We start from the raw sequence: 143,622 nt of genomic DNA on the forward strand, positions 1-143,622 counted from the left end.
GCTGGGCAACCTATCATCAGCCTATCGTAGGTCAACTTCCATCTTTTGTTTCAAAGTTATTGTCTTCCATTTAAGGACAGAGGTTCACGCTCTGTACAGCTACACAGAGTGCTATTTGGGGGGCATGAGATGAACTGCTGTGGCTGGTTCCAGTTGCTAGACCATGAGCTATCCACACCAAGGTGCAAGCTCTTATGCCCCATTTGAAGTTCTTAAAGGACAGGATTGAGGAAAATCAGGTCTAGTGGAGCTCTTCTCCATTCCATTTCTCATCCCTCCCCAGTGCTCTCTCTCCTACTCTGGGAGAAGATTGGGCATCTGGCACAGCTGCACATTGGTGGAGAATGCTCCTCCTCAGGGTAAATCCCCCACAGATTTTTTACTTCTGCCTTATCATTTGTGTACGCAGCACAAAATGACCTAGGAGCCCATAGCATCCGACCCAGCGGTGTTTCTAAATGCGATAGTAAGAAGGCAGATAACAGTCAATTGTCTGTCTTCCTTTTCTTCTGGTCCTTCTTTTCAGCACTCAAGTGCATTCCTTTTGTGGGAATGACACTGTACGGCATGAGCTCCATGCGGATGTTAGACGACGAGAGCAGGCTGAGGCAACAATTTTGTGGTGGTAAGTGCCAGCACTTATTGTAGATGTCCAAAATGGATATTTAGGGGCCTTGGTACAGAGTTAAGTGACTGATCGTTTACAAACAGGCTCTGAACTGGATTGTACCAGGGGCTGAGTCCTCATGCTCCTGTGGCACTCAGTGGAGTTGAGAGTACTCCTTACTTTGCTGGAGGTGCTGAGCATTTGTAAGTTCAGGCCCTTTATGACTTGTGGCTATTTTAAAAATAAACAAAAGCTGATGCTGCCCATGTGCCAGGAAACTCCTGGGGGAGAATGTGCCGGCAACAGACTGAATTACATTTAAAAATTTCCCGTTTTCCACCCCTCCACCCATTCCTCCTCTTTAGTTGCTTAATTATCATCTCCTTTCACCCTCTTTCTCTGTCCTCTGGTCTTCTCCACTTCTCTCTTCCTTTGCTTTTTAGTTGATGCTCAAGTAAGGCCACGTCTACACTATGCAGAAGATCAATGCTGCTGCAGTTGATCACCAGGGTCCAAATTAGCACGTCTAGTGAAGACCCACTAATTCGAACTGAGTGGGTGCTCCCGTTGGCACCGGTAGTCCTGCTTCTCATGAGGAATAACACTCCTGTCAACCTTCCACTGTGTGGACAGTCTGAAAACACGATTTAAGATACGTCAACTCCAGCTACATAATTAACATAGCTGGAGTTGCGTACCTTAAGTCAACTTTCCCCTTTAGTGTAGATCAGGCCTAAGGGATTAATCCTGCACCTTTGAAATCAATGGGAATTTTGCCATCAGCTTCATAGAACATAGGATTGAGCCTTAATTTTCCTTTCAAGGGCAGCGGGTGCATCTAATTTTAGGGCAAAATGCTGTCAAATCTCAGTATAGCTAATAGGAGTTAGGGGCACTGAACATCTTTCAGACAAACTGTAACCCAACAGGAAATCATACAGTTTTAGGGCTAAATAAGCAATAACTGCAGAGGACATGAATCATTCAGAAAACAGCTGGTCAAAATATTTTGTTTTTGTATTACATTTTTCATATTTTTTTCCAAGTTGATGGAATATTAAACTGAAAAAATGTCAATGACAGTTTTAATCAGGATGTGTTCAGTGTTTTTGTGCAGCTAAAAAGGTGGCTGAAATTTGTTGATTTTTGAAACATGTGAATGATCTTTGTAATTTGAAATTTTGAAAAAAACAAGAGTAAACACTTTTAATTTAATTTCAACTACCTTTACAATCAGCTCTAATTAAGAGGTAACAAGGGAGAAAAAAATATGTTTTCAAATGATGGGAATTAAAAAGAGATGGAGAGAGACAAAAGAGAAGAAAGCCTTTTGAGAAACAAGAAACGGAAAGGAGGGAAGAGAAATCATTCAAAACTGTTATTGGATTTCATCAGCTGTTCCTGAATTGGGCATGGAAGTGTAATAAACTACAAGCCTGGGTGTGTCCACTGATAAAACAACGTATCCTTATTACTAGTGCATCCTTTTCATATTGCCTGTCTTTTTTCCTTCCATGCAGTTCTGGAAAAATGGTCAAGGGCAGTAAATGTATATTTTAGTAACTGGGAAAAGTGGCCATTTCCCAAAATGGGTAAATCTCAGTTCTGTGATGAAATTCTTCCTCTCTATCATCATGTGACAAGCAAATGGACCACATGTGAAGATTTGGAGGTGAGAATTGTAGGCTTTCTAAACCTTTATGTGAAATTGTATTGTTAAATTCTCTGTGTATGGCACTCTTTGTGATGATGGAGTTCAATGGCAGGTTCTTTGGGATAGAACGGAGTATGATGTAAAACATTTAAAAAAGATTATAATGTCACAATCTCATGGAAATTCTGTCTGTACATAGTGTACATAGATTCCAGTTTTGTCACCTGACATGCAGATGAATATAGGAGAATGGGCTAAATTCATTCCTGGCAGATGTCTATTCAGTTCCAGTAGAGTTACAGCAGGAATGAGTTGGTTTAGTGTGCATACTAATCTGGGGAAATATCCCACTTGGGAAAGTTGTGAGGTGCAGTAGAATATAATTCTGAAACCAACACCATAGCTGTGTCTAGACTGGAAAAACTTGCCAGCTGTCTACACTGGCTGCTTGAATTTCCGGAAAAGCACTGATGATCTCATGTAAGATCGTCAATGCTTTTCCGGAAATACTATGCTGCTCCCGTTCAGGCAAAAGTCCTTTTCCGAAAGACTTTTGCGCAAAAGGGCCAGTGTAGACAGCACAGTAGTGTTTTCTGCAAAAAAGCCCCGATCGCGAAAATGGCAATTGGGGCTTTTTTGCGGAAAAGCGTGTCTAGATTGGCCACGGACGCTTTTCCGCAAAAAGTGCTTTTGCGGAAAAGCATCCTGCCAATCTAGACGTGCTTTTCCGAAAATGCTTTTAACGGAAAACTTTTCCGTTAAAAGCATTTTCGGAAAATCATGCCAGTGTAGACGAAGCCATGCATGAGTCTTAACTCTTTACCAGGAAATATTGAGATAGGGCTGTTTCAACAGCGGAAAAGGGAAATTGCACTCGTCAGCAGTAGAAAAGATGGGCCCATTGCATGATATTGAATGAATTTGTAGGAACATAAATTCTGTGTCTCTATGTAGCTCAAGCAGGCCATTATCAAAGCCCTTGGTACTATGATGAGCCTCCTCCTGCATAAAGAAGAGCATCAAGATAAGGTGTTTGAACAGATCCCATGGCTTCTTGAGCAATATAAAGAGGATGTTAATGTTTTTCATGTCACCAAGGTGAGATACTTATTAAAATAACTATCAATGTGTGCGCATAGGTGAACTGCACTAGCTGCTACCAGTGGCGTTTCCTGGTCTACATAGTGACTTGTTAGATAATAGATAAACACACAAGTCTTGATTTTATAGACATGGTGACCCAGGTGACAAGTTTTGTAGGTAAAAGCCTCTCATGAAAAGTATCTTCTGTTTCTGGAGATGATAAGGAGGTAAGAAACAAAACACCTGTTCCCTCCCCCCCCGCCCCCCGCCCCATAAGATACTCCCTCCTTGTGATTTACTGGTACATCCTATCAACTCTGTGTCTCTCTTTTAGATTATAAATAAACTCCTCAGAGCAGGGGCTGCTGTGTGTTGTCTCTGGGCAGTATTAAGTAAACTGCCAGTAGCTGAAAATTAATACTAAGAAGGCCTGAATTGCATTGCTTTAGATTCTATAACTAGATAGATATAAAATCACTGTCTATTTCATCTACCGTTGTGTACAGGGCTGTTGTAGCTGTGTTGGTTCAAGGACATTAGAGAGACAAGGTGGGTGAGATAATATAATTAAAGATATTATTTCACCCACCTTGTCTCTCTTATTTCATCTACCCTCAGTATCACATGACCAAGGTAACTCTTGTCTGCTGATAGTGAGAGGATGGAGTGAGGGCAGTTGGCTTCAGTAGTATGATTGAGCATGCTCAGTCTATGTGAGCTGGCTCAGTACAAGCCAAGCAGCAAATCCAGGGCCACAACCCTGCTGCCCTTCCCCCCTCCCCACTTCCTCCATGGTTTACTCCCAATCTATGTTGGCTTTCTGGTCCAGAATATGTGGTTGCTTTGGGGATTGGAATGCCCGTGACTTTGAGGGAATCAATGTCTCATGGACTTGACTAAAAGTATCAAAGGACTATACAAGAGCCTAAATGTAGTAAAATATGTAGATTTCATCAGAGCTATCCTGGAAGCTTCAAGCAGCAAAGAAGAAAAGTGTGTAGGTACAGGAAGGAGTTAGACTGTCATCTCATTATCAATAGCCTGGAAGAGAACATAAAATCATCATTGATAAAATTGGCAGATGAAATAAACATTGGGGAGTGGTAAATAATGGAAAGGACAACTCACTGATTCAGAGTGATATAGATCATTTGGTAAACTGGGTGCTAACAATAAATGTGCATTTAAATATGGCTGAATGTAAATAGATGCATCTAGGAACAAAACAATGTAGGTGATACATACATGTTGAGGGATGCTTCCTGAGAAACAGTAACTCTGAAAAATATTTTGGGAAACTTGGTGAATACTCAGCTGAACATGACCTACAAATGCGATGCTGTGGCCAAAAAAGCTGAAGTGATACTGGGATGCATACATGGGGAAATCTCAAGGAGGAATACAGTGGGAAATGCAAAGTTCATTTCCACACTAGAACTGACCAACAGATATTGGTAGATACCCCTGATACCGGCTTCCTGTGAGAAGAGTGCCTTTCACACCCTGCTTGGCTTATAGCAATTCAGCAGGATGCCATTTGGGCTGCACAGAGCCTCAGCCACTTTTCAGCAGCTCATGAACCAAATATTGCAAACATATATGCAATATACAGCCGTGTGCATTAAGAATATTGTCATCCACAGCACCAGCTGGGGGAAACACCTCTGACATCTTAGCAAGGTATTGTAAGCCCCAATAGATGCAGGACTCACTGTGAATCCAGCCAAGTGCCATCTTAGTGAACACAGTAGGAAGGGGAAAACTATAGCTCCTTGATAAATAAGGTCTAAGGCTTGTGTGACTGCCCCACCTCCCTGACAAAGAAACAGGTGCCACAATACTTCAGACACAGTGGCTGCTTAGTACTCAACTTCATCACACTGGGCACCCTATTATTGGACCTGATGAAGAACACCCAATCACAGAAAGTCCAGTAATCAGAAGACTGTGAGGAAGCCTTCCAGGCCCTGTGAAAACAGCTGAACCAAGAGCTGGTCCTATCCCATCCAACTTCACAAAGCCTTCTATCCTTCAAATGGAGGTCTCGGAGGTAGGACCAGGAGTGGTACTATCTCAAGAAATAGGTGGGAAGGAGCACCAGATCCTTTATCTCAGCTGCAAGCTGTTCTCCTGAGAGACCTGCCGCCCTACTATAGCAAGGGAGGCCCTGGCCATCAAGTGGGTGATCTACACCCTGGGGGTATGTCTACACTACAAAGTTAATTCGAACTAACGGATGTTAGTTCGAATTAACTTTGATAGGTGCTACACTAGCGCTCCGCTAGTTCGAACTTAATTCGAACTAGCGGTGTGCTTAGTTCGAACTAGGTAAACCTCATTGAACGAGGACTAAGCCTAGTTCGAACTTACTAGTTCGAATTAAGGGGTGTGTAGCCCCTTAATTCAAACTAGTGGGAGGCTAGCCCTCCCCAGCTTTCCCTGGTGGCCACTCTGGCCAACACCAGGGAAACTCGTCTGCCCCCCTTCCGGCCCCGGACCTCTTAAAGGGGCACAGGCTGGCCAGCACCCAGCTAACAGACCCTGCACCTGGCACGGCTCGAGCCAGCCACCCGCTGCCACCCAGCCATCCCCCTCTTCCCGGGACCAGGCTGGCGGCTCTCGGGAGCCTGCCCAGGACCGCACCCGCCTGGTTTAGTGCGGACATCATGGACCTCGTCCACGACCTCCGCACTAGGCACAGGAAAGTGGCCGTCTAGGGCAGGAGAGCTGCCAGCCTGGCCACCTAGGAGCAGGTGTGCATGAAAATGAAGGTGGTCCACTGAGACCCCCAACCCTGAGCCCTGAGCTTACAATGGGCGTATTGGGTCATACCAAAGGTCCATCTAGCCCAGTAGCCTGTCTGCCGACAGTGGCCAACCCTAGAGACCCTGGAGGGGATGGACCGAAGACAGTGATCAAGCCATTTGTCTCGTGCCATCCCTCTCCAGCCTTCCACAAACTTTGGGCAGGGACACCACTCCTACCCCCTGGCTAATAGCACTCCATGGACCCAACCTCCATCACTTCATCTCACTTCTCTTTAAACTCTGTTCTAGTTCTAGCCGTCACAACCTCCTGCAGCAAGGAGTTCCACAGGTTGAATCTTTGCTTTGTGAAGAGCAACTTTCTGTTAGTAGTTTGAAGCCTGCTACCCATTCTTTTCCTTTGGTGTCCTCTAGTCCTTCTATTATGGGGACTAATGGAGAACTTTTCTTAATGCATCCTCTCCACCCCACTCATGCTTTTATGGACTTCTATCCTATCCCCCCTTAGTGTCCTCTTTTCTAAGCTGAGAAGTCCCAGTCTCTTTAGCCTCTCTTTATATGGGACCTGTTCCAAACCTCTGATCATTGTAGTTGCCCTCCCCTCTCCCACCCTCTCTCTTCCCCTCTCCCACCTCCTTTTCCCAGTCTCCCCGAGTTTTGTTCAATAAAGAGAGATTCTATTTTTGACCACACGTTTTCTTTATTTTGTACATCAGGAAGGGGGGCTAGGGAAGGGTAAGTGGAAGGAGGTGACGGAGGAATGGGGTACGAGCCCCGGATGGGGAGGACTGGGCTGGCTCTGCGTGCTTCTGGGGGTGGAAGCTCTCCTGCAGCCCCCCAATTGCTCCTTCTCCCCAGATGGCAGCCTGTGGCAAGTACAGCCAGGCTGATGGCCGAGTGCTGTGATGTGCCCAGTGTGGGCACTCAGAGCACTCCAAGCCAGGACTGCTTTGCAAGCGGGGCACCCCTGAGAACTGTCTGTCCGGGGTGGGGGTCGGGTCCCTTTAAGCACAGCCCTCGGCTAGCCTGAGGCAGCAGCTCCATGCTCTAAGTCCTCATGTGATGCCCTGCCGGCACTTCTTCCGGCTATCCTTAAGCCCGGTTCAGGGTCCACTTAATGTGTACATGCTAGTTCGAATTAGCAAAACGCTAATTCGAACTAGTTTTTTTAGTCTGGATGCATTAGTTCGAATTAGCTTAGTTCGAATTAACTAATTCGAACTAAGTTAGTTCGAATTAGCGCTGTAGTGTAGACATACCCTGGGATATTCTGTACTGGGGAAGCCCTTTCAACTGGTCACCAACCATGCACCCCTCAGATGGATTAATAACATGAAGGACACCAGTGCCTGAATCATGAGGTAGTACTTCCCGCTCCAACCCTATGACTTCTGTATGTTACGCTGGGCCAGGGAAGGCTCATGCAAACACAGACTTCTCCCAAGTGGAAGGAGACGATGAAGAGGAAGGTCCACCAATGGACACCCTCTTAAGGGGGAGTGTTTGTGACAGAGGATACCCCCCATGCATGGTTCAGCGGGGGCTAATCATGATCTGTGGGCTATGCCCCTTCATACTTGCTGGGAATGCTCCAACTGGAACCTGGATATAAAAGGGAGCAGCTCAGTTCTGTCTAGGCTGACAGCTGAAGGGAGCAGAGGTGCTTTGCAGGCTTTTGTGGAGGGACTGCCAGTGCCCTAGGATGCAGAAACCAGCCAGCCTGTGGTTCCAGTTGACCCCCCCCCCCCCACAACCATCCAATGCCACAGATGGAGGAGAGACCACGGAGTTACTGAGATGACCTGCTGCAGAAGAATGGTGGGAAGTAATCTATGTGAACTAAGCATTATTGAGTTGAGGTATTAGTCTTTGACTCTGCATGTTTTGGAAGAAACCCCATTGAGCTGCAAGACAAGGCCCTGGGCTGGGACCCTGTGGAGTAGGTAGAGCCTGGTGGAGAAGGGCTGGCCACTAGGCAACACTGGTTTGCCCCAAAGGGTGGTTGAGCACTAGGTTGCACGGTCGTACCTAGAAGGGCTTGGGTCATTGAGCTGAAGAGCCTCATTAAAGGGCTGCTGCACTGACCCTGACTATTAGGCAATGCTGCTCTAAGAACCAGGCCTGCTATGGTGGTTGGGGAGACTAGGTCACTTGGGCTGCCTTAGTTCTTTAACTCCTCCACAACCTGATACCATCCAAACAGGGTGGACCTACCCTGTGACAGGTGACTTACTTACAGTCTATAATATCTGCATGGGGAAATATAGGTAATGACCTAGCAGAGAAAGGCATGACATGATCCAGTGGCTCCAAACTGAAACAGGAGACATTCAGATGGGAAATAAGGTCTACCTTTTCAGTGGTGGGATATTAGCCATTCAAACCATTTACCAAGAGTCAAGGTGATCATTTTAAAATCAAGATTGGATTTTTTTCTGAAAGTTCTGCTTTAGGAATTATTTTGGCAATTTCTAAGGCCTGTGTCATACAGAAGGCCTGACTAGTTGATGACAATCATCCCTTTTGGCCTTGGAATCTATGAATTCCATGAACCTGCTTCAGTCATTGCATATTGCTCCTTTGTATGCCCACCTTCTAACTTTCACCCTCTCTTGTAGAGTCTGAGGCAGCTCTTGGAAGTCTCTGGTGAATATAAGATCCTTCTACCTGAAGGGAAATTTCAAGCCATCTGCAGTGCTCTGCACGACCGGGTGAGGGGAACTTGTTCTTGTATCACTTGAGCTTAAGCACAGCAGATCTGAAGCATATTAAGAATAAACATCTTTTGAATGCTAGTGAAGAGCCCGGAGACCTTCTCATGCCTTATTGGTTTCTGCTGGCTTAAGAATAAGCAGATAGTGGTCTCATTTTATTAGCTAAAATCCAGCTCAGTTTGTAAAGCAATTTTAGCATAAGCCAGTTATTAGAGGGAGTTAGAGTTAGATAGTAAAAACTGATCCCATCCAAATGGGGAGGACCTATCCTGTGACAGGGTGACTTAATTGCAGTCTATAATATCTATGTGGGGAAACATATGTAATAATCTAGCAGAGAAAGGCATAACGTGAGCCAATAACTAGAAAATGAAGCTGGACAAATTCAGACTGCAAATAAGGCCGACATTTTTATGGTGGAATAATTAACCATTTGAACCAGTTACCAAGGGTCAAGTCTTGATTCAATTAGCTCTGCTGCTAAAAACACTTTGAAAGCAGGAACTTCTGTTATCCAGTGTCTCGGTCATTGTTTCTGATTCTTGTTGTGCAGTCAGTACCATTTCTTTTGGCTTCAGAGCTCTATTTGGAAAGGTAGGAAGTGAGTGCTTAGAAATTAATTGAGCCTCTTCTTTTCAGTTGCTTGTTCTGATTAGTTTTCCTTTGATCACTTCTCTTCTTCCCACAGATCTGTTCTCCAACTCAGCAGCTCATCATGGAAAATCAAATGGAGCTGTGCTATTGTATCCTACTGCTAGGTAGGGGAAGAGACTCCAAATTACACAGTAGTTTCCTTGTAACTTCCTTCTTTTGTAGGTGTGGTAAGAATGAGCTTTCAGTTGTTAGTGAGGATGTGATTTCTTCCTTTGCAGCCCGTTCTTCTCCTGATGACCTCATAGCATTTCTGCACTCGCAGCTGAAGACTGAGAATGAGACTGTTCGTGTGGCAACCCTGAATCTGCTCACAGCTATTATTGGTGCTGACTGTAAGTAACACAGGAGTAACTGTGACTGCTGCGATCATCGCCATCGTGCTGGGGGTTGAGTTGGGGACATCCAGAGCTAAAAGCATGAGCTGCTATAGGTTGATCTAAAGAACCAAGGCTTTGCAGGCATGGTAGGGCTATAACATACTCATCATCTCTGCAAATGGGGCACAGAGGATCTGTAATACAGGGGCGGATATAGGGCAGGGCGAGCGGGGTGGCCGCCCCGGGTCCCGCGCTTCAAAAAGCCCCGCGCACGCGCCGTGGTGCCACCGCGCATGAGCATGGCGTCACTGTGCATGCGCCGTGGCAAAGGGGGGCCCCGCGGAATTATGCTGCCCGGGGCCCCGCAAAACGGTCATCTGCCCCTGCTGCAACACATAGAGTCATATAGTCATAGATTATTAGAACTGGAAGGGACCTTGAGAGGTCATCAAGTCCAGTCCCCTGCCCTCATGGCAGGACCAAGCACTGTCTAGATCACCCCTGATAGGTGTCTATCCAATCTGCTCTTAAATATCTCCAGTGGTGGAGATTCCACAACTTCCCTGGGCAATTTTTCACAGTGTTTAACCAACCTAACAGTTGGGACGTTTTTCCTAATGTCCAACCTAAACCTCCCTTGCTGCAATTTAAGCCCATTGTTTCTTGTCCTATCATCAGAGGCCAAAGAGAACAATTTTTCTCCCTTCTCCTTGCGACACCCTTTTAGATGCATGCTCACCAGAGGGTTGGAAATTCACTAAAGGGACCCAGTGCTGCTCTAAGTTACTCCCATGTGGTCACACAGAAATCAACAGGGTTAATTAAGTGCTGAATGTAGCCTAAAATATTTTCAAGGTACAAATACAAATGTAATCTTGTGGCGGATGCATGTTAATAATAATGAGATAAAAACAAAATAGTACTCCTGACTGAATAAGTATTAGACACTCTAGAATAGATTCCGAATTCTGCTATACTGGTGGTAAACACAGACTAACTTCACTGACCTCCATTTGTCTAACTCTCTCACAATATTTCCATCAGGATAGTATGATGGTGCTATTTACAGAAGTGGAAATACTTCAGACTTAGACTGGTGTAACTGAGATCAGAGTCTGGTCCTATATTTTCCCCGCTGATTCTGTATATGAGTGAAGCTTGGTAGTACTCTTAAATAGGGCACAGGACACATTCTAATGTGGAGCATGAGTGTTTGGAACAAAGATATACTATATTGCACACTTCTCCTTATCTTTCAGTGCCTGAGACAAGAGTTAGAAAGTTTCTGATTGTGAAGGCAGTGAAATCTGCTCTCAGTGATCAGAGTGCTAAGGTAAGATTGTGTGTGGAATAGTGGTATTGCTGTTAATATCTGGGAAGTATTTCACTCAGTGGAGAGTCTGGCAACGAGACACATTTTTAGGCTGAGATTATTAATAGGGTTTCAATTAATCACAGTTAACTAAAAATTAATGCGATTAAAAATTGAAATTTATTAAATATTTTTGTGGTTTTTTACATTTTCAAATATATTGATTTCAATTACAACACAATGACAAGTGTGTACTATGCACTTTATATTATTTTTATAACAAACATTTGCATTGTAAAAATGACAAAAGAAATAATATTTTTCAATTCATCTCATAGAAGTGATGTAGAGCAATCTCTTTAGCGTGAAAATGCAACTTACAAACGTAGATATTTTTTGTTAACTGTAATGAAAGAATGTAAAACTTTAGAGTCTACAAGTCCATTCAGACCTACTTCTTGTTCAGCCAGACACTAAGACAAACAAGTTTGTTTCCATTTATAGGAGAAAATGCTGCCTTTTTCCTAATTACAGTGTCACCTGAAAGTGAAAACTGGCATTTGCATGGTACTTCTGTAGCCAGTGTTGCAAGGAATTTACATAACAGATGTGTTAATCATTTGTACTTCAGCCACTATTCCAAAGAGATAAAAGAAAAAGCAAAAGGACTCTCATATCCTGTCTCATATTGCATGCAGAAGAGATAATAATAACTCGTGCATAATCTCTACCCTTGCAGGTGAGGATGGCAGCTCTCCATTTTGTCCTGAAGCTGCTCAGTTCAGGAAGTGTGGAGAATTGTGCAGCAGGGGATATGGTCGCCTATGTATTCGGAGAGTTCGATGTGTCCACCAGAAATCTGGTAAGGAGAGTTCTTAACACTTAGGACTCAGTTCTGCCATTCTGGCATGCTGATTGTTCCCCTTGACTTCAGTGGGAGCTTTGGATGCTCAAGGATGCAGCTGGACTGAAGGATTAGAGCTAGAATCTGATCAGTGATATTCGTGTAAAACCAGGGTAATGCCCCTGACTTCAGTGGCATTATTTTGGATTTACACAAGTGTAACAGAGACCAGAATCTGATTCTGGATATTTATATCTGACAGTGCGACCTACATTACTTAGACCTCGGGCAAGTCAGTGAAAATTCTGACAACACAATCTTTCAGTAAAATGCTCTTGTATAAGGAAGCACATCTTTTTTATAAATAGACTCTCCAAAGAACACAATGGTGCCCAATCCTGTGGCTGCTGAAGCATACATAAACTATTAGCAAAACACTGAAGTTATGCAGCCTACATCAAGATGTCTAGAACCTGGAAAAGTTTGCTGCACACGTCATTCTCTGTTCTATGTGTACTAGTTCAAAATCTTTTCAATGGGTATTTCCAGCTATGGGCAGAGTCATGGACTCCAGACACAGAGTTCCATGATGGGATCCATGATATACATTAACTTTACAGTAAGTTGTTGAGGATCTTAGCTCTGCCTGGCCCTTTAGCTACCAAGTGGGAGCTTATGGCAGTACTCACCAACTGCCTCTTTTTCATCCTACCCATCTCAAAGAAAGTAGGAGGCAACTCTTTCTCATCAGGCCACATTTGCTCTTATTTAAACTGAAATCAGTAGAGCTGATCAATATTTAGTTTGGTGTAAGGAAGAACAGAATTTAGCCTATAGATAGACTCACATTCACTATGCACAGAATGATCAAGCTGCTTGGGGCATCAGAACAAACAGAATGGCTCCCTCTAGGTTCTGCATATTTATTTCCACTGGGGAGAGTCTGAGTGGCTCTCCTCAGAGATAAAAAGAAGAAATGTTCTTTTTTGAAAAATTTTTTGAAAAGAGTTCAGGGAACTCTTTTATAGAATCATAGAACGATAGGGCTTGAAGAGAATTCAGGAAGTCATCGAGTCCAACCCCCTGCTAAAAGCAGAACCAATTCCAACTAAATCATCTCAGCCAGGGCTTTGTCAAGCTGGGACTGAAAAACCTCTAGGGATGGAGATCTCACCACCTCCCTCAGTAACCCATTCCAGTGCTTCACCACCCTCCTCGTGAAATCGTTTTTCCTAAGATCCACCCCCCCACACACAACTTGAGACCACTGCTTCTTGTTCTGTCATCTGTCACTACTGAGAACAGCCTCTCTCCATCTTCTTTGTGTCCCCTTGTGCTGGGGTTTTCCTAAGCCTGGGTTCTGACCCACCAGTTAGGTGTTTCTGTTATTCTCTTCCCTTAAGAATCTCCATCATTCGAGGTTTTTAATGCCAGGCTTGGCAAAGCCATGGCTGGAATAATTTAGTTGGGGCTGGCCCTGCTTTGAGCAGGGGGTTGGACTATATGACCTCCTGAGCTCCCTTCCATCCTTAATCCATGATTTTATGATTTGTGCACTCCTAATGCAATGGAAAAGCTCTCCTAGGTCAATATTCAGAAAGGCTTTGTAAGAAATAGACACCGATTCTACAGCCAGTGTTTTCCCACTAGCTAGTAAATTCTATGTATCTATCTCATAGCAGGGGACATTTTATGCCAGTGGTGGACTGAGATCTAGTTTTTCCAGTATAGTTAACACTACATGGACAGGAAAGAAAATCATCAGCGCAGTAACCAAATTCAAGAGGACCAGTGAGAACTGATCACCTCTCGTAAAAGGAATGAATTAGTATTGAGTTAAGCTCTGTGTATGGAAACTCATTCACCAAAGACTTCCTGCTCTTCAGACATAAACAGAATAGTTTGAAGAGCTGAGGGGAGGGGAGTTAGGTGCAACGTTGGTATGAAAATAAAGTTATAAAAGGAGCTGGGCTGGGGAGACTTCTCTGCTCTAAATAAAAAGAAATGCTCCTCTCTGTCATTTGCCACTCAGCATGGGAGAAGCTGTCCAGGAAAGAGAACACAGCACCGGACCCCAAACTGCATGCAATGTGCTAGACAGCTGCCATCAGACAGTCTACAGAAGCCCTCACATACACAGAGCCAGACTCATCTCTCATGTAACTCCTTTGGCTTTGATGGAGTTACGTACACCAGAGGTGAATCTGGTCCCTGGGACTTGTATATAGAAGGGTCTCTTTTTGGAGACATATAAATCTTTTGCTATATGGAAGTTAAATGCTTTGGAGAGGGATTTTAGTGACAATCAAACCTATTTAAAAGAAACGTTTGGGAGGGATTTTCTGGTACTAACTTTGTCCATTCTCCTGCTTTGCCAACAGCTACTAGAGACCTGGCTCAGTTCAGGGCAGGAGTGGGAGAGAGAAAGGGCCTTGCAGGCCAGTGTCTGGCTGCTAACTGCCTATCAGGAGATAGTTAATAGCACAGTGAGTATAGTTCTACTCTTCCTTGAGCTGACTTCCCAACTTCTATCAAATCTGACATTCAACGTGAATGCATGAGAAATTCTACTAGGCCTGCAGCTGGGGCCTCAAAGTGAGTAAGATCCCTCTGCTTCCATAAGAGAAAGGTTTCCATAATAGTGCTGTGACAGCACTCAGGCCAGACTGTAAGAAACAGGGCAGGCAGTTCCCCAGACTAGTGATTTTATAATTAGATTCACCAAACCAGTAAGAAAAGAGCTTCTACTCTGGTTAACAAAATACCAAACAATAGTACCCTTTAGGCATTCCAGACCTTGGTTCCCATCTAGACAACTAAGTCTAATATAATCACCAATCACAAAGGACTAGACACTTATCCTTAGGTTAATATGAATCACAGGTCTTCCCTAAATATCAGCCAATCCTTAATAACGGAATATCAGATTTGTTGTTAAAAGGAAAAAGAAGAGAGTTACAAATGGTTAAGTGATAGATAGTTGTTCAAATGACTTTCACTTTTCATAGTTCAGGATCACAACCATGGTGGAATAAACGGCTGGCTTGTAAAAGTCTCTCTGGAATCATGCTAACCGGTCAACATCCAAAGCCAGTTTAGATGCAAAGGCTGTTAGTTTTTCCATGCATTTCCCAGACTATTCCAAATAATTATTTGGAAGATCTATGTCCTATGGCTTACACGTCCCCTGTTCAAAGTTTAAGCAGACTGGAGAGAGAAGATCAGTCCCATAACTTGTCTTTTATAGCTATTCTAGCCGGTTGGCAAGCCTCCTCACAGAAATTGTCAAAGCAGGATCTCTCCCTGAGAAAGAATAGGTCATGCAGATCTCCTGTCGTACTTTGTTTTGAAGTTAATTTTCTATTTCCTACGCATACACTGGTAAATGGGTGATAGTCATTCACATAAAGTAATTAGCCGATCGTAGTCTTCCATTACAACACAGATAGTTAAGCTGAAGGCAATGTACAAACTATTTTCTTGTACTATCTTCTATCTTTGATCTTAAGGTTAACTGAAGACAGTTGCATATAATTAAGGCAATTAAGACATGAAAAGGAATTGGAATCTACAAGCTAATTTGGTTATGTTAAACTTCTAGCAAGATATAAATACAGACAATAATACATAACATCTACCTTTCATATCTATTACCAAAATGCATAATGTTGGTGATCGCTAGTCTAGGACTTTTCTTTGGGTACGTCTAGACTACAGGGTTTTGTCGACAGAAGTTTTGTCGACAGTATCTGTCGACAAAACTTCTGTCGACAAAGAGCGTCTAGACACATTCAGTTCTGTCGACTAAACAAGCTGCTTTGTCGACAAAACCCTGTAGTCTAGACACAACCCTACATGCAATAACACCTTCTGTCGACAGAACTCTGTCGACAGAAGGTGTTATGCCTCGTAAAATGAGGTTTACCAGCATCGACAAAACTGCTGAGTTCTGTCGACGTTATGTTGACAGAACTCAGCGGTAGTGTAGACGCAGGTATAGTTTTGTCGACAAAAGTCCACTTTTGTCGACAAAACTCAGTAGTCTAGACACACCCTTTGAAATAACATAGAAGTGACTTGTCTTGATACAATTGCAGTGCCGCTTGTTAAGTTATTGTGGTCACACATAGGTTGGCTGTGTCAGTGTCATAGATGCATTCCTATACTCTCAGGCTGTTAAAGTTGAAGCAAAATGCAGGACAATGTAGCACTTTAAAGACTAACAAGATGGTTTATTAGATGATGAGCTTTCGTGGGCCAGACCCACTTCCTGATCTGAGGACGTGGGTCTGGCCCACGAAAGCTCATCATCTACTAAACCATCTTAAAAAATGAATAAATAAATAAATAAATCTTGTTAGTCTTTAAAGTGCTACATTGTCCTGCATTTGCTTCAGCTACTCCAGACTAACACAGCTACATTTCTATCGCTGTTAAAGTTGAATTTCTATTTCTATTTAATCGGATAAGAACATAAAACATGAATGGCCATTCTGGATCCCCCAGACAAATGGTTCATGTAGCCTGTCTTCTGACAGTGGTGGGTGTTATATGCATCAGAGGGAACAAACAGAACAAGGCAATTGTTGAGTGATCTCTCCCCTGTTGTCCAGTCCCAGCCCCAGGCAGTCAGAGATATAGGGACACCCATATCATGCATCTCTGATCATCTTATATGGCTCTATCAAACCCCCCTGTAAGCATCTCTTTTCTAAGATGAATGGTCCCAGTCCTTTTAACTTCTCCTTGTATGACTTGTCCCATATCCCATATCATTTTTGTTGCTTTTCTCTGAACTTTTTCCAATTATAACCTAACTTTATTTAAGTTGGAGGACTACAATTGCTTGCAATATTCAAGGTGTGGGTGTACCATGGATTTGAAACAGTGGCATGATGATATTTATCATATTATTATTCATCCCTTTTCCTAGTGGTTCCTAACATACCATTAGCATTTTTAACTGCAGCTGCATGTTGAACAGATGTTTTTAGAGGACTATCCACAATGACTCTGAGATTTTTCTTGAGTGCTACAGCTAATTTAGACCCCATCAATTTGCATGTACAACAAGGATTATGTTTTCCAATGTGCCGTACCCAGGTACAGTAATGGAGTTCACAATAAGGAAGGCAAATAATGTCCAGTTTAGCCGGAGAACTTTCATTCTTCATTCTTTTAAAATTAGCCTCAGGAAACTTTTGATCAGTTTGGATCGCTGATTGGGCTGTTAGCACCATATACCTGTGCTTCACTTACGACATCGCGTCAGTGGGTGGTTGACTGTATCAACTGTCTTCTCAATATACAAGGTGAGGAGACCATGAGCAGGTGTAAGTAACTCTTCACTTTCTTTCATTGTTGTAATGACCATTTTTTCCATCTGTAATTCTTTCTGTCTTGTTAGCGACACTTATATAACAGAACGATTGGGGCCTTGTAAGTACATTGCTGGAAGAGAACTGCACAAATAATAAATAATCTGCAAATATTAGAGGGTGGACAAAATATAGCACACAGGCCAGATCTGCCCTTCTCCCCAGAATTTCTGTCTGGAGCGCTCAGCTGATTAGCAAGCATGCCAGCAGCATGTGTTCAGCTGCCCCTCTCCGACCTTGCTCCATCCTATCTGCTGCTAGTGGTGTGTGGAGGGGAGGTGAGCAGGGAGACATGCAGAAATCAGGGTGACCCTTTTGCCCCTGTCATCATCTCTGCAGAGCAGAGTTTGGGGAGAGGGACACATACAATAGTGCTGCTCCAGTCTGAAGTATGGTGAGTAACGGAGTGCCTATCTAAAGAGGCACTGTTTCTAAGATTTCTCTGGCAGCCAGCATGTCCCTCTCTCTCTCTCTCTCTCTCTCTCTCTCTCTCTCACACACACACACACACACACATTGTCTCACACACACTCTCTCCCCCGCCATATGCCCATATGCCCCCGCTCTGCAGAGTGGGGTGGGGAGAGGGAGATGACAGAGCAGGACAGCTTTCCCTTAAAGAGACAGTTCATGATTTAGAAGTGAGCGAAGAGCCTGGGTTTCCTACCTAAGCTTTTGGTCAGCCCCATCTCTTTTACAATGAGAGTTCAGCGGAGGGATTCTCCTCCAAATCAGAACCTCAGATCAATCTACATGAGTTGTGCTTGACTATGAGATTAGATTTAAATACTGAGAGCAGAGTGGCTACTGAAACCAGATATACAGAGAAAGATGCTCCACACAGAATACAGTGCCTGTTTAATCCTGTATGAATCACAATGAATCACATGCCATTACCGTTAACTTTCAGACATAGGGGCTACGTCTAGACTACATCCCTTTTTCGGAGGGATAAGGGATCTTTCGGAAAAGGCTTAATTTTCCGCAAGATCAGCATCTAGACTGGCGCTTTTCTCCGGCAAAGCTCCGTGCCGAAAAAAGCTGCAGCCATTTTTATGCTAATGAAGCAGGGGAGATTTAAATCCCCGCTTCATTAGCAATTGCGATACGTCTAATTTACATCCCTTTTCCGAAAAAGGGATGTAGTCTAGACATAGCCTGACGGTAAAATTCTGACTCCGTTAAAGTCAACAAGAATTTCGTCATTGGCTTTAGTGGGGCCAAAATTTCACACACAGCTGGTAATAACATACCCCATAGATCCTCCTGTATGATTATCTATGGATCAGAGGTTCAGTTTTATTAAATGTTGCCATACTTTTTCTCCTTTTCTCTATCCTAGGTCAGTGCACTAACCTGGGGTCAGCAGAGGAGGAGCTGAGTTGTCTCCGTGAGGCACTAACAACTCCAGACCCTGAGGCTCTGTTTCAAGCATCTTCCAAAATGGCTAAGGTAACAAACACTAGGTGACTGTCCTAGTGGCTGTGCACCATTCATTTTCCCTTGTCCAGAGGACTGGAAAAGGGCAAATCTAGTGCCCATCTATAAAAAGGGAAATAAGAACAACCCAGGAAACTACAGACCAGTTAGTTTAACTTCTGTGCCTGGGAAGATAATGGAGCAAGTAATTAAGGAAATCGTCTGTAAACACTTGAAAAGTGGCAAGGTGATAGGGAACAGCCAGCCTGGATTTGTAAAGAACAAATCATGTCAAACCAATCTGATAGTTTTCTTTGATAGGCTAACGAGTCTTGTGGATAAGGGAGAAGGGGTGGATGTGGTATACCTAGACTTTAGCAAGGCATTTGATACAGTCTCGCATGATATTCTTATCAATAAACCAGGTAAATACAACTTAGATGGGGCTACTATAAGGTGGGTGCATAACTGGCTGGATAACCATACTCAGAGAGTAGTTATTAATGGTTCACAATCCTGCTGGAAAGGCATAACAAGTGGGGTTCCACAGGGGTCTGTTTTGGAACCGGCTTTGTTCAATATCTTCATCAACGATTTAGATATTGATATAGAAAGTACGCTTATTAAGTTTGCAGATGATACCAAGCTGGGAGGGGTTGCGACTAATCTGCAGGATAGGGTCACTAATTCAAAATGACTTGGACAAATTGGAGAAATGGTCTGAGGTAAATAGGATGAAGTTTAAGACAAATGCCAAGTTCTCCACTTAGGAAGGAACAATCAGTTTCATACATACAGAATGGGAAGCGACTGTCTGGGAAGGAGTACGGCAGAAAGGGATTTAGGGGTTATAGTGGACCACAAGTTGAATATGAGTCAGCAGTGTGATGCCGTTGCAAAGAAAGCAAACATAATTCTGAGATGCATTAACGGGTGTTGTGAGCAAGACACGAGAAGTCATTCTTCCGCTCTACTCTGCGCTGGTTAGGCCTCAATTGGAGTATTGTGTTCAGTTCTGAGCACCGCATTTCAAGAAAGATGTGGAGAAATTGGAGAGGGTCCAGAGAAGAGCAACGAGAATGATGAAAGGTCTAGAGAACATGACCTATGAGGGAAGGCTGAAGGAATTAGGTTTGTTTAGTTTAGAAAAAAGAAGATCGAGGGGGAACATGATAGCAGTTTTCAGATATCTAAAAGGGTGCCATAAGGAGGAGGGAGAAAACTTGTTCATCTTGGCCTATGGGGATAGAACAAGAAGCAATGGGCTTAAACTGCAGCAAGGGAGATTTAGGTTGGACATTAGGAAAAAGTTCCTAATTGTCAGGGTAGTCAAACACTGGAATAAATTGCCCAGGGAGGTTGTGGAATCTCCATTTCTGGAGATATTTAAGAGTAGGTTAGATAAATGTCTATCAGGGATGGTCTAGACAGTATTTGATCCTGCCATGAGGGCAGGGGATTGGACTCGATGAACTCTCAAGGTCCCTTCCAGTCCTAGTATTCTATGATTCTATGATTGTTTTATGCTTTTGTGATGTCTTTCCACACTTGGAGCGAGCTATGGGAGTGAGGCATTCATGGGTAATCAGTAACATGCTTTTCATAGGTATATGCTATGAATGCCATGTAAAAAACAAACAGATTCCAGACAGTTGCATGAACATGCCCATGCATGTGCGCGCGCACATCCATCCATCCATCCATCCATCCAGGGGGAAAATATGTGAGCGGGACATCAAGCTGAGAAACCAGTCTTGGCACCTTGTGTGTTTACCTGAACCTATATTTGTGTGCATGCATCTCTTTGCATATTTTTATATTTTGTGAAAAGATGTCATGTACATAATAGAATATAAACTGGAAATTTACATCCTGTTTGTCCCATACAATGTTGTGCTAACTGTACAACCTAAGATCTAACCTGATATTATTAGTGTAGAATAGAGATGTGGTAGCTAGAAAGATTACAGAGAAAATTTTAATTGCAACTGCCTTGCCAGATAGGAGCCCAATTAGCAATTTGCTGATGAATACATTATTTTCCAATACAGCTCTTAGGCCTCCTTTCTTAAAAGTACTGGAGCCGACTATCATTGCAATCTTTCCTGTTTTTGATCTGTCCACAGGTGGTTAGTAAGTACTTTCCCTCTGAACAAGCCACAGATTTTATTGAGGCCATACTGGATGGTATGCGGTCTGCTAGCCCCTCCTGTGCCACAGCAGCCGGTCTGTGGATGAAGATCATCCTGAAGGAGTGTGGAGGTGCCATGCTGGATGAGGTAAAATAGAAGCTGGAGAGGTTTTTCTGGCTAACCTGCAGGCTTTCAGGTCTTTGCCATCATTTGCAGTGAACACAAGTCTTGCTGTTTCTCCCCCTGGGATTGGAAGTTAATTCCATCTGTGTTCCTATCCTGAGTCAGGCAATGGGGGAATCAACAGCAGAAGACAGAGATAATCTAACGGTACATCTGCACTAGCTCGTTAGTTCGAGCTCGGTAGGGTAATGAGGGCAAGCGGAGTTGCAAATGAAGCCCGAGATTTAAATATCCCGGGCTTCATTTGCATGTTCCCTGGCGCCACCATTTTTAAATCCCCCTTACTCCAAACCCCGTGCCCGCGGCTACATGCGGCATGGACTAGGTAGTTCAAATTAAAGATCCTAATTCGAACTACCGTTACTCCTCATGGAATTAGGATCTTTAATTAGAACTACCTACTCGGTGCCGCGTGTAGCCGCGGGCACGGAGTTCAGATTAAGGAGGATTTTAAAATGGCAGCACCCGGGAACATGCAAATGAAGCCTGGGATATTTAAATCCTGGGCTTCATTTGCAACTCTGCTTGCCCTCATTACCCTACCTAGCTCGAACTAACGAGCTAGTGTAGCCGTACCCCAAGGGAAAAGGAAGATGCTTGATTAGTTGTCTATCTTGTTGTCACAGTTTCCAGCCATGAAAGGCTTGGAAAAATTAGACTCCGAGTAAAATGCAAAAAGAGAATATCCGGCCCCAAGAGACAAGCTAAGTGAACTACATCTTCGGGCCTCAGATAATGAGGGGTCTCTAAAAATACCCCCAAATTACTAGTTTTTACTTGCCTCTTTGCCTATGTATAGATAGATAGATAGATAGATAGATAGATAGATAGATAGATAGATAGATAGATAGATAGATAGATAGATAACTTTATTATTTCTCTTTTCATTGTCCTTTCTGTTAGAATAATACATGTTTTTTTGGAAATGCAATGAGGCCTCTTTAACTTGACATAGCTTAGGGCCTCAGCATGTCTTAACCCGGTGTTGCAGCCAGGTATGGGCAGAGATATGCATAATTTTTGTGGATTAAATCTATGCAGCCATGTCTAAATACTTGTTTTTTGAAGGGAGGAATTTCTACAAGAACAGCAAATTGCTAAACGACTAAATAAAGGTTTTGGCTCTGCAGAATGAATGCAGAGAATGGAAAAGGGACATTTTTTCTGGTTTTATTCTGTCCAGGTGCCAGCTATCCTGAGGAGAATATACATTCATATGCCTACCATCAAGCAGGGTAGCTTGAGGCAGTTCCTGGTGGAGGCAGTGTCCATTCTAGCCCACCATCACCTAGAGGCAGTGATCTTCAGCCTCCTCACCAAACGTCTGCCGATGGACAGGTATATACTGCTCCTTACAGTGTTCATTTTGGTAACCATGGATCCCACAGCTTCACTGGAAGATGTAAGGCTTCATTTAAGCCACAGACAGGTTGAGATAATTCCTAAAGGTTAATAGCTTGGGTCTTTCTGCAGAAAGGTCCAAGACCATGTCAAGGTGGGTGCAGGGAGAAATTAAGTTTCATTCTGTTTCCATTAATTAATAGTTGCTTTGGCATCCTAAAGACTTCCCTTTACTGGCATCACTGGAGTGGACTTTTGCCTCTCCAGACCCCTGAACTAACATCACCCTGGAAATTGCCAGTGACTGTTCGTTTTCTGGTAGCATGAAAGCTTCAAATCCAAATTCCTGGCTGATTAGCAAGGATAGGGCACCAGGCTTTTGGTATCAGGAAGGGTATGGCTGCTGGAATGGAGTTGTCATTCTTGGTACTTAAAGACAGGGCGGTAAGCATATCTATCATTTCATTCAAACATCCCTAGCTGAATTATCAGTCATCTGTGCTGGAATCTAAGAACATAAGAACGGCTGTAGTGGGTCAGACCAAATGTCCATCTAGCCCAGGATCCTGTCTTCAGACAGTGGCCAATGCCAGGTGCCCCATAGGGAGTGAACAGAACATGCCCATTCTGGCAAATAGAGGCCAGGGAATGCCATTTGTGAAGAGGTCATGGGCTAGCCACAAATATTTGTTCTCATAGTTGTACATCCAGTTAGTAGGAAGATCATTTTTCTTTCTTCAACTTGTCTCCCAGGCCCTAGATCTTTGGGCATCATATGCTCATGATTCCATATCTACTGAGAAGTAGGAAAACAGGAACTGTGATTAGAGCTCTGTGTCCTTTCCTTCTGAAGTCTAGCATTAATGGTTATGGTGCAGTAAGGCTAGGGTTGTGTCTATACAGCACCCTAAACTTGAAATAAGATGCACAATTTGCACTCCGCAAATTGCGTATCATATTTTGCATAGCCTATTTTGAAATGTGGCGCTTCTACACAGCACCAAATGTCGAAATAATGTGCTATTTCAAGCCATCCCTTATCCCTCATGCAACAAAGTTTATTGGGATGGCAAAATAGTGTGCCCATTATTTTGAAAAATATTTCAAAATAACGGGCTGCTTCTGTAAATGTGGGGTAGGTATTTCGGGATACCTCCAGGATCCCAAAATAGTCATGCACTGTAGAAATGTAACCTGAAATGTAACTTAACTTAGTTCTGTAACTAGAAACTCAATATGTAAAACATGAGGACCATATAAGGAGGACAGCACTCTGAACTTGCTCATCATAGGCAGGGCTTGACAAATAATACAATCTACTCATCCATGGCGTGTAGATTGTAACCTGGAAGAGCCGGGTTCGGGCGATCTGTGCATGCGCAGATCGCCGGACAGCGCGGCTGGTGAGCCCTGATCATAGTCAAGGAGAAAATGTGTTCTTTACTTGAATATGATGCATATAGTCAGAGCCACAAAAGTCTCCAGGGGTCACATATAACCTATGTTAAATTGCAGTAACACCACTGAGCTGTGGAGATCTCTGGGGACAGATCCCTTGCTCGCCCCTCAAGTCCTGAAGGTCCTAATAGAAAGAATAAAGACTCCAACAAGCCAAGAAGGAAGCATGACCTCAGAGACAGAAACTGACCTGCATTTAGCAGCTGCTGCACCTCTCACAGTAAGTTAGACGACAGACATGTATTTCTCTGCTTTGTGACAAACATGCTGATGGAAAGCTAGATGAGTGGTATAATATTGTCATCTGGGCACTTCTTTTCTGAAGTACTGTTTCCTGGATTCCAGCTGTGCTTTCTGTGGCAGATTTAGAGTATGTGGCTGATTCACTTAATAATATCTGGCAATTAGAAAGTCTTTGAATCAGATTTCTTACAGTGCTTTGCAAATGTTTTGTGCAACTCATAACATGCCTTGATAGGTCCTACACATTTTTACAGCTATGGGACGCTAAGGCACACATGGAGTGAATTGCTCTCGGTCATTCATCAAGTTAGTGACAGGAGTGAGAATTTAGTCCAGCAGGTATCAGAAGGGGAGAGCGTGTGATAGTGTTAGGAAGAGACCTCTTCTTTTACCATGCTCTCCTTTCAGGCAACATGTGCCATCTTTGAAGTGGTGTCAGCATTGCAGTTGAGCAAAACTGTGCAGGAGCTGTTCCCGGAGTTGTTCACTGTTCTTCTGCAGCAGATCAGCCAAACCCTAGGACAAAAGATGCCTTTGCCCAGGATGAGACGCCGAAGGAGGTTATTTGGAAAAAGACAACAACTATGTGAGGGCAACCCTTGCAGGTAATTAGAAGAAAGGGAGCAAAACAAAGAGAATCCCAGTACATTTGTGTGACACTCCCCAGGAGTTCTCAGGGTTATGAGGCACCTTACCATCACCTGCTTTTAATATGAGAAAGTCTTGTTTGTGCTTGCTATAGGTCAGTTCCCTGAAACCACCAAGCTCTGGCAACACAAACACTACTATCTAGGCCTCCTCAGGCCTCAGTCTCTTTGTCCTCTCTTTCTGACTACAGCTTAGAGAATCTCTATCAACAGATTCTCCTCTAAGAGAAGTCTCCCTGCGATTTACGTGCATCTCCCCACCAATCGGCTTTCCCCCATCTCTTAGTTTAAAAACTGCTCTACAGCCTTTTAAATGTTTAGTGCCAGTAGTCTGGTTCCACCCTGGTTTAGGTGGAGCCCATCCTTCCTGTATAGGCTCCCCCTCTCCCAAAAGTGTCCCCAGTTCTTGATAAATCCAAACCCCTCTTCCCTACACCATCGTCTCATCCACGCATTGAGACTCTGAAGCTTTGCCTGCCTACCTGGTCCTGCGCATGGAACTGGAAGCATTTCCAAGAATGCCACCATAGAGGTCCTGGATTTCAGTCTCTTTCCTAGCAACCTAAATTTGGCCTCCAGGACATCTCTCCTACCCTTCCCTATGTCATTGAGACCTACATGTACCACGACCACCGGCTCCTCCCCAGCACTACACATAAGTCTGTCTAGATGCCTCTAGCATTTTGTCTCTTTTGCTCTCTGTTTCCCTCAAACACTCCTGTGGATGTCCCTTTAGGCAGATTCCTTATTCATGGGAGAATAGGTTTGTTGATTCTATAGCCCCACTCTAGCCAGGCAATCAGGTACATTTCTATCCAATTAGGCTTTCTCTGGGGAAGCTAATTAGTACTAGTAGTTACCAGAGTGCTGACCCCAAGTACAAGCTCTCAGCACCCTGTCACATCTCGCTGGACATAGGGCCCCAAAATATCCATTAGTGATCACTAATCTCTCTGTGTCCCAGCTTTTGGGGTCTGATTGTGAATTTTTTCCATATTACTGTACTGTGCTAGTGCCCATACACCTTGCAGATAGGAGAAAGTGACTGCAAAATGTTGTCCATAGCAACACTAGTAATATGAGATGTATGAGACTGAAATACCTCCTGGGAATTAAGTCCTTCCAAAAACAGTGGTCCCCAGGATACTGTCAATGGATGAACTGTCAATGAACAACAGACCTGACAAGTAACTGGGGTTTCCTGACTGCTTAGGCTGTGCCTTTCTATTGGTTACTACAGTTCTGTGCCTCTTTTCCCCCAGGCTTTCTATTGAAGCATTAGAGGCTGTGCTTCTCAAGGCTATGAATGAGAAGCTGATACGAACTCTCTGGAAGCAGAAAACTTGGATGCTTCTTGAAAATCCGCAGACTCACCACGAGGGGGTGTGTTTGCTGGTGAGGTAAGAGATCTAGGAGACAGCACTTCATCCTCAGGGATCGGCAACAAATAGAGTGACTGACAGGGAACTTTCAGGTATAGCTTTGTGCGGGGTGCCCTGGGTGAGAAACACAGAGCTTCCATGCGTAGGTTTTAGAGTTGTATGGTCATAGCAGCTAAGCTTTTGAAGTGCACAGTCTGCCCCATAAGTGGTTCCTTTTGTCTTCCAGGGTTCTGCAAAGATCTGGACTAATAACAGTGGAGATCATACAGAGCCTCCTTCCCTGGGTAAATTCCCCATCAGAAAAGCAGCGAGTCACCAGCACAGCTTTCTTTGCTCAGGTATGAGCAGTTCCACCATTAGGCTGTTATCTGTTGTTTACCTTTCTCTGAGGAATTGTACAGTTCAGTTCATAGGAATTCATTTTAGATAGTAGAATGTGTCCTTTATAAGGAAATCTCATAAGGAACTTCATGACACCTTTCTTAATCATTTTCTCTTTGTTATTTTTGGGGCCTATACTAGCCTAGCCTAGCTGCCTATTCTAGTTGCTGGTTAAGAGAGAGTGAGCAAGATATAGATAGGCTACGTCTACATTGGCAAGATTTTGCGCAAATAGGGTATGTCTACACTACAGCACTAATTCGAATTAACTTAATTCAAATTAGTTAATTTGAAATAAGCTAATTCGAATGAGTGCATTTAGACCTAAAAACTAATTCGAATGAGCATTTTGCTAATTCGAAATAGCATGTCCACATTGAGTGGACCCTGAACCGAAGTTAAGGCTGGCCAGAACCAGTGCCGTCAGGGCATCAGGTTAGGACTTAAGGTGTGGAGCTGCTTCCTCAGGCTAGCCGAGGGCTGTGCTTAAAAAGACCTGACCCCCACCCCGGACAGACAGTTCTCAGGATTCCCCGCTTGCATGTCTAACTCGATGGGGACATCAAAGCAGTCCTGTCTTGGAGTGCCCTGAATGCCCACACTCGGCACATTTCAGCACTCGACCATCAGCCCGGCTGCACTTGCCGCAGGCTGCCATCTGGGGGAGGTCAATCAGGGGGCTATCAGGATCCAGGAGGCCCTACAGGAAAGCTTCCACCCCGAGGAGCCCGCAGAGCCACCCCAGTCCTCCCCATCGGGGGCTCGTGCCCCATTCCTCCCTCACCTCCTTCCACTTACCCTTCCCGAGCCCCCTCTTCCTGATGTAAAAAATAAAGGACATGTGTTCAAAAATAGAAACTCTCTTTATTTAACAAAACTGGGGGCGGAGGGGATTAACCTCTGGGGGACTGGGAAAAGGAGGTGGGAGAGGGGAAGAAAGAGGGTGGGAGAGGGGAGGTGGAAACCTGGGAGGAGGGAGCTGGAAGGGGGAAGCCAGGGGAAGAAGGAGGAGGGGAAGTATAAAACTATGGTACGCCATATCTTCAGAACTGTGTACAGATGTGGTCTTCTCACCTCAAAAACGATATGGCCTTGGAAAGGGTTCAGAAAAGGGCAAGTACAATGATTAGGGGTTTGGAACAGGTCCCATATGAAGAGAGGCTACAGAGATTGCGACTTTTCAGCTTAGAAAAGAGGAGACTGAGGGGGGATATGATAGAGGTCTATAAAATCATGAGTGGTGTGGAGAGGGTGCATAAAGAAAAGTTCTTCATTAGTTCCCATAATATAAGGACTAGAGGACACCAAATGAAATGAATGGACATCAGGTTTAAAACTAATAAAAGAAAGTTCTTCTTCACACAAAGTTCTTCTTATAGTCAACCTGTGGAACTCCTTGCCACAGGAGGCTTTGAAGCCTAGAACTATAACAGAGTTTAAAGAGAAGTTAGATAAATTCATGGAGGTTGGGTCCGTGGAGTGCTATTAGCCAGGGGGTAGGAATGGTGTCCCTGGCCTCTGTTTGTGGAAGGCTGAAGATGGATGGCACGAGACAAATGGCTTGGTCATTGTCTTCGGTCCATCCCCTCTGGGGTACCTGGTGTTGGCCGCTGTCGGCAGACAGGCTACTGGACTAGATGGACCTTTGGTCTGACCCAGTACGGCCATTCTTATGTTCTTATGTACTAAGCGAAGGGCTCAGGGTCGGGGGTCTCACTGGAACAACTTGATTTTCATGCAAACCTGCTCCTGGGTTTGGATGTGGCCTTTGGTGGCCAGGCTGGCAGCTATCCTGCCCTAGACGGCTGCATTCCTGTGCCTAGTGTGGAGGTCGTGGACGCTGGAGGCCTCCCCCCAAACCTCGATAATGTCCACGATCTCTGCACTAGACCAGGCAGGCGCCTGCCTCTTGTGGCCCTGGGCAGGCTCCTAGGAGCCGCCAGCCTGGTCCTGGGAAGAGGCGGAGGGCTGGGTGGCAGCGGGTGGCTGGCTCATGCCATGCCAGGTGCAGGGTCTGCTGGCTGGGTGCTGGCAGGCTTGCCACTGGCACAGGCACTGTAGCCAGACCATGCCCCTTTAAGGGCTCTGGGGCTGGGAGAGGGGCAGAAAAGTTTCCCTGGTTTGGCCCAGAGTGGCCATCAGGGCAACCTGATTAGGGTTAGCCTCCAACTAGTTCGAATTAAGTGGCTACACAGCCCTTAATTTGAACTACACAATTCGAACGAGGCGTTACTCCTCGTAGAATGAGGTTTACCTAGTTCGAATTAAGCGCTCCGCTAGTTCGATTTAAATTCGAACTAGCAGTTTGTATGTATAGCCGCTATTAAAGTTCATTCGAACTAACGGCTGTTAGTTTGAATTAACTTTGTACTGTAGACATACCCATACTTTTAACGCAAGAGTTTTTGCGTTAGAATATTTGCGCAAGAGAGCGTCTACACTGGCATGTGCTGTTGCGCTAAGAGGCGCTTTTCTGCAAAATCATCCGTGCCAGAATAGACGCTCTCTTGCGAAAGAAAGCTCCGATGGCCATTTTAGCCATTGGGCTTTCTTGCACAAGAAATTAATGTGGCCTGTCTACACTGGCCTCTTGCGCAAGAACAGTTGCACAGGAGGGCTTTTTCCTGAGCGGGAGCATCATAGGTTTTGCGCAAGAAGCACTGATTTTAGACATTAGAATGTCAGTGTTCTTGTGCAAGAACTCCCCACCAGTGTAGACAGGCAGCTGCTTTTGCGCAAAATCATGCCAATGTAGATGTAGCCATAGAATTTGAATTACTAGACCTTTTCTGACAATTCCTAGGGCTAATACTGACCAACAGCTCCTGATTTTGGTCTAGCTCAGCAAATCTTCTAAATGAATCTAGTGTCCTAATACTATAAAATAAGCAACATACAAATACATTAACATCTATCTTAGATTCTCATGAATGTAGAATAATAGATTCATAGAACATTAGAACAGGAAGGGATCTTGAGAGGTCTTCGAGTCCAATCCCCAGCCATCACGGCAGGACCAAGCACAGTCTAGATCATCCCTGACAGGTGTTTGTCTAACCTGCTCTTAAATATTTCTAGTGATGCAAATTCCACAACCTCCTGAGGCAATTTATTGCAGGGTTTAACCACCCTGACAGGCAGGACGTTTTTCCTGCTGTCCAACCTAAACTTCCCCTGATGTAATTTAAGCTCATGGCTTCTTATCCTATCCTTAGAGGCCAAGGAGAACAATTTTTCTCCATCTTCCTTAAAACATCCTTTTAGAAACTTGTATTATCTGAGTACTTCAAAATGAGAATGTAGTATCTGAGTGCCTCAAAACTCTTTAAAAGTATGTATCCCTACAACACCCCTGTGAGGCAGGGAAACACTATTAGTCCCATTTTGCAAACAGGAAACTGATGCACAGAAGGCCTAAGTGACTTGCCCAACATCATCTAGGAAGTCTTTGACGGTGCAGGAAATTGAACTGGAACCTCCTAAGTCCTAGGCTGCTGACCACTGGAGCATCCTCCCTCTCCACAGCCTTGCTATAACGTCTGTGTCATATTTCACATTTACGCTAAGTCGCTATTTTAGAGGCTCATCTGGTGGTTCTAGGAATCTGTTTGTGCCCCCAAATCTTTCTACACCCCACCTAGGAAAGGAGTCACAAACGTGGGTTTTCAAGGTCTGCCTAGAGAGGCCTCATGAAAGCTGCCAATCAGAGCCCAGCTGGCTCAGATATATGGAGCTACAGGGCTTGATTAGGTCAGTTCCTTTCAGGAAGTGGAGGGCCAAGAAAGGATGCTATTCTCTGGCCAAACCAATTCACAGGGGTTTATTTCAGGCAGCATTTTCTGAAGCTGAATTTGCAGAGAGAGAGTCCTTACGAGCCTTCAACATATAATTAGAGGGAGAAACTGAAAGTGGCCCCATAGGAAGAACCCAAGGAAAAAGTAGCAATAAACTGAAATGAAGCAATGACTCGCTGCTATTTCTAGGTTGGAACCAAGAGTAGTGGGCAGGCCCAGGTTCCCCAGTGGCATAAACCCGATGAAGGGGACAAGGCTTATGGAGAGGTTGAACAAAGAACAGAATATAAAGGGTCCAGAGTTGGGGCTGAAGACCCTAGTGAGGGCAACAGGACCTAAAAGGCATTTGTTTGGACTTTGGGACTTGGCCAGAGGGCTGAGCCATGGAAGACTCACTAAGATCGACTGGCAGGATGCACCTGGGCGAGAAAAGGACTGTGGTATCAAATGCAGTCACTGAGAGGCTTTCAAGGGATGAGCAATCCCCCATTATAGTGCCTAAAAGGAAAAAATCCATGTTTTTAACACAGTACTCATTCATATAGAATAATAAATTACAGTGTATTACGTGTCTCCTCAAATTATATTCGCTATCTTAATGAACAGATTAGAGCTAATGGACATGTTGATTTTATTTCAGCTAATGACTGATCCCATACTCAGGGAGAAGAAGATCCTTAAGTCTGTGTTACATATATTAGAAGAAAGGTCACGGGACAATAACAGCATTGTCCGTCAAATGGCTGTAAGAGGCCTAGGCAATTTAGTCTATGGGGCACCTGAGAAGGTAAGATAGAATACTGAATACAATGCAGCATAACTAGAGAAACTAAAGGAAACAATTGCTCAGGATTTACAGAGGCCATGCACAATGCACTAGGCCAACTTCTGCTCTCTCATACCCCTGTAACCTCTTTGCAGTCAATACACAGCAGGTTTGTTCCCTTGGTAAGCTGGGCATAAGGAAACAATATGGACTTAATATGATCATATGTAAATGTATACTCCCAGGAATGAAGAGTGTAGGCTTTATTTCCAAGATGAGAGATTCTATTCCAGGAAACAGAGACACTAAAAAACTCAAATCATGATAGATAATCAGCTGAACGTAAGCGCCCAGTACAAAGCTGTGACCAAAAGAGCTGAGGTGATCCTCGGAGGCATAGACAGAGGGATTCTGAATAAGAATAAAGAAGTTATTTTACCTCTGCTTATGGCACTGGTGTGAGAACTGCTAGAATACTATGTCAGGATCATGCCTGCAATTCAAGAAGGATGCTGATAAATTGGAGAAGAGTCACAAGAATTTTCAAAGGGCTAGAAAATGTGCCTTTAGATTCAATGGGGGGGGGGGGGGGAATGAAGCTAAACTAATTCAGACTGCTAGTAAGGCATACATTTTAATGGTAATTTTAATCATTGGAACCATTTACCAAGGGTTGTGGTGGGGTCTCTATCAGTAGCAACTTTAAAAACAAGATGGGCTGTTTTTCTAAAAGAGGTGCTCTAGTCAAACAGACATTATTTTGGGGAGGTTCTGTGTTGTGAAGGAGGTCAGACTGAATGATCACAATGGTCCCTTTTGGCCTTCAAATCTAAGTAATTAGAAATCTAATAGGATTACATAGGCGTAATATGGCACAGAGTTTGGCTTATTGTAGCTAGTACCTGATGTAAAATATAGCTATAGGTCACTAGGGGGGCAGATGAAATTCCCACTGCTTCATAATTGCTAAAAAAACATATTAGAAATGTGGTTAGTGGAAAGTGTTTTTTAATGTCATACGTCTGAACAGGTGAAAAAGTACAAGAAGTTTCTTCTGGAGGCACTGATCAGGACTTTAGAAGACACTTTCAGTTCTGAAGTCGTCGAAAGCATGAAGGCACTGGCCAAAGTCCTAAAGGAGCTGAAAGGGAAGGACATAGGTTCTTCCTTCAGAGACCTCACCACACAGATCCGGAAGTACTTCGATAATGTACGTGAACAGAAGCCTTCAACCCCAGTTCAGCTGACATTGATGAGGCTCCATTTACAATGCATGATGTGTCCTCACTGGGCATTGTTCATGTCAGAATGAAGTGATTTTAGGCCTTAGGGAAGAGATGTGTTTTATGGAGGAGCAGAGAATTAAGAAAATGAGGATGCCATCCCTGCTCCTTCAGTCTCACCCTTCTGTTCATCTTTATTTCCAATGAGAATGGCAAAGGAAGTATGAATACTAGATTAGGTAGCTGCATAACAAGGAAAATGGGCATACAGGGTGTAATAGACTGTTTTGGGCCTGCTCCATACGATTTTTATGTCAGATGGTTGAAATTATTCCATTTTGCAGAGAAGTTTGAGATTTCAAATTTTGGTTTTGTTCCTATTTGGGGGACACACCTCCCAGCCCAAATTTCAAAACTCTTTGTGAAACAGTAATACTATTCTCAACCCAGCTCTACTGGGAGCCTTGCCTGAGGGCAGTCTACTGGCAGACTATGCTGGAGACAGGGAACCTGGAAACACTGGGAATTAGAGGTGCCAGGGTGCACATTTCCTGGCTCCTTGTCAGCCTGTCAGACAGGCTGTTCTGAAGGTGAGGGCCAGGAAGCCCAAGATCCCAGTCAGCCTGCCAGATGGGTCACCAAGAAGCTGACAAAGTACCCCTACTTGGCTTCTGGAAGAATTTTGTCAAAATTGAACTGTCTTCAAAGTATTTTGATGAATCAACACATTTGGCCCAAACTTGATTAATTCCAGTTCTTTTAAACTTCTGTCGTTGGAATCACTCTACCCTAATGTAGAAGAGACAGCTGTGCTAGATACATGATGTGGTTATTTCTTCGTTACCAACCTGTGTGGCTTTCTTGGCTATAGGAGGACAACACTCTTCGTGCATTGGCCTTTGTCCTGTTTGGTATCCTGGCCGGCTCTGCAAAGAGAAAATGGAAGGACTATTTTGCCAAGCAGGTTAGACAGAGCTGGGTCACGCTTCTGCTGCACCTGCAAGATCCAAGCCCTGAGGTTTCAATGGTAAGAATGACAGTGACTTAATTACTAAGCAAAAAGAATCTTCCTCCTGATGCCAGGGGAGCTCTGCTATTCCTTCCCGCAGTGGAGACCTAAATTCTTCCCTCAGTTCATTGCCCTCCTTTTGAGTTAATCCCAGACAGGCTGGTCCTTAGCAGCCAGGGTTGTCTCACTGGAGTTCAGGATAGGTCATGGGTCTGATCCCAAGAGTTCATTCCTGCCTATCTCTGCACCCCACGTTCCTGCCTCCCCACAACAGAGGAAAGACCACAGCTATGCCTAGTGAAGCAGCTTTCATAGCTACATCTGTTCTGAAAAAACATTGCTGCTATCTCCAGTTTTCAGTATTATAAAATCATAGAACCATAGGTTTGGAGGAGACCTCAGGAGGTCACTGAGTCCAACCTCCTGCCCAAAACAGGACCAGCCTCAACTAAACAATCCCAGCCAGGGCTTTGTCAAGCTAGGACTTGAAAACTCTAGATTTAGAGGTTCCGTTGCCTCCCTAGGTAACCCATTCCAGTGCTTCACCACCTTCCTAGTAAAATAGTTTTTCCGACTATCCAACCTAGACCTCCCCCACTGTAACTTGAGACCATTGCTCCTCATTCAGTCATCTAGTACCACTGAGAACAGCCTCTCTCCATCCTCTTTGAAATCCCCCTTCAGGTAGTTAAAGCCTTCTATCAAAGCTCCCCTCACTCTTCTCTTCTGAAGACTAAATAATCCCAAATCCCTCAGCCTCTCCTTGTAAATCATGTGTTCCAGCCTCCTAATCATTTTTGTTGCCCTCCGTTGGACTTTCTCCAATGTATCAACATTTTTTAAGTAATGGGGTGCCCAGAATTGGATGCAATACTCCAGAAGTAGAATCCCTTTCCCCCTATTAAAGTCATGCTGGCATATTTTCTGTCTATTACTTCAGGGGAATCCCTTTTATTCTTCGGGTAGATGAGCAGTCAAGGACATGAGTTCCATTTGAATGAGCACAATACGTGTTATGGAACAATTCAATGGTGCAACCCTCTTTTTCAGGAGTGCAGAGCTACATTTCATCTCTGTGCCCCATTTTTGGGACTGAAGAGGCTCCAAACTATACTTAATGAGCATCTTAGTTGGAGAACCGAGCTGAACCCTGAGGAGCTCCAGATGGATATCTGCAGACACCTTGTGAGTGACCTATAGAATTATATGAGATTATTGACAGCATAGGCTTGTGGTGTAGAAGCAGGGGGAATGTGTGATGGGCAATGGAAGTATCTATGGGTATGTCTACGCTACAAAGTTAGTTTGAACTAACGGACGTTAGTTCGAACTAACTTTCATAGGCGCTACACTAGCGCTCCGTTAGTTTGAATTTAATTCGAACTAACGGACCGCTTAGTTCGAACTAGGTAATCCTCATTCCACGAGGATTAAGCCTAGTTCAAACTTACTAGTTCGAATTAAGGGCTGTGTAGCCCCTTAATGCGAACTAGTGGGAGGCTAGCCCCCCCCAGGTTTCCCTGGTGGCCACTCCGGCCAACACCAGGGAAACTCGTATGCCCCCCTCCCGGCCCCGGACTCCTTAAAGGGGCACGGGATGGCTACGGTGCCCATGCCAGGTGCAAGCCTGCCAGCACCCAGCAGGCATACCCTGCACCTGGTGCGGATCGAGCCACCCACCCGATGCCCCCCAGTCCTCCCCCTCTTCCCGGGACCAGGCTGGCGGGTCCTGGGAGCTTGCCCGGGACCGCAAAAGGCGGGCTCCCTCCTGGGCTAGTGCGGACATCGTGGACCTCGTCCACGATCTCCGCACTAGGCACAGGAAGGTCGCCGGCTAGGGCAGGAGAGCTGCCAGCCTGGCCACCCAGGAGCAGGAGTGCATGAAAATCAAGGTGGTCCACTGAGACCCCCGACCCTGAGCCCTGAGCTTACAATGGCCATCCTGGGTCAGAACAAAGGTTCATCTATCCCAGTAGCCTGTCTGCCGACAGCGGCCAACCCTAGGGACCCTGGAGGGGATGGACCGAAGACAGTGACCAAGCCATTTGTCTCGTGCCATCCCTCTCCAGCCTTCCACAAACTTTGGGCAGGGACACCACTCCTACCCCCTGGCTAATACCACTCCATGGACCCAACCTCCATGGCTTGATCTCACTTCCCTTTAAACTCTGTTCTAGTTGTAGCCTTCACAGCCTCCTGCAGCAAGGAGTTCCACAGGTTGACTCTGTGCTTTGTGAAGAACAACTTTCTGTTACTAGTTTGAAGCCTGTTACCCATTCCTTTCCTTTGGTGTCCTCTAGTCCTTCTTTATGGGAACTAATGAAGAACTTTTCTGTATGCACCCTCTCCACCCAACTCCTGGTTTTAGAGACCTCTATCCTGTCCCCCCTCCGTCTCCTCTTTTCTAAGCTGAAAAGTCCCAGTCTCTTTAGCCTCTCTTCATATGAGACCTGTTCCCAACCCCTGATCATTTTAGTTGCCCTCCCCTCTGCCACCCTCTCTCTTCCCCTCTCCCACCCCCTTTTCCCAGTCTCCCCCAGTTTTGTTCAATAAAGACAGATTCCATTTTTGAACACAATTGTCCTTTATTTTGTACATCAAGAAGAGGGGCTAGGGAAGGGTAAGTGGAAGGAGTTGAGGGCGGAATGGGGTACGCGCCCCCGATGGGGAGGACTGGGCTGGCTCTGCGGGCTTTTGTGGTGGAAGCTCTCCTGCAGCCCCCCAATTGCCCCATCTCCCCAGATGGCAGGCTGCGGCAAGTGCAGCCGGTCTGATGGCCAAGTGCTGTGATGTGCCCAGTGTGGGCACTCCGGGCACTCCAAGCCAAGACTGCTTTGCAAGCGGGGCACCCCTGAGAACTGTCTGTCCGGCGTGGGGGTTGGGACCCTTTAAGCACAGCCCTCGGCTAGCCTGAGACAGCACCTCCACGCTCTTAGTCCTCCTCTGATGTCCTGCCGGCACTGCTTCCGGCCATCCTTAAGCCCGGTTCAGGGTCCACTTAATGTGGACATGCTAGTTCGAATTAGTAAAACGCTAATTCGAACTAGTTTTTTAGTCTAGATCCGTTAGTTTTAATTAGCTTAGTTCGAATTAAGTAATTCGAACTAAGTTAGTTCGAATTAACGTTGTAGTGTAGACGTACCCTATTAGAGTGGGATACAGGACTGAGGGTGAGAGGAATGTAAATCTGCCATAGATTCCCACTTTCCCCACTTCTACACAGCCTCCTGTCCTTTCTTTTATTTACTTGTTTAAATTAAAAAAAAAGTCTGAGTGAGTCCAATAACTGACAGCAGTGGCAAGAGGAACACAGACTTTTTACTTGTGGTTTGTAAAGGCATGTGTTGGCAGTCAAAGGGCATTTCTAGGCAGAGAGAGCTCATGTGTCCCTGATTTTCTCTAGGCCAAAGAGAAGGCTGAGCTACTGGAGAACTTTTACAAAAGCACCATCACATACTTCTGCAGCAGCTGGGAAGAGATCCGGGCAGTTGCAGCCAAGTTAGCTGGTGAGAGAAAGTGTGCCGTGTCCCTTTTGGTATTCCCTTTGAGGTAGACAGAAAAAGTCCCTGTGTGCAGCACTGAGCTACTATTAATCTCTCCGTGCTGTGACTTCTCATGCATAAATGGAGATGTTAATGTTCTCCTACTTCTCCAGTGTGGTGTTAGGAGGAATTTGTAATTTGCAATAGAATGCTTTGAGATGGCGCAGTCATTTAGTAGCAGAGGCTGGCACACTGTCACGTAGGGTATGTTTATTCTCCGATCAAACTAGTGTGCTAAAAATAGAGTAGCTGTGGCAGGAGTAGCAGGAGGGGTTAACTATTCCAAGGATGATCCCATCCAAACCCAAAAGTCTGTTCTCAAGGTGGCTAGCTCCTCCGACTGCTTCTGTCATCTGACCTGCACTCTATTTTTAGTAGTCCGAGTTAGTGTGGACTCAAACTATAGACCTAAGCTCAGTGTTGTTGACTGTTCCTTACTGGTGCTTCATCACTGGGAGGTAGGCAGGCCACCGCCACACAGTGCCTGCTGTTGCAGGTTCCTGATTGCCTTGCCCAGGAAGCACTAGATTCCTCCCCTTTGGCCCTGTGCCATCCTTTCCTTAGCACACCCATGCAAGCCAGGCAAGCATTGTGGCCTAATTAATTTATCCATGTGAGATCCTTGCTTAGTACGCACTTATTCCTGGCCCCAGCCCTTTGTTCACACCACTAGATTAATACACTATCCTAGTATATCTCCACTAACTGACAGCAGTGGCAAGAGGAACATAGATTGTTTAAAGCAAATGAGGTTTTATGTAAACATTCTTAATTTTTTTCTCTTCTTCTCTTCAGTGTGGACGCTAAACTTTTCTAGTATTTTCTTGCCTACAGCTCACCTTAGACCCACAATAGAAGCCAAAGGGCCAATGTTATCACCTTGCACTTAACAAGAGAAGGTTTTTTATTGATGTTTATTTTACACTGCTTATTTAGGCATCATCCTGGAACATACGGACACCAAGAATATGAAATGGCTGGACATGGAACATCTGTTGACCTGTAAGTAACAAATACAGGTGAAATCCTATTCATTAGTGAGTTATAAAATAAAGAAATTTAGCTGACAAGCAAGCAGTAACTGATACCACAGGTGTGAAGTGCATCAGCCACACATCAAAGGACAGATTCAGCTTTAGTCTGCTCTGAAAGAGGTACGTCTACACTACAGCGTTAATTCAAGTTAACTTAATTCGAAATAGTTAATTTGAATTAAGCTAATTCGAATTATGCATCTATACACAAAACCTATTTCAAAATAGCATTTTGTTATTTTGAAATAGCGCGTCCACACTGAGTGGACCCTGAACCGAAGTTCAGGCTGGCCGGAACCAGTGCTGGCAGGGCATCAGGTTAGGACATAGTGTGTGGGGCTGCTGCCTCAGGCTAACTGAGCTCCGTGCTTCACGGGACCCTACCCCCACCCCGAACAGACAGTTCTCAGGGTTCCCCGCTCGCTTGTCTACCCCGATGAGGGAGAGCAAAGCAGTCCTGTCTTGGAGTGCCCTGAGTGCCTGCACTCGGGACACCACAGCACTCGGCCACATGGAGCCAGAGCTGCCCCTGGGCACACCGGTGCGTCTCGTAGGGTTGTTGCCATCAGCCCAGCTGCACTTGCTGCAGGCTACCGTCCGGGGAGTCCATCGGGGGGCTGTCAGGATCCAGGAGGCCCTGCAGGAGAGTGTCCACCCCGAGGAGCCCTCAGAGCCACCCCGGTCCTCCCCACCGGGGGCTCGTGCCCCATTCCTCCCTCACGTCCATCTACTTACTCCTCCCTAGCCTCCCTTCCTGATGTCAAATAAAAGACATGTATGTTCAAAAATAGAAACTGGGTTTATTGAACAACAGGGTGAACCTCTGGGGAGACTGGGGAAAGGAGGTGGGAGAGAGGAATAGAGTGGGTGGGAGAGGGGAGGGTGAAACCTGGGAGGAGGAAGTTGGAAGGGAGAAGCAAAGGGAAGAAGGGGGAAGGGAAGATCAGGGCCCACGGTTGGGGGTCTCACCGCACCAACTTGATTGTCATGCAAACCTGCTCCTGGGTTCGCATGTGGCCTTTGGTGGCCAGGCTGGCAGCTATCCTGCCATTGACGGCCGTGTTCCTCTGTCTAGTGCGGAGATCATGGATGCTGGGGCATCCCTCCCAAACCTGAATAAGGTCCATGATCTCCACCCTGGACCAGGAAGGCACCCGCCTTCTCCAGCCCCTGTCAGGCTCCTGGGTGCTGGCAGACTGCTCCTGAGGAGCAGTGGAGGGTTGGCTGCCAGTGCCTTGCTGGCTCACGTTTTGTGGCTACTGGCTCAGGGGCCCCGGTGGCCACTGCTGGCTCTTGGCTGGTAGGCTTGGATCTGGCACGGGCCAGGGTCTATCCCTTTAATGGCTCTGGGGCCAGGGGGAGAGGAGAGGAAGTTTTCCTGGTTGTGCCCAGAGTGGCCACCAGGGCTCCCTGGGAAGGGCTGGAGGCCCCCTATTTTGAATTAATTGTCTACACAGCACTTAATTTGAAATAGCTATTTCAAATTTGGTGTTACTCCTCGTAGAATGAGGTTTACCAAATTTGAATTAAGCGCTCTGCTATTTCGAATTAATTTCGAAATAGCGGTTTGCATGTATAGATGCTATTAAAGTGAATTCAAAAGAACAGCTGTTATTTTGAATTAACTTTGCGGTGTAGACGTACCTGGAGGAAACTGCAGCCAGTGTGATATAAGTCAGTGCATCTCCTGGCTACCCTGGCAATGCCTCTTCCCAACCTGTGTGATCCACTCTTTGGGCTCCATCGGCTCCCTGGGAGCCACTTTTTGCTACCCCAAACTCCACACCATCAGATTTATTTCTGTCAGGAGATGTAAAATAACTTAAAAGCAGAAGCTATTGAGTCAATGGAGCACCTTCCAATTGGATGAGTTTCTGGTAGGGTCAGGGTCTCCCCTCTCCCCCCTCCTCCATCTCAGTTTGGAGCTTGGAAGGATCCCAATGGAGGAACCTAAAGCTTTGTTTGTACAGAGAGCTTCTGTAGCTTGGTACTCACTGGTACTAAATCTCCAGCTACTGCAGGCATAGGTGACTATATGAAAAGTGAGTCATATTCTCTGTAATTCCAGCTCTCCAGGTCCTACAGAATGACCCAAGTCCCATTGTCCAGCTGGTGGCAACTCAGGTCCTAAGAGACATCTGACCTGGATGAGTGCTCGGGGAATGAAGCACAGACAAATAGAAGAAAGAGCTCCTGCTTCTGTTTCCAGCTTGCACATCATATACTTGGGTGGGAAGCTAGACTGAACGCTATATCTGCTAGCTGTCTATGGGGTAGGGGAGTAGTATAAGGGCCCTACCATCAATCAAACATTAGCCCCGCCCCCTGACCCTGGAAGTCCCCCCCCGACTCCCCGGAAGTCCCTTCTCCCTTGTCACTGGCAGTCCTGCCCCTGGAGGGTAGTACATCCGGGTCGAGAGGGACAGGTGACCGGAAGTAAAAAAGGATGTCATGTGACCCCGGTTAGGCCCGTCCCCTGTCACCGGAAGTCCCGCCCTTGGGGGTAATACATCCGGGGTCAAGAGGGGCAGGTGACCGGAAGTAAGGGGTGTCATGTGACCCCTCTAAGGACTTGCCCCTCCTCCCTCTACCAATCAGGAAGGGCTTTCCCCGTAGGAACGCCCCGCGAACCGCTTTGACCAATCGGGGGGCAGTTCCGGGAACGGATGACCCACCCAGAAGTGGGTCGTGTGACCCCTCTAAGAACTCAACCCGCCTCCTTCCACCAATCAGGAGGAGTTTTTTCCCTGTAGGACCGCCTCGTGAACTGCTTTGACCAATCGGGGGGCAGTTCCGGGAACGGATGACCCGCCCAGAAGTGGGTCGTGTGACCCCTCTAAGAACTCACCCTGCCTCCCTCTACCAATCAGGAGGGTTTTTTTCCCTGTAGGACCGCCCCACAAATAGCTTTGACCATTCGGGGGGTGCAGTTCTGGGACCCGTTGACCAGACCGGAAGCTGGTCGTGTGACCCCTCTAAGAGCTTCCCGTGACACCCTCTGTCAATCAGAGCATAGCACTTCCCCATAAGTTCTAGCGCCACACAAAAGAGGCCATCTTGTTCCAAGATACAGCTAGGACACCGCAGCGGCACGCCCACGCTGTCTGAGCACGTTCCGCTCAAGCAGAGGCGGCAACAATACCTGCAAGAGTGGTCATGACTGTATACTGTGTGGCAAAACTCACAATAATTTTTCGCTCCGAACAACTTTTTCACATCCAGAACCCCATAGTAATGCTCATCTCCGCCAAGCGCTGCGCGCCCGGGGCCGGCGCTCCCCCCGCAAGCGCCACGCGCCCGGGGCCGGGGCCGGCGCTCCCCCCGCCAAGCGCCGCGCGCCCGAGGCCGGCACTCCCCCTGCCAAGCGCCGCGCGCCCGGGGCCGGCGCGCCCCCCCGTGCAAGCGCCACGCGATATGTGCCCAGGGCCAGGTCAGCCCCGAGCACCTGGCGGGTGCATGCAAATGCCCCTGCGGGCGCCATAGCGCCCGTGGGCACCGTGTTGGGGACCACGGACCTACGGCAATAACAGTATTTAATAAGATTTCCAAACACAGTTCAGCACATAGGCCCTGGAGCTTGCAGTTTATACCCTCTGGAGTCCAAGTCAAACAGTCATGGTACCGCTGGGCTGGCGCATTTATGACACAACCCTCACAGTCCTCAAAAAGCTTTTCCCTAAGACAGTGACTAAGGACGGTATAAACACCAACGCGTACAATAGAGCGCATAACTTTTTTATGCTTATGATGTGGCACTGGCTCAACTAGGTCAATGCACAGCCACCTCCTGAATTCTTCATGGCCGTCATCCTAGGCGTTCTCTTCAATGCTTTGTATCGGTGTTGAGCAAAAACAAGGTGGGCCCGGTTCGTCTTCCTCGTCCGATGCAATGCTGTCCTGGGTCTGACGGTCAGCTAGAAAGGCATCGTCAAGCTGTCAAAAGATTGCCAGAAAGAAATAATGTAAGACGCTCTGGTCATTTTTTTTTTAAAGTTTACAAAATCCCGGATTCCTAACCCCATGATGCCCCAACTTCGATCTTTCATTTACCTATTTGGCTTCTTTTCCATGCGTCTTGTCCGACTCCTGGGAGCCATGGGCACCTTCTTCCTCCAGGCTATCTAGCTTGTCTGGCTGCATCGTGAGCGGTTGGGTTTCGGTGTCAGATATTGGTGTATCCATCAGCGGGTGGGTCAAAGGGCTCCCTTCAACTTCTCCTTCCTCCTCGGAACTGTCGCAGATGTAGCGCTTTCTTCTCGGCACCAAAACAAAGTTGGTGAAAGAAGCCATGTTTCCGCGCAGCGTTTGCACGCTCTCTGAAACACGCGCTCTTGGAACAAGATGGCCTCTTTTGTGTGGCGCTAGAACTTACGGGGAAGTGCTATGCTCTGATTGGCAAAGGGTGTCACGGGAAGCTCTTAGAGGGGTCACACGACCCGTCTCCGGTCTGGTCAACGGGTCCCGGAACTGCACTCCCCGGATTGGTCAAAGCGATTTGTGGGGCGGTCCTACAGGGAAAAAACCCCTCCTGATTGGTAGAGGGAGGCAGGGCGAGTTCTTAGAGGGGTCACACAACCCACTGCTGGGTGGGTCATCCGGTCCCAAAACTGCCCCCCGATTGGTCAAAGGGGTTCGCGGGGCGGTCCTACAGGGAAAAACCCCCTCCTGATTGGTGGAGGGAGGTGGGGCAAGTTCTTAGAGGGGTCACACAACCCACTGCGGGGCGGGTCATCCGGTCCCAGAACTGCCCACCCGCTTGGTTAAAGCGGTTCGCGGGGCGGTCCTACAGGGGAAAAACCCTTCCTGATTGGTTGAGGGAGGCGGGGCGAGTCCTTAGAGGGGTCACATGACACTCCTTACTTCCGGTCACCTGCCCCTCTTGACCCCGGATGTATTACCCCCAAAGGCAGGACTTCCGGTGACAGGGGACGGGCCTAACGGGGGTCACATGACACCCGGTCAGCTGTCCCTCTTGACCCGGATGTACTACCATCCAGTGGCCGGACTTCTGGTGACAGGGGAGAAGGGAATTCTGGCGGTCAGGGGGCGGGACTTCCGGGATCAGGGGGCAGGGCTAACGTTTGATTGATGGTAGGGCCCTTATACTACTTAGGGGATTCCACATGCCGGGGGAATTCACTAAGGGTGGCTTTAATTGGCATTTAAGCATCTAACTGTGGATTTTGGTGATTTCCTTTAGATATCCAGGGCCTTTAACTGTGCTTGTATTGTCCAGTCTCATAAGTTGCTGAGTGTCCTCAAACTCCCTCTGATGATATTGGGAGTTCAGAACACTCTGCCCTTCAAAGAAGGTACTCAGCAGATATCATTCGTCCTCCAAATTTAGAGGCTATGATCCTCCACCTCATAGAAAAAGTTTCCTGAATAGTTAGGTTTCTAGTCTCTCTCAGCACTTTACTCTTGCCCTCCTGGGTTCTGGGCCTATGAGGAGTCACCAGACAACAGTTAGCAAAGGAGGGTAAAAGGCTGAGGGGGTCTGGGATATCATTGTCTGTGGTTCTCAATGGGGAGAGAATCTTCCTGTGATGGCTGAATATGGGAAGGGGATCAGTGTTTTCCCCTGTTGAATTGACACTTTCTGATAATTCACTATATTAGGTAATAGGAGTTCCCCTAATCTTGTGGTGTTTCCTGTTTTGGAGATTGTTTTCCATTCCATATCCAGCAGCTTAATCCCAACTCATATTATTATATTTATTAAGGGGCATTGTACAAATGCTGATGACTCTTTAAGTTTATTTCTCAGGTGCTGGCCATGCTGTGTCTCACAAACAGTCACCTGTAAATAATCCTCCCCTGTAAATAATATAGTGTTTGTATTTACTGTGCACATGTTTCCAATTAAACTCTTTGAAGTATCTGTTTCAATTACTCAGGGGCCTGATTTCTTCTTTCAGAGTATGTCTACACTACAGCATTATTTCAAAATATCTTATTTCGAAATAGCGCGTCTACACACAAAATGCATTTTGAAATAGCGTTTTGCTATTTCGAAATAGCGCGTCCACACTGAGTGGACGGTGAATCGCATTTAAGGCCGGACAGAATCAGGTCCGGCAGGGCATCAGGTCAGGAGTTACTTTGTGTGGCTGCTGCCTGAGGCTGTCTGAGGCCTGTGCTTAAAGGCACCCCCTGGACAGCCAGTTCTCAGGTTTCCCTGCTTGCTTGCCTACCTCCATGAGGGACAGGAAACCATTTTGTCTCTGTGTGCTCTGGTTGCCTTCACTCGGGACATCACAGCACTCTGCAACGTGAAGCCAGAGCTGCCCCTGGGCACTCTGGTGCTTTTCGTGGACGCGTTGCTGCGGACCTGTCTGAACTTTCTGCAGGCTGCCATCTGAGAGGTCCATCAGGGGGCTGTCAGTATCCAGGAGGCCCTGCGGGAGAGCTTCCATCCTGAGGAGCCCTCAGAGCCTCTCTGGTCTGCCCCACTGGGGGCTTGTGCCTCATTCCTCCCTCACGTCCTTCCACTTACCTCTCCCTAAGCCCCCTTCCTGATGTCAAATAAAATACACGTATTTTCATGAACACAAACTATCTTTATTTAACAAAACCCCGGGGGAGAGGGGGGAGAATGAAACTCTGGTGAGACTGGGGAAAGGAGGCGGGAGAGAGGAGAAGAGAGGGGGGGGAGAGGGAAGGGGGAAAACTTGGGGGGAGGAAGCAAGGGGAAGAAAGGGGAAGGGAAGGTCAAGGCTCAGGGTTGGGGGGCTCTCCAGACCAACTTGATTTTCATGCAAACTTGCTTCTGGGTTCACATGTGGCCTTTAGTGCCACGCTGGCAGCTATCCTGCCATTGACGGCCGCATTCCTCTCTCTAGTGCAGAGATCATGGACATTGGGGGCAATCCCCCCAAACCTGAATAAGGTCCATGATCTCCACCCTGGACCAGGAAGGTGCCCGCCTTCTCCAGCCCCTGTCAGGCTCCTGGGAGCTGGCAGACTGCTCCTGGCGAGTGGTGGAGGGCCGGCTGCCAGTCTTTGCTGGCTCATGTTTGGGGGCCACTGGATCAGGGGTAGTGACTGCTGGCTCTGGCCTGGCAGGCTTGGAACTGGCACAGACACTGTGGCCAGAGTCAACCCCTAAAGGCTCCGGGGAGGGAGGAAGGAGAGGAGTGATCTTGGTTGAGGCTGGAGTGGCCACCAGGGCACCCTGGGAAGTGTCAAAGTCAGACAGGACTCACAGATTTGGCAGACTGCTCTGTTTATTTCAGCAAAGCTTTGCTAAAATGCATTCAGAAAATGTGAGTACCATACAAGGTTCAAACCCCTTGATTTTATACAGTCAAAAGGCCAAGTTAACAAGATCAAAGGGTGTGGCAAAACTTCACATTATTAGTGTGGTTAAGTATCTTCATTTCAATATCAAGCACACAGCAATCTCCTGGCTATATCTCCCTGATTATCTAGAATTGCTTTCTGTCTAACACCTAATGTTTCTCTTCCTGTTAAACTCAGGCCCAAATTGGCTAGCACCTTGATCTGCATACCTACAATCAACATTAACATACTTTTCTTCTTCCTCTTAAAAGACAAACAGAATTCCTTCAACTTATTCAATTATTACAGTACAATTCATCTTTCTCCTACAGTATAATTCTTTCTACTTTCACAATCCCTCCTTTTGGTCAAGCCTCGCCTATGACCAACAATTACTGGGTTCCTTGCATTAACCGTTCTTTGTCTTTTTGTTCATTAGTGATATTTAAAAGCATCAGATTAGCACTCTGGTGAGGGGACATGTCTGTGACATGTCTTGCACAGTTTTGGATACAACAGGAGATTAACTGAAAACATACAAAAATTATTAAGATTCCAAATAGGATAGTCAGGGCTTCCTGAAACAACCAGTTTCCTATGCCAGAGAAATTGGACAAGTTACTTAGCCATTTTCACAGGGAACTTGGCTCTTCGTTGGAAAGGTATGCAATCTTTTTTAAGTAGCTAGCGCGATCTATTCTATCATTGGTGTTGTCTGGTATATATACACAACATTCTTTGCCAATGAGAGCACAGGTCCCTCCTTTTGCTGCCAGCACTATATCCAATGCCTGACGGTTTTGGAGGACCACTTGTCTGATCGCTCCTGTTTCTTTGGCCAGGGCCCTTAAACTTTTTCCAGTTTCATTTTCCATGATTTTAACTACTGTTTGTAACCTCAGAAGCCTTTTTGCATGATGTATTACTCCCCCAAGTGGGTCAAAGGAACCACCAATAGCCTCTTCCCAAGTTAAAGGGCTTATGTGATTCACATACCATTGGGCATCCGACAAGTCCCTTCTTTTTCGCCTAAAATTACGGAGGCGTTCTCATGGGAAGGACTCTAACACTCGGAATGGTGGGAAGAGTTGGGCGGGATAACAGATACCTGACCAGTTAACTGGTAATGTGGTATAGGCCTTTGTTCCACAGACCCAATGATGCCCTATCAAAGCCGGGAAGGGTCGGTTGCACCCCTTTGCCATATAGGTGTCTACAAAGGAGGAGTAATATCCCCCGAAGGGCACACGGTGATTCTCCTTACGGGGAGTGGTGTTATTTGCATGGCATTAAAGATTGTACTGATGTTACAATATGCTGGAGACAACTGCTCCTCCCCAGATTCAGCCCCGTCCCATTACACACCAAACACCAGTGACCTTTTTTCTCCTCCACACTTATCCGTTTAGATACATTTATTCCCACAATTATTCCCACTGCTTCCCAAGTGTCATTACTGTTCCATGTCTTGTTAAACGGGTGAGGCCTGGGGAATTAAGTGGGATTGCCAAGACAGGAACCAGCTTGTGAGTGGGATGGAATGTGGCTGCAGACCCAGCAATTAGAGATATTAAGGGTCTGAGCGATCCATACTTGCTGGTGGATAAAAGAATTGTCATTGTCATTGTGGATTCCCCAGATCTTAAGACACCAGTGGCCGAGGAACAGGCCCCACCAGAGGCACATGTTGGAGGCAAGACCCTTTTGGTTCTGACAACCTCCACTGAGGGACCCGCAGTTACGGTTTTATGTCCACCAGGCAGCAGGCGCTAGGCTCACTACTGCTTCTTCTTGGGCCTTGCTTTTGGTCCTCATCTGCTTCAGGCAATCCTTACGCGAACGTAGGTTGTAAGGTATTGCAGGCTGTTCCTCTACGTCTTCTTCTGGAGTCAAAATTGACTCTGCATGGTCCTGAGGTGATGATTGGTCCGCTGGGGATGGTGCCTTCTTACACTGCGAAGCCTGTATCCATGCTGCGATGCCGGATAACTTAACAGCCGTCTGGGCAGTGAGCAGCACCTGATGCAGGCCCTTCCACCGGGGTTCCATGGCGTGTTTTCGTTGGTGGTGTCGTACGTAGACCCAATCACCTGTCTCGAGAGTGTGGCAGGCATCCGAGGTGGGTTCCGTCGGCCAGGCGGCTCGAACCTGTGAATGGAAGTGACTTACAGCTTGCATTAGTCCCTTGCAGTACTGAAGGAGTGTACTGTGAGTCAAGTTCAAGTCTGAGACTGGAGTAATGGTAGCCATTGTTCACATAAACAATTTCAAAAGGACTTAGTTTATGTCTTTGGGATGGTAGGGACAGTGCAGCAGGTGTGTGACATGTAACACACGATCCAGGTGCTGAACAAGTTGTTCAGTAAAACGTGTACCCCGGTCACTGGACAGAGTGGCAGGAGTTTCTTTGGCAGGCATAATATGATTTAACAAACATTTGGCAACAGACAGCGAATCAGCTTTGCAACAAGGAAAGACTTCAATCCAACCCGAAAATAAGCATACCATAACCCAAATAAATTCATATAGTTGACACACAGGCATTTGTACAAAATCAAGCTGCCAATGCAAGAACAGTGCTTGGGGCAGGCCCCAGAACCCTTGAGCTACCTTTACAGGTTTGCCAACATTGTAGCTTTGGCAAGTGGTACAGGCGGCACAGTGGTGAGCTGCAAAAGAGCTGAAATGGGGGGCCCACCATTCTGCCTTAGTTACAGCAGAGATCATACCCTCCTTTCCGACATGCGAAACGCCGTGTAGCAGGGCGGCCAGAGCTGGGTAGAGCGAAAAGGGGGCCACAAAGGCACCAATAAGGGGGCGCCAAAGGGAATCAGGGTGTAGAGAGCAACCCTGGGCGACCCAGGAGTCTTTTTCTGTTTCTGAGGCAGAGTCTTGGAGCAGGGTGACTTTAGAAAGGGACTGCGGTGGTACAGAAACAGAAAGGGAACCGAGAAACGCACCTGGGGAAGGTTCTATGGCAGCATTACCCTTAGCAACATCAGTATCTGCTGTGGAGTGACCAGGGCACTTAACAATAGCTAATGCAGATGGGAGTGCATACAGGAGAGCAGCAATGTAGGGGCCATTCTTGATAGGGGTACCAGCAGAGGTAAGGAAACCCCGAGCTTGCCAGAGGGTGCCAAAGTCATGTACAACCCCAAAAGCATATCGAGAATCAGTATAAATGCTGGCGGAGCGTCCCTCAGCCAGAAAGCAAGTGCGGGTTAGGGCAACTAGTTCAGCGACTTGTGCTGAGGTCACAGAAGGGAAAGGCGCAGCTTCTAGGGTTTCAGAGAGTGATACCACAGCGTATCCTGCGAGGAGACGACCTTGGCTATCTCTAAAGCAGGAACCGTCAGTGAATAACACAAGGTCGGAGTTAGAGAGAGGGACATCAGAAAGGTCGGGGCATGAGACGGTGACAGCAGAGACACTTGCAAGGCAGTCGTGGGGTTCACCGTCATTAGCCAGAGGAAGGAGAGTGGCAGGGTTCAACTGAGAACAGCACTTTATGGTGATATGCGAAGCCGAAAGCAGTAAAAGTGAGGCGGGCGGAGGAAAGGTGAGCTGTATTACATTGTAGCAGGAGAGTATCTATAGAGTGAGGGACCATGAGAGAAACAGGAGAGCGGAGGACAAGGGACTCAGACATTTCAATTAGGCGTGCCGCGGCAGCCACAGCACGCAGACAGGGGGGTAGACCTTGGGCAACAGGATCCAAGGTGGCAGAGAAATAAGCTACTGGACGATTTTTGCCACCATGCTCCTGAGTAAGAACCCCAAGTGCACAACCAGATTGCTCGTGGCAGAAAAGGGTAAAGGCTTACAGTAGTCAGGTAACCCTAAGGTGGGGGGGCAGTGAGAAGCACTAAAGAGTCAGTTTCTGAGGCAGATAATGAAGGGGAACAGAGGAGTAGATCATTTACACATTGGACCAATGTGGACCCAGAGGGGAAGACCAGGTTAACAAGGTCTTTGGCTAATGCTTGGGAAAAGTAAGACGGGCTTTCTGTGTACCCCTTGGGAAGCATACTGCTGCTCCTTGTAAGAAAAGGCAAAAAGATACTGGAACTTAGGGTGAACCGGGACAGAAAAGAAAGCAGAACACAAATCAACAACAGTAAAATGAGTTGCATCTGGCAGGATAGAAGCCAGATTGGTTGCTGGGTTAGGGATTACAGGAAAGGTGGGTACAACAATGCAGTTAATAGCTTGAAGATCCTGAACAAACCGCCATGATTTACCATCAGCTTTTCGAACTGGGAGGATAGGAGTGTTACAGGGGCTGGAATAGGGGACAATAATGCCTTGTTCCCACAGGGTGGATATGACCGGAGCTGAAACCTCTAAATCCCAAAAACCCGGTGCCACAACCCCTTCTCCGACCTTATCCCCATTCTTGGTACCCTCCCCGTTCCCAGTACTGTCTGCCCTGCCCTGAATAATGCTGTATTTGCAGAGCTATCAACTTTTGTGAGGACTGCTTCTCTTTCCTTTTAGAGTGCAGTGGCAATGCTCTGCCACTGCTTGCAATTTGTCCATGGTCTTGGCCTCCCATCCAACACTTATTTGCTTTAACATACTGCTAATAGCAGATAAGAGGCTATTAACAAACGCATGCGCCAGGGCGCCCTGTCCATTTTTACCTGGTTGCTGTACCCCAAAAACCCCCCCAAAAAAACCAAACAAACAAAAAAAACCATCAGTCAGTCTGTGTGATAGTTGCCCGGGTTTTTTTTTTTTTTCTTTGTTGCTGTTTACGGGGTTATAAGTAGCTTACACAGTTGCAGGAGGTCTGCTTCAGAGGGTTCATAGGCATTGCACACTAGCAAAATTTCTCTGCAAATTTGGTAGGGTTTTCCTGGGGCTTTGGAAAACCTTTTAAAATCGAGTGGAGCTCCGTGTGGGCCAAGGGTTTATAGCTTCAAGTAGGACCGGTCTGAGTCTTCTTGGAGGACGGGGTAAAGGGAAGCGCTCGATCTGGTGGTGGGAGAGGAGGTTTCTAATAAAGCTTTTTCTTATAATTAGAATTTTTAAGGGAGGCGAGCTTCGATTCAGTTCATTTAAGATTTGCCTCGTCCCACCACTGCATGAAGCAATCTACCTCTCCTCTAGCCAATTTAGTTTTTGGGAAGGCCAAGTTTGTCTTTTAAGACGTCCACTTGGTCTTTGTTCCAAGATCCTAACAGTGGCCACTGAGTTTTGGGATCCGCCCAGAGTCAATCTAGATCATTTTTCCAGAAATTTACAGGAGTCCGGACCCTTTCTAAAATATATAAACTGAGCCAGGGTCCCTTTAGGGAACTATCCCTGCTTAGATGTCTAGTTACCCATACAGGAGGACTTCATACACCAATCACACAAGGAGGAAATTCGGGTTCGTCAGAGCGGTGCCCAGTGCAACACACAAAAGAAGCCCACAGGCTACTGCCTCAATCGCCCTTGCGTTCACTCCAAGGATTTTATCCAAGGTGCGGTGCGGCTGCGATTGTGCAGATTCCAGTCACACAGACCGTGGGGACAGGAGCCCCTTGGTCGGCCAGTCCCTGGACAGGGATGGCTCCCAGACTCACTCACACCACAGGGAAGATGGATAGACACAGAGACAAGACAGTCCTCAGTCCGGACAAAATAATTACCTGACCAGAGTCCTGATGTTAGATCCCGGGATCCCTACCAGAACAGAGCAGGAACCAACAGGTTCGATGGCGTAGACTTCGCTGTGGTTGTGCACCTTTCCGTTCTGGTGGAGGACAGCTCGGGCCAAATGCCCAGGTGCCGGCTACCACGGTCATCCTGCAAAACAGTCAGGGATCACACAGCCTCAGCGAAGACGGTTGCCATCTCGGTGGAACCTCCAAATTGTCAAAGTCAGACAGGACTCACAGATTTGGCAGACTGCTCTGTTTATTTCAGCAAAGCTTTGCTAAAATGCATTCAGAAAATGTGAGTGCCATACAAGGTTCAAACCCCTTGATTTTATACAGTCAAAAGGCCAAGTTAACAAGATCAAAGGATGTGGCAAAACTTCACATTATTAGTGTGGTTAAGTATCTTCATTTCAATATTAAGCACACAGCAATCTCCTGGCTATATCTCCCTGATTATCTGGAATTGTTTCCTGTCTAACACTTAATGTTCCTTTTCCTGTTAAACTCAGGCCCAAATTGGCTAGCACCTTGATCTGCATACCTACAATCAACATTAACATACTTTTCTTCTTTCTCTTAAAAAGACAAACAGAATTCCTTCAACTTATTCAGTTATTACAGCACAATTCATCTTTTTCTTACAGTATAATTCTTTCTACTTTCACAACTTTGACCACCAGGGTCTGAAGCCCCACAGACAGGGGCCACGGATGGGGAGGGGGAGAGGCAAAGGGGGCAGTTGTCTCGGGAGCTGATGATTTAAAAGGGTCCAGGCCTCTGGGTCACTGTATCGACTATTATGGCAGCCGCCACTGCCAGAGACCCGGGCAAATGAAATCAGTCCTAGAGCTCTGTCTGGTGCAAGGTGGGTGGCGCTAAGGCCTGATTGGCCCTCGCCTTGCCCCTCCTACCTTTAGCTTTGCCCCTTTGAGGGGGTCTAGAGCCTTGCCCCTTTGAGGGGGTCTTGAGCCGACCCCCTCCCATACATTACCCAGGGCCCGACAACGTCTGTCACCAGCCCCGTTGACATGAATGTGCCCCAAATCCCTCAGACCCAGTACAGTCCCCCCTCCTTCCCCCCCCGGATCCTTAATTCTTCTCTTGTCATCTGATTGCTTCAAGCATTGTTACAGGCTGGGGACCGACTGGCTAAGCAGCAGTTCAGCAGAAAAGGACCTGGGTATTCCAGTGGATGAGAAGCCGGAGATGAGTCAACAGGGTGGCCTTGTAGCCAAGAAGGCTAATGGCATAGTAGGGGGCATTAGGAGGAGCATTGCCTGCAGATCCAAAGAAGTGATTATTCCCCTTTATTCGGCTCTGGTGAGGCCACATCTGGAGTATTGTGTCCAGTTCTGGGCCCCCAACTACAGGAAGGATGGGGACGCATTGGAGGGGGTCCAGGGGAGCTTGACCAAAATGATTCGGGGTATGGAGCACATGACCTATGAGGAGAAACTGGGGGATTTGGGTTTGTTTAGCCTGCAGAAGCAAAGAGTGACGGGGGATTTGATAGCAGCCTTCAACTTCCTGAAGGGAGGTTCCAAAGAGGATGGAGAGAGGCTGTTCACAGTAGTGAGGGATGGCAGAACACGGAACAGTGGTCTCAGGTTACAGCGGGGGAGGTCTAGGTTGGATATTAGGAAAAACTATTTCCCTAGGAGGGTGGGGAAGCGCTGGGCTGGGTTCCCTAGGGAGGTGGTGGAATCTCCATCCCTAGAGGTTTTTAAGTCTCCGTTTGACAAAGCCCTGGCTGGGATGATTGAGTTGGGATTGGTCCTGCCTTGGGCAGGGGGCTGGACTTGATGACTCCTGAGGTCTTTTCCAACTCTAGGATTCTATGATTCATCCGTGCGATGTCACTGGAGACGCAGGGAGGTACACTGTGGGCGAAAGCCCCGATCTTGCTTCTGGTTTTGTACAGGCGGCCGTGAAAGTAACTTTACAGTTTCTCACAGGTACTGTCCTATTGCAGCCCAGGTCTTTGCAGTTCTTGCTGGAGCTGCGCACCAGGGCACTTTCACCTCTGTGTTCAGGATTCAGAGTTATCTCTTTTCCCAAAGATCTTCCCTGGAGCTGTTCAGAGAGAGCTTGCTCCCTCTCGCCACAGTCTCTCTTAAGGCAACCATGTTCTTCAGAGCCTCTGGCCTGACGTGGAACGGGACGGGGGACACCACAGAAGAGGCCAAATTCGCCGGGGGAAACACTCCAAGGAAATGGATGCTAAAGAGGGTCCATTCGCCAAGACTCATGTGCAGGGCCTCTTTGATTTCAGTGTTGTCACTGTAGACCAGCGCGCGCCCGTTGAGATTATGGTCCCTGAGCCTCTGTTTGTACAGCGGGACGTTTTCCTCCTTCAAGCCGATTGTGTCCGTCTGGAAGAGAAGTGGGAGCACCCGTTAGTGCCGTGCATCTACTGAACATGTCGCCAAACACGTTTTTAGGAAGGGTCCGCTATAGCTCCCGAGAGGAACCTGTCTGGGCTTGCTCAGATTCTAGCAAACAAGGTGGGCCGGCCGGCTATGGGGCCAGGTATGGTACCCTGCACACCCCACTGCCGTGTGCTTGGATTCTGCTAAGGGCACCGCTGAGCAAGTTGGCACGGCAGGGGAAATAGCATGCTCTCTGCAGGCAAAAGCTAGCAATGCAGGGACCACTGGAGGGGTGTGTTGAAATGAAGAGGGAAGGTTTCCTGACCCTGCTTGTAGGCTGGAGGGAAGCATGCAGTCAGCCTGACGGGGGTGGAGTTGGGCCTCTCGACCTAAGGCTATATCTACACTGCGGGCCTTTGCAGGCAGAGAGTATGCTAATGAAGCACTCCTTAGCAACTTCTTGTGCTTCATTAGGGGTGTGTCTAGACTACATGCCTCCGTCGACGGAGGCATGTAGATTAGACAGATCGGCAGAGGGAAATGAAGCCGCGATTAAAATAATCGCGGCTTCATTTAAATTTAAATGGCTGCCCTGCTCTGCCGATCAGCTGTTTGTCGGCAGATCGGGGCAGTCTGGACGTTCCCCTGTCGACAGAAAACCCTTTTGTCGACCGCCCCGGTAAACCTCATCCCACGATGCATAACTGGGCGGTCGACAAAAGGGTTTTCTGTCGACAGGGGAACGTCCAGACTGCCCCGATCTGCCGACAAACAGCTGATCGGCAGAGCGGGGCAGCCATTCAAATTTAAATGAAGCCGCGATTATTTTAATCGCGGCTTCATTTCCCTCTGCCGATCTGTCTAATCTACATGCCTCCGTCGACGGAGGCATGTAGTCTAGACACACCCTAGCATGCTCTCTGCAGGCAAAAGCTAGCAGTGTAGACATAGCCTCAGGGTTCTTGTGTGTTATTCTGGATAAGGGGTATTACGCTGCAGGCCTCCAGCAAGAGTATTTATGTTTTTGCCTCTCTTCTCTCTGGAGTGCATAACAGACAGCTACGGGTCTCCCAGTCTTAAAACCGATCCAAGTCACTTCAGAGCGTAAAGGATGAACCCGGGGAGAGCCAGCCAATGGCTTCGGGGTTGGAGGAAAGAGCTCCAAGGAACCGAGTTGTTCCAAGAAGAAATGTTTTGTGCAAACCAAGAGTCAGGAGCAGCAGAAAGTGGGGGAACTAGCAGAGCCCGGACTGTGGCCTTGCCCCCTACATCACCCTTTCCCCCTCATCCTCACTCTGCCCATTCCCCCTCATGTGCCCCCCTACTCCTGAGGCCTCAAACCCACACTGTGCCTTCCCCGAAAGCCCCCATCCCACACCGCCTGTTCCCCTCAACATCCTACCCCCACTAGTTCTCGCTCCTCTCCCTCCAGTTATGCACCAGTTATGTGGGACAGTTTTCTCCCAGTTCTGGGGCCCGTAGTCAGGGCTGTCCCTAGGCCCATGGGAAATATGTAGCTGCATAGGGCACCGGAAAATTTGGGCACCAAATTTTTGAGTTCCCCAATGCAGCAGCCATGTGTTCTTGTATGTCTGAGGATATGCCTCTGCCGGTTCGTCTCTGGGGACGCTGTGTCCTGTCTGCTGCAGGGCTTTTCCCTTCGCCCTCCCCCACGTGCTCCTCTCAGCTGGCAGTGTAATCCACACGCCTAGTGTGTGTGGTTCACTGTCCCTTCGTGTGGCAATTGGACCTCTTACAGCCAGAGATAAGAACAAGGGAGCTCTACATCCTAAGCTGGGAGCCAGCTGCCTTCATGGCTCCAGCTGTCGAGGCCTCTAGGGGTGTGTCTAAACTACATGGCTCCATCGATGGAGCCATGTAGATGAGGCTGATCGGCAGAGGGAAATGAAGCCGCGATTTAAATAATCGCGGCTTCATTTAAATTTAAATGGCTGCCGCGCTCTGCCGACCAGCTGATGATCAGCTGTTTGTCGGCAGATCGGGCAGTGTGGACGCTCCCGTCGACATGAAAGCCCTTTGTCGACCTCCCCCTGATGCCTCGTGGGATGAGGTTTACCGGGGAGGTCGACAAAGGGCTTTCACGTCGACGGGGAAGCGTCCAGACTGCCCCGATCTGCCGACAAACAGCTGATCATCAGCTGGTCGGCAGAGCGCGGCAGCCATTTAAATTTAAATGAAGCCACGATTATTTAAATCGCGGCTTCATTTCCCTCTGCCTATCAGCCTCATCTACATGGCTCCGTCGACAGAGCCATGTAGTTTAGACACACTCCTAGAGGGCCTAGGTTCAAATCTGCTACGGGGTTCAAATCAGCAGCAGCAGCAAGCTAGCAAGCAGAGAGGATCTGCAACTCTGCTCTAGTTCCTGAGCCCTGCTTGGGGTAGGGAGGTAGTAGGAACGACCAGACCTCCAGCAGAAGCTGCATGAGGGGAAAAGGCCCAGGCAATCCTGCAGAAGGGCCCTCAATTATTCAGGGCCCCACGATTTGCAAAGATGGCTCTGCCTGTAGCCATCATCTGTGGGCAGCTGCTGTCACATGAATGACATGCTTCTTGCGATGAAGAGGCATGGACATTCTATCGACAGCTGGCCCTGCTCGAAGGAAGGAAACCCAAGGGTGACCCACCTCTCGGCAGACATCCTCCACCGTCATACCCAGCAGAGTGCAGGTGCTGAGCTTGTCGAATTTCTTTGTCCGTTTCAGTCTGTGGCTGCCACGTTGCAGCTCCATCTGTCTTTTCAGGGATGGGTCCAAATTGACCGTGAAGGGGAGGTAGAAGAGGACGTCCTCCACCCGAAACCTGCCGCACAGGAAAGTGTGGAACAGCTCGGGATCCTGGTCCAGTTCCAGCAGCTTTTCCATCTGGCCTTTCAGCATGTCCAGCTCTTCCATGTACTTCTCGTAGACCTCCCACAGAGACATGTCGGGGCGGAGCGGGCTTCCATGGCAGCTGCCCATTCGGCTCCTCTGCTCCTCATCCTCGATGCACTGCAAGAGCCAGCTCAGACGGCACGGCCACTGGTTGGCAAGGAGCACCCATTCCACCACCTTCTTCGGACACACTTCATCCTTGGGGATGTTACTCGCCAGCAGCCTGATGGTGATGGTGACGGTGTTCACGATGCGCCGCATCTGCACCACGTTGTCTGTCATGAATTCCTTCAAGGCGTCATCCAGGAGGTAGTCGAAAGCATCTTGAATGAGGTCTTTGGCTCGGATACCTTTCCCGCAGCTGCCGGTTCCCAGCGCTGGGGTTCCAACCATGAGAGGTATCTGGCTGTCCTCTGCAACTGGATTCTGGGCATCGTGGTTGGCCGAATGGTAGCGAGAGATGTTGAGGAAGTCAGAGCTGGCTTCCATCTTGCCATCCTGCCGGAAGCCGACCTCTGCCTCTAGCTGCTCCTTGCGCGCGATGATACTCCTGATCAGCCTCCGCTTGGTGTCGCAGTCCATCCGAGGGACAGAGAAGGGCAGGGTGACGATGCGGTTTAAGAACTCGTAGCCGTTGTTGGCCATACCTCTCATATATTTGGAGCTTTCCACGCAGTCGACAATGATGCTGGAGTCAACAGCCAGGATGGAGATGAAAGGGGCGTCATCGTCTGAGAGGAGGATGTTCATGGCATCAAGGACGCCCACCACCTTGTCAGGGCTGCATGTATCCAAGTGGGTGATCTCCAGCACCACCCGCAGCTTCCGCCGCTGGAAGATCTCCATGTACTGTAGGAACCCAGTGATTGTCCTGACTTCGCTTTTCACGCAGCTCATGAAGCCCAGCTGTACGCTGAGAGCCGTCTGGTTCATCTGTCTCTCCAGCTGGCTCTTCTGGGTGACGATAATGTTTCGTACCACTGTGATAGTGAGCCGTATGGCAGCTGCTGCAGAGACGCTGACAGCCGTCACCCCAATGCCTTCCACGACAGCTATGGCGTCTCCCGAGGCATCCCCGATGGGGATCCCAAACACTAGGAGGAGACCACCCACCCCAATAGCTACCATGATCAAAAGGATCACAGCCACCCACAGCGGGAGGAAGAGGAACTTCTTGCTAACCCATTCCTGATCCCCTGGTCTTCCGATGATGCTACATTTCCTGTCTATGGTCCTGTAAATGCTCATGGGTAGGAGACCAAAGTGGCTTTCGATGCCGTCGCACAGTGTGGTAATGAGGCCTGCCCAGAGCTGGTCGCAGCCCGCGTACTCCCAGGCGCTGAAATGGATGAAGACGTGTTTCACGTTCCTTCTCCACTTCTGCTGCTCCGTCAGGACCGGCCGGTAGAAGATCATGAGTAACAGGAGCTTGAGTAGATCCCGGCCAGTGTTGTCACGCTGCATCTTCTGCGTCCGCTGAAATTCCTCCTGGTCTTTCTTCTTCGATTCGTTTTCCATGTTCTCTGAGATAAAAGAGGAAGATATGTTAGGTATCTGGCAGTGCCTTAAATCTCTCCTCCTGAAGGGTCTTCCAGCTTCACAATCCCTCCCTTCTGGGAAGCAATCAAGAATGGGTAGCTCTTGGCAAAGCCATCCTTAGGATTGATGGGATCCTACGCCGTACTATTAAACTGGTGCCCATCTGCCCAACAGCAGCCCAGATGGATGTTGAATTTTTAGCGATGTGATTTCATAATCCTCATCCACACACTAATAAACAAACACATTTTAAACTAAGGTCCTGTCGACTCTCACAGTAAATTCAGCAAACATTTAGCAGAGGTTGGCAAATGCCTGTTAAATGGCTTCATTACCATGTCGTTGATGTTCTGCCAGTAGCTCGAGCAGACTTTGTCACTTGTAAATTAACTAGATCTTCTAGAACTTCTGCTGCTGGAGGAAGCAGAGCCACAGACCATGGATAGGAAGAGGCAGGTGGGTGGAGTGGACATGAAAACCCAGTGCTGCTCCAAATTTTCAGGTCCCCTATGCGATTGCATAATCGGCAAATGAGTACGGGTGGCTCTGGCTCTTTGGAGATAGTTGTCATCCACTAATCCCCATCCCCACAAGGTTCCTTCCCCGTCTTACGTTCCCCGGGGCAGTACTCACCCTTGATTTTGTGTAAGAGCAGGTTTTTGCAATGTCCCCATGGTGCATAAAACCCAGCAGTCACTGGCGTGGGCACAGTGTACAGGGCCTTCGCTAAAGCGAGGCAGTAGATACCCTCCTTGGTCTGGAACCCTGCAACGGGGATGAGGTAAAACACGAAGATTAGCCTCACCGAGCGCATCCGCAGTGGATGCTCAACAGTGTCTCCTCTAATATTTTTCGGTTCAAGGTACTAGGTACAAGGGGAGGGAGCAAACAAATGTCCGAAACCAGACAAGTTTATTTTAGGCTATAAATATTGGGGTGCCTGGCCTTACCCCCTTTGCATGGCCGAAGGGACAACAGAGACTTACTGACTGAATTGCTCCTCGTCCTGGGGCACTCATGAGTTGGTGCACGCGTAACCGCAAATCCAGGGCACTAGATCTGTGACTACACGGCTATAAACCTGGCCAAGTGCCTCTGTCACCAGACGGTGCCTGTGGTCGGTATTTGTGCATAACAGCGAGATCTGCAGCAGGAGCAGGCTGCGTTACCTGCACTGATCACTGATCACACCGGAGCTCCAAGAACAGAAGCACTGAGCCACGCTGCTGAGGCAACCACATCACAGCTCTAAACACTAGGAGCCCGTAAGTACTCCTGTAGACCCTGCTTTCGCTGGCATTAAGCCAAACAGCGTCCACAGAGCCCCCTGGCACTCCTGCGCCCTGCTGTGCAATGCAGAGGGAGAGATGGAGAAGAGAAAGGCCCACGTGTTCCTTTGCCCTGGCCCAGGCTAGCCTATGCCACTTCCCATGGTTCTGTGGGCCAGACTTGCAGGGCGGGGAAAAGAGATGTAGAGGTCATGGTGGGTAATCAGCAGAATATGAGCTCCCATTGTGGCGTTGGGGCTTAAAAAGCTATTGTAATTCTGGGATGTATAAACAGGAAACGCTTGAGCAGGAGTAAAGAGGCTGTCTCGCTTCTGTGATGGATGGGAGGCCCACTGTTCTTTTCTGAACATCCCAGTATTCAGTGACTAAAGGGTTAAACCTAGCTAGCTAGAAAGTGTTGGCAGGGAGCCAGGAGCACCAGTGAGAAGAAAGAGTTCAGATCTGCATTAAAAGGGAATCTGTCTGCTGTTTTTCTTTGTGAGTTTAATCCTGGAGCTGTGGAAGGGGATGGGGGGGGGATGAATTGAACTGGGCAGGGACATCATGCCTAAAAAAAAGAATACCTGGGCCTAGAATTGGACTGGACCTTGGAAGTGTGGATACTTGAGTAGATAGAGAATGTTTATTTAGATGCGATCAGGTTATTTTTTTGTTTTGTTGTTTGGTTAAACTCCTCTGTGCTAAATCCATATCCCCTCCTCTCCCCACTATAACTTTAAACTGAATCCCAGGGATGCAATTGTCTGTGTTTTAATCTGTTCTTTTCTCAGTTGCGCTATAACTCCTAGCAGCCAAGTCAGCTTTACAAATGAATACCTTTTTGTTTTCTTAATATAATCACCTATTTTAAGGCTATGATCTGATTTTGTATCCTGGAAAGTAATAGGAGGTCTGTGTATACCTGCCTAAGACTAAGAGGACAGCTATCAGAAATTACAGTTTGTTTTCATTTTTCTTTTTTTCTTTCCAAGTGCTAAATAAAAGAGAATAATGACATCTCTGGATCTGCTGGCAATGCTCCTCCTAATGCAACCTAATATGCCATTAGCCTTCTTGGCTACAAGGGCACACTGTTGACTCATATCCAGCTTCTCATCCACTGTAACCCCCAGGTCCTTTTCTGCAGAACTACTACTTAGCTGGTTGGTCCCAGGCCCGTAACAATGCTTGGGATTCTTCTGTCCCAAGTGCAGGACTCCGCACTTGTCCTTGTTGAACCTCATCAGATTTCTTTTGGCTCTTGTGTAAAAGAGTTTGGGGTACCCTTCTGGAATACGTTCCCAAGTGACTTCTTCCTGCGTTCAAGAAGAAAAAGTTTTTTTCCACTTGGGTAGAGGCAGCAACCCTCCTAAGCTCAGGGAATCTGTGACCTTGGGGAGTTTTGAAGCAGAAGCCCATAGAGACACGGTATTTTAAGGTCTCTTTTGGGCCCACACCTTCTGCACTCCAAGTGCCAGAGTGGGGAACCGACTTAGCCTCTTTATTCGGCACTTGAACTTCTGCTGCTGGAGTTCTGTGCCCAGCTCTGGTGACCAGAATTCCAGATGGATGTTGATAAATTGGAGAGGGGTCATGTCAAGGCTGTTTCCCACTCTGGCACTCCAAGTGCAGAAGGTGGGGGCCCACAAGAGACTTTAAAATACCCTACCACTGGAGGCTTGTGTTGGTGTTGCTGCCATCATCCAAATGCACAAACCCCTTTGAGAACCAGACAGGCGCATTTCAGAATTCCCTCCTGTGGGGTACCTTCCTTGTCCTTGACACTCCCTCCAGAGAGAGCTTGAAAACCTGTAATTTCTCCTAGAAGTATGGCTTGCTGTCTTAGGCACGTGCATACAGAACCTTCCGCCCTCTAGGATGCAGGAATCAGATCATGGTTTTAAAAATGTGACGTCTATTAACAAAACAAATACACTTGGTGAAACATTACTTAGAATCATAGAACCATAGAGCTGGAAGAGACCTCAGGAGTCATCAAGTCCAGCCCCTGCCCAAGGCAGGACCTATCCCAACTAAATCAACCCATCCAGGGCTTTGTCAAGCCAAGACTTAAAAACCTCTAGGGATGCAGATTCCACCACCTCCCTAGGGAACCCATCTCAGTGTTTCCCTACCCTCCTAGTGAAATAGTTTTTCCTAATATCCAACCTAGACCTTCCCCATTGTAACTTGAGACCATTTCTCCTTGTTCTGCCATCCGTCACTACTGTGAACAGCCTTTCTCCATCCTCTTTGGAACCTCCCTTCAGGAAGTTGAAGGCTGCTATCAAATCCCCCCTCGCTCTTCTCTTCTGCAGACTAAACAAACCCAAATCCCTCAGTCTCTCCTCATAGGTCATGCGCTCCAGCCCCCTAATCATTTTGGTCGCCCTCCGCTGGACCCTCTCCAATGCGTCCACATCCTTTCTATAGTGGGGGCCCCAGAACTGGACACAATACGCCAGATGTGGCCTCACCAGAGCCGAATAAAGGGGAATAATCACTTCTCTGGATCTGCTGGCAATGCTCCTCCTAATGCACCCTAATATGCCATTAGGTTTCTTGGCTACAAGGCCACACTGTTGACTCATATCCAGCTTCTCATCCACTGTAACCCCCAGATCCTTTTCTGCTGAACTGCTGCTTAGCCAGTCGGTCCCCAGCCTGTAACAATGCTCGGGATTCTTCCATCCCAAGTGCAGGACTCTGCACTTGTCCTTGTTGAACCTCATCAGATTTCTTTTGGCCCAATCCTCTAATCTGTCTAGGTCACTCTGGACCCTATCCCTGCCCTCCAGCATATCTACTGCCCTCCAGCGTATCTACTTGGTTGCTAGGTGTTACAAAGAAACTGAAAAAAGAAAGATTAAAACACAGAAAATCGCTTCCCTGGGATTCAGTTTGAAGAGTTCTAGGGTAAAGGGGGATAGTTACATGTGCTTAGCAAAAAGAAGACCAACAAACTAAAAAAATAAAGAAAATAACCTAGTAGCATCTGACTAAAAATTCCCTGTTCTACTCACATCTCTCTTGTTCCAAGATTTAGTCTTTCCCTAGCCAAGAAAGTCGCTGGATTCTGCTTGCCCAGGTTCCTGGCTTAATTCACATCTTCCAGGCATGATCACACAACAGGCACATCACTGCTTCCAATTCAAAACCCCAAATTCTGTTTCCATTTTCTTTCCTGGCCTCCTGTCAACTCGCTTCCTGCTTCTCTAGCATTCCTGGAGACTTTCTAGGACCTTTTGTCTATGGTTTCAACCTTTCCAGGCAAGACAGTTAGGGTTAAGTCCCAAGACTTTCAGGCAACCGTCTGCTTTTGACACGACCTGCCTGTTTCTCTTCAGCTAACTCTTGCTTACTTTGGTTCAGGCCTCAGGCCTTACACCAGGCCCATGCTTCAGGCCCATCCATTCTAGTACAGGATGTAGCCTGGTAACAAAGCCCTGACTGTGGTATCAGGAAACCTGGGTTCTATTCCTGCCTCTCCCACAGGTTGGAGAGGTTATTCCCTGTCTGTAAAATAAGACTAATGATACTAAGCTTCCCTTTTTAGACCTACACACAGCAACTAGGGATTTTTATTAACTACTCAAATATCGGTGAGCCTGGCTCGCTAGATGAACCATCCGGTTCCTCTTGGAATCATGTTAAATGCTTGATCCCCATGACCAAAGTCTCAGATACTGGGAGAAGTGACACGGGGGAATAAAAGCTGCTGTCTGAGGTAAACTACCTGGCAGGAATCCCCTGGAATGGGAGCCATCGCTACCAGGAGCCCAGGAATAACAAGACTCCAAAAGTCCAGCTGCCAGGCAGTTTGACCATCTCCTTCAGGCCAGTGGCCCAGAATTCCAGGACATCTTTGGGCCTGGGTTTAAAAAGAGGCAGTACCGTGTGCTCAGCCCCTTTTTATCCATCCCCTTTCCCTCCATTGGCACGCAACCCTCAAATGGCCAAAGGTTTCCCTTTCCCTCCCTCCTTGGTTAAACAAGCTGGTTAAACAGCTCGAGGTGATGGAGTGATAAGCACCCACTGACAGAGTCGCTCGGGTTGCAGGGCCAGCGTAAGTCCGCTTTTAAAACTGCCGGCCATAGCTGCAGCTACGGGAGGGGACTCTAGCAAGGGCCTGGAACAAGGAACAGGGCTCCACTCCTGCATGGGATTCGGGCTTCCCCCAGGCAGATGCTCTGTTGCTGCTTTCCTGTCTCTCCCTTCTCCAGGTGGAAGGGGACGGTTAGCCAGTGTTCCCTGCAAGCTGAGCTCTTGGGCGGCCAGCCAGGAGACATTCAAATGCTGCCCAGTTTGCTAGCCGGTAGCATGTGTTTCTAGTGGTGGTGCATGTGGTGTACTGGGTGTAGACATAGATCTTGTTGTTATAGTAACTGCGTTAGGTCACTGGGGGTCAGCCCAGCTGGTTTGGGTTTTTTCTAGCTAGCTCCGTGCTATGCAATAAAATGGACACTTGCAACTACTCAAGCTCTCTGTATTTCCACTGATTTCTTCCCATGCTGTGAAACTCCACGTGACGTAACAGTGCACATCCGTGCATGCCTTGGTGCACATAACAAAATGTATTCCGCACAGGAGTGGGGGGAAAAGTAGAGGCATTATTGCTGCTAGCTCCTTACTGAAACTCAGTGAAAGGCAGGGGAAATGAGAGATCAAGATCTTGAGACTGACAGTCCCCAGGAACAACGGGGAGAGGCTAAAGTCCCAGTTCAGCCTGACTGGCAGAGCAGGGAGCCAGGAGGGAGCCAGGGTCGGCAGAGTGGGACTGAGCTAAGGAGAGAGCAGGGGCCCGCACTGAGCTGGGGAGCAGGGCTGGCCTCGGGGAGGGAGAAGGGGAGGCCGGGGTCAGGATCGGGGGCAGTGCGACTGGCCTCAGGGAGGAAGGGGGTCAGAGGCAGCATGACTGGCCTCGGGGAGGGAGAAGGGGGGGCCAGGGTCAGGATCTGGCCCCTCCCCCCCAGAGCTGCTTCCCATCCCCTCTTCCTTCCAGCCAGTTCCTGCCCCCCCCCCCCCAGCCAGTCCCTCTTCCTCTCTCCCCCCTGCCCAGGATCAAGTGTGTCCGTTTTTTTGGGGGAGGGTCTACCTGGCAACCCTACGAGTCAGACCCAGCGCAGGCACCAAGTGATGGGGACTGCCGGAACTTTGGGAACCTGAGTCTGCGGGGTGGGGGTTTGTGGCAGGTCAGGAGATGAAAGGGGAAGGCACTAAGGGACAGGGTGTAGGAGAGAGACAAATGCCCAGGGGCCAAGTGGAGACAATGAGGAAAAGGGCAGGAGGGGAGGTGTCAGTGAGGGGGGGGGACAGGATGATGCTAGGAGAGGAGAGGGGAAGGGCTTTGGGGGCTAGAGGGGAGAAGGGGAGGTGCTGGGAAAAGGCTTGAAAGAAGGGGTGGGCATGAGGAAGGCGGAGATGGAGCAAGGCACGTGTAAAGGCACAGGGGCATGAGGGGAACGGGGGCAGAGGGTGGTGAGGGAGTGGGCAAAGTGGGTAGGGGCAGTGAGGGAAGGGGGAGGCACCAAGAGGGTGCAAGGGTAAGGGAAGGTGCAGGTGCCAGGGGAGTCCGGGGGTGAAGCAGAAGGGCAGACACCTGCAGGGGAGGGACCAGCACCAGAGGAGAGAGGCAGGACAGGTGTGTAGAGGGAGGTGTTAGAAGAGGGGATGAGGAGTGGTAGCTCACATGGTCAGAGTGGGGCTACTGGAGGAGTGGGCACAGGGGGGGAGAGAAAGGCTGCTGGAGGGGGCAGGTCTCGGGAAGGCCGAGGGCAGTGAGAAGGGCAGGAGTCAGGGCAGCAGAGGTGGGTGAGGGATTGGGGGGCAGCAGGCACCAGGGGAGCTGATGGAGGAAGGGAAGGAGACAGGGCAGCAGAGGGGACAGGTAAGTGGTTCATAAGATATTTATGAATAACTTGGGTGCCACACTGACACATCCAAACAAGCCACAAACTCAGTACTGGTGCACAACACAAAATGTATTGTGCTCATGGGAGGAAACTCTTAGAGGGAACACTTCCCCCAGCCTCCCCACCCCCCGAGTTAATGTCTCACACGTTGGGTTAATGCAATTGCAGGATCGTTGCACGGGGGGGTTGGTGAGGGCCAAACTAATCCCTATTGGTAAGAGGATGGTGGGAAAAGTCCTTGGGGGGGGGGGAAGGTCACATGACACCTTTTATTTCTGGTCATGTGTCCATATTGCCCTGAAAGTGTTACCTCCAGAGGCGTGGCTAATGGGGGTCAAAGAGTACATTTAAAAACATTCTTTGGGTGCACACCCTAATGAAATGTGCTGCGCACGCCAATGGGCAGAGAGCAGATCCAGTCCTGGGAGCAGGGCTGCAGCCACAGAGTTATAGACGCCGCCCAGAGAGCAGATCCGCATGCTGGGAGCAGGCCTGCAGCTGTAACCCACCCACCTGATGTGGGTCACTATCCTATGGAGTGGCACTGAGACCACTTCCAGCAAGCAATTATTACAAGGGAGCTCTTCAGCCTATGCTGAGAGGCAACTGACTTATAACTCAAGCTGTAGCAGCTCCTGCCCTAAGCTCCAAAAGTCCCAGGTTCTAATCCACCTGGTGGCAATTGCACAGCCATGGAAGCAGAGGGGCCAGGGAACCCTCTGTACAGGACTTCCCCCCCCCCCCCCCCATACACACACACACACCCTTGCTTCCTGGAATCAGCCACCTAGGTGAATAAAGCTGGAAACCCCCATGCCTATAGCTGTGCACCTTTGCTAAATAGCTACAGCCATTCTAAAGTGCCCAGATCTCACAACTAAAAAGGAGACATCCCAATGAGCTGCTAAGCTGTGCTGCCTGCCTTGGACGAGGAGCGAGTGCTGTAACTCTGGAGCCTAATGATGGTGGTGTCCTCCAGCCATTTTCAGATTAGTACAGCTGCCTCCCTGTGAACCAGGTGCCAGCTGGCCATGGGGTCCCATAGACCTGGCTTGTGCAGCCTAACCTGATAACCAAGCAGCCCATCCATTACTAGCCAGCCGATTACCTTGGGCATGGGAGACCGTCGCACTCGTAATTCCTGGGGCCTTCACGCACTGACAGGGTTTGACTCGATCGGCCAGCTAGGGAGAAAGAAATAAACAGAACGCAGAGGAGTCACCAAGAGATCAGAAAACCAGCACGATGCCTTATAGGCCGTTCAGCTGTGAAGAGTCACCAAGACAGGGCAGGTGATGCTAACCTGAGTTAGTCCATTAGCTGCGGCTAGGCTGGGCCACGAGAGGAGAGACAGGCAGTAAATCTGCAGCTGTCAGACCATAAGGAGGACACGGAGGTTTCAAAACCAGCTCAGAGAACAGGGCTGGGTAAGATGCAACCCACCTAACACTGTGATCTGGCCGTTTTCTGTTTAGATCCTGCTGCCCATGCCGCCGAATTCTAAGTGGGGACTCAGGCAGCAGGATCCGATTTTAAATGATTCACGGCTCATGGTTACGGCAGGGGCGGGAGCCACGAGCCCTTTAAAAAGCTGTAACAATGCCGGACAGCTGCCAGTAGTGGCAAATCTGTGAGCTCTTTTCTGTGCTTTTAATTGAAAGCCTCAGCCACGGAGAACTCTGAGGGTGGGCTAGTCCACAACACCGCCCCTTCTGCCTCAGGCTCCGCCCCTTCTGTGGGTGGAGCCGGCCTATGACCCCATACCAAAATCCATTAAGTGGCCCCCTTCTGAAAATTATCACCCACCCCTGTCACAGAATCATAGAAAAGTCCGAGTGGAAGGGACCATGATAGGTCCAGTGTTTCGCAAACTTTTTTTATAATGTACCCCCTTTAAGAAAAATTTGTAAGTACCCCCCAGTACCTACAGTTTTCAGACACACACAATTTTTTTGAACCGTTGCAACACATTTGTTTAAACAACTGAATCGTAGCCGGGCGGGCGATGGCATTTTTGGGTGTAAAAGGTACAAAAAGAATAAAGCGCTGTCAAACTGAAAACAAAAATTCAGTTTTCGCCAAATTTCAGTTGTGTTGACGTGTCCCCCAGACATCTCTTGAGTACCTTTAAGGGGACTCGTACCACTGGTCGAGAAGCACTGATCTAGTCCACCCCTGCACCGAGACAGGACCAAGCATGTTTGTCTCACCTCTTGGCTCCTAGGACACGGCTTGAACTAACGCACTTGGAAAGACATTATCGTATATACGCCCAAAGTGCTTCGTCTCAGTGTATTGCCATAAAATCTAACTGACCAAACTCTGACCTTTCATTTCCCTGTCACTTGGCCAGCCACAGCCTCACACGCCTTCGGCATCGATCTCAAAGCCCTCGTCACACTTTTACACAGCTGTGCTGACACGCTTGTGAGCCAGGCACACTTGTGCGACACGTCCCAAAGCACTTGCTCCAGGGCATTACATTGCACTTGCCTGCCTTTGATGGACAGGGAAAGGGAGACCTGAAAGGCCTCTCCAAGGTCACCAGCGTGAGAGTGAGCGCAGAATTGAGGAGCAAGGGTCTAACACACAACTCTGCGCCTTAGTCACTAGGTGGCATTAGATTAGAACCCGGGAGTTCTTACACCCAAACCTGTGCCCCCTCCACTAGGCCATGCTGCTGGCCTCCTGCCTCTCCCCCAGGGCTTGGAGACAGACGGGAGGCTGGAGCCAGCCTGCGCAGAAGGGGCTATAACGCTTACAGCACGTTCATGACACTGCCCCTGCGCAGCCCCTCTCAGATCCACACTCGGAACCCACGAGAAACACCCCAAGAGCGGAGATGAAACCGCCACTCACCTGCAGCCCAGCTTCCAGGAAGGGCAAAGCAAAAGCGGAGCTAGCGGATTCCAGCCTGGCACCTGCTTCCTGAACTTTGGCCCCTTTCCTCCAAGATAGCAGGAGGCTGCTCTGGGCCTTTTGTGCCCACGACGGGGCAGAAAAGCAAACTCAGCTGTTGGTTCCATCTTGCGGGCAGAGCCCCGGCAGACAGTGGCAGGCGGGGGTATCGACTGACCCTCCAACCCAGGATATTCCCCCCACACCTGGATTCGCTTCCTAGTCATCCCCATCTCCCTGCACGATCCTTGTTTCTCATCCCGCCGGTCCGAGAAATTGTCAGAGCAGGTTGATCCCGACCTTGCCAAGGGCTTAGGTTACATCACAAGGCTTTGCCGCCACAGCTGGCTTGGCTTGGGTGTGTGGCAAAAGCCCCCCCCCCCCCGGCACAGCTATTCTGGCAAAGCCGCCAGCCATCACCACCACTGCCCTGCCTCTGTCCTGCTCCTCATCCCCGCCCCCACTCCTATCCCCTGCTCTCCTCCATCTCCTCCCCCTTCCCTTCTCCTGCCCCTCCCCATTTCCACCTGCCCTGCCCATCCCCGTCCTCTCCCTCCCCCCGTCTGTCCCCCTCTTATGTGAGGGCTTTGCTGGAAACGCCCCCCCCCCCGCCCAAGCCAGGGAGATCTCCCCTCCGGGAACAATTCAGCCCCCCCCATCTCGCTCCCTCCACTCCACAGTATTTCCTCCATTCCCCACAGTTGAAAATTGAGCTCCCCCATCCCCTCAGGTGACAGTCGGGCTCCCCCATACGCAGCTGCCTAGGTAGGCACCTCCGCAGCCAGAGCCTGCCCCTGGCGCCCACGTCCCCTCCCCGACTGCCTGTCCCAGGCGACCACCTGAACCTGCGTCCCCCTTTCCCTCAGATCACAGCTCCCTCCCTGACCCTGCACCCCCCGACACCCCTCCCACAGGCCAGACTCCTCTCTGGCACCCGCACCCCCTCCCCCAAACCCTCTGCTCCCCCTTCACCCAGGTCACAGCTCCCTCCCTGACTCTGCACCCCTCTAGAGCCCCTCCCCCAGGCCAGACTCCTCTCTGGCACCCACACCCCCTCCCCCAAACCTTCTGCTCCCCCTTCACCCAGGTCACAGCTCCCTCCCTGACCCTGCACCCCCCCGACACCCCTCCCCCAGGCCAGACTCCTCTCTGGCACCCGCACCCCCTCCCCCAAACCTTCTGCTCCCCCTTCACCCAGGTCACAGCTCCCTCCCTGACCCTGCACCCCTCTAGAGCCCCTCCCCCAGGCCAGAGTCCTCTCCTGCGCCCATACCCCCTCCTGGACCCTGCACCCCTATCCACTGCCCCAGATCATACCCCCCCTCCCTGCACGCAGGCTCCTCCCCTAAGCTCCCTTCTGCACCCAACCACCCCGTCCCAGACCCCAAAGCCCTCGGTAGAAATGTGGCCCTTGATCAGTTGCCAAAATGGCCCCCCCATTACAAATTATTGACCAAGCCTGATCCAAATGTTTTTTGAAACATTGTTTAATGAGAATGTAAATACAATTCAATACAAGTGGGAGGGTTGGGGGGAGGGGGACGCAGCTGCTGGCTCCTCAGCTCTTGCTGCTCTCACTGGGTGTCTTCCTGCTGCAAGGGAAGCAGAATCCGTCACATTCATCCCTGGGGACTCAGGGGAACTGGCCCCCCAGCATTTCCACCCTCCTCCCCCTGCTCTCTGGTCACCCCCCGTCAGGCCCGCAGGGTGAGCTCCTGACCCCCCCCCCCCAGAGCTCCTGACACCTCGGCCCCCTCCCGCCTCCTAGGACAGTTTCTGTGTTCAGAGCCTCCCCCACCCCCAGGGACGCTCGCAGGGGCAGGAGGGATTCTGCCAGCAGGGACGTGGGGTGGGGGCAGCCTGAGGAAAGGGGCGGGGGACTCCCTGAGGGGATGGGAAGGAGACCCTGGCCCTGCCCCACTCTCCTGATCTGCTCCGGCTGCTCACCATGTATTCCAGGAGCTGATGGGCCTGCCCATGCAGGGCGTGGGCCAGGCCCAGCCCGGCCTGGCTGGGGCGCCGCAGGGGGGAGCGGGCAGCGAGCAGAGCCTTGTCCAAAAAGCAATTCTCCTGCTCTGCTGTGAAGAGCTGCCCAAAGACCTGGAATCAAGAGCACAGGAGGTTTCAGCTGACGGCCCAGAGCCCGGCCCCAACTCCTGGGGCTAAAACAGCTTCCTCCTCCCCCAAACTCCCTTCCAGACCCTGCACCCAGACGCTCTCCTCACCCGGCACCCCAACCCCTGCCCCAGGTCACAGCTTCCTCCTGCCCCCAAGACCCTCCTACCCCCACGAGGGCCCCAGCCAGCCCCACCCCCGAGCCCTGCCCTGCCCTGGCAGCGCGTCCTTACCTCTCCCACCCTCACGCTGTTGCTGTGAGCCAGGACCCATCTTTCTTTGTAGTAGTGCCTGCACCACAGGTCCTCTGCCTGGTGGATGTTGAGGCCTGCAAGAGACACAACAGGCTCATTCTGCTGGCAGGTCTGAGCCCTTCCCCTCCCACGGGTCCCTGCAGGCATCCCTGGGCAAATGGAGGGGCACAGGGGGCAGAAGGGGAACACAGAGGGACGCATCCCCCCTTGGGCCAGTCTGGGGGAAAAGGGCTGGGTCCCCTCCCCCTGCCGCCGGCACCCTCAGGGTGTCCCTGGGGCCCAGGTCCCGGCTGGGTTCCTTACCCCTGTGGTGCAGGAGGAGTTGATACAGGCTGTGCACCCCCTCCCGGGCCAGCCGGCTGACGTCTTCGGATGGGTCCGAAATAAAAAGGCCCAGCTGGGCCACGTGGTGACCCATCCTCGGCCAGTCGGCGGAGTTCTGAGGGGAGAGAAGAGGGGGGGTCCCTCAGCATCCTGGGGCTGCACGTCCCATGCAAACGGCCGCCGAGGCGGGTCTGAGCTCGGGGGACGGACAGAGACACCTCCCGGGGCGGGGCGGGGCCGGCCTTGCGAGGAGACAACCCTGAGCAATGGCCCCGACTGAAGGGTCACTCCGGGGGTGGAACAAGGGGATCCACTGACGGCCACTCCCCAGTCCCCAGGCCCAGTCCCTCAAGAGCCCCCCTGAAGGGCCCAGGGTCGCCCCTCCCCGGGGAAAGGAGAACGCGGCCCATTCCCGGCCCATTCCCGGCCCATTCCCGGCCCTGCCTCTGCCTCCCGGGGATGCTCCCAGCCCCGCGCCCTGCAGCCCCAGACCCCCCGGCTCCGAGGTCACTTACGTCAAACCCCGGGAGGGTGGTGGCGACTCCCAGCAGGGCCGTGGTGCTGCCAAGGGCCCTGGCTCGCTCCTGGGGCAGGCGGGACTCCAGCCACGGGCTCAGGTGCTGGGGGGGAAAGAGACAGGTCAGGACCCGTAGGGAGGTGCAGGTTCTGGGCAGAGCCTGGGGCTCCTCTCGGACTGTGCCCCCCCCAGCCACTGACACTGCTCCTCTCTCGGCCCCCCCCCCGAGGAAGCAGGGACAATGGCCCCGTCCCCCCCACGGGGCTCACCTCCATTATGAGCTGCAGCCGGGCGGTGTCTGGGGACTCGGCGAGGAGGCTCGCCAGTAGGGCCTGGAGGTCGTAGGGAAGGGCCCGGATGAACTGCTGCAAGACAAGGGGGAGCCCTGGGTCAGAGGGGGGTTGGGGAATCCAGGCCACCCGCTGGCTCCGGGGTGCAGCCTTGAGCAGGGTCTGAGCCGCCTCGCAGAGCAGGGAGGAGCCCAGGCTGGGCATGGAAGGGACGGGCCCCCCGGGAGAGCAACGGGAACCCTGGAGGGAAGGATCCAAACCTGCAGCTTCTTCCCTCCCTCTGCCCCCCCCCTCCTCTCTGGAGCTCCAGCCCAGCCCGGGAGCAGGGCCCGGAGGGACGTACCTGAGTGTGGATGGGCTCCTGCTGCCAGTCCCCAGACACAGTCTGTCCCACGGCCGCCATCAGCAGGGGGCTCAGGAGCTGGGCCCGCAGGGGAGGCTGCAAGGTGCTGGCAGGAGAGAGGGGCAGAGGCTGTTAATTCAGCAGCAGGAGACAGAGACTTTCCCACTCCCTGGCCAGGGGATCTGCTCTGGGGGGAGTCGGCGGGGGGGGGGGGGTCGGTACCTGAGGCTGCAGGCGGCGTTGAGGCAGTCGGCCAAGACCAGCGGGGGGGCGAGTCCTCCATGATCTCCTGGGAGACCCAAGGAGACAAAGGGGCGTGTGAGGCTGGGCCCCCAAGAGACGCTCACGCGGCCAGCGCCCCCACCCAGCAGGATCCAACCCCACTGCCTCCCGCTGCCCTGTAGCCCCCCTGCCCGACACAGGGCCCCTCCCAGCACCCCCCTCCCAAACCGGGACCAGCTCAGTCCTTGTCCCCAGGCCGTCTCCTGCCCCTCCCTGCCCTGGTGACCAGCCTCTGAACCTCCTCATCCCTGCTCCCCAGGCGCATCCCCAGCAGCCCGCTCGGCTCCCTTCCAGCCCCCCATGGCCCGGGGAGACCCCTCCCTGTCCCGAATCCCCCTTCCTGTCCGGCACCCCACACCTGCCCCATTTCTGTGTCCCTCCCTCCTCCAGCATCCCCACCCACCCTCCCCATGTCCACCTCCAGCCCTCCTGGCTCCACCCATCCCGTTTCCAGCACCCCCACCCGCCGCCATGGCCCAGGCAGACCCCTGTCCACCCCACGTATCCCCTCCCCTCCTCCCGGCCGCCGCGACTCGCTTACAACGATCCTGGCCATCATGGTGTCCTTGCAGCAGCGCGGCGCCAGGGTGTCCTCGCCCCTTTGGAGGGCGGCGAGGCAGGCGAGGGGGATGGCCAAGAGGAACCGCTGCAGGGCGGCTGGGCTCTGCACCCCAGAGAGAGTCTGTGAGCCTGGGGCCTGCCTGCCCCCCACGGACAGCTGCAGGGCTCAGGCCTCCCAGGAGTGGAGGTGGGAGCTGCTGGTTGTCCAAGCACCCACACTCCCCCCCCAACTGCTGCCTCAGGCTTGTGGGGGCCCAGCTTGTGCATGACAAGAGCCCCCAGCTTGGGGGGTCCAGGTCATGCAGGAGAAGGGGCCCCAGGGGGATCCCCAGGGACAAGCCCCTCCCGGAGAGGGGGACGTGCTGGGAAGGGGCCGGACAATCTCGGGTCCCCCCCGTGTGGAGAAGGTTCCTACCGTGTCCCGGGTGTGGAGCTGCTCTTCGATGTCGTAGATGGCCCCTTCCTCCACCCGGGAGTCCACCCGCTCCTGGCAGAGCTCCGCCGAGGCGCAGGGGGGCTCTGTGCGGGAGGGAAGGGACCAGGGTGACTCCAGCGGCCAGCAGGGGTCACGCGCCCCCATGTCAGGGACCCAGGGCAGGTTGGGCCCCACACGCCCCTCGCAGGGACCCATCCCCCTTCCACCCTCACATCTGCCAACGCCCTCAGCAGAGCCCCACCAGGAACAAGAGAGCCAAGCAGCCCCCCCCCCATCCATTGCCCAGGGTGCGGGGCAGACACTGGGGCTGCCCCTCCCCGCCCCCCCCCCGGGTACTGGGTGAGCCCCTGGGCCCAGCGTGTTCACGGCCCCTCACCTGGGTCTGAGCGGCTGCAGGAGGTGGCCCGGCTGCAGCTGGAGGCCCAGGCGCTGCTGCTGACGGACCTGGACCCACAGCTGCAGGGGCTGGTGCGGGGAGCGACGGGCTGGGGGCTCCCGGAGACTGGCAGGTCCCCGGGGGCCGGGCAGGGCGATGCCCCCTGGTGGTAATGGGGGCTGGGCTCCCGGGGCAGGTGTTTCTCTCCACAGAGGAGGCCCCGGAGCCACCCTACCCAGCTCCCCCGCTGGGCTGGGTCCCGCCTGCCCAGCCGCCTCTGGAGCCAGGTCCGGGGGGGCCTGGCCGGTGGGCGAGTCGCCCCGAGCTGGTGGGATCCAGCTTCCCCGCCCGCGGGGACGGAGAAGCTGCTCCCCACCGGCCCTGGGGCCATCTTCAGGGCTTTCTTGAACCACAGCCGAAAACGTTTGGCCATGCTGCAAATGAGGGGAGCAAAGGGGAGCTTGGGGCGCAGCCTGCAGAGCGAAATCCAGGGGTTCCAGCTCCCCAGAGCGACTGCCCCCAGCCCCCAAATGGCCCCTTGCTTATCGGTTCGGTCTTGCACAGGCACTGCAAGGACCTGAGGGTATGTCTACACTACCCCGCTAGTTCGAACTAGGAGGGTAATGTAGGCATACCGCACTTGCAAATGAAGCCCGGGATTTGAATTTCCCGGGCTTCATTTGCATAAGCGGGGAGCCGCCATTTTTAAAACCTCGCTCGTTCGAACCCCGTGCAGCGCGGCTACACGGGGCACGAACTAGGTAGTTCGAACTAGGCTTCCTAGTTCAAACTACCGTTACTCCTCATTCCACAAGTCTCCTGCCCATCAACAGCCCCTTCTTGGCCAATCAGGGGAGAATCTAAGGTGTGGGGGGTGGAGCGTTCTCCCCAAAGACACCGGCATAGACTTGTTCCAGCCCCACCTCCCCAGTCCCCACAATGGGGGCTGCATCCCCCACCCCACGGCTCCTGCAAACCACCCCCCGTCCTTCAGCTAGTCTGTTGGGTCCCAAGCTGGGGGAGGCAGCAAGGGAAGGTCACAGAGGAGGCAAGAACAGAGCAGAAATGTGGGGGGATGGAGGAAAAGGGAAACCAACCAGGAGAAAGCCCCAGTGGCGCTAAGGACGCAGCCCAGGTGAGGAATCACCTTCTGGCCCTTGACCGAGGGCTGGGCCTGCCTGGAACCCAGCCGGCCCCGGGCGGGATCCAACCCCTGGGGGCTCTTACCTTCGTCACAAAGGTGTCGGGATGTGGAACTCACAGAACGCGAATGAACCGTGAGGAGGAGACGCACCAGAGCTAAAGCAACCGGGGGTCTCCAAAGTCCCCTGGGCCCGCCCCCCGCTTTTATCAGCCTGAGATGTGGGTCCCTCTGTGAGGTCATCACCTCCCCACCTGCCCTTTGCCTTATATGCTGAGGGCTGCCCAAAGCCCCTGTGAGGTCACCGCCCCCCCCTCACCCTGCCAGGCAAATGTCCTGCCTCTGGCCACCCCCCTGGGAAGTTTGAGCCATTACTAGGGGTCCCTCCCCCTCCCTCATAGGCTGCTCCCTGCCCTACACTGCAGGCTTCTTGCACGAGAGCTGTTTCACGCCGGAGTTCTTGCGCAAAAGGTCTCGTGCAAGAGTGCCTCCACCCTGCCATAGGCTTTTGCACAAGAGCGTCCATGGCAGTGTGAACGCTCTCTTGTGCAAGAAAGCTCTGATGGTCATTTTAGCCATAAAAGTGTCTTGCTCAAGAAGCCCCTGGTGCCCGTCCACGCTGCCTTCTTGCACAACAGCTCTTGCACAAAGGGGGCTTAGTCATCGTCGGGAGAGGAATAACTCCTGTGCAAGGAGCCCTGTTCTCTGATGCTTTACTGCAAATTTACTTCTGCAAGAACACACGTAGAGTGTAGACGCGCCACAAGTTTTTTCGCAAGAACACACAAAAACAAGCCATGTGGATGTTTTCTTTTTAGGCAAAAGCCCCTTTTTGCACAAGATCGGTCGGCCTTTTTGCAGAAATAGGGATCTTGTGGGAAAAGGGGGTTTTTTGCACAAAAAGTAAACATCCACACGGCTTGGTTTTGTGCACAAACCCCGAGCACAAAAACGGATCGGCAGAAAATATGCAAATGACATTGCGTGTCATAGAGTCCCTCGTTAGCATATTTGTTGCCAAAAAAACTCGTTGTGTAGACGTAGCCTGGGAGAGAAGCGATCTCAGACACAAAGCCCTTCAGTAAGAGGGCATAGCCCTGGGGCGTGGTAGGAGACGTACGGCAGACATGGGAGGTCACTCTCCGAGGGTATGTCTACACTACAAAGTTAGTTCGAACTAACGGACGTTAGTTCGAACTAACTTTAATAGGTGCTACACTAGCGCTCCGCTAGTTCGAATTTGAATCGAACTAGCGGAGCGCTTAGTTCGAACTAGGTAAACCTCATTTTACGAGGACTAACGCCTAGTTCGAACTAGCTAGTTCGAACTAAGGGCTGTGTAGCCCTTTAGTTCGAACTAGTGGGAGGCTAGCCCTCCCCAGGTTTCCCTGGTGGCCACTCTGGCCAACACCAGGGAAACTCTATGCCCCCCTCCCGGCCCCGGACCCCTTAAAGGGGCACGGGCTGGCTACGGTGCCCGTGCCAGGTGCAAGCCTGCCAGCACCCAGCTAGCAGACCCTGCACCTGGCACGGCACAGAGCCACCCACCCGATGCCCCCCAGCCCACCCCCTCTTGCCGGGACCAGGCTGGCGGCTCCCGGGAGCTTGCCCTGGACCGCAAGAGGCGGGCACCTTCCTGGGCTAGTGCGGACATCGTGGACCTCGTCCACGATCTCCGCACTAGGCACAGGAAAGTGGCTGTCTAGGGCAGGAGAGCTGCCAGCCTGGCCACCCAGGACCAGGTGTGCATGAAAATCAAGGGGGTCCACTGAGACCCCCGACACTGAGCCCTGAGCTTACAATGGCCGTACTGGGTCAGACCAAAGGTCCATCTAGCCCAGTAGCCTGTCTGCCAACAGCGGCCAACCCTAGGGACCCTGGAGGGGATGGACCGAAGACAATGACCAAGCCATTTGTCTCGTGCCATCCCTCTCCAGCCTTCCACAAACTTTGGGCAGGGACACCACTCCTACCCTCTGGCTAATAGGACTCCATGGACCCAACCTCCATCACTTTATCTCACTTCCCTTTAAACTCTGTTCTAGTTGTAGCCTTCACAGCCTCCTGCAGCAAGGAGTTCCACAGGTTAACTATTTGCTGTGTCAACAACAACAACAACTTTCTCTTACTAGTTTCAAGCCTGATACCCATTCCTTTCCTTTGGTGTCCTCTAGTCCTTCTTTATGGGAACTCAGGAAGAACTTTTCTGAATGCACCCTCTCCACCCAACCCCTGCTTTTAGAGACCTCTATCCTGTCCCCCCTCCGTCTCCTCTTTTCTAAGCTGAACAGTCCCAGTCTCTGTAGCCTTTCTTCATCTGGGACCTGTTCCCAACCCCTGATCATGTTAGTTGCCCTCCCCTCTCCCAGCCTTTCTCTTCCCCTCTCCCACCTCCTTTTCCCAGTGTCCCCCAGTTTTTTTCAATAAAGACAGAGTCAATGTTGGAAGAAACGTTATCTTTATTTTGTACATCAATAAGAAGAGGGGCTAGGGAAGGGTAAGTGGAAGGAGGTGAGGGAGGAATGGGGTACGAGCCCCCGATGGGGAGGACTGGGCTGGCTCTGCGGGCTTCTGGGGGTGGAAGCTCTCCTGCAGCCCCCCAATTACTCCCTCTCCCCAGATGGCAGCCTGCGGCAAGTGCAGCCGGGCTGATGGCCGAGTGGTGTGATGTGCCCAGTGTGGGCACTCAGGGCACTCCAAGCCAGAACTTCTTTGCAAGCGGGGCACCCCTTAGAACTGTGTGTCCGGGGTGGGGGTCGGGACCCTTTAAGCGCAGCCCTCGGCTAGCCTGAAACAGCATCTCCATGCTCTAAGTCCTCCTTTTATGCCCTGCCGGCACTGCTTCCAGCCATCCTTAAGCCCTGTTCAGAGTCCACTCAATGTGGACTTACTAGTTCGAACTAGCAAAACGCTAGTTCGAACTAGTTTTTAGTTCTAGACGCGTTAGTTCGAACTAGCTTAGTTCGAATTAACTAATTCGAACTAAGTTAGTTCGAACTAGCGCTGTAGTGTAGACGTACCCCTAGCTATTTGGCACGGAGGAGGCCTCAGCTAGAGCACTGTGTCCAGATCTCAGGGCCATGCTTTAGGAGAGAGAGTCCAGAGGGGAACTATGAAAAGGGATTAGGGACGTTAGATATTCACTGAGTAGTCAATTAACCTCATGATTTCTTATCGGTTACTTGACTTTTCGATAGTCCCCAGGGGCCAGCTGTCTCAGTCCTGGCTCGCGCTGGGTGCGGGACCTACCCCCTCTGCGGCTCTGCATTTACAGTGTGTTAGGAGCCAGGCAGGCAGGCAGCCTCGCTCAGTTCCAGTTTGCACCAGGTCCAGAAGCTCAGACCCAGCCCCCAGGCAAGGGCTGCTGCCAGCTTGTGCTGCTGCCTCTGATACAGAGGCAGCAGTACGGAGTGCCAGGAGGGAACTGGTCTAAAAAGCACCTCCCCTTGCGACCTGGCTGCCTGTCATCCCACGCTGCTGCCTCCGTTTTTGGCGAGAGAGAGCCGCCTGTCTTGAGACACCGGTGGGGAGTCGGATTTTCAAAAGGCAGGTCTCTGTCCTTTGTGAGCCTTCCAAAGCGCTTCGGTGGGGGGAGGGGGCAGGAAGGCGGACGACACTCAGGAATTGTAGCACCCAAATCCACGGAGTGTTTCGCCAGCACCTCCTGCAACAGAGCCCAATCCCTGACAGGCTTTTAGGCAAGATAGATCATTTGAAAAAATGACAGACACAGGGTTTTCCGTCACCGCTCTCCCTTTCTTTTATTTCCCTGGGCTAACTGGCTTGTTCCTCTTTGGCTAAGGATGGAAGGGTATGTCTACACTACAATGTTAGTTCGAACTAACGGACGTTAGTTCGAACTAACATTCATAGCCGCTACACTAGCGCTCCGCTAGTTCGAATTTGAATCGAACTAGCGGAGCGCTTAGTTCGAACTAGGAAAACCTCATTTTACGAGGCTTAAGCCTAGTTCGAACTTACTAGTTCGAATTAAGGGCTGTGTAGCCCCTGAATTCAAACGAGTGGGAGGCTAGCCCTCCCCAGGTTTCCCTGGTGGCCACTCTGGCCAACACCAGGGAAACTCTATGCCCCCCTCCCGGCCCCGGACCCCTTAAAGGGGCACGGGCTGGCTACGGTGCCCGTGCCAGGTGCAAGCCCTGCACGGCACAGAGCCACCCACCCGATGTCCCCCAGCCCACCCCCTCTTCCCGGGACCAGGCTGGCGGCTCCCGGAAGCTTGCCCGGGACCGCAAGAGGCGGGTACATTCCTGGGCTAGTGCGGACATCGTGGACCTCGTCCACGATCTCCGCACTAGGCACAGGAAAGTGGCCATCTAGGGCAGGAGAGCTGCCAGCCTGGCCACCCAGGAGCAGGTTTGCATGAAAATCAAGGGGGTCCACTGAGACCCCCGACCCTGAGCCCTGAGCTTACAATGGCCGTCCTGGGTCAGACCAAAGGTCCATCTAGCCCAGTAGCCTGTCTGCCGACAGCGGCCAACCCTAGGGACCCTGGAGGGGATGGACCGAAGACAGTGACCAAGCCATTTGTCTCGTGCCATCCCTCTCCAGCCTTGCACAAACTTTGGGCAGGGACACCACTCCTACCCCCTTGCTAAGACTACTCCATGGACCCAACCTCCATGACTTGATCTCACTTCCCTTTCAACTCTGTTCTAGTTGTAGCCTTCACAGCCTCCTGCAGCAAGGAGTTCCACCGGTTAACTATTTGCTTTGTCAAGAAGAACAACTTTCTCTTACTAGTTTCAAGCCTGCTACCCAGTCCTTTCCTTTGGTGTCCTCTAGTCCTTCTTTATGGGAACTCAGGAAGAACTTTTCTGAATGCACCCTCTCCACCCAACCCCTGCTTTTAGAGACCTCTAGCCTGTCCCCCCTCCGTCTCCTCTTTTCTAAGCTGAACAGTCCCAGTCTCTGTAGCCTCTCTTCATCTGGGACCTGTTCCCAACCCCTTATCATGTTAGTTGCCCTCCCCTCTCCCAGCCTTAATCTTCCCCTCTCCCACCTCCTTTTCCCAGTCTCCCCCAGTTTTGTTCAATAAAGACAGAGTCAATGTTGGAAGAAACGTTATCTTTATTTTGTACATCAATAAGAAGGGGGGCTAGGGAAGGGTAAGTGGAAGGAGGTGAGGGAGGAGGACTGGGCTGGCTCTGCAGGCTTCTGGGGGTGGAAGCTCTCCTGCAGCCCCCCGATTACCCCCTCTCCCCAGATGGCAGCCTGCGGCAAGTGCAGCCGGGCTGATGGCTGAGTGGTGTGATGTGCCCAGTGTGGGTACTCCGGGCACTCCAAGCCAGGACTGGTTTTCAAGCGGGGCACCCCTTAGAACTGTCTGTCCGGGGTGGGGGTCGGGACCCTTTAAGCGCAGCCCTCGGCTAGCCTGAGACTGCATCTCCACGCTCTAAGTCCTCCTCTGATGCCCTGCTGGCACTGCTTCCGGCCATCCTTAAGCCCTGTTCAGAGTCCACTCAATGTGGACTTGCTAGTTCGAATTAGCAAAACTAGTTTTTAGTTCTAGACGCGTTAGTTCGAATTAGCTTAGTTCGAACTAGCGCTGTAGTGTAGACATACCCGAAGAGAGGAGCCAGCAGGGGTAGAATGAATTGTGTACCAGGTCCTGGAAACAAGAGCATCTCCTCCAGATCACCCATCCACACCTGAACTGTTTAAAAGCTTGGCTGCCAATAAAGACACCTTAGCTCAGCAAATGCCAAGCCAGGCACCTGTGTTTGGACACGAGGGGTGCACAGGGATGTGAGAACCAGGAAGGCTGATCTGTGAATTCATCCCCAACCGTCCCAGTACAAGACAGACGCTTGCGCCAACCAGCAGGGGTCACTGCTCCTCCGGTTTGGCTTGGACAAAGGTGCCCATCTGTTTGGTGTTCGCGTCTCGGAGCTGCGCCAGCTGCCTCTGGCCACGGCGGAGCAGATACTCGATGTGCATCACGTCGGTCCGGGGGATGCTGGCGTTCTTCCGGAACTCAGCCTGGATGCGAGGCAGGAATCCCGGCTTCTCCCGGCCGGCGCGCAGGAACTGCCTGTATAGGCTCAGGACGTGCTTCTGCAGCTTGCTATGCCGGGCCATGGTGCGCCTGGGGGGCCTGCCCAGGCCACGGGGGGGCCAGCGCCACGAGGCAGGGGCTGGAAGTGAACAGAGGCGGAGATGTTAGAGCAGCATCTCATTCCCAGACGCGCCTGTGCAGGCATTTCCATGCACTTTTCACCCCCACCTGCTTGGGTTACCAGATGGTTTAAAAAAAATACCGAACAGCAGGGGCCGGGGGGGGGGGGCGGGACTGGCTGGAAGAGAGGGGGTGGGGGGGAACCGGCCGCCGGGAAGCAGGGCTGGCTGGGAGGGGGCTGGAGGGAGCGGGGCTGGCCGGGGGCAACCAGCCGTCGGGAAGCAGGTCTAGTTGGGCTGAGGACCAAGAGGTGGGGGAACCGGCCGGCAGCGCTGCAGAGATGTACCAGAGCCTGGGTCGGATTCATCTTTGGTGGGCCCTGGCTCCTAGACCATAGACACACTCGTTCCCCCCGCCCTCCCGGAGGCCCTAGGGAAAATGGCACCCCGGCCCTGTGGACATGGTGCCCTCTCTGTTTCCCTTGGCCCCGTAGGCACTAAGCTCCACTCCTGCCGCCCAACTCCTACAAGGCCCGACGGATTTCTCTGTGGCCCCCGACCCAAAAAAGGATCCCCCCAGCCCTGTGTTAGGGGATAGAGGGAGTCTGGCTGGGACGTAAGTGCAAATAACTCTGCTCTTAGCAGCTCTGAACCGATGGGCTCTGCCCTGTGCCCCAACCAAGAACCCTAACATAAGAACGGCAGTACTGGGTAGCCTGTCTGCTGACACTGGCCAGCACCAGGTGCCCCAAAGAGGGTTGACCAAAGACAATGATCAAGCGATTTGTCTCCTGCCATCCTTCTCCAGCCTTCCACAAACAGAGGCCAGGGACACTATTTCTATCTCCTGGATAATGGCCTTTTATGGACCTAACCTCCGTGAAATTATCTAGCTTCTCTTTAAATCCTGTTATAGTCCTAGCCTTCACAGTCTCCTCTGGCAAGGAGCTCCACAGGTTGACTACACGCTGTGTGAAGAAGAACTTTCTTTTATTAGTTTTAAACCTGCTACCCATTAACTTCATTTGGTGTCCTCTAGTTCTTCTATTATGGGAACTAATAAATCACTTTTCTTTATTCACCCTCTCCACACCACTCATGTTTTTATAGACCTCTATCATATCCCCCCTCAGTCTCCTCTTTTCTAAACTGAAAAGTCCCATCGCTTTAACCTCTCTTCATATGGGACCCGTTTCAAACCCCTAATCATGTTAGTTGCCCTTTTCTGAACCCTTTCCAAGGCCAAAATATCTTTTTTGAGGTGAGGAGACCACAGCTGTACACAGTATTCAAGATGTGGGTGTCCCATAGTTTTATACAGGGGCACCCTGAGTTACCAACCCACATGGCAGTGCCCATTAAAAACCCACCAGGACTTACCCAGCGTTGATATGCAGAGGTCCCGCACCAGCAGCAATCTGCACTGGACAGGAAACCATCCGCCCAGCACGCGCGGGAAATCACAGGAACCCAGCCTGGACGGTCCGATGCCCCAGCCCTGACAGAAGAAAATCAAGGTGTGCTTGAAGTGCCACGCCCACCATCCCTTGGTCCTCTGGGGCATTCGGCACATCCTGCTGGGTGAAAGGGCCGGTCACAGCTCCAGGGTCTGTGACACTTCAGGGCCTTTGCCAGCTCCTATTCACCGGGGTCAGGCAGATAATCGCCCCGAGCTTTCCCAGCACTTTTCAGCATCAGCTCTCAAAGGGGGGCAGCGTGACCCCCATGGGAGCAGGGGAATGTCAAAGAAGGAATGGGGCGGGGCAGGGGAGGCAGCCAATGGCTTCTCCTAATGCAGTGGTCCCCAACCATTTGAGGTTGCCGGGCGCCAACGGGTGTGGCCGTTTGCCCGCAGGGTGCCCTGGCGCGGGGCCCCCCATTGTGCACCTGGGGGCGGGGACCCCCCATAGCCACATTCCCAGGGCCAGCCCCCCCCCCACAAGCACCGCACGCCCAAGGCCGGGCCCCCCGCCAAGCGCCGCGCGCCCGGGACCGGCGCTCTCCCCCCAAGCACCGCGCGCCCGGGGCCGGCGCACCCTGCAAGCGCCACGCGCCCGGGGCCGGCACTAGCGCTGGCACTCTCCCCCCCGAAGCACCGCGCGCCCGGGGCCGGCGCTCTCCAAGCGCTGTGCGCCCCGGGCTGGCGCACCCTGCAAGTGCCGCATGCCCGGAGCCTGCGCTCCCGCCATGCGCCACGTGGCCATAGCGCGGGCAGCCAATCTGCGGCGCCCCCGGGGCCGGCGCTCACCGTGCACCATGCGCCCGGGGCCAGCTCCGGCACCGCACATGCGCCACGTGCCCGGGGCCAGGCCATCCCTGAGCACTTGGCGGGCGCATACAAATGCGGGCACCGTGTTGGGGACCACTGTCCTAATGTTAGCAGTGGGGACACCAAGTTTGGAAGTGAATGGTTAACCAGTAAGCCGGTTATGGTTAACCAGAGGGGGCTGGAGCAGCCCTCCACCAGCCATAGGCAGAGGGCACTCTGGCACGCCATAGGCAGAGGGCACTCTGGCACACCACGGGTAGGGTTGCTCAGCAGTCACAGCAGTGTGCCAAGGGGGTAGGTGTGTGGGCTGCTCCAAGCCCATCTTTAACACGTCCTACGTGTCCCATTTAATCGGTTAACTGGTTCAACATATTGTTTAACTGGTTAGCTAATTAAATGAGATTTTACATCCCTGGCACCAAGGTGGCTAAAAGTAGGGTTGAATTGGGACTAGAAATTCCAGGATTTTGACTTTTTTTTCCTGATCACACACAGTTCTGCAAATAAATTCACGTTTTGTTTAGATTTTGACTTTTTTTAAATGTAGTACGGTGGATTACGGAAGATAAACCTTAAAGAGACCAAACAAAGAGTCATTTCAGGAATGGAAAACTACATTTTAATGTTCTGAAATGGTGGAGTTTTCCCCTTCCAAACAAAAGGTCACTAAAATCAGCATTTTCCAATGGAAAAACATCCCCTCAGAAAACTTCCTTCCAGCTCTAGTTAAAACGGACGTATTTTGAAGTGTATAATCAACCTCTGGAACTCACTGCAAAAGGATATTAATGATGGTGAAGGAAAGGGGAGGGAATCATAGAATCATAGAGCTGGAAGAGACCTCAGAAGGTCATCAAATCCAGCCCCCTGCTCTAGGCAGGACCAATCCCAACTAAATCAACCCGGCCAGGACTTTGTCAAGCTGAGACTTAAACACCCGCTGTGTACAGCCTGTCTGATCCCTTCTGGGGAAGCATGGGTGGGAAGAAAGAATTAGACAGGGTTAGACAAACCCGTAGGTCTTGGTTGACTTTGTCCTGCTTCAGGGCAGGGCGCTAAACTTGGGGACTACTCTAGTCAGACCAACATTTCAATCAATCTTGTCAAGAAACAGGCAAAAAAAAAACCCCAGCCCAAACCAGGGAGAAACACGTTCCTTGGTTTGTAAACACAGACACAGAGAACAGCTCCTTCCGCTAGGGGGGGTGGGAATAAAGAAAATAATCCCTCGCCCCCTCCCCTTCCTATTTGGTCCTAAAGGATGAAGATTTGTGCAGGCTGCGGGGGCAGGACTGATATTCAGGGAATGGGGAGCATGGGGGAGAAGGGGGCAGCTTGCTTACAATCCAGGGGCAACCCCGTGTCTCGGGGCTGGCCCAGCAGAGGCGGGATTTCTGCAGCGCAGGGGGACACGAGGTGAAACAAGCAGCGACTCGGCCGATTGGGGCTTGTTATTGTAGGGTCGCATTGAAGCAGACACTGGCACCAGCGTCGCCTCCAAGAGCGAGGGGAGTGCGCGGCCTGGTAACCCCGGACGGACCCGGACCTGGACCCCCCTGCGCTGGGGGGCCAGGAGTCACAGCCCCCCGCCCCTCACCTCCGCCTCCTGCCTGCTCGCAGCTCCCAGGCCCGCGGCAGCAGCTGTGCCAGCCGGCTCCGAATGTTGAAACACCAGCAACATTAGCCCTCGCTTCCCATTGGCTGGAGGGCCCCAGGGGCGGGCGCAGGAAAGGGGAAGCTCCGCCCTTCGAGGGCCACGTGGGCCGGCAGTGGAAGTTGCAAGTCAGCTGGAGGAGAGAGGGGCCCGGCCCGGCCTGCGCACGTGGCTTTCACCGCAGCGCTCACCTGCCCTCACGCCCCACGCTCCTGCTTTTCCCTCCCTGCGTTGTTCGACCCAACCTTCACCCAGGCATCCACCCAGTTCACCCCGATTCTCACCCCTTTTTAAACTTGTTCCTAAGAAACCCCGATCGGTTCCTGGGAAATTCCCAACAACTCTTATCAGTGGTGCCTGTTACATACCAGCTGGGTTTTCCCTTTGATATTTACATACCCCCTGCCTCCTTTTTTCGCCCCTCCCATTTTTTCCTCCCCTGTTCATTTTGGTTCTGGACATACAACACTCCAGTCGTCTGAAGAAGTGGGCTATGCCCAGGAAAGCTCATGATCCCATTGACACGGTTTGTTAATCTTTAAGGTGACTATATGTTGTGTTTTAAGTTTTTCCTGTTACAGACTCACTCAGCTACCCCTCTGAAACTCGTGGGCTCTGTCTACACTGCAGGCTTCTTGCACAAGAACTGTTTTGCAGAAGAGTTCTTGTGCAAAAGGTCTTCCATACGAGCGCGTCCACACTGCCATGTGCTTTTGCAGAAGAGATGTGCTTTTGCACAAGAGCATCCATGGCAGTGTCGACACTCTCTTGCACAAGAAAGCTCTGATGGCCATTTTAGCCGTAGGGGTTTTTTGCTCAAGAAATTCATGTTGCCTGTCTACACTGCCGCCTTCTGGAAGAGCTCTCGTGCAAGAGGGCTTATTCCTCGTGGGGAGAGGAATAACTCTTCCGGAAGAAGCCCTGTTTGCTGATGCTGTACTGTAATACTTGTGCAAAAACACGCACGCAGTGTAGACACTCTGCAAGTTTTTGCGCAAGAACAGCTGTTCTTGTGCAAAAAGCCTGCAGTGTAGACATAGCCTTAGAGGGGCAACCCCAATAGTCAGTACTAACAAGGAGTCCTGTGGCACCTTGAAGATTTATTTGGGCATCAGCTGTTGCGGAGGAAAAGCAGGTCCAAGTGTTTTTTACCCCTGGAAGCGGATGCCCAAATACATGTGTTAGTCTTTAAGGTGCCCCAGAGTGCCTCTGTTTAAACAAGTGGAAGAGAAGGGCCTGTGTGCATCTCATAGGATGCCAGGCTAGACTGAAGATCACAATGTCCCTCTCTGGCCTGGAAGTTAATGAATGGTTACATCTGGCCAGGCTGCCTCTCTTTATGCTTGCATTAACTAACTGGGTTTTTTGCAGGTGTTGTACTCAGTCCAGCTGTGTCGGAGCGCCTGCTGCTGGAGGAGAACGCAAAAGTTCTGTTACCTGGTTTGTAAGTCTGGAGCCTTCTCTACTGCATGAGGTACAAGCCACCTGGCTCTTCGCTAAAGTTGCAGAGCCGAGTCACTATCGCTGTATGTGGTCTCCGTGCCCAGAGTCCCCAGAGACCACAAACCAGATAAGATTCGAAATCGCCCAAGCAGATTTTTTGCGTAACAACATGCAATAATAGTTGCCAGCGAACAGACTCAGCGCTGCGCCGCTACACTTTATGGAAGCCGTGGCAATGTCCTAACACCCACTGAGCACCATCCAGTGCCCCCACACAGTCAGCTGGTGAACACCATTTGAGGTGAACTTTTATACATTCCTGATGTATCAGGTTGCTACCCCCTGTTACCTGGTTACCGTCCCTTACCTTGCAGAAGGGGGCTTACTTCCTAGTCTTCATACTGTCAACTTACTATCTGTTATGCTGTCAACTTTGACCTGGTCCTGAACATAGGTCGGTATGTACTTTATTTGTGGGAGGTAAATGGTACCAAGATGTTCCTTAGGACAATCCACAGAACTACAGACCGGTCAGCCTTACCTCACTCCCCGGAAAAATCATGGAGGGGATCCTCAAGGAATCCATTTTGAAGCACTTAGAATAAGGAAAGGGATCAGGAGCAGTCAGCATGGATTCACCAAGGGCAAGTCATGCTTGACGAACCTGATTGCTTTCTATGACGAGGTAACTGGCTCTGTGGACATGGGGAATTCAGTGGATGTGATATACCTGGACTTATTCTTGCCAGCAAGTTAAGGAAGTATGGATTGGATTAATGGACTGTAAGATGGATAGAAATCGGGCTAGACTGTTGGGCTCAATGGGTAGTGATCAACAGCTCGATGTCGGACTGGCGGTCAGTTTCAAGCAGAGTACCTCAAAGACCGGTTCTACGGTCGGTTTTGTTCAACATCTTTATTAATGACTGGATGAGGGGATGGATTGCACCCTCAGCAAGTTTGCCTATGTCACTAAGCTAGGGGGAAAGGTAGATACATTGGACGGTAGGGTATATGGTGCAGAGTGTCCAAGACATATTGGAGGATTGGGCCAAAAGAAATCTGATGAGGTTCAACAAGGACAAGTGCAGAGTCCTGCACTTGAATGGAAGAATCCCAAGAATTGTTATAGGCTGGGACCGACTGGCTAAGTAGCAGTTCTGCAGAAAAGGACCTGGGGGTTACAGTGGATGAGAAGCTGGATATGAGTCAACAGTGTGCCCTTGTAGCCAAGAAGGCTAATGGCATATTAGGGTGCATTAGGAGGAACATTGCCAGCAGATCTAGGGAAGTGATTATTCCCCTTTATTGGGATGTGGTGAGGCCACGTCTGGAGTATTGTGTCCAGTTCTGGGCCCCCCACTACAGGAAGGATGTGGACGCATTGGAGAGGGTCCAGTGGAGGGCAACAAAAATTATTAGGAGGCTGGAGCACATGACTTAGGAGAGGCTGAGGGAGTTGGGCTTGTTTAGTCTGCAGAAGAATGACGGGGGATTTGATAGCAGCCTTTAACTATCTGAAGGGAGGTTCCAAAGAGGATGGAGAGAGGCTGTTCACAGTGGTGACGATGGCAGAACGAGGAGTGATGGTCTCAAGGTGCAGTGGGGGAGGTGTAGGTTGGATATTAGGAAAAACTCTTTCCCTAAGAGAATGGGGAAGCACTGGAATGGGCTAACTAGGGAGATGGTGGAATCTCCATCCCTAGAGGTTTTTAAGTCCTGGTTTGACACAGACCTGGTTGGGATGATTGAGTTGGGATTGGTCCTGCTTTTGGGCAGGGGGCTGCACTCGATGACTCCTGAGGTCTCTTCCAGCCCTGGGATTCTATGATTCTAAGGCAAGGGACTTCTTTTATTTGAGAGCCCCAATTCCTTCAACAGCAGTATAGGTCTAATCCATGGAGCTCCTGAAGAGCAGCTCTGCATCCCTTTCTATGGCAGCCCAACTGTCCTTGGAACTGGTCAGACCAGTGTGACATCCCCCTGTGTAGGCATAATGAGCTAACGTGTCCTTCACTCCCATGCACCAACTTTGCCACTTATCAACTATGTTTTTAATTTGTTCCAAGGGAAAGCTGAATGAAGCCAAAATTAATGAGTGTTTTAACTTGTAACAAAATACAGGACTGTGTAGCACTTTAAAGACTAACAAGATGATTTATTAGATGATGAGCTTTCGTGGGCCAGACCCACTTCCTCAGATCCACTATTTGATCTGAGGAAGTGGGTCTGGCCCACGAAAGCTCATCATCTAATAAACCATCTTGTTAGTCTTTAAAGTGCTACATAGTCCTGTATTTCGTTTCAGCTACACCAGACTAACACGGCTACATTTCTATCACTGTTCTAACTTGTGTTTCTGTTCCCAGGAAATGTTGAAACGGTAGATTCCTAGGGACTGTCAAGTAGAAAGATTGACCCAAATTAGTTACTTGTTTACTTTCTTTGGCTCCACTGGAATCTTACAACAGGGATTAACTAGCTCCATTCATATCTATAATTAACACAAACAAAATCTATGTTTAGTGACAGGTAAGGTTTCCTGAGCACATGTCTAACAATCCAGACATTTAAAATCAGAAGTTAGTGGAAGGAGGCTGAAAAAGGTGAGGCTTTCGAGAGAAAAATTGCCCGAGAAAGGGTTATTTTGAACTCCAATTTACTCTGTATCAACCCATTTTTCCATTAAACCAACCTAAAGTACTATAAATAGGACTCAAAGTTTATGTCCTATGTTTTAGTTTTTGTCATAAACACCACAAGAAAAAAATATAAAGCAAATGGGAAAAAAGGGAGGATGCGAGTTATGAAAAAGCAAACAGTTGATAGGAGAAGCTAAAATTGGGGGAAAAAATCTATAACCAGTAACATAAAGGATAATTAGGAAATGTTTAAATATATCGGGAACAAAAGAAATCAGAGGAATGGTAAAGATCCATTACTGTATAAGGCTGGTCAAATTGCCAATCATGATGAAAAAAAGAAACTTCAGCAACCTGCTTGGAATTTAATGCGTTGAACTACACACAAGCCATAAAGATTGGATGTCTTTCTAAAACATATGTGGTAGCTCAACCGAGGGATGTTAAATTGCGCTTAATCAGCTAATCCAGTAGTTGGTGGAATTTCCATCGACTACTCAATTAGTCAATAAGGGTATGTCTACATTAGCTCGTTAATTTGAGCTAGGTAGGCAAAGCAGGCAACCGGAGTTGTAAATGAAGCCCGGGATTTAAATAGCCCAGGCTTTATTTGCATGTTCCCGTCCGGTCGCCATTTTGAAATTCCACTAGCCGCGCAGCTATAGAATGAGATGTAACAGTTAATTCGAACTAAGGACTTAGTTCGAGTTACCGTTTCATTGCCACATGTAGCTGGCAGGAAGGGACCTCGAGAGGTCGAGTCCAGTCCCCTGCCCTCATGGCAGGACCCAGTACTGTCTAGACGAGTGTTTCTTAAACTTTTTAAGACCGAGGAACACCAAACAATTTTTTTTTAATGAGGATTTTTTGTTGACTCCTGAGGTCTCTTCCATTTATAGGATTCTATAAATGTGCTTGGTACCTGTGCCTGGACCTTTATGCTTGATCTGGCTTATACTATTTCTCTTTCCTGCCTGCGGTTCCACTGAGCCAAAGTCTTGCTTCCTAGATTTCAGGCCTGTTGCTGTTTTTATGTTACCGGCCTTTATTCGGGCCTGCTGATTTTATGTTACCAACCCGCAACTTACTACAGAGGCAACTGAGTCCCAAAAAGGAGGAGCAGCTTGTTCAAAAACACAGCAAGCCAGTGGCAGCGCTAGGAATAGGACCCGTATGTCCCAACTCCCTGTCCCCTGCTGTACTAACCAGACCAAAATACTTTGACCACCAGGGTCTGAAGCCCCCCAGACAGGGGCCACGGATGGGGAGGGGGAGAGGCAAAGGGGGCAGTTGTCTCGGGAGCTGATGATTTAAAAGGGTCCAGGCCTCTGGGTCACTGTATCGACTATTATGGCAGCCGCCACTGCCAGAGACCCGGGCAAATGAAATCAATCCTAGAGCTCTGTCTGGTGCAGGTTGGGTGGCGCTAAGGCCTGATTGGCCCTCGCCTTGCCCCTCCTACCTTTAGCTTTGCCCCTTTGAGGGGGTCTAGAGCCGACCCCCTCCCATACATTACCCAGGGCCCGACAACGTCTGTCACCAGCCCCGTTGACATGAATGTGCCCCAAATCCCTCAGACCCAGTACAGTTTCCCCCTCCTCCCCCCGGATCCTTAATTCTTCTCTTGTCATCTGATTGCTTCAAGCATTGTTACAGGCTGGGGACCGACTGGCTAAGCAGCAGTTCAGCAGAAAAGGACCTGGGGATTACAGTGGATGAGAAGCCGGAGATGAGTCAACAGGGTGGCCTTGTAGCCAAGAAGGTTAATGGCATATTAGGGTGCATTAGGAGGAGCATTGCCAGCAGGTCTAGAGAAGTGATTATTCCCCTTTATTCGGCTCTGGTGAAGCCACATCTGGAGTATTGTGTCCAGTTCTGGGCCCCCAACTACAGGAAGGATGGGGACGCATTGGAGGGGGTCCAGGGGAGCTTGACCAAAATGATTCGGGGTATGGAGCACATGACCTATGAGGAGAAACTGGGGGATTTGGGTTTGTTTAGCCTGTAGAAGCAAAGAGTGAGGGGGGATTTGATAGCAGCCTTCAACTTCCTGAAGGGAGGTTCCAAAGAGGATGGAGAGAGGCTGTTCTCAGTAGTGAGGGATGGCAGAACACGGAACAGTGGTCTCAGGTTACAGCGGGGGAGGTCTAGGTTGGATATTAGGAAAAACTATTTCCCTAGGAGGGTGGGGAAGCACTGGGCTGGGTTCCCTAGGGAGGTGGTGGAATCTCCATCCCTAGAGGTGTTTAAGTCTCCGTTTGACAAAGCCCTGGCTGGGATGATTGAGTTGGGATTGGTCCTGCCTTGGGCAGAGGGCTGGACTTGATGACTCCTGAGGTCTTTTCCAACTCTAGGATTCTATGATTCATCCGTGCGATGTCACTGGAGACGCAGGGAGGTACACTGTGGGCGAAAGCCCCGATCTTGCTTCTGGTTTTGTACAGGCGGCCGTGAAAGTAACTTTACAGTTTCTCACAGGTACTGTCCTATTGCAGCCCAGGTCTTTGCAGTTCTTGCTGGAGCTGCGCACCAGGGCACTTTCACCTCTGTGTTCAGGATTCAGAGTTATCTCTTTTCCCAAAGATCTTCCCTGGAGCTGTTCAGAGAGAGCTTGCTCCCTCTCGCCACAGTCTCTCTTAAGGCAACCATGTTCTTCAGAGCCTCTGGCCTGACGTGGAACGGGACGGGGGACACCACAGAAGAGGCCAAATTCGCCGGGGGAAACACTCCAAGGAAATGGATGCTAAAGAGGGTCCATTCGCCAAGACTCATGTGCAGGGCCTCTTTGATTTCAGTGTTGTCACTGTAGACCAGCGCGCGCCCGTTGAGATTATGGTCCCTCAGCCTCTGTTTGTACAGCGGGACGTTTTCCTCCTTCAAGCCGATTGTGTCCATCTGGAAGAGAAGTGGGAGCACCCGTTAGTGCCGTGCATCTACTGAACATGTCGCCAAACAAGTTTTTAGGAAGGGTCCGCTATAGCTCCCGAGAGGAACCAGTCTGGGCTTGCTCAGATTCTAGCAAACAAGGCGGGCCGGCCGGCTGTGGGGCCAGGTATGGTACCCGGCACACCCCACTGCCGTGTGCTTGGATTCTGTTAGGGGCACCGCTGAGCAAGTTGGCACGGCAGGGGAAATAGCATGCTCTCTGCAGGCAAAAGCTAGCAATGCAGGGACCACTGGAGGGGTGTGTTGAAATGAAGAGGGAAGGTTTCCTGACCCTGCTTGTAGGCTGGAGGGAAGCATGCAGTCAGCCTGACGGGGGTGGAGTTGGGCCTCTCGACCTAAGGCTATATCTACACTGCGGGCCTTTGCAGGCAGAGAGTATGCTAATGAAGCACTCATTAGAAACTTCTTGGCACTCATTAGCATGCTCTCTGCAGGCAAAAGCTAGCAGTGTAGACATAGCCTCAGGGTTCTTGTGTGTTATTCTGGATAAGGGGTATTACGCTGCAGGCCTCCAGCAAGAGTATTTATGTTTTTGCCTCTCTTCTCTCTGGAGTGCATAACAGACAGCTACGGGTCTCCCAGTCTTAAAACCGACCCAAGTCACTTCAGAGCGTAAAGGATGAACCCGGGGAGAGCCAGCCAATGGCTTCGGGGTTGGAGGAAAGAGCTCCAAGGAACCGAGTTGTTCCAAGAAGAAATGTTTTGTGCAAACCAAGAGTCAGGAGCAGCAGAAAGTGGGGGAACTAGCAGAGCCCGGACTGTGGCCTTGCCCCCTACATCACCCTTTCCCCCTCATCCTCACTCTGCCCATTCCCCCTCATGTGCCCCCCCTACTCCTGAGGCCTCAAACCCACACTGTGCCTTCCCCGAAAGCCCCCATCCCACACCGCCTGTTCCCCTCAACATCCTACCCCCACTAGTTCTCGCTCCTCTCCCTCCAGTTATGCACCAGTTATGTGGGACAGTTTTCTCCCAGCTCTGGGGCCCGTAGTCAGGGCTGTCCCTAGGACCATGGGAAATATGTAGCTGCATAGGGCACCGGAAAATTTGGGCACCAAATTTTTGAGTTCCCCAATGCAGCAGCCATGTGTTCTTGTATGTCTGAGGATATGCCTCTGCCGGTTCGTCTCTGGGGACGCTCTGTCCTGTCTGCTGCAGGGCTTTTCCCTTCGCCCTCCCCCACGTGCTCCTCTCAGCTGGCAGTGTAATCCACACGCCTAGTGTGTGTGGTTCACTGTCCCTTCGTGTGGCAATTGGACCTCTTACAGCCAGAGATAAGAACAAGGGAGCTCTACATCCTAAGCTGGGAGCCAGCTGCCTTCATGGCTCCAGCTGTCGAGGCCTCTAGGGGTGTGTCTAAACTACATGGCTCCATCGATGGAGCCATGTAGATGAGGCTGATCGGCAGAGGGAAATGAAGCCGCGATTTAAATAATCGCGGCTTCATTTAAATTTAAATGGCTGCCGCGCTCTGCCGACCAGCTGATGATCAGCTGTTTGTCGGCAGATCGGGGCAGTGTGGGCGCTCCCGTCGACATGAAAGCCCTTTGTCGACCTCCCCCTGATGCCTCGTGGGATGAGGTTTACCGGGGAGGTCGACAAAGGGCTTTCACGTCGACGGGGAAGCGTCCAGACTGCCATGATCTGCCGATAAACAGCTGATCATCAGCTGGTCGGCAGAGAGCGGCAGCCATTTAAATTTAAATGAAGCCACGATTATTTAAATCGCGGCTTCATTTCCCTCTGCCGATCAGCCTCATCTACATGGCTCCGTCGACGGAGCCATGTAGTTTAGACACACTCCTAGAGGGCCTAGGTTCAAATCTGCTATGGGGTTCAAATCAGCAGCAGCAGCAAGCTAGCAAGCAGAGAGGATCTGCAACTCTGCTCTAGTTCCTGAGCCCTGCTTGGGGTAGGGAGGTAGTAGGAACGACCAGACCTCCAGCAGAAGCTGTATGAGGGGAAAAGGCCCAGGCAATCCTGCACAAGGGCCCTCAATTATTCAGGGCCCCACGATTTGCAAAGATGGCTCTGCCTGTAGCCATCATCTGTGGGCAGCTGCTGTCACATGAATGACATGCTTCTTGCGATGAAGAGGCATGGACATTCTATCGACAGCTGGCCCTGCTCGAAGGAAGGAAACCCAAGGGTGACTCACCTCTCGGCAGACATCCTCCACCGTCATACCCAGCAGAGTGCAGGTGCTGAGCTTGTCGAATTTCTTTGTCCGTTTCAGTCTGTGGCTGCCACGTTGCAGCTCCATCTGTCTTTTCAGGGATGGGTCCAAATTGACCGTGAAGGGGAGGTAGAAGAGGGCCTCCTCCACCCGAAACCTGCCGCACAGGAAAGTGTGGAACAGCTCGGGATCCTGGTCCAGTTCCAGCAGCTTTTCCATCTGGCCTTTCAGCATGTCCAGCTCTTCCATGTACTTCTCGTAGACCTCCCACAGAGACATGTCGGGGCGGAGCGGGCTTCCATGGCAGCTGCCCATTCGGCTCCTCTGCTCCTCATCCTCAATGCACTGCAAGAGCCAGCTCAGACGGCACGGCCACTGGTTGGCAAGGAGCACCCATTCCACCACCTTCTTCGGACACACTTCATCCTTGGGGATGTTACTCGCCAGCAGCCTGATGGTGATGGTGACGGTGTTCACGATGCGCCGCATCTGCACCACGTTGTCTGTCATGAATTCCTTCAAGGCGTCATCCAGGAGGTAGTCGAAAGCATCTTGAATGAGGTCTTTGGCTCGGATACCTTTCCCGCAGCTGCCGGTTCCCAGCGCTGGGGTTCCAACCATGAGAGGTATCTGGCTGTCCTCTGCAACTGGATTCTGGGCATCGTGGTTGGCCGAATGGTAGCGAGAGATGTTGAGGAAGTCAGAGCTGGCTTCCATCTTGCCATCCTGCCGGAAGCCGAACTCTGCCTCTAGCTGCTCCTTGCGTGCGATGATATTCCTGATCATCCACTAATCCCCATCCCCACAAGGTTCCTTCCCCGTCTTACGTTCCCCGGGGCAGTACTCACCCTTGATTTTGTGTAAGAGCAGGTTTTTGCAATGTCCCCATGGTGCATAAAACCCAGCAGTCACTGGCGTGGGCACAGTGTACAGGGCCTTCGCTAAAGCGAGGCAGTAGATATCCTCCTTGGTCTGGAACCCTGCAACGGGGATGAGGTAAAACACGAAGATTAGCCTCACCGAGCGCATCCGCAGTGGATGCTCAACAGTGTCTCTTCTAATATTTTTCGGTTCAAGGTACTAGGTACAAGGGGAGGGAGCAAACAAATGTCCGAAACCAGACAAGTTTATTTTAGGCTATAAATATTGGGGTGCCTGGCCTTACCCCCTTTGCATGGCCGAAGGGACAACAGAGACTTACTGACTGAATTGCTCCTCATCCTGGAGCACTTGAGTTGGTGCACGCGTAACCGCAAATCCAGGGCACTAGATCTGTGACTACACGGCTATAAACCTGGCCAATTGCCTCTGTCACCAGACGGTGCCTGTGGTCGGTCTTTGTGCATAACAGCGAGATCTGCAGCAGGAGCAGGCTGCGTTACCTGCACTGACCACTGATAACACCAGAGCTCCAAGAACAGAAGCACTGAGCCACGCTGCTGAGGCAACCACATCACAGCTCTTAACACTAGGAGCCCGTAAGTACTCCTGTAGACCCTGCTTTCGCTGGCATTAAGCCAAACAGCGTCCACAGAGCCCCCTGGCACTCCTGCGCCCTGCTGTGCAATGCAGAGGGAGAGATGGAGAAGAGAAAGGCCCACGTGTTCCTTTGCCCTGGCCCAGGCTAGCCTATGCCACTTCCCATGGTTCTGTGGGCCAGACTTGCAGGGCGGGGAAAAGAGATGTAGAGGTCATGGTGGGTAATCAGCAGAACATGAGCTCCCATTGTGGCGTTGGGGCTTAAAAAGCTATTGTAATTCTGGGATGTATAAACAGGAAACGCTTGAGCAGGAGTAAAGAGGCTGTCTCGCTTCTGTGATGGATGGGAGGCCCACTGTTCTTTTCTGAACATCCCAGTATTCAGTGACTAAAGGGTTAAACCTAGCTAGCTAGAAAGTGTTGGCAGGGAGTTCAGATCTGCATTAAAAGGGAATCTGTCTGCTGTTTTTCTTTGTGAGTTTAATCCTGGAGCTGCGGAAGGGGATGGGGGGGGGGGGGATGAATTGAACTGGGCAGGGACATCATGCCTAAAAAAAAGAATACCTGGGCCTAGAATTGGACTGGACCTTGGAAGTGTGGATCCTTGAGTAGATAGAGAATGTTTATTTAGATGCGATCAGGTTATTTTTTTGTTTTGTTGTTTGGTTAAACTCCTCTGTGCTAAATCCATATCCCCTCCTCTCCCCACTATAACTTTAAACTGAATCCCAGGGATGCAATTGTCTGTGTTTTAATCTGTTCTTTTCTCAGTTGCGCTATAACTCCTAGCAGCCAAGTCAGCTTTACAAATGAATACCTTTTTGTTTTCTTAATATAATCACCTATTTTAAGGCTATGATCTGATTTTGTATCCTGGAAAGTAATAGGAGGTCTGTGTATACCTGCCTAAGACTAAGAGGACAGCTATCAGAAATTACAGTTTGTTTTCATTTTTCTTTTTTTCTTTCCAAGTGCTAAATAAAAGGGAATAATGACATCTCTGGATCTGCTGGCAATGCTCCTCCTAATGCAACCTAATATGCCATTAGCCTTCTTGGCTACAAGGGCACACTGTTGACTCATATCCAGCTTCTCATCCACTGTAACCCCCAGGTCCTTTTCTGCAGAACTACTACTTAGCTGGTTGGTCCCAGGCCTGTAACAATGCTTGGGATTCTTCTGTCCCAAGTGCAGGACTCCGCACTTGTCCTTGTTGAACCTCATCAGATTTCTTTTGGCTCTTGTGTAAAAGAGTTTGGGGTACCCTTCTGGAATACGTTCCCAAGTGACTTCTTCCTGCGTTCAAGAAGAAAAAGATTTTTTCCACTTGGGTAGAGGCAGCAACCCTCCTAAGCTCAGGGAATCTGTGACCTTGGGGAGTTTTGAAGCAGAAGCCCATAGAGACACGGTATTTTAAGGTCTCTTTTGGGCCCACACCTTCTGCACTCCAAGTGCCAGAGTGGGGAACCGACTTAGCCTCTTTATTCGGCACTTGAACTTCTGCTGCTGGAGTTCTGTGCCCAGCTCTGGTGACCAGAATTCCAGATGGATGTTGATAAATTGGAGAGGCGTCATGTCAAGGCTGTTTCCCACTCTGGCACTCCAAGTGCAGAAGGTGGGGGCCCACAAGAGACTTTAAAATACCCTGCCACTGGAGGCTTGCGTTGGTGTTGCTGCCACCATCCAAATGCACAAACCCCTTTGAGAACCAGACAGGCGCATTTCAGAATTCCCTCCTGTGGGGTACCTTCCTTGTCCTTGACACTCCCTCCAGAGAGAGCTTGAAAACCTGTAATTTCTCCTAGAAGTATGGCTTGCTGTCTTAGGCACATGCATACAGAACCTTCCGCCCTCTAGGATGCAGGAATCAGATCATGGTTCTAAAAATGTGACGTCTATTAACAAAACAAATACACTTGGTGAAACATTACTTAGAATCATAGAACCATAGAGCTGGAAGAGACCTCAGGAGTCATCAAGTCCAGCCCCTGCCCAAGGCAGGACCTATCCCAACTAAATCAATCCATCCAGGGCTTTGTCAAGCCAAGACTTAAAAACCTCTAGGGATGCAGATTCCACCACCTCCCTAGGGAACCCATCTCAGTGTTTCCCTACCCTCCTAGTGAAATAGTTTTTCCTAATATCCAACCTAGACCTTCCCCATTGTAACTTGAGACCATTTCTCCTTGTTCTGCCATCCGTCACTACTGTGAACAGCCTCTCTCCATCCTCTTTGGAACCTCCCTTCAGGAAGTTGAAGGCTGCTATCAAACCCCCCTCGCTCTTCTCTTCTGCAGACTAAACAAACCCAAATCCCTCAGTCTCTCCTCATAGGTCATGCGCTCCAGCCCCCTAATCATTTTGGTCGCCCTCCGCTGGACCCTCTCCAATGCGTCCACATCCTTTCTATAGTGGGGGCCCCAGAACTGGACACAATACGCCAGATGTGGCCTCACCAGAGCCGAATGAAGGGGAATAATCACTTCTCTGGATCTGCTGGCAATGCTCCTCCTAATGCCCCCTAATATGCCATTAGGTTTCTTGGCTACAAGGTCACACTGTTGACTCATATCCAGCTTCTCATCCACTGTAACCCCCAGGTCCTTTTCTGCTGAACTGCTACTTAGCCAGTCGGTCCCCAGCCTGTAACTATGCTCGGGATTCTTCTATCCCAAGTGCAGGACTCTGCACTTGTCCTTGTTGAACCTCATCAGATTTCTTTTGGCCCAATCCTCTAATCTGTCTAGGTCACTCTGGACCCTATCCCTGCCCTCCAGCATATCTACTGCCCTCCAGCGTATCTACTTGGTTGCTAGGTGTTACAAAGAAACTGAAAAAAGAAAGATTAAAACACAGAAAATCGCTTCCCTGGGATTCAGTTTGAAGAGTTCCAGGGTAAAGGGGGATAGTTACATGTGCTTAGCAAAAAGAAGTCCAACAAACTAAAAAAATAAAGAAAATGACCTAGTAGCGTCTGACTAAAAATTCCCTGTTCTACTCACATCTCTCTTGTTCCAAGATTTAGTCTTTCCCTAGCCAAGAAAGTCGCTGGATTCTGCTTGCCCAGGTTCCTTGCTTAATTCACATCTTCCAGGCATGATCACACAACAGGCACATCACTGCTTCCAATTCAAAACCCCAAATTCTGTTTCCATTTTCTTTCCTGGCCTCCTGTCAACTCGCTTCCTGCTTCTCTAGCATTCCTGGAGACTTTCTAGGACCTTTTGTCTATGGTTTCAACCTTTCCAGGCAAGACAGTTAGGGTTAAGTCCCAAGACTTTCAGGCAACCGTCTGCTTTTGACACGACCTGCCTGTTTCTCTTCAGCTAACTCTTGCTTACTTTGGTTCAGGCCTCAGGCCTTACACCAGGCCCATGCTTCAGGCCCATCCTTTCTAGTACAGGATGTAGCCTGGTAACAAAGCCCTGACTGTGGTATCAGGAAACCTGGGTTCTAGTCCTGCCTCTCCCACAGGTTGGAGAGGTTATTCCCTGTCTGTAAAATAAGACTAATGATACTAACCTTCCCTTTTTAGACCTACACACAGCAACTAGGGATTTTTATTAACTACTCAAATATCGGTGAGCCTGGCTCGCTAGATGAACCATCCGGTTCCTCTTGGAATCATGTTAAATGCTTGATCCCCATGACCAAAGTCTCAGATACTGGGAGAAGTGACACGGGGGAATAAAAGCTGCTGTCTGAGGTAAACTACCTGGCAGGAATCCCCTGGAATGGGAGCCATCGCTACCAGGAGCCCAGGAATAACAAGACTCCAAAAGTCCAGCTGCCAGGCAGTTTGACCATCTCCTTCAGGCCAGTGGCCCAGAATTCCAGGACATCTTTGGGCCTGGGTTTAAAAAGAGGCAGTACCGTGTGCTCAGCCCCTTTTTATCCATCCCCTTTCCCTCCATTGGCACGCAACCCTCAAATGGCCAAAGGTTTCCCTTTCCCTCCCTCCTTGGTTAAACAAGATGGTTAAACAGCTCGAGGTGATGGAGTGATAAGCACCCACTGACAGAGTCGCTCGGGTTGCAGGGCCAGCGTAAGTCCGCTTTTAAAACTGCCGGCCATAGCTGCAGCTACGGGAGGGGACTCTAGCAAGGGCCTGGAACAAGGAACAGGGCTCCACTCCTGCATGGGATTCGGGCTTCCCCCAGGCAGATGCTCTGTTGCTGCTTTCCTGTCTCTCCCTTCTCCAGGTGGAAGGGGACGGTTAGCCAGTGTTCCCTGCAAGCTGAGCTCTTGGGCGGCCAGCCAGGAGACATTCAAATGCTGCCCAGTTTGCTAGCCGGTAGCATGTGTTTCTAGTGGTGGTGCATGTGGTGTACTGGGTGTAGACATAGATCTTGTTGTTATAGTAACTGCGTTAGGTCACTGGGGGTCAGCCCAGCTGGTTTGGGTTTTTTCTAGCTAGCTCCGTGCTATGCAATAAAATGGACACTTGCAACTACTCAAGCTCTCTGTATTTCCACTGATTTCTTCCCATACTGTGAAACTCCACGTGACGTAACAGTGCACATCCGTGCATGCCTTGGTGCACATAACAAAATGTATTCCGCACAGGAGTGGGGGAAAAAGTAGAGGCATTATTGCTGCTAGCTCCTTACTGAAACTCAGTGAAAGGCAGGGGAAATGAGAGATCAAGATCCTGAGACTGACAGTCCCCAGGAACAACGGGGAGAGGCTAAAGTCCCAGTTCAGCCTGACTGGCAGAGCAGGGAGCCAGGAGGGAGCCAGGGTCGGCAGAGTGGGACTGAGCTAAGGAGAGAGCAGGGGCCCGCACTGAGCTGGGGAGCAGGGCTGGCCTCGGAGAGGGAGAAGGGGAGGCCGGGGTCAGGATCGGGGGCAGTGCGACTGGCCTCAGGGAGGAAGGGGGTCAGAGGCAGCATGACTGGCCTCGGGGAGGGAGAAGGGGAGGCCGGGGTCAGGATCGGGGGCAGTGCGACTGGCCTCAGGGAGGAAGGGGGGGTCAGGGGCAGCATGACTGGCCTCGGGGAGGGAGAAGGGGGGGCCAGGGTCAGGATCTGGCCCCTCCCCCCCAGAGCTGCTTCCCATCCCCTCTTCCTTCCAGCCAGTTCCTGCCCCCCCCCCCCAGCCAGTCCCTCTTCCTCCCTCCCCCCTGCCCAGGATCAAGTGTGTCCGTTTTTTTGGGGGAGGGTCTACCTGGCAACCCTACGAGTCAGACCCGGCGCAGGCACCAAGTGATGGGGACTGCCAGAACTTTGGGAACCTGAGTCTGCGGGGTGGGGGTTTGTGGCAGGTCAGGAGATGAAAGGGGAAGGCACCAAGGGTCAGGGTGTAGGAGACAGACAAATGCCCGGGGGCCAAGTGGAGACAATGAGGAAAAGGACAGGAGGGGAGGTGTCAGTGGGGGGGGGGGGGGACAGGATGATGCTAGGAGAGGAGAGGGGAAGGGCTTTGGGGGCTAGATGGGAGAAGGGGAGGTGCTGGGAGAAGGCTTGAAAGAAGGGGTGGGCATGAGGAAGGCGGAGATGGAGCAAGGCACGTGTAAAGGCACAGGGGCATGAGGGGAACGGGGGCAGAGGGTGGTGAGGGAGTGGGCAAAGTGGGTAGGGGCAGTGAGGGAAGGGGGAGGCACCAAGAGGGTGCAAGGGTAAGGGAAGGTGCAGGTGCCAGGGAGTCCGGGGGTGAAGCAGAAGGGCAGACACCTGCAGGGGAGGGACCAGCACCAGAGGAGAGAGGCAGGACAGGTGTGTAGAGGGAGGTGTTAGAAGAGGGGATGAGGAGGGGTAGCTCACATGGTCAGAGTGGGGCTACTGGAGGAGTGGGCACAGGGGGGGAGAGAAAGGCTGCTGGAGGGGGCAGGTCTCGGGAAGGCCGAGGGCAGTGAGAAGGGCAGGAGTCAGGACAGCAGAGGTGGGTGAGGGGTTGGGGGGGCAGCAGGCACCAGGGGAGCTGATGGAGGAAGGGAAGGAGATAGGGCAGCAGAGGGGACAGGTAAGTGGTTCATAAGATATTTATGAATAACTTGGGTGCCACACTGACACATCCAAACAAGCCACAAACTCAGTACTGGTGCACAACACAAAAGGTATTGTGCTCATGGGAGGAAACTCTTAGAGGGAACACTTCCCCCAGCCTCCCCACCCCCCGAGTTAATGTCTCACACATGGGTTAATGCAATTGCAGGATTGTTGCATGAGGGGGGTTTGGTGAGGGCCAAACTAATCCCTATTGGTAAGTGGATGGTGGGAAAAGTCCTTGGGGGGGGGAGGTCACATGACACCTTTTATTTCTGGTCATGTGTCCATATTGCCCTGAAAGTGTTACCTCCAGAGGCTTGGTAATGGGGGTCAGGGGGCGTGGCTAATGGGGGTCAGGGGGCGTGGCTAATGGGGGTCAGGGGCGTGGCTAACGGGGGTCAAGGGGGTCAAAGAGTACATTTAAAAACATTCTTTGGGTGCAAACCCTAATGAAATGTGCTGCGCACGCCTATGGGCAGAGAGCAGATCCAGTCCTGGGAGCAGGGCTGCAGCCACAGAGTTATAGACGCCGCCCAGAGAGCAGATCCGCATGCTGGGAGCAGGCCTGCAGCTGTAACCCACCCACCTGATGTGGGTCACTATCCTATGGAGTGGCACTGAGACCACGTCCAGCAAGCAATTATTACAAGGGAGCTCTTCAGCCTACGCTGAGAGGCAACTGACTTATAACTCAAGCTGTAGCAGCTCCTGCCCTAAGCTCCAACAGTCCCAGGTTCTAATCCACCTGGTGGCAGTTGCACAGCCATGGAAGCAGAGGGGCCAGGGAACCCTCTGTACAGGACCCCCGCCCCCCCCCCCACACACACACCCTTGCTTCCTGGAATCAGCCACCTAGGTGAATAAAGCTGGAAACTAACACTGTGATCTGGCCACTTTGTGTTTAGATCCTGCTGCCCATGCCGCCGAATTCTAAGTGGTGACTCAGGCAGCAGGATCTGATTTTAAATGATTCACGGCTCATGGTTACGGCAGGGGCAGGAGCCACGAGCCCTTTAAAAAGCTGCAGCCACGCTGGACAGCTGCCAGTAGTGGCAAAGCTGTGAGCTCTTTTCTGTGCTTTTAATTGAAAGCCTCAGCCACGGAGAACTCTGAGGGTGGGCTAGTCCACAACACCGCCCCTTCTGCCTCAGGCTCCGCCCCTTCTGTGGGTGGAGCCGGCCTATGACCCCATACCAAAATCCATTAAGTGGCCCCCTTCTGAAAATTATCGCCCAGCCCTGTCACAGAATCATAGAAAAGTCTGAGTGGAAGGGACCATGATAGGTCCAGTGTTTTGCAAACTTTTTTTATAATGTACCCCCTTTAAAAAAAAATGTGTAAGTACCCCCAGTACCTACAGTTTTCAGACACACACAATTTTTTTCTACCGTTGCAACACATTTGTTTAAACAACTGCATCGTAGCCGGGCGGGCGATGGCATTTTTGGGTGTAAAAGGTACAAAAAGAATAAAGCGCTGTCAAACTGAAAACTAAAATTCAGTTTTCTCCAAATTTCAGTTGTGTTGACGTGTCCCCCAGACATCTCTTGAGTACCTTTAAGGGGACTCGTACCACTGGTCGAGAAGCACTGATCTAGTCCACCCCTGCACCGAGACAGGACCAAGCATGTTTGTCTCACCTCTTGGCTCCTAGGACACGGCTTGAACTAACGCACTTGGAAAGACATTATCGTATATATGCCCAAAGTGCTTCGTCTCAGTGTATTACCATAAAATCTAACTGACCAAACTCTGACCTTTCATTTCCCTGTCACTTGGCCAGCCACAGCCTCACAAGCCTTCGGCATCGATCTCAAAGCCTTCGTCACGCTTTTACACACCTGTGCTGACACGCTTGTGAGCCAGGCACACTTGTGCGACACGTCCCAAAGCACTTGCTCCAGGGCATTACATCGCACTTGCCTGTCTTTGATGGACAGGGAAAGGGAGACCTGAAAGGCCTCTCCAAGGTCACCAGCGCGAGAGTGAGCGCAGAATTGAGGAGCAAGGGTCTAACACACAACTCTGTGCCTTAGTCACTAGGTGGCATTAGATTAGAACCCGGGAGTTCTTACACCCAACCCCCTGCCCCCTCCACTAGGCCATGCTGCTGGCCTCCCGCCTCTCCCCCAGGGCTTGGAGACAGACGGGAGGCTGGAGCCAGCCTGCGCAGAAGGGGCTGTAACGCTTACAGCTCGTTCATGACACTGCCCCTGCGCAGCCCCTCTCAGATCCACACTCGGAACCCACAAGAAACACCCCAAGAGCAGAGATGAAACCGCCACTCACCTGCAGCCCAGCTTCCAGGAAGGGCAAAGCAAAAGCGGCGCTCGCGGATTCCAGCCCAGCCTGGCACCTGCTTCCTGAACTTTGGCCCCTTTCCTCCAAGATAGCAGGAGGCTGCTCTGGGCCTTTTGTGCCCACGACGGGGCAGAAAAGCAAACTCAGCTGTTGGTTCCATCTTGCGGGCAGAGCCCCGGCAGACAGTGGCAGGCGGGGGTATCGACTGACCCTCCAACCCAGGATATTCCCCCCACACCTGGATTCGCTTCCTAGTCATCCCCATCTCCCTGCACGATCCTTGTTTCTCATCCCGCCGGTCCGAGAAATTGTCAGAGCAGGTTGATCCCGACCTTGCCAAGGGCTTAGGTTACATCACAAGGCTTTGCCACCACAGCTGGCTTGGCTTGGGTGAGTGGCAAAAGCCCCCCCCCCCCCCCCCGCCACCCCTCCCCCCCGCTGGCACAGCTATTCTGGCAAAGCCGCCAGGGCAAATGGCAACTCTGCCGAAAAGCATCTGCTGGCTTTAAGCTCCCTGCGAGCTGTTCTCATCGCTCAGCCATCACCACCACTGCCCTGCCTCTGTCCTGCTCCTCATCCCCGCCCCCACTCCTATCCCCTGCTCTCCTCCATCTCCTCCCCCCTTCCCTTCTCCTGCCCCTCCCCATTTCCACCTGCCCTGCCCATCCCCGTCCTCTCCCTCCCCCCGTCTGTCCCCCTCTTATGTGAGGGCTTTGCTGGAAACGCCCCCCCCCCCCCCCAGCCAGGGAGATCTCCCCTCCGGGAACAATTCAGCCCCCCCCCATCTCGCTCCCTCCACTCCACAGTATTTCCTCCATTCCCCAGAGGTGAAAATTGAGCTCCCCCATCCACTCAGGTGACAGTCGGGCTCCCCCATACGCAGCTGCCTAGGTAGGCACCTCCGCAGCCAGAGCCTGCCCCTGGCGCCCACGTCCCCTCCCCGACTGCCTGTCCCAGGCGACCACCTGAACCTGCGTCCCCCATTCCCTCAGATCACAGCTCCCTCCCTGACCCTGCACCCCCCGACACCCCTCCCCCAGGCCAGACTCCTCTCTGGCACCCGCACCCCCTCCCCCAAACCCTCTGCTCCCCCTTCACCCAGGTCACAGCTCCCTCCCTGACCCTGCACCCCCCCGACACCCCTCCCCCAGGCCAGACTCCTCTCTGGCACCCGCACCCCCTCCCCCAAACCTTCTGCTCCCCCTTCACCCAGGTCACAGCTCCCTCCCTGACCCTGCACCCCTCTAGAGCCCCTCCCCCAGGCCAGAGTCCTCTCCTGCGCCCATACCCCCTCCTGGACCCTGCACCCCTATCCACCGCCCCAGATCATACCCCCCCCCTGCACCCAGGCTCCACCCCTAAGCTCCCTTCTGCACCCAACCACCCCGTCCCAGACCCCAAACCCCTCGGTAGAAATGTGGCCCTTGATCAGTTGCCAAAATGGCCCCCCCATTACAAATTATTGACCAAGCCTGATCCAAATGTTTTTTGAAACATAGTTTAATGAGAATGTAAATACAATTCAATACAATTGGGAGGGTTGGGGGGAGGGGGACGCAGCTGCTGGCTCCTCAGCTCTTGCTGCTCTCACTGGGTGTCTTCCTGCTGCAAGGGAAGCAGAATCCGTCACATTCATCCCTGGGGACTCAGGGGAACTGGCCCCCCAGCATTTCCACCCTCCTCCCCCTGCTCTCTGGTCACCCCCCGTCAGGCCCGCAGGGTGAGCTCCTGACCCCCCCTCCCCCCAGAGCTCCTGACACCTCGGCCCCCTCCCGCCTCCTAGGACAGTTTCTGTGTTCAGAGCCTCCCCCACCCCCAGGGACGCTCGCAGGGGCAGGAGGGATTCTGCCAGCAGGGACGTGGGGTGGGGGCAGCCTGAGGAAAGGGGCGGGGGACTCCCTGAGGGGATGGGAAGGAGACCCTGGCCCTGCCCCACTCTCCTGATCTGCTCCGGCTGCTCACCATGTATTCCAGGAGCTGATGGGCCTGCCCATGCAGGGCGTGGGCCAGGACCAGCCCGGCCTGGCTGTGGCGCCGCAGGGGGGAGCGGGCAGTGAGCAGAGCCTTGTCCAAAAAGCAATTCTCCTGCTCTGGTGTAAAGAGCTGCCCAAAGACCTGGAATCAAGAGCACAGGAGGTTTCAGCTGACGGCCCAGAGCCCGGCCCCAATTCCTGGGGCTAAAACAGCTTCCTCCTCCCCCAAACTCCCTTCCAGACCCTGCACCCAGACGCTCTCCTCACCCGGCACCCCAACCCCTGCCCCAGGTCACAGCTTCCTCCTGCCCCCAAGACCCTCCTACCCCCACGAGGGCCCCAGCCAGCCCCACCCCCGAGCCCTGCCCTGCCCTGGCAGCGCGTCCTTACCTCTCCCACCCTCACGCTGTTGCTGTGAGCCAGGACCCATCTTTCTTTGTAGTAGTGTCTGCACCACAGGTCCTCTGCCTGGTGGATGTTGAGGCCTGCAAGAGACACAACAGGGTCATTCTGCTGGCAGGTCTGAGCCCTTCCCCTCCCACGGGTCCCTGCAGGCATCCCTGGGCAAATGGAGGGGCACAGGGGGCAGAAGGGGAACACAGAGGGACGCATCCCCCCTTGGGCCAGTCTGGGGGAAAAGGGCTGGGTCCCCTCCCCCCGCCGCCGGCACCCTCAGGGTGTCCCTGGGGCCCAGGTCCCGGCTGGGTTCCTTACCCCTGTGGTGCAGGAGGAGTTGATACAGGCTGTGCACCCCCTCCCGGGCCAGCCGGCTGACGTCTTCGGATGGGTCCGAAATAAAAAGGCCCAGCTGGGCCACGTGGTGACCCATCCTCGGCCAGTCGGCGGAGTTCTGAGGGGAGAGAAGAGGGGGGGTCCCTCAGCATCCTGGGGCTGCACGTCCCATGCAAACGGCCACCGAGGCGGGTCTGAGCTCGGGGGACGGACAGAGACACCTCCCGGGGCGGGGGCGGGGCGGCCTTGCGAGGAGACAACCCTGAGCAATGGCCCCGACTGAAGGGTCACTCCGGGGGTGGAACAAGGGGATCCACTGACGGCCACTCCCCAGTCCCCAGGCCCAGTCCCTCAAGAGCCCCCCTGAAGGGCCCAGGGTCGCCCCTCCCCGGGGAAAGGAGAACGCGGCCCATTCCCGGCCCATTCCCGGCCCTGCCTCTGCCTCCCGGGGACGCTCCCAGCCCCGCGCCCTGCAGCCCCAGACCCCCCGGCTCCGAGGTCACTTACGTCAAACCCCGGGAGGGTGGTGGCGACTCCCAGCAGGGCCGTGGTGCTGCCAAGGGCCCTGGCTCGCTCCTGGGGCAGGCGGGACTCCAGCCACGGGCTCAGGTGCTGGGGGGGAAAGAGGCAGGTCAGGACCCGTAGGGAGGTGCCGGTTCTGGGCAGAGCCTGGGGCTCCTCTCGGACTGTGCCCCCCCCAGCCACTGACACTGCTCCTCTCTCGGCCCCCCGAGGAAGCAGGGACAATGGCCCCGTCCCCCCCACGGGGCTCACCTCCATTATGAGCTGCAGCCGGGCGGTGTCTGGGGACTCGGCGAGGAGGCTCGCCAGTAGGGCCTGGAGGTCGTAGGGAAGGGCCCGGATGAACTGCTGCAAGACAAGGGGGAGCCCTGGGTCAGAGGGGGGTTGGGGGATCCAGGCCACCCGCTTGCTCCGGGGTCCAGCCTAGAGCAGGGTCTGAGCCGCCTCGCAGAGCAGGGAGGAGCCCAGGCTGGGCGTGGAAGGGACGGGCCCCCCGGGAGAGCAACGGGAACCCTGGAGGGAAGGATCCAAACCTGCAGCTTCTTCCCTCCCTCTGCCCCCCCCCCCCTCCTCTCTGGAGCTCCAGCCCAGCCCGGGAGCAGGGCCCGGAGGGACGTACCTGTGTGTGGATGGGCTCCTGCTGCCAGTCCCCAGACACAGTCTGTCCCACGGCCGCCGTCAGCAGGGGGCTCAGGAGCTGGGCCCGCAGGGGAGGCTGCAAGGTGCTGGCAGGAGAGAGGGGCAGAGACTGTTAATTCAGCAGCAGGAGACAGAGACTTTCCCACTCCCTGGCCAGGGGATCTGCTCTGGGGGGAGTCGGCGGGGGGGTCGGTACCTGAGGCTGCAGGCGGCGTTGAGGCAGTCGGCCAAGACCAGCGGGGGGGCGAGTCCTCCATGATCTCCTGTGAGACCCAAGGGGAAAAAGGGGCGTGTGAGGCTGGGCCCCCAAGAGACGCTCACGCGGCCAGCGCCCCCACCCAGCAGGATCCAACCCCACTGCCTCCCGCTGCCCTGTAGCCCCCCTGCCCGACACAGGGCCCCTCCCAGCACCCCCCTCCCAAACCGGGACCAGCTCAATCCTTGTCCCCAGGCCGTCTCCTGCCCCTCCCTGCCCTGGTGACCAGCCTCTGAACCTCCTCATCCCTGCTCCCCAGGCGCATCCCCAGCAGCCCACTCGGCTCCCTTCCAGCCCCCCATGGCCCGGGAGACCCCTCCCTGTCCCGAATCCCCCTTCCTGTCCAGCACCCCAGACCTGCCCCATTTCTGTGTCCCTCCCTCCTCCAGCATCCCCACCCACCCTCCCCATGTCCACCTCCAGCCCTCCTGGCTCCACCCATCCCGTTTCCAGCACCCCCACCCGCCGCCATGGCCCAGGCAGACCCCTGTCCACCCCACGTATCCCCTCCTCCCGGCTGCCGCGACTCGCTTACAACGATCCTGGCCATCAAGGTGTCCTTGCAGCAGCGCGGCGCCAGGGTGTCCTCGCCCCTTTGGAGGGCGGCGAGGCAGGCGAGGGGGATGGCCAAGAGGAACCGCTGCAGGGCGGCTGGGCTCTGCACCCCAGAGAGAGTCTGTGAGCCTGGGGCCTGCCTGCCCCCCACGGACAGCTGCAGGGCTCAGGTCTCCCAGGAGTGGAGGTGGGAGCTGCTGGTTGTCCAAGCACCCACACTCCCCCCCCAACTGCTGCCTCAGGCTTGTGGGGGCCCAGATGGTGCATGACAAGAGCCCCCAGCTTGGGGGGCCCAGGTCATGCAGGAGAAGGGGCCCCAGGGGGATCCCCAGGGACAAGCCCCTCCCGGAGGGGGGGGGGGACGTGCTGGGAAGGGGCCGGACAATCTCGGGTACCCCCCGTGTGGAGAAGGTTCCTACCGTGTCCCGGGTGTGGAGCTGCTCTTCGATGTCGTAGATGGCCCCTTCCTCCACCCGGGAGTCCACCCGCTCCTGGCAGAGCTCCGCCGAGGCGCAGGGGGGCTCTGTGCGGGAGGGAAGGGACCAGGGTGACTCCAGCGGCCAGCAGGGGTCACGCGCCCCCATGTCAGGGACCCAGGGCAGGTTGGGCCCCACACGCCCCTCGCAGGGACCCATCCCCCTTCCACCCTCACATCTGCCAACGCCCTCAGCAGAGCCCCCACCAGGAACAAGAGAGCCAAGCAGCAGCTCCCGCCCCATCCATTGCCCTGGCTGCGGGGCAGACACTGGGGCTGCCCCCCCGGGGTACTGGGTGAGCCCCTGGGCCCAGCGTGTTCACGGCCCCTCACCTGGGTCTGAGCGGCTGCAGGAGGTGGCCCGGCTGCAGCTGGAGGCCCAGGCGCTGCTGCTGACGGACCTGGACCCACAGCTGCAGGGGCTGGTGCGGGGAGCGACGGGCTGGGGGCTCCCGGAGACTGGCAGGTCCCCGGGGGCCGGGCAGGGCGATGCCCCCTGGTGGTAATGGGGGCTGGGCTCCCGGGGCAGGTGTTTCTCTCCACAGAGGAGGCCCCGGAGCCACCCTACCCGGCTCCCCCGCTGGGCTGGGTCCCGCCTGCCCAGCCGCCTCTGGAGCCAGGTCCGGGGGGGCCTGGCCGGTGGGCGAGTCGCCCCGAGCTGGTGGGATCCAGCTTCCCCGCCCGCGGGGACGGAGAAGCTGCTCCCCACCGGCCCTGGGGCCATCTTCAGGGCTTTCTTGAACCACAGCCGAAAACGTTTGGCCATGCTGGAAATGAGGGGAGCAAAGGGGAGCTTGGGGCGCAGCCTGATGAACGAAATCCAGGGGTTCCAGCTCCCCAGAGCGACTGCCCCCAGCCCCCAAATGGCCCCTTGCTTATCGGTTCGGTCTTGCACAGGCACTGCAAGGACCTGAGGGTATGTCTACACTACCCCGCTAGTTCGAACTAGGAGGGTAATGTAGGCATACCGCACTTGCAAATGAAGCCCGGGATTTGAATTTCCCGGGCTTCATTTGCATAAGCGGGGAGCCGCCATTTTTAAAACCCCGCTCGTTCGAACCCCGTGCAGCGCGGCTACACGGGGCACGAACTAGGTAGTTCGAACTAGGCTTCCTAGTTCAAACTACCGTTACTCCTCATTCCACGAGTCTCCTGCCCATCAACAGCCCCTTCTTGGCCAATCAGGGGAGAATCTAAGGTGTGGGGGGTGGAGCGTTCTCCCCAAAGACACCGGCATAGACTTGTTCCAGCCCCACCTCCCCAGTCCCCACAATGGGGGCTGCATCCCCCACCCCACGGCTCCTGCAAACCACCCCCCGTCCTTCAGCTAGTCTGTTGGGTCCCAAGCTGGGGGAGGCAGCAAGGGAAGGTCACAGAGGAGGCAAGAACAGAGCAGAAATGTGGGGGGATGGAGGAAAAGGGAAACCAACCAGGAGAAAGCCCCAGTGGCGCTAAGGACGCAGCCCAGGTGAGGAATCACCTTCTGGGCCTTGACCGAGGGCTGGGCCTGCCTGGAACCCAGCCGGCCCCGGGCGGGATCCAACCCCTGGGGGCTCTTACCTTCGTCACAAAGGTGTCGGGATGTGGAACTCACAGAACGCGAAGGAACCGTGAGGAGGAGACGCACCAGAGCTAAAGCAACCGGGGGTCTCCAAAGTCCCCTGGGCCCGCCCCCCGCTTTTATCAGCCTGAGATGTGGGTCCCTCTGTGAGGTCACCACCTCCCCACCTGCCCTTTGCCTTATATGCTGAGGGCTGCCCAAAGCCCCTGTGAGGTCACCGCCCCCCCTCACCCTGCCAGGCAAATGTCCTGCCTCTGGCCACCCCCCTGGGAAGTTTGAGCCATTACTAGGGGTCCCTCCCCCTCCCTCATAGGCTGCTCCCTGCCCTACACTGCAGGCTTCTTGCACGAGAGCTGTTTCACGCCGGAGTTCTTGCGCAAAAGGTCTCGTGCAAGAGTGCCTCCACCCTGCCATGGGCTTTTGCACAAGAGCGTCCATGGCAGTGTGAATGCTCTCTTGTGCAAGAAAGCTCTGATGGTCATTTTAGCCATAAAAGTGTCTTGCTCAAGAAGCCCCTGGTGCCCGTCCACGCTGCCTTCTTGCACAACAGCTCTTGCACAAAGGGGGCTTAGTCATCGTCGGGAGAGGAATAACTCCTGTGCAAGGAGCCCTGTTCTCTGATGCTTTACTGCAAATTTACTTCTGCAAGAACACACGTAGAGTGTAGACGCGCCACAAGTTTTTTCGCAAGAACACGCAAAAACAAGCCATGTGGATGTTTTCTTTTTAGGCAAAAGCCCCTTTTTGCACAAGATCGGTCGGCCTTTTTGCAGGCATAGGGATCTTGTGGGAAAAGGGGGTTTTTTGCACAAAAAGTAAACATCCACACGGCTTGGTTTTGCGCACAAACCCCGAGCACAAAAACGGATCGGCAGAAAATATGCAAATGACATTGCGTGTCATAGAGTCCCTCGTTAGCATATTTGTTGCCAAAAAAACTCGTTGTGTAGACGTAGCCTAGGAGAGAAGCGATCTCAGACACAAAGCCCTTCAGTAAGAGGGCATAGCCCTGGGGCGTGGTAGGAGACGTACGGCAGACATGGGAGGTCACTCTCCTAGCTATTTGGCACGGAGGAGGCCTCAGCTGGAGCACTGTGTCCAGATCTCAGGGCCATGCTTTAGGAGAGAGAGTCCAGAGGGGAACTATGAAAAGGGATTAGGGACGTTAGATATTCACTGAGTAGTCAATTAACCTCATGATTTCTTATCGGTTACTTGACTTTTCGATAGTCCCCAGGGGCCAGCTGTCTCAGTCCTGGCTCGCGCTGGGTGCGGGACCTACCCCCTCTGCGGCTCTGCATTTACAGTGTGTTAGGAGCCAGGCGGGCAGGCAGCCTCGCTCAGTTCCAGTTTGCACCAGGTCCAGAAGCTCAGACCCAGCCCCCAGGCAAGGGCTGCTGCCAGCTTGTGCTGCTGCCTCTGATACAGAGGCAGCAGTACGGAGTGCCAGGAGGGAACTGGTCTAAAAAGCACCTCCCCTTGCGACCTGGCTGCCTGTCACCCCACGCTGCTGCCTCCGTTTTTGGCGAGAGAGAGCCGCCTGTCTTGAGACACCGGTGGGGAGTCGGATTTTCAAAAGGCAGGTCTCTGTCCTTTGTGAGCCTTCCAAAGCGCTTCGGTGGGGGGAGGGGGCAGGAAGGCGGACGACACTCAGGAATTGTAGCACCCAAATCCACGGAGTGTTTCGCCAGCACCTCCTGCAACAGAGCCCAATCCCTGACAGGCTTTTAGGCAAGATAGATCATTTGAAAAAATGACAGACACAGGGTTTTCCGTCACCGCTCTCCCTTTCTTTTATTTCCCTGGGCTAACTGGCTTGTTCCTCTTTGGCTAAGGATGGAAGGGTATGTCTGCACTACAATGTTAGTTCGAACTAACGGACGTTAGTTCGAACTAACATTCATAGCCGCTACACTAGCGCTCCGCTAGTTCGAATTTGAATCGAACTAGCGGAGCGCTTAGTTCGAACTAGGAAAACCTCATTTTACGAGGCTTAAGCCTAGTTCGAACTTACTAGTTCGAATTAAGGGCTGTGTAGCCCCTTAATTCGAACGAGTGGGAGGCTAGCCCTCCCCAGGTTTCCCTGGTGGCCACTCTGGCCAACACCAGGGAAACTCTATGCCCCCCTCCCGGCCCCGGACCCCTTAAAGGGGCACGGGCTGGCTACGGTGCCCGTGCCAGGTGCAAGCCTGCTAGCACCCAGCCAGCAGACCCTGCACCTGGCACGGCACAGAGCCACCCACCCGATGTCCCCCAGCCCACCCCCTCTTCCCGGGACCAGGCTGGCGGCTCCCGGAAGCTTGCCCGGGACCGCAAGAGGCGGGTACATTCCTGGGCTAGTGCGGACATCGTGGACCTCGTCCACGATCTCCGCACTAGGCACAGGAAAGTGGCCATCTAGGGCAGGAGAGCTGCCAGCCTGGCCACCCAGGAGCAGGTGTGCATGAAAATCAAGGGGGTCCACTGAGACCCCCGACCCTGAGCCCTGAGCTTACAATGGCCGTCCTGGGTCAGACCAAAGGTCCATCTAGCCCAGTAGCCTGTCTGCCGACAGTGGCCAACCCTAGGGACCGTGGAGGGGATGGACCAAAGACAGTGACCAAGCCATTTGTCTAGTGCCATCCCTCTCCAGCCTTGCACAAACTTTGGGCAGGGACACCACTCCTACCCCCTGGCTAAGACTACTCCATGGACCCAACCTCCATGACTTGATCTCACTTCCCTTTAAACTCTGTTCTAGTTGTAGCCTTCACAGCCTCCTGCAGCAAGGAGTTCCACCGGTTAACTATTTGCTTTGTCAAGAACAACTTTCTCTTACTAGTTTCAAGCCTGCTACCCAGTCCTTTCCTTTGGTGTCCTCTAGTCCTTCTTTATGGGAACTCATGAAGAACTTTTCTGAATGCACCCTCTCCACCCAACCCCTGCTTTTAGAGACCTCTATCCTGTCCCCCCTCCGTCTCCTCTTTTCTAAGCTGAACAGTCCCAGTCTCTGTAGCCTCTCTTCATCTGGGACCTGTTCCCAACCCCTTATCATGTTAGTTGCCCTCCCCTCTCCCAGCCTTAATCTTCCCCTCTCCCACCTCCTTTTCCCAGTCTCCCCCAGTTTTGTTCAATAAAGACAGAGTCAATGTTGGAAGAAACGTTATCTTTATTTTGTACATCAAGAAGAAGGGGGGCTAGGGAAGGGTAAGTGGAAGGAGGTGAGAGAGGAATGGGGTACAAGCCCCCGATGGGGAGGACTGGGCTGGCTCTGCAGGCTTCTGGGGGTGGAAGCTCTCCTGCAGCCCCCCGATTACCCTCTCTCCCCAGATGGCAGCCTGCAGCAAGTGCAGCCAGGCTGATGGCCGAGTGGTGTGATGTGCCCAGTGTGGGTACTCCGGGCACTCCAAGCCAGGACTGGTTTTCAAGCGGGGCACCCCTTAGAACAGTCTGTCCGGGGTGGGGGTCGGGACCCTTTAAGCGCAGCCCTCGGCTAGCCTGAGACTGCATCTCCATGCTCTAAGTCCTCCTCTGATGCCCTGCTGGCACTGCTTCCGGCCATCCTTAAGCCCTGTTCAGAGTCCACTCAATGTGGACTTGCTAGTTCGAATTAGCAAAACTAGTTTTTAGTTCTAGACGCGTTAGTTCGAATTAGCTTAGTTCGAACTAGCGCTGTAGTGTAGACATACCCGAAGAGAGGAGCCAGCAGGGGTAGAATGAATTGTGTACCAGGTCCTGGAAACAAGAGCATCTCCTCCAGATCACCCATCCATACCTGAACTGTTTAAAAGCTTGGCTGCCAATAAAGACACCTTAGCTCAGCAAATGCCAAGCCAGGCACCTGTGTTTGGACACGAGGGGTGCACAGGGATGTGAGAACCAGGAAGGCTGATCTGTGAATTCACCCCCAACCGTCCCAGTACAAGACAGACGCTTGCGCCAACCAGCAGGGGTCACTGATCCTCCGGTTTGGCTTGGACAAAGGTGCCCATCTGTTTGGTGTTCGCGTCTCGGAGCTGCGCCAGCTGCCTCTGGCCACGGCGGAGCAGATACTCGATGTGCATCACGTCGGCCCGGGGGATGCTGGCGTTCTTCCGGAACTCAGCCTGGATGCGAGGCAGGAATCCCGGCTTCTCCCGGCCGGCGCGCAGGAACTGCCTGTATAGGCTCAGGACGTGCTTCTGCAGCTTGCTATGCCGGGCCATGGTGCGCCTGGGGGGCCTGCCCAGGCCACGGGGGGCCAGCGCCACGAGGCAGGGGCTGGAAGTGAACAGAGGCGGAGATGTTAGAGCAGCATCTCATTCCCAGACGCGCCTGTGCGGGCAGTTCTGTGCCCTTTTCACCCCCACCTGCTTGGGTTACCAGATGGTTTAAAAAAAATACCGAACATCAGGGGCCGGGGGGGGGGGGCGGGACTGGCTGGAAGAGAGGGGGTGGGGGGGAACCGGCCGCCGGGAAGCGGGGCTGGCTGGGAGGGGGCTGGAGGGAGCGGGGCTGGCCGGGGGGCAACCAGCCGTCAGGAAGCGGGTCTAGTTGGGTTGAGGACCAAGAGGTGGGGGAACCAGCCGGCAGCGCTGCAGAGATGAACCAGAGCCTGGGTCGGATTCATCTTTGGTGGGCCCTGGCTCCTAGACCATAGACACACTCCCCCCCCCCACCCCCCCGGAGGCCCTAGGGAAAATGGCACCCCGGCCCTGTGGACATGGTGCCCTCTCTGTTTCCCTTGGCCCCGTAGGCACTAAGCTCCACTCCTGCCGCCCAACTCCTACAAGGCCCGACGGATTTCTCTGTGGCCCCCGACCCAAAAAAGGATCCCCCCAGCCCTGTGTTAGGGGATACGAGGGAGTCTGGCTGGGACATAAGTGCAAATAACTCTGCTCTTAGCAGCTCTGAACCGATGGGCTCTGCCCTGTGCCCCAACCAAGAACCCTAACATAAGAACGGCAGTACTGGGTAGCCTGTCTGCTGACAGTGGCCAGCACCAGGTGCCCCAAAGAGGGTTGACCAAAGACAATGATCAAGCGATTTGTCTCCTGCCATCCTTCTCCAGCCTTCCACAAACAGAGGCCAGGGACACTATTTCTATCTCCTGGCTAATGGCCTTTTATGGACCTAACCTCCGTGAAATTATCTAGCTTCTCTTTAAATCCTGTTATAGTCCTAGCCTTCACAGTCTCCTCTGGCAAGGAGTTCCACAGGTTGACTACACCCTGTGTGAAGAAGAACTTTCTTTTATTAGTTTTAAACCTGCTACCCATTAACTTCATTTGGTGTCCTCTAGTTCTTCTATTATGGGAACTAATAAATCACTTTTCTTTATTCACCCTCTCCACACCACTCATGTTTTTATAGACCTCTATCATATCCCCCCTCAGTCTCCTCTTTTCTAAACTGAAAAGTCCCATCGCTTTAACCTCTCCTCATATGGGACTCGTTCCAAACCCCTAATAATGTTAGTTGCCCTTTTCTGAACCCTTTCCAAGGCCAAAATATCTTTTTTGAGGTGAGGAGACCACAGCTGTACACAGTATTCAAGATGTGGGCGTACCATAGTTTTATACAGGGGCACCCTGAGTTACCAAACCACATGACACTGCCCATTAAAAACCCACCAGGACTTACCCAGCATTTATATGCAGAGGTCCCGCACCAGCAGCGATCTGCACTGGACAGGAAACCATCCGCCCAGCACGCGCGGGAAATCACAGGAACCCAGCCTGGACGGTCCGATGCCCCAGCCCTGACAGAAGAAAATCAAGGTGTGCTTGAAGTGCCACGCCCACCATCCCTTGGTCCTCTGGGGCATTCGGCACATCCTGCTGGGTGAAAGGGCCGGTCACAGCTCCAGGGTCTGTCACACTTCAGGGCCTTTGGCAGCTCCTATTCACCGGGGTCAGGCAGATAATCGCCCCGAGCTTTCCCAGCACTTTTCAGCATCAGCTCTCAAAGGGGGGCAGCGTGACCCCCATGGGAGCAGGGGAATGTCAAAGAAGGAATGGGGCGGGGCAGGGGAGGCAGCCAATGGCTTCTCCTAATGCAGTGGTCCCCAACCATTTGAGGTTGCCGGGCGCCAAGGGGTGTGGCTGTTTGCCCGCAGGGCGCCCTGGAGCGGAGCCCCCCATTGCGCACCCGGGGGCGGGGCCCCCCCATAGACACATTCCCAGGGCCCCCCCCCCCACAAGTACCGCATGCCCAGGGCCAGGCCTCCCACCAAGCGCCGCGCGCCCGGGACCGGCGCTCTCCCCCCAAGCACCGCGTGCCCGGGGCCGGCGCACCCTGCAAGCGCCACGCGCCCGGGGCCGGCACTAGCGCTGGCACTCTCCCCCCCCCAAGCACCGCGCGCCCGGGGCCGGCGCTCTCTAAGCGCTGTGCGCCCAGGGCTGGCGCACCCTGCAAGTGCCGCACGCCCGGAGCCTGCGTTCCCCTCATGCGCCACGTGGCCATAGCGCGGGCAGCCAATCTGCGGCGCCCCCGGGGCCGGCGCTCACCGTGCACCATGCGCCCGGGGCCAGCTCCGGCACCGCACATGCGCCACGTGCCCGGGGCCAGGCCAGCCCTGAGCACTTGGCGGGCGCATACAAATGCGGGCACCGTGTTGGGGACCACTGTCCTAATGTTAGCAGTGGGGACACCAAGTTCGGAAGTGAACGGTTAACCAGTAAGCCGGTTATGGTTAACCAGAGGGGGCTGGAGCAGCCCTCCACCAGCCATAGGCAGAGGGCACTCTGGCACGCCACGGGTAGGGTTGCTCAGCAGTCACAGCAGTGTGCCAAGGGGGTAGGTGTGTGGGCTGCTCCAAGCCCATCTTTAACACGTCCTACGTGTCCCATTTAATCGGTTAACTGGTTCAACATATTCTTTAACTGGTTAGCTAATTAAATGAGATTTTACATCCCTGGCACCAAGGTGGCTAAAAGTAGGGTTGAATTGGGACTAGAAATTCCAGGATTTTGACTTTTTTTTCCTGATCACACACAGTTCTGCAAATAAATTCACGTTTTGTTTAGATTTTGACTTTTTTTAAATGTAGTACGGTGGATTACGGAAGATAAACTTTAAAGAGACCAAACAAAGAGTCATTTCAGGAATGGAAAACTACATTTTAATGTTCTGAAATGGTGGAGTTTTCCCCTTCCAAACAAAAGGTCACTAAAATCAGCATTTTCCAATGGAAAAACATCCCCTCAGAAAACTTCCTTCCAGCTCTAGTTAAAACGGCCGTATTTTGAAGTGTATAATCAACCTCTGGAACTCACTGCAAAAGGATATTAATGATGGTGAAGGAAAGGGGAGGGAATCATAGAATCATAGAGCTGGAAGAGACCTCAGAAGGTCATCAAATCCAGCCCCCTGCTCTAGGCAGGACCAATCCCAACTAAATCAACCCGGCCAGGGCTTTGTCAAGCTGAGACTTAAACACCCGCTGTGTACAGCCTGTCTGATCCCTTCTGGGGAAGCATGGGTGGGAAGAAAGAATTAGACAGGATTAGACAAACCCGTAGGTCTTGGTTGACTTTGTCCTGCTTCAGGGCAGGGCGCTAAACTTGGGGACTGCTCTAGTCAGACCAACATTTCAATCAATCTTGTCAAGAAACAGGCAAAAAAAAAACCCCAACCCAAACCAGGGAGAAACACGTTCCTTGGTTTGTAAACACAGACACAGAGAACAGCTCCTTCCGTTAGGGGGGGTGGGAATAAAGAAAATAATCCCTCGCCCCCTCCCCTTCCTATTTGGTCCTAAAGGATGAAGATTTTTGCAGGCTGCGGGGGCAGGACTGATACTCAGGGAACGGGGAGCATGGGGGAGAAGGGGGCAGCTTGCTTACAATCCAGGGGCAACCCCGTGTCTCGGGGCTGGCCCAGCAGAGGCGGGATTTCTGCAGCGCAGGGGGACACGAGGTGAAACAAGCAGCGACTCGGCCGATTGGGGCTTGTTATTGTAGGGTCGCATTGAAGCAGACACTGGCACCAGCGTCGCCTCCAAGAGCGAGGGGAGCGCGCGGCCTGGTAACCCCGGACGGACCCGGACCCCCCTGCACTGGGGGGCCAGGAGTCACCGCCCCCCGCCCCTCACCTCCGCCTCCTGCCTGCTCGCAGCTCCCGGGCCCGCGGCAGCAGCTGTGCCAGCCGGCTCCGAATGTTGAAACACCAGCAACATTAGCCCTCGCTTCCCATTGGCTGGAGGGCCCCAGGGGCGGGCGCAGGAAAGGGGAAGCTCCGCCCTTCGAGGGCCACGTGGGCCGGCAGTGGAAGTTGCAAGTCAGCTGGAGGAGAGAGGGGCCCGGCCCGGCCTGCGCACTTGGCTTTCACCGCAGCGCTCACCTGCCCTCACGCCCCACGCTCCTGCTTTTCCCTCCCTGCGTTGTTCGACCCAACCCTCACCCAGGCATCCACCCAGTTCACCCCGATTCTCACCCCTTTTTAAACTTGTTCCTAAGAAACCCCGATCGGTTCCTGGGAAATTCCCAACAACTCTTATCAGTGGTGCCTGTTACATACCAGCTGGGTTTTCCCTGTGATATTTACATACCCCCTGCCTCCTTTTTTCGCCCCTCCCATTTTTTCCTCCCCTGTTCATTTTGGTTCTGGACATACAACACTCCAGTCGTCTGAAGAAGTGGGCTATGCCCAGGAAAGCTCATGATCCCATTGACACGGTTTGTTAATCTTTAAGGTGACTATATGTTGTGTTTTAAGTTTTTCCTGTTACAGACTCACTCAGCTACCCCTCTGAAACTCGTGGGCTCTGTCTACACTGCAGGCTTCTTGCACAAGAACTGTTTTGCAGAAGAGTTCTTGTGCAAAAGGTCTTCCATACGAGCGCGTCCACACTGCCATGTGCTTTTGCAGAAGAGATGTGCTTTTGCACAAGAGCATCCATGGCAGTGTCGACACTCTCTTGCACAAGAAAGCTCTGATGGCCATTTTAGCCGTAGGGGTTTTTTGCGCAAGAAATTCATGTTGCCTGTCTACACTGCCGCCTTCTGGAAGAGCTCTTGTGCAAGAGGGCTTATTCCTCGTGGGGAGAGGAATAACTCTTCCGGAAGAAGCCCTGTTTGCTGATGCTGTACTGTAATACTTGTGCAAAAACACGCACGCAGTGTAGACACTCTGCAAGTTTTTGCGCAAGAACAGCTGTTCTTGTGCAAAAAGCCTGCAGTGTAGACATAGCCTTAGAGGGGCAACCCCAACAGTCATTACTAACAAGGAGTCCTGTGGCACCTTGAAGATTTATTTGGGCATCAGCTGTTGCGGAGGAAAAGCAGGTCCAAGTGTTTTTTACCCCTGGAAGCGGATGCCCAAATACACGTGTTAGTCTTTAAGGTGCCCCAGGGTGCCTCTGTTTAAACAAGTGGAAGAGAAGGGCCTGTGTGCACCTCATAGGATGCCAGGCTAGACTGAAGATCACAATGGCCCTCTCAGGCCTGGAAGTTAATGAATGGTTGCATCTGGCCAGGCTGCCTCTCTTTATGCTTGCATTAACTAACTGGGTTATTTGCAGGTGTTGTACTCAGTCCAGCTGTGTCGGAGCGCCTGCTGCTGGAGGAGAACGCAAAAGTTCTGTTACCTGGTTTGTAAGTCTGGAGCCTTCTCTACTGCATGAGGTACAAGCCACCTGGCTCTTCGCTAAAGTTGCAGAGCCGAGTCACTATCGCTGGATGTGGTCTCCGTGCCCAGAGTCCCCAGAGACCACAAACCAGATAAGATTCGAAATCGCCCAAGCAGATTTTTTGCGTAACAACATGCAATAATAGTTGCCAGCGAACAGACTCAGCGCTGCGCTGCTACACTTTATGGAAGCCATGGCAATGTCCTAACACCCACTGAGCACCATCCAGTGCCCCCACACAGTCAGCTGGTGAACACCATTTGAGGTGAACTTTTATACATTCCTGATGTATCAGGTTGCTACCCCCTGTTACCTGGTTACCGTCCCTTACCTTGCAGAAGGAGGCTTACTTCCTAGTCTTCATACTGTCAACTTACTATCTGTTATGCTGTCAACTTTGACCTGGTCCTGAACATAGGTCGGTATGTACTTTATTTGTGGGAGGTAAATGGTACCAAGATGTTCCTTAGGACAATCCACAGAACTACAGACTGGTCAGCCTTACCTCACTCCCCGGAAAAATCATGGAGGGGATCCTCAAGGAATCCATTTTGAAGCACTTAGAATAAGGAAAGGGATCAGGAGCAGTCAGCATGGATTCACCAAGGGCAAGTCATGCTTGACGAACCTGATTGCTTTCTATGACGAGGTAACTGGCTCTGTGGACATGGGGAATTCAGTGGATGTGATATACCTGGACTTATTCTTGCCACCAAGTTAAGGAAGTATGGATTGGATTAATGGACTGTAAGATGGATAGAAATTGGGCTAGACTGTTGGGCTCAATGGGTAGTGATCAACAGCTCGATGTCGGACTGGCGGTCAGTTTCAAGCAGAGTACCTCAAAGACCGGTTCTACGGTCGGTTTTGTTCAACATCTTTATTAATGACCGGATGAGGGGATGGATTGCACCCTCAGCAAGTTTGCCTATGTCACTAAGCTAGGGGGAAAGGTAGATACATTGGACGGTAGGGTATATGGTGCAGAGTGTCCAAGACATATTGGAGGATTGGGCCAAAAGAAATCTGATGAGGTTCAACAAGGACAAGTGCAGAGTCCTGCACTTGAATGGAAGAATCCCGAGCATTGTTACAGGCTGGGGACCGACTGGCTAAGCAGCAGTTCTGCAGAAAAGGACCTGGGGGTTACAGTGGATGAGAAGCTGGATATGAGTCAACAGGGTGCCCTTGTAGCCAAGAAGGCTAATGGCATATTAGGGGGCATTAGGAGGAACATTGCCAGCAGATCTAGGGAAGTGATTATTCCCCTTTATTGGGATGTGGTGAGGCCACGTCTGGAGTATTGTGTCCAGTTCTGGGCCCCCCACTACAGGAAGGATGTGGACGCATTGGAGAGGGTCCAGTGGAGGGCAACAAAAATTATTAGGAGGCTGGAGCACATGACTTAGGAGAGGCTGAGGGAGTTGGGCTTGTTTAGTCTGCAGAAGAATGACGGGGGATTTGATAGCAGCCTTTAACTATCTGAAGGGAGGTTCCAAAGAGGATGGAGAGAGGCTGTTCACAGTGGTGACGATGGCAGAACGAGGAGTGATGGTCTCAAGGTGCAGTGGGGGAGGTGTAGGTTGGATATTAGGAAAAACTCTTTCCCTAAGAGAATGGGGAAGCACTGGAATGGGCTAACTAGGGAGATGGTGGAATCTCCATCCCTAGAGGTTTTTAAGTCCTGGTTTGACACAGACCTGGTTGGGATGATTGAGTTGGGATTGGTCCTGCTTTTGGGCAGGGGGCTGCACTCGATGACTCCTGAGGTCTCTTCCAGCCCTGGGATTCTATGATTCTAAGGCAAGGGACTTCTTTTATTTGAGAGCCCCAATTCCTTCAACAGCAGTATAGGTCTAATCCATGGAGCTCCTGAAGAGCAGCTCTGCATCCCTTTCTATGGCAGCCCAACTGTCCTTGGAACTGGTCAGACCAGTGTGACATCCCCCTGTGTAGGCATAATGAGCTAACGTGTCCTTCACTCCCATGCACCAACTTTGCCACTTATCAACTATGTTTTTAATTTGTTCGAAGGGAAAGCTGAATGAAGCCAAAATTAATGAGTGTTTTAACTTGTAACAAAATACAGGACTGTGTAGCACTTTAAAGACTAACAAGATGATTTATTAGATGATGAGCTTTCGTGGGCCAGACCCACTTCCTCAGATCCACTATTTGATCTGAGGAAGTGGGTCTGGCCCACGAAAGCTCATCATCTAATAAACCATCTTGTTAGTCTTTAAAGTGCTACATAGTCCTGGATTTCGTTTCAGCTACACCAGACTAACACGGCTACATTTCTATCACTGTTCTAACTTGTGTTTCTGTTCCCAGGAAATGTTGAAACGGTAGATTCCTAGGGACTGTCAAGTAGAAAGATTGACCCAAATTAGTTACTTGTTTACTTTCTTTGGCTCCACTGGAATCTTACAACAGGGATTAACTAGCTCCATTCATATCTATAATTAACACAAACAAAATCTATGTTTAGTGACAGGTAAGGTTTCCTGAGCACATGTCTAACAATCCAGACATTTAAAATCAGAAGTTAGTGGAAGGAGGCTGAAAAAGGTGAGGCTTTCGAGAGAAAAATTGCCCGAGAAAGGGTTATTTTGAACTCCAATTTACTCTGTATCAACCCATTTTTCCATTAAACCAACCTAAAGTACTATAAATGGGACTCAAAGTTTATGTCCTATGTTTTAGTTTTTGTCATAAACACCACAAGAAAAAAATATAAAGCAAATGGGAAAAAAGGGAGGATGCGAGTTATGAAAAAGCAAACAGTTGATAGGAGAAGCTAAAATTGGGGGAAAAAATCTATAACCAGTAACATAAAGGATAATTAGGAAATGTTTAAATATATCGGGAACAAAAGAAATCAGAGGAATGGTAAAGATCCATTACTGTATAAGGCTGGTCAAATTGCCAATCATGATGAAAAAAAGAAACTTCAGCAACCTGCTTGGAATTTAATGCGTTGAACTACACACAAGCCATAAAGATTGGATGTCTTTCTAAAACATATGTGGTAGCTCAACCGAGGGATGTTAAATTGCGCTTAATCAGCTAATCCAGTAGTTGGTGGAATTTCCATCGACTACTCAATTAGTCAATAAGGGTATGTCTACATTAGCTCGTTAATTTGAGCTAGGTAGGCAAAGCAGGCAACCGGAGTTGTAAATGAAGCCCGGGATTTAAATAGCCCAGGCTTTATTTGCATGTTCCCGTCCGGTCGCCATTTTGAAATTCCACTAGCCCGAAGTAACTGCCGCGCGGCTATAGAATGAGATGTAACAGTTAATTCGAACTAAGGACTTAGTTCGAATTACCGTTTCATTGCCACATGTAGCCGGCAGGAAGGGACCTCGAGAGGTCGAGTCCAGTCCCCTGCCCTCATGGCAGGACCCAGTACTGTCTAGACGAGTGTTTCTTAAACTTTTTAAGACCGAGGAACACCAAACAATTTTTTTTTTTAATGAGGATTTTTTGTTGACTCCTGAGGTCTCTTCCATTTATAGGATTCTATAAATGTGCTTGGTACCTGTGCCTGGACCTTTATGCTTGATCTGGCTTATACTATTTCTCTTTCCTGCCTGCGGTTCCACTGAGCCAAAGTCTTGCTTCCTAGATTTCAGGCCTGTTGCTGTTTTTATGTTACCGGCCTTTATTCGGGCCTGCTGATTTTATGTTACCAACCCGCAACTTACTACAGAGGCAACTGAGTCCCAAAAAGGAGGAGCAGCTTGTTCAAAAACACAGCAAGCCAGTGGCAGCGCTAGGAATAGGACCCGTATGTCCCAACTCCCTGTCCCCTGCTGTACTAACCAGACCAAAATACTTTGACCACCAGGGTCTGAAGCCCCACAGACAGGGGCCACGGATGGGGAGGGGGAGAGGCAAAGGGGGCAGTTGTCTCGGGAGCTGATGATTTAAAAGGGTCCAGGCCTCTGGGTCACTGTATCGACTATTATGGCAGCCGCCACTGCCAGAGACCCGGGCAAATGAAATCAATCCTAGAGCTCTGTCTGGTGCAGGGTGGGTGGCGCTAAGGCCTGATTGGCCCTCCCCTTGCCCCTCCTACCTTTAGCTTTGCCCCTTTGAGGGGGTCTAGAGCCGACCCCCTCCCATACATTACCCAGGGCCCGACAACGTCTGTCACCAGCCCCGTTGACATGAATGTGCCCCAAATCCCTCAGACCCAGTACAGTTCCCCCCTCCTCCCCCGGATCCTTAATTCTTCTCTTGTCATCTGATTGCTTCAAGCATTGTTACAGGCTGGGGACCGACTGGCTAAGCAGCAGTTCAGCAGAAAAGGACCTGGGGATTACAGTGGATGAGAAGCCGGAGATGAGTCAACAGGGTGGCCTTGTAGCCAAGAAGGCTAATGGCATATTAGGGTGCATTAGGAGGAGCATTGCCAGCAGGTCTAGAGAAGTGATTATTCCCCTTTATTCGGCTCTGGTGAGGCCACATCTGGAGTATTGCGTCCAGTTCTGGGCCCCCAACTACAGGAAGGATGGGGACGCATTGGAGGGGGTCCAGGGGAGCTTGACCAAAATGATTCGGGGTCTGGAGCACATGACCTATGAGGAGAAACTGGGGGATTTGGGTTTGTTTAGCCTGTAGAAGCAAAGAGTGAGGGGGGATTTGATAGCAGCCTTCAACTTCCTGAAGGGAGGTTCCAAAGAGGATGGAGAGAGGCTGTTCTCAGTAGTGAGGGATGGCAGAACACGGAACAGTGGTCTCAGGTTACAGCGGGGGAGGTCTAGGTTGGACATTAGGAAAAACTATTTCCCTAGGAGGGTGGTGAAGCACTGGGCTGGGTTCCCTAGGGAGGTGGTGGAGTCTCCATCCCTAGAGGTGTTTAAGTCTCGGTTTGACAAAGCCCTGGCTGGGATGATTGAGTTGGGGTTGGTCCTGCCTTGGGCAGGGGGCTGGACTTGATGACTCCTGAGGTCTTTTCCAACTCTAGGATTCTATGATTCATCCGTGCGATGTCACTGGAGACGCAGGGAGGTACATTGTGGGCGAAAGCCCCGATCTTGCTTCTGGTTTTGTACAGGCGGCCGTGAAAGTAACTTTACAGTTTCTCACAGGTACTGTCCTGTTGCAGCCCAGGTCTTTGCAGTTCTTGCTGGAGCTGCGCACCAGGGCACTTTCACCTCTGTGTTCAGGATTCAGAGTTATCTCTTTTCCCAAAGATCTTCCCTGGAGCTGTTCAGAGAGAGCTTGCTCCCTCTCGCCACAGTCTCTCTTAAGGCAACCATGTTCTTCAGAGCCTCTGGCCTGACGTGGAATGGGACGGGGGACACCACAGAAGAGGCCAAATTCGCCGGGGGAAACACTCCAAGGAAATGGATGCTAAAGAGGGTCCATTCGCCAAGACTCATGTGCAGGGCCTCTTTGATTTCAGTGTTGTCACTGTAGACCAGCGCGCGCCCGTTGAGATTATGGTCCCTGAGCCTCTGTTTGTACAGCGGGACGTTTTCCTCCTTCAAGCCGATTGTGTCCATCTGGAAGAGAAGTGGGAGCACCCGTTAGTGCCATGCATCTACTGAACAGGTCGCCAAACACGTTTTTAGGAAGGGTCCGCTATAGCTCCCGAGAGGAACCTGTCTGGGCTTGCTCAGATTCTAGCAAACAAGGCGGGCCGGCCGGCTGTGGGGCCAGGTATGGTACCCTGCACACCCCACTGCCGTGTGCTTGGATTCTGTTAGGGGCACCGCTGAGCAAGTTGGCACGGCAGGGGAAATAGCATGCTCTCTGCAGGCAAAAGCTAGCAATGCAGGGACCACTGGAGGGGTGTGTTGAAATGAAGAGGGAAGGTTTCCTGACCCTGCTTGTAAGCTGGAGGGAAGCATGCAGTCAGCCTGACAGGGGTGGAGTTGGGCCTCTCGACCTAAGGCTATATCTACACTGCGGGCCTTTGCAGGCAGAGAGTATGCTAATGAAGCACTCATTAGAAACTTCTTGGCACTCATTAGCATGCTCTCTGCAGGCAAAAGCTAGCAGTGTAGACATAGCCTCAGGGTTCTTGTGTGTTATTCTGGATAAGGGGTATTACGCTGCAGACCTCCAGCAAGAGTATTTATGTTTTTGCCTCTCTTCTCTCTGGAGTGCATAACAGACAGCTACGTGTCTCCCAGTCTTAAAACCGACCCAAGTCACTTCAGAGCGTAAAGGATGAACCCGGGGAGAGCCAGCCAATGGCTTCGGGGTTGGAGGAAAGAGCTGCAAGGAACCGAGTTGTTCCAAGAAGAAATGTTTTGTGCAAACCAAGAGTCAGGAGCAGCAGAAAGTGGGGGAACTAGCAGAACCCGGACTGTGGCCTTGCCCCCTACATCACCCTTTCCCCCTCATCCTCACTCTGCCCATTCCCCCTCATGTGCCCCCCTACTCCTGAGGCCTCAAACCCACACTGTGCCTTCCCCGAAAGCCCCCATCCCACACCGCCTGTTCCCCTCAACATCCTACCCCCACTAGTTCTCGCTCCTCTCCCTCCAGTTATGCACCAGTTATGTGGGACAGTTTTCTCCCAGCTCTGGGGCCCGTAGTCAGGGCTGTCCCTAGGCCCATGAGAAATATGTAGCTGCATAGGGCACCGGAAAATTTGGGCACCAAATTTTTGAGTTCCCCAATGCAGCAGCCATGTGTTCTTGTATGTCTGAGGATATGCCTCTGCCGGTTCGTCTCTGGGGACGCTGTGTCCTGTCTGCTGCAAGGCTTTTCCCTTCGCCCTCCCCCACGTGCTCCTCTCAGCTGGCAGTGTAATCCACACACCTAGTGTGTGTGGTTCACTGTCCCTTCGTGTGGCAATTGGACCTCTTACAGCCAGAGATAAGAACAAGGGAGCTCTACATCCTAAGCTGGGAGCCAGCTGCCTTCATGGCTCCAGCTGTCGAGGCCTCTAGGGGTGTGTCTAAACTACATGGCTCCATCGATGGAGCCATGTAGATGAGGCTGATTGGCAGAGGGAAATGAAGCCGCGATTTAAATAATCGTGGCTTCATTTAAATTTAAATGGCTGCCGCGCTCTGCCGACCAGCTGATGATCAGCTGTTTGTCGGCAGATCGGGGCAGTGTGGACGCTCCCGTCGACATGAAAGCCCTTTGTCGACCTCCCCCTGATGCCTCGTGGGATGAGGTTTACCGGGGAGGTCGACAAAGGGCTTTCACGTCGACGGGGAAGCGTCCAGACTGCCCCGATCTGCCGACAAACAGCTGATCATCAGCTGGTCGGCAGAGCGCGGCAGCCATTTAAATTTAAATGAAGCCACGATTATTTAAATCGCGGCTTCATTTCCCTCTGCCCATCAGCCTCATCTACATGGCTCCGTCGACGGAGCCATGTAGTTTAGACACACTCCTAGAGGGCCTAGGTTCAAATCTGCTACGGGGTTCAAATCAGCAGCAGCAGCAAGCTAGCAAGCAGAGAGGATCTGCAACTCTGCTCTAGTTCCTGAGCCCTGCTTGGGGTAGGGAGGTAGTAGGAACGACCAGACCTCCAGCAGAAGCTGCATGAGGGGAAAAGGCCCAGGCAATCCTGCAGAAGGGCCCTCAATTATTCAGGGCCCCACGATTTGCAAAGATGGCTCTGCCTGTAGCCATCATCTGTGGGCAGCTGCTGTCACATGAATGACATGCTTCTTGTGATGAAGAGGCATGGACATTCTATCGACAGCTGGCCCTGCTCGAAGGAAGGAAACCCAAGGGTGACCCACCTCTCGGCAGACATCCTCCACCGTCATACCCAGCAGAGTGCAGGCGCTGAGCTTGTCGAATTTCTTTGTCCGTTTCAGTCTGTGGCTGCCACGTTGCAGCTCCATCTGTCTTTTCAGGGATGGGTCCAAATTGACCGTGAAGGGGAGGTAGAAGAGGGCCTCCTCCACCCGAAACCTGCCGCACAGGAAAGTGTGGAACAGCTCGGGATCCTGGTCCAGTTCCAGCAGCTTTTCCATCTGGCCTTTCAGCATGTCCAGCTCTTCCATGTACTTCTCGTAGACCTCCCACAGAGACATGTCGGGGCGGAGCGGGCTTCCATGGCAGCTGCCCATTCGACTCCTCTGCTCCTCATCCTCGATGCACTGCAAGAGCCAGCTCAGACGGCACGGCCACTGGTTGGCAAGGAGCACCCATTCCACCACCTTCTTCGGACACACTTCATCCTTGGGGATGTTACTCGCCAGCAGCCTGATGGTGATGGTGACGGTGTTCACGATGCGCCGCATCTGCACCACGTTGTCTGTCATGAATTCCTTCAAGGCGTCATCCAGGAGGTAGTCGAAAGCATCTTGAATGAGGTCTTTGGCTCGGATACCTTTCCCGCAGCTGCCGGTTCCCAGCGCTGGGGTTCCAACCATGAGAGGTATCTGGCTGTCCTCTGCAACTGGATTCTGGGCATCGTGGTTGGCCGAATGGTAGCGAGAGATGTTGAGGAAGTCAGAGCTGGCTTCCATCTTGCCATCCTGCTGGAAGCCGACCTCTGCCTCTAGCTGCTCCTTGCGCGCGATGATATTCCTGATCAGCCTCCGCTTGGTGTCGCAGTCCATCCGAGGGACAGAGAAGGGCAGGGTGACGATGCGGTTTAAGAACTCGTAGCCGTTGTTGGCCATACCTCTCATATACTTGGAGCTTTCCACGCAGTCGACAATGATGCTGGAGTCAACAGCCAGGATGGAGATGAAAGGGGCGTCATCGTCTGAGAGGAGGATGTTCATGGCATCAAGGACGCCCACCACCTTGTCAGGGCTGCATGTATCCAAGTGGGTGATCTCCAGCACCACCCGCAGCTTCCGCCGCTGGAAGATCTCCATGTACTGCAGGAACCCAGTGATTGTCCTGACTTCGCTTTTCACGCAGCTCATGAAGCCCAGCTGTGCGCTGAGAGCCGTCTGGTTCATCTGTCTCTCCAGCTGGCTCTTCTGGGTGACGATAATGTTTCATACCACTGTGATAGTGAGCCGTATGGCAGCTGCTGCAGAGACGCTGACAGCCGTCACCCCAATGCCTTCCACGACAGCTATGGCGTCTCCTGAGGCATCCCCGATGGGGATCCCAAACACTAGGAGGAGACCACCCACCCCAATAGCTACCATGATCAAAAGGATCACAGCCACCCACAGCGGGAGGAAGAGGAACTTCTTGCTAACCCATTCCTGATCCCCTGGTCTTTCGATGATGCTACATTTCCTGTCTATGGTCCTGTAAATGCTCAAGGGTAGGAGACCAAAGTGGCTTTCGATGCCGTCACACAGTGTGGTAATAAGGCCTGCCCAGAGCTGGTCGCAGCCCGCGTACTCCCAGGCGCTGAAATGGATGAAGACGTGTTTCACATTCCTTCTCCACTTCTGCTGCTCCGTCAGGACCGGGCGGTAGAAGATCATGAGTAACAGGAGCTTGAGTAGATCCCGGCCAGTGTTGTCACGCTGCATCTTCTGTGTCCGCTGAAATTCCTCCTGGTCTTTCTTCTTCGATTCGTTTTCCATGTTCTCTGAGATAAAAGAGGAAGATATGTTAGGTACCTGGCAGTGCCTTAAATCTCTCCTCCTGAAGGAAAATGCAGGACAATGTAGCACCTTAAAGACTAACAAGATGGTTTATTAGATGATGAGCTTTCGTGGGCCAGACCCACTTCCTCAGATCCACTATTTGATCTGAGGAAGTGGGTCTGGCCCACGAAAGCTCATCATCTAATAAACCATCTTGTTAGTCTTTAAAGTGCTACATTGTCCTGCATTTTGCTTCAACTACCCTAGACTAACACGGCTACATTTCTATCACTATTCCTCCTGAAGGGTCTTCCAGCTTCACAATCCCTCCCTTCTGGGAAGCAATCAAGAATGGGTAGCTCTTGGCAAAGCCATCCTTAGGATTGATGGGATCCTACACCGTTCTATTAAACTGGTGCCCATCTGCCCAACAGCAGCCCAGATGGATGTTGAATTTTTAGCGATGTGATTTTATAATCCTCATCCACACACTAATAAACAAACACATTTTAAACTAAGGTCCTGTCGACTCTCACAGTAAATTCAGCAAACATTTAGCAGAGGTTGGCAAATGCCTGTTAAATGGCTTCATTACCATGTCGTCGATGTTCTGCCAGTAGCTCGAGCAGACTTTGTCACTTGTAAATTAACTAGATCTTCTAGAACTTCTGCTGCTGGAGGAAGCAGAGCCACAGACCATGGATAGGAAGAGGCAGGTGGGTGGAGTGGACATGAAAACCCAGTGCTGCTCCAAATTTTCAGGTCCCCTATGCGATTGCATAATCGGCAAATGAGTACGGGTGGCTCTGGCTCTTTGGAGATAGTTGTCATCCACTAATCCCCATCCCCACAAGGTTCCTTCCCCGTCTTACGTTCCCCGGGGCAGTACTCACCCTTGATTTTGTGTAAGAGCAGGTTTTTGCAATGTCCCCATGGTGCATAAAACCCAGCAGTCACTGGCGTGGGCACAGTGTACAGGGCCTTCGCTAAAGCGAGGCAGTAGATATCCTCCTTGGTCTGGAACCCTGCAACGGGGATGAGGTAAAACACGAAGATTAGCCTCACCGAGCGCATCCTCAGTGGATGCTCAACAGTGTCTCCGCTAATATTTTTCGGTTCAAGGTACTAGGTACAAGGGGAGGGAGCAAACAAATGTCCGAAACCACACAAGTTTATTTTAGGCTATAAATATTGGGGTGCCTGGCCTTACCCCCTTTGCATGGCCGAAGGGACAACAGAGACTTACTGACTGAATTGCTCCTCATCCTGGAGCACTTGAGTTGGTGCACGCGTAACCGCAAATCCAGGGCACTAGATCTGTGACTACACGGCTATAAACCTGGCCAAGTGCCTCTGTCACCAGACGGTGCCTGTGGTCGGTCTTTGTGCATAACAGCGAGATCTGCAGCAGGAGCAGGCTGCGTTACCTGCACTGACCACTGATAACACCAGAGCTCCAAGAACAGAAGCACTGAGCCACGCTGCTGAGGCAACCACATCACAGCTCTTAACACTAGGAGCCCGTAAGTACTCCTGTAGACCCTGCTTTCGCTGGCATTAAGCCAAACAGCGTCCACAGAGCCCCCTGGCACTCCTGCGCCCTGCTGTGCAATGCAGAGGGAGAGATGGAGAAGAGAAAGGCCCACGTGTTCCTTTGCCCTGGCCCAGGCTAGCCTATGCCACTTCCCATGGTTCTGTGGGCCAGACTTGCAGGGCGGGGAAAAGAGATGTAGAGGTCATGGTGGGTAATCAGCAGAACATGAGCTCCCATTGTGGCGTTGGGGCTTAAAAAGCTATTGTAATTCTGGGATGTATAAACAGGAAACGCTTGAGCAGGAGTAAAGAGGCTGTCTCGCTTCTGTGATGGATGGGAGGCCCACTGTTCTTTTCTGAACATCCCAGTATTCAGTGACTAAAGGGTTAAACCTAGCTAGCTAGAAAGTGTTGGCAGGGAGCCAGGAGCACCAGTGAGAAGAAAGAGTTCAGATCTGCATTAAAAGGGAATCTGTCTGCTGTTTTTCTTTGTGAGTTTAATCCTGGAGCTGCAGAAGGGGATGAGGGGGGGATGAATTGAACTGGGCAGGGACATCATGCCTAAAAAAAAGAATACCTGGGCCTAGAATTGGACTGGACCTTGGAAGTGTGGATACTTGAGTAGATAGAGAATGTTTATTTAGATGCGATCAGGTTATTTTTTTGTTTTGTTGTTTGGTTAAACTCCTCTGTGCTAAATCCATATCCCCTCCTCTCCCCACTATAACTTTAAACTGAATCCCAGGGATGCAATTGTCTGTGTTTTAATCTGTTCTTTTCTCAGTTGCGCTATAACTCCTAGCAGCCAAGTCAGCTTTACAAATGAATACCTTTTTGTTTTCTTAATATAATCACCTATTTTAAGGCTATGATCTGATTTTGTATCCTGGAAAGTAATAGGAGGTCTGTGTATACCTGCCTAAGACTAAGAGGACAGCTATCAGAAATTACAGTTTGTTTTCATTTTTCTTTTTTTCTTTCCAAGTGCTAAATAAAGGGGAATAATCACATCCCTAGATCTGCTGGCAATGCTCCTCCTAATGCAACCTAATATGCCATTAGCCTTCTTGGCTACAAGGGCACACTGTTGACTCATATCCAGCTTCTCATCCACTGTAACCCCCAGGTCCTTTTCTGCAGAACTACTACTTAGCTGGTTGGTCCCAGGCCTGTAACAATGCTTGGGATTCTTCTGTCCCAAGTGCAGGACTCCGCACTTGTCCTTGTTGAACCTCATCAGATTTCTTTTGGCTCTTGTGTAAAAGAGTTTGGGGTACCCTTCTGGAATACGTTCCCAAGTGACTTCTTCCTGCGTTCAAGAAGAAAAAGTTTTTTTCCACTTGGGTAGAGGCAGCAACCCTCCTAAGCTCAGGGAATCTGTGACCTTGGGGAGTTTTGAAGCAGAAGCCCATAGAGACACGGTATTTTAAGGTCTCTTTTGGGCCCACACCTTCTGCATTCCAAGTGCCAGAGTGGGGAACCGACTTAGCCTCTTTATTCGGCACTTGAACTTCGGCTGCTGGAGTTCTGTGCCCAGCTCTGGTGACCAGAATTCCAGATGGATGTTGATAAATTGGAGAGGGGTCATGTCAAGGCTGTTTCCCACTCTGGCACTCCAAGTGCAGAAGGTGGGGGCCCACAAGAGACTTTAAAATACCCTGCCACTGGAGGCTTGTGTTGGTGTTGCTGCCACCATCCAAATGCACAAACCCCTTTGAGAACCAGACAGGCGCATTTCAGAATTCCCTCCTGTGGGGTACCTTCCTTGTCCTTAACACTCCCTCCAGAGAGAGCTTGAAAACCTGTAATTTCTCCTAGAAGTATGGCTTGCTGTCTTAGGCACGTGCATACAGAACCTTCCGCCCTCTAGGATGCAGGAATCAGATCATGGTTTTAAAAATGTGACGTCTATTAACAAAACAAATACACTTGGTGAAACATTACTTAGAATCATAGAACCATAGAGCTGGAAGAGACCTCAGGAGTCATCAAGTCCAGCCCCTGCCCAAGGCAGGACCTATCCCAACTAAATCAACCCATCCAGGGCTTTGTCAAGCTAAGACTTAAAAACCTCTAGGGATGCAGATTCCACCACCTCCCTAGGGAACCCATCTCAGTGTTTCGCTACCCTCCTAGTGAAATAGTTTTTCCTAATATCCAACCTAGACCTTCCCCATTGTAACTTGAGACCATTTCTCCTTGTTCTGCCATCCGTCACTACTGTGAACAGCCTCTCTCCATCCTCTTTGGAACCTCCCTTCAGGAAGTTGAAGGCTGCTATCAAACCCCCCTCGCTCTTCTCTTCTGCAGACTAAACAAACCCAAATCCCTCAGTCTCTCCTCATAGGTCATGCGCTCCAGCCCCCTAATCATTTTGGTCGCCCTCCGCTGGACCCTCTCCAATGCGTCCACATCCTTTCTATAGTGGGGGCCCCAGAACTGGACACAATACGCCAGATGTGGCCTCACCAGAGCCGAATGAAGGGGAATAATCACTTCTCTGGATCTGCTGGCAATGCTCCTCCTAATGCACCCTAATATGCCATTAGGTTTCTTGGCTACAAGGGCACACTGTTGACTCATATCCAGCTTCTCATCCACTGTAACCCCCAGGTCCTTTTCTGCTGAACTGCTACTTAGCCAGTCGGTCCCCAGCCTGAACTATGCTCGGGATTCTTCCATCCCAAGTGCAGGACTCTGCACTTGTCCTTGTTGAACCTCATCAGATTTCTTTTGGCCCAATCCTCTAATCTGTCTAGGTCACTCTGGACCCTATCCCTGCCCTCCAGCATATCTACTGCCCTCCAGCGTATCTACTTGGTTGCTAGGTGTTACAAAGAAACTGAAAAAAGAAAGATTAAAACACAGAAAATCGCTTCCCTGGGATTCAGTTTGAAGAGTTCTAGGGTAAAGGGGGATAGTTACATGTGCTTAGCAAAAAGAAGTCCAACAAACTAAAAAAATAAAGAAAATAACCTAGTAGCGTCTGACTAAAAATTCCCTGTTCTACTCACATCTCTCTTGTTCCAAGATTTAGTTTTTCCCTAGCCAAGAAAGTCGCTGGATTCTGCTTGCCCAGGTTCCTGGCTTAATTCACATCTTCCAGGCATGATCACACAACAACAGGCACATCACTGCTTCCAATTCAAAACCCCAAATTCTGTTTCCATTTTCTTTCCTGGCCTCCTGTCAACTCGCTTCCTGCTTCTCTAGCATTCCTGGAGACTTTCTAGGATCTTTTGTCTATGGTTTCAACCTTTCCAGGCAAGACAGTTAGGGTTAAGTCCCAAGACTTTCAGGCAACCGTCTGCTTTTGACACGACCTGCCTGTTTCTCTTCAGCTAACTCTTGCTTACTTTGGTTCAGGCCTCAGGCCTTACACCAGGCCCATGCTTCAGGCCCATCCTTTCTAGTACAGGATGTAGCCTGGTAACAAAGCCCTGACTGTGGTATCAGGAAACCTGGGTTCTATTCCTGCCTCTCCTACAGGTTGGAGAGGTTATTCTCTGTCTGTAAAATAAGACTAATGATACTAACCTTCACTTTTTAGACCTACACACAGCAACTAGGGATTTTTATTAACTACTCAAATATCGGTGAGCCTGGCTCGCTAGATGAACCATCCGGTTCCTCTTGGAATCATGTCAAATGCTTGATCCCCATGACCAAAGTCTCAGATACTGGGAGAAGTGACACGGGGGAATAAAAGCTGCTGTCTGAGGTAAACTACCTGGCAGGAATCCCCTGGAATGGGAGCCATCGCTACCAGGAGCCCAGGAATAACAAGACTCCAAAAGTACTCCTCGTGAATCCCATGCAGGAGTGGAGCCCTGTTCCTTGTTCCAGGGCCTTGCTAGAGTCCCCTCCCGTAGCTGCAGCTATGGCCGGCAGTTTTAAAAGCGGACTTACGCTGGCCCTGCAACCCGAGCGACTCTGTCAGTGGGTGCTTATCACTCCATCACCTCGAGCTGTTTAACCAGCTTGTTTAACCAAGGAGGGAGGGAAAGGGAAACCTTTGGCCATTTGAGGGTTGCGTGCCAATGGAGGGAAAGGGGATGGATAAAAAGGGGCTGAGCACACGGTGCTGCCTCTTTTTAAACCCAGGCCCAAAGATGTCCTGGAATTCTGGGCCACTGGCCTGAAGGAGATGGTCAAACTGCCTGGCAGCTGGACTTTTGGAGTCTTGTTATTCCTGGGCTCCTGGTAGCGATGGCTCCCATTCCAGGGGATTCCTGCCAGGTAGTTTACCTCAGACAGCAGCTTTTATTCCCCCGTGTCACTTCTCCCAGTATCTGAGACTTTGGTCATGGGGATCAAGCATTTGACATGATTCCAAGAGGAACCGGATGGTTCATCTAGCGAGCCAGGCTCACCGATATTTGAGTAGTTAATAAAAATCCCTAGTTGCTGTGTGTAGGTCTAAAAAGTGAAGGTTAGTATCATTAGTCTTATTTTACAGACAGGGAATAACCTCTCCAACCTGTGGGAGAGGCAGGAATAGAACCCAGGTTTCCTGATACCACATTCAGGGCTTTGTTACCAGGCTACATCCTGTACTAGAAAGGATGGGCCTGAAGCATGGGCCTGGTGTAAGGCCTGAGGCCTGAACCAAAGTAAGCAAGAGTTAGCTGAAGAGAAACAGGCAGGTCGTGTCAAAAGCAGACGGTTGCCTGAAAGTCTTGGGACTTAACCCTAACTGTCTTGCCTGGAAAGGTTGAAACCATAGACAAAAGGTCCTAGAAAGTCTCCAGGAATGCTAGAGAAGCAGGAAGCGAGTTGACAGGAGGCCAGGAAAGAAAATGGAAACAGAATTTGGGGTTTTGAATTGGAAGCAGTGATGTGCCTGTTGTTGTGTGATCATGCCTGGAAGATGTGAATTAAGCCAGGAACCTGGGCAAGCAGAATCCAGTGACTTTCTTGGCTAGGGAAAGACTAAATCTTGGAACAAGAGAGATATGAGTAGAACAGGGAATTTTTAGTCAGACGCTACTAGGTTATTTTTTTTAGTTTGTTGGACTTCTTTTTGCTAAGCACATGTAACTATCCCCCTTTACCCTGGAACTCTTCAAACTGAATCCCAGGGAAGCAATTTTCTGTGTTTTAATCTTTCTTTTTTCAGTTTCTTTGTAACACCTAGCAACCAAGTAGATACGCTGGAGGGCAGTAGATATGCTGGAGGGTAGGGATAGGGTCCAGAGTGACCTAGACAGATTAGAGGATTGGGCCAAAAGAAATCTGATGAGGTTCAACAAGGACAAGTGCAGAGTCCTGCACTTGGGATGGAAGAATCCCGAGCATAGTTACAGGCTGGGGACCGACTGGCTAAGTAGCAGTTCAGCAGAAAAGGACCTGGGGATTACAGTGGATGAGAAGCTGGATATGAGTCAACAGTGTGACCTTGTAGCCAAGAAACCTAATGGCATATTAGGGTGCATTAGGAGGAGCAGTGCCAGCAGATCCAGAGAAGTGATTATTCCCCTTCATTCGGCTCTGGTGAGGCCACATCTGGCGTATTGTGTCCAGTTCTGGGGCCCCCACTATAGAAAGGATGTGGACGCATTGGAGAGGGTCCAGCGGAGGGCGACCAAAATGATTAGGGGGCTGGAGCGCATGACCTATGAGGAGAGACTGAGGGATTTGGGTTTGTTTAGTCTGCAGAAGAGAAGAGCGAGGGGGGTTTGATAGCAGCCTTCAACTTCCTGAAGGGAGGTTCCAAAGAGGATGGAGAGAGGCTGTTCACAGTAGTGACGGATGGCAGAACAAGGAGAAATGGTCTCAAGTTACAATGGGGAAGGTCTAGGTTGGATATTAGGAAAAACTATTTCACTAGGAGGGTAGGGAAACACTGAGATGGGTTCCCTAGGGAGGTGGTGGAATCTGCATCCCTAGAGGTTTTTAAGTCTTGGCTTGACAAAGCCCTGGATGGGTTGATTTAGTTGGGATAGGTCCTGCCTTGGGCAGGGGCTGGACTTGATGACTCCTGAGGTCTCTTCCAGCTCTATGGTTCTATGATTCTAAGCAATGTTTCACCAAGTATATTTGTTTTGTTAATAGACGTCACATTTTTAAAACCATGATCTGATTCCTGCATCCTAGAGAGCGGAAGGTTCTGTATGCACGTGCCTAAGACAGCAAGCCATACTTCTAGGAGAAATTACAGGTTTTCAAGCTCTCTCTGGAGGGAGTGTCAAGGACAAGGAAGGTACCCCACAGGAGGGAATTCTGAAATGCGCCTGTCTGGTTCTCAAAGGGGTTTGTGCATTTGGATGGTGGCAGCAACACCAACACAAGCCTCCAGTGGCAGGGTATTTTAAAGTCTCTTGTGGGCCCCCACCTTCTGCACTTGGAGTGCCAGAGTGGGAAACAGCCTTGACATGACCCCTCTCCAATTTATCAACATCCATCTGGAATTCTGGTCACCAGAGCTGGGCACAGAACTCCAGCAGCAGAAGTTCAAGTGCCGAATAAAGAGGCTAAGTCGGTTCCCCACTCTGGCACTTGGAGTGCAGAAGGTGTGGGCCCAAAAGAGACCTTAAAATACCGTGTCTCTATGGGCTTCTGCTTCAAAACTCCCCAAGGTCACAGATTCCCTGAGCTTAGGAGGGTTGCTGCCTCTACCCAAGTGGAAAAAAACTTTTTCTTCTTGAACGCAGGAAGAAGTCACTTGGGAACGTATTCCAGAAGGGTACCCCAAACTCTTTTACACAAGAGCCAAAAGAAATCTGATGTGGTTCAACAAGGACAAGTGCAGAGTCCTGCACTTGGGACAGAAGAATCCCAAGCATTGTTACAGGCCTGGGACCAACCAGCTAAGTAGTAGTTCTGCAGAAAAGGCCCTGGGGGTTACAGTGGATGAGAAGCTGGATATGAGTCAACAGTGTGCCCTTGTAGCCAAGAAGGCTAATGGCATATTAGGGGGCATTAGGAGGAGCACTGCCAGCAGATCCAGAGATGTCATTATTCCCTTTTATTTAGCACTTGGAAAGAAAAAAAGAAAAATGAAAACAAACTGTAATTTCTGATAGCTGTCCTCTTAGTCTTAGGCAGGTATACACAGACCTCCTATTACTTTCCAGGATACAAAATCAGATCATAGCCTTAAAATAGGTGATTATATTAAGAAAACAAAAAGGTATTCATTTGTAAAGCTGACTTGGCTGCTAGGAGTTATAGCGCAACTGAGAAAAGAACAGATTAAAACACAGACAATTGCATCCCTGGGATTCAGTTTAAAGTTATAGTGGGGAGAGGAGGGGATATGGATTTAGCACAGAGGAGTTTAACCAAACAACAAAACAAAAAAATAACCTGATCGCATCTAAATAAACATTCTCTATCTACTCAAGGATCCACACTTCCAAGGTCCAGTCCAATTCTAGGCCCAGGTATTCTTTTTTTTAGGCATGATGTCCCTGCCCAGTTCAATTCATCCCCCCCTCATCCCCTTCCACAGCTCCAGGATTAAACTCACAAAGAAAAACAGCAGACAGATTCCCTTTTAATGCAGATCTGAACTCTTTCTTCTCACTGGTGCTCCTGGCTCCCTGCCAACACTTTCTAGCTAGCTAGGTTTAACCCTTTAGTCACTGAATACTGGGATGTTCAGAAAAGAACAGTGGGCCTCCCATCCATCACAGAAGCGAGACAGCCTCTTTACTCCTGCTCAAGCGTTTCCTGTTTATACATCCCAGAATTACAATAGCTTTTTAAGCCCCAACGCCACAATGGGAGCTCATGTTCTGCTGATTACCCACCATGACCTCTACATCTCTTTTCCCCGCCCTGCAAGTCTGGCCCACAGAACCATGGGAAGTGGCATAGGCTAGCCTGGGCCAGGGCAAAGGAACACGTGGGCCTTTCTCTTCTCCATCTCTCCCTCTGCATTGCACAGCAGGGCGCAGGAGTGCCAGGGGGCTCTGTGGACGCTGTTTGGCTTAATGCCAGCGAAAGCAGGGTCTACAGGAGTACTTACGGGCTCCTAGTGTTAAGAGCTGTGATGTGGTTGCCTCAGCAGCGTGGCTCAGTGCTTCTGTTCTTGGAGCTCTGGTGTTATCAGTGGTCAGTGCAGGTAACGCAGCCTGCTCCTGCTGCAGATCTCGCTGTTATGCACAAAGACCGACCACAGACACCGTCTGGTGACAGAGGCACTTGGCCAGGTTTATAGCTGTGTAGTCACAGATCTAGTGCCCTGGATTTGCGGTTACGCGTGCACCAACTCAAGTGCTCCAGGACGAGGAGCAATTCAGTCAGTAAGTCTCTGTTGTCCCTTCGGCCATGCAAAGGGGGTAAGGCCAGGCACCCCAATATTTATAGCCTAAAATAAACTTGTCTGGTTTCGGACATTTGTTTGCTCCCTCCCCTTGTACCTAGTACCTTGAACCGAAAAATATTAGAGGAGACACTGTTGAGCATCCACTGTGGATGCGCTCGGTGAGGCTAATCTTCGTGTTTTACCTCATCCCCGTTGCAGGGTTCCAGACCAAGGAGGATATCTACTGCCTCGCTTTAGCAAAGGCCCTGTACACTGTGCCCACGCCAGTGACTGCTGGGTTTTATGCACCATGGGGACATTGCAAAAACCTGCTCTTACACAAAATCAAGGGTGAGTACTGCCCCGGGGAACGTAAGACGGGGAAGGAACCTTGTGGGGATGGGGATTAGTGGATGACAACCATCTCCAAAGAGCCAGAGCCACCCGTACTCATTTGCCGATTATGCAATTGCATAGGGGACCTGAAAATTTGGAGCAGCACTGGGTTTTCATGTCCACTCCACCCACCTGCCTCTTCCTATCCATGGTCTGTGGCTCTGCTTCCTCCAGCAGCAGAAGTTCTAGAAGATCTAGTTAATTTACAAGTGACAAAGTCTGCTCGAGCTACTGGCAGAACATCGACGACATAGTAATGAAGCCATTTAACAGGCATTTGCCAACCTCTGCTAAATGTTTGCTGAATTTACTGTGAGAGTCGACAGGACCTTAGTTTAAAATGTGTTTGTTTATTAGTGTGTGGATGAGGGTTATAAAATCACATCGCTAAAAATTCAACATCCATCTGGGCTGCTGTTGGGCAGATGGGCACCAGTTTAATAGAACGGTGTAGGATCCCATCAATCCTAAGGATGGCTTTGCCAAGAGCTACCCATTCTTGATTGCTTCCCAGAAGGGAGGGATTGTGAAGCTGGAAGACCCTTCAGGAGGAGAGATTTAAGGCACTGCCAGGTACCTAACATATCTTCCTCTTTTATCTCAGAGAACATGGAAAACGAATCGAAGAAGAAAGACCAGGAGGAATTTCAGCGGACGCAGAAGATGCAGCGTGACAACACTGGCCGGGATCTACTCAAGCTCCTGTTACTCATGATCTTCTACCGGCCAGTCCTGACGGAGCAGCAGAAGTGGAGAAGGAACGTGAAACACGTCTTCATCCATTTCAGCGCCTGGGAGTACGCGGGCTGCGACCAGCTCTGGGCAGGCCTCATTACCACACTGTGCGACGGCATCGAAAGCCACTTTGGTCTCCTACCCATGAGCATTTACAGGACCATAGACAGGAAATGTAGCATCATCGAAAGACCAGGGGATCAGGAATGGGTTAGCAAGAAGTTCCTCTTCCTCCCGCTGTGGGTGGCTGTGATCCTTTTGATCATGGTAGCTATTGGGGTGGGTGGTCTCCTCCTAGTGTTTGGGATCCCCATCGGGGATGCCTCGGGAGACGCCATAGCTGTCGTGGAAGGCATTGGGGTGACGGCTGTCAGCGTCTCTGCAGCAGCTGCCATACGGCTCACTATCACAGTGGTACGAAACATTATCGTCACCCAGAAGAGCCAGCTGGAGAGACAGATGAACCAGACGGCTCTCAGCGCACAGCTGGGCTTCATGAGCTGCGTGAAAAGCGAAGTCAGGACAATCACTGGGGGTACGTCTACACTACAGCGCTAGTTCGAACTAACTTAGTTCGAATTAGTTAATTCGAACTAAGCTAGTTCGAACTAGCGCATCTAGAACTAAAAACTAGTTCGAACTAGCGTTTTGCTAGTTCGAACTAGCGCGTCCACACTGATTGGACGCAGGGGGGCATTTAAGGGCAGCTGAAACCGGTTCTGGCAGGGCATCAGGTCAGCAGTTGCTTTGTGTGGCTGCTGTCTGAGGCTATCTGAGGCTCGTGCTTAAAGGGACCCCCCTGGACTGCCGGTTCTCAGCTTTTCCTGCTTGCTTGCCAACCTCGCCGAGGGACAGCAAAGCGTCGGTCTCTGTGCCCGTCTGTGTCGGTGCTTCCCTTCGGGGGGGACCGCCGCAGGTGGCAACATGGAGCCACGGCTCGCCCTGCACCTTCTGGTGCACTTTCTGGACTTGCTGCTGCAAGCCTGCCAGCAATGGCTCGAGGCTGCCTGGCACCACCTGGGGAACGTCAGCCCCCTGCCTCTCCGCCTGGCCGCCCTGGGGGCCGTGGAGGAGCCGCGGCGGCGCCCCGGCACCGGCGTGCCCCGCCGCATCTGGCGTCTGGACACCAGCAGCGACTGGTGGGACCGCATCGTCCTGGAGCGCTGGGACGACCGACAGTGGACCCAGAACTTTAGGATGAGGAGGGACACCTTCCTGGAACTCTGCGAGTGGCTCGCCCCTGCCCTGCAAAGAAGGGACACTCGCATGAGGCCCGCCATCCCCCTCCAGAAGCGGGTGGCCATCGCCCTCTGGAAGCTCTCCACGCCGGACAGCTACCGATCCGTCGGGAACCAGTTCGGCGTGGGGAGATCCACTGTCGGAGCAGTGCTCATGCAGGTACGGCGCTCGTCGGCCACCGAGCCGGGGGCGAGGGGGCTGCGAGGAGGGGATGGGCCGCCCCAGGGACAAAGGGGGGGGCGGGAGGAGGCGAAAGCGCCCCGCACCGGAGGGGTCGGGCTGTCCCGGCCGTACTACACGCCGCCAGGGGGGTTGCTTCCGGGAGTGGGGCCCGGGGCACTGCCAGGACACGCACACTCCCAGCCACCCGGGCGCCCCACTGATTGACGCTTTGCTGTGTCTCTCTCCGCAGGTGGTCAAGGCCATCAACCGGGTGCTGCTCCGCAGGGTGGTCCGCCTCGCCGACCCGGATGCCGTCATCCGGGGATTCGGCGCCCTCGGCTTCCCCAACTGCGGGGGGGCCATCGACGGGACGCACATCCCCATCCGTGCCCCGGAACACCAGGCGTCCCGGTACGTGAACCGCAAGGGGTACTTCTCCGTCATCCTGCAGGCCGTGTGTGACCACCGGGGACAGTTCACGGACATTAATGTGGGCTGGTCCGGCAAAGCACACGACGCACGGGTGTACCGGAACTCCTCCGTGTGCCAGCGGCTGCAGGACGGGACCTTCTTCCCCGACCGCCACATCAGGGTCGGGGACGTGGACATGCCTGTCTGCCTGGTGGGGGATGCCGCCTACCCACTGCAGCCGTGGCTCATGAAGCCCTACACGGGGCACCTCAATCCCTCCCGCCAGGCCTTCAATAACAGGCTGAGCAGGGCCCGCATCGTGGTGGAGGGGGCCTTCGGGCGACTGAAAGCCCGCTTTCGATGCCTCCTCACCCGTCTGGACCTGGCCGAGCACAACATCCCTCCCGTGGTGGCGGCATGTTGTGTGCTCCACAATTTGTGTGAGCGGAAGGGGGAGGCTTTCCTGCCAGCCTGGATGGCTGAGGCTGACCGCATGGCTGGACACTACGGTCAGCCCCGCACCGCCGCCGTCCGGGAAGCCCAGCGGGGGGCCATCCGGATCCGGGAAGCCCTGCGGGAGAGCTTCCAGGTGGAGGAGGAGGAGGACTGACCTCTCCCTGCATGCCCCACCGGGGCCTTCTTCCACCCTACCCCCCCCTTCCCCTTTCCCCTCCCTACCTACTGTCAAATAAAGACACCTGTTTTTCCAACAAAAACGTCTGTTTATTTCACAGAACTGGGGTGGGGGAGGGAGGAATGAAGGTGGGAGAAGGGAGGGGGAAACCTGGGACGAGGGAGCTGGAAGGGGAGGGGAGGGAAGGGAGGAAGGGAAAGGAAAGCTCAGGGGTGGGAGTCCGGCTGCCTCTCCCGTCTCGCCACACTGCGGGTCCGGGGGCGACGGTGGGGAATGGTTGTGGAGGGGGGGGCAGAGAGGACAGGGGGTGTGGAGGAAGCAGGAGCGGAAGCAGGAGGAGCAGGGGGAGCAGGGGGAGCAAGAGGGGGAGAAAGAGGGGGAGCAGGGGGAGCAAGAGGGGGAGCAAGAGGGGGAGCAGGGGGAGGAGGAAATGGGAAGCGGTCCAGCAGGCTCTGGAGGTGGCCTCGCAGGGCACGGCCCTGCTCCTCCAGGGCCTCCAGACTCCTCTGGCGCAGCCTGAGGTCCTCCTGGACCCAGTGGTCCTGGAGACGGAGCTGTCGGTCCAGGAACCGGAGATGCCGCCTCTGGTAGTCCTCCTGGTTCCTGGCTGACCTGCTTACCCGGGCGCGGGCGGCTGCTGCAGGCGGTGTGGTGCGCCCTGCAGGCCCCGGTGCTGCAGCTGTGGTGCAAGAAGACCAGCGGTCAATGACCCCAGGGGCCCAGGTGTGTGAAACCCAGCTCCCCTCTGCAAGTCCAGGGCCCCTGCAGGATCCCCAGCTGCTGCTCCGTGGTGGGCAAGGCCCAGGCGCACGGTCCCGGGGCTCCCTCTCGCCCCAGCCCCCCGTACACATAATGGGAACACGAGGGTACTCACAGGTGGACGCCTCCCCGGCCTCTGATGATGCAGGCGAGCGGCTCTGTGGGGTGCCTCGGGGGTCCCGGGTCCTGGGAAGGCTGGCGGCAGGCTCCTGGCTCTCAGAGCCCTCTTCCTCCTCCTCGGTGTCCAGGAGCGGTCCCTCTGCCCCGGGGTCAATCACGTCCCGGGGGGCAGGGACGGCATGAGGCCCCAGGATGCGGTCCAGGGCATGGAAGTGGGGGCAGGC

The sequence above is a fragment of the Pelodiscus sinensis genome, chromosome 18, assembly GCF_052426305.1.
Source record: "Pelodiscus sinensis isolate ZL-2025 chromosome 18, ASM5242630v1, whole genome shotgun sequence".
Taxonomy (NCBI): domain Eukaryota; kingdom Metazoa; phylum Chordata; order Testudines; family Trionychidae; genus Pelodiscus; species Pelodiscus sinensis.